Source organism: Arvicanthis niloticus, chromosome 17 (genome assembly GCF_011762505.2).
Source record: "Arvicanthis niloticus isolate mArvNil1 chromosome 17, mArvNil1.pat.X, whole genome shotgun sequence".
NCBI lineage: Eukaryota > Metazoa > Chordata > Mammalia > Rodentia > Muridae > Arvicanthis > Arvicanthis niloticus.
This window is the reverse complement of record NC_047674.1, coordinates 8,662,528-8,806,706: the sequence shown is the minus strand read 5'-3', so window position 1 is coordinate 8,806,706 and position 144,179 is coordinate 8,662,528. Positions and strand designations below refer to the sequence as shown.

General features: G+C 36.3%; 2 protein-coding genes, 1 long non-coding RNA gene and 1 other non-coding gene across 8 annotated transcripts in view; 1 reads left to right on the top strand and 3 right to left on the bottom strand.

The window, feature by feature from the left end:
• Slco4c1 (solute carrier organic anion transporter family member 4C1) overlaps window positions 1-30,947 on the bottom strand; it is a 47,131-nt gene extending 16,184 nt beyond the window's left edge. The window contains exons 1-8 of one of the 2 annotated variants that reach the window (XM_034521800.2): window positions 30,605-30,947; window positions 26,540-26,803; window positions 7,966-8,145; window positions 5,887-5,983; window positions 4,461-4,582; window positions 2,533-2,651; window positions 928-1,072; window positions 360-555 (exon numbers count right to left, since the gene is read on the bottom strand). In XM_034521800.2, coding sequence (XP_034377691.1) covers window positions 360-555; window positions 928-1,072; window positions 2,533-2,651; window positions 4,461-4,582; window positions 5,887-5,983; window positions 7,966-8,145; window positions 26,540-26,803; window positions 30,605-30,947 — 1,466 coding nt within the window. Of the gene's footprint in view, window positions 1-359; window positions 556-927; window positions 1,073-2,532; window positions 2,652-4,460; window positions 4,583-5,886; window positions 5,984-7,965; window positions 8,146-26,539; window positions 26,804-29,642; window positions 29,740-30,604 lie in introns of those variants that run through there. The other variant, XM_076914693.1, reaches the window with a different exon arrangement.
• A 160-nt stretch (window positions 30,948-31,107) lies between these two features.
• LOC143434809 (uncharacterized) lies at window positions 31,108-38,764 on the top strand. Of its 4 annotated transcripts, none has more exons than XR_013104578.1 (4): window positions 33,040-33,066; window positions 33,290-33,445; window positions 36,758-36,881; window positions 38,245-38,764. It is a non-coding gene; the product is annotated as an uncharacterized LOC143434809 (long non-coding RNA). The 4 variants fall into 4 exon arrangements; XR_013104577.1 differs by having other exon boundaries at window positions 36,758-36,906; XR_013104579.1 differs by lacking the exons at window positions 33,290-33,445; window positions 36,758-36,881; window positions 38,245-38,764 and adding exons at window positions 31,108-31,236; window positions 31,340-31,392 and having other exon boundaries at window positions 32,981-33,057.
• A 16,255-nt stretch (window positions 38,765-55,019) lies between these two features.
• LOC117722801 (U6 spliceosomal RNA) lies at window positions 55,020-55,126 on the bottom strand. The gene has a single exon (XR_004608572.1). It is a non-coding gene; the product is annotated as a U6 spliceosomal RNA (small nuclear RNA).
• A 14,599-nt stretch (window positions 55,127-69,725) lies between these two features.
• Window positions 69,726-142,287, bottom strand: Slco6a1 (solute carrier organic anion transporter family member 6A1). Its single transcript, XM_034521911.2, has 15 exons — window positions 141,735-142,287; window positions 139,603-139,863; window positions 134,202-134,393; window positions 132,519-132,615; window positions 121,447-121,562; window positions 117,261-117,370; window positions 109,326-109,470; window positions 103,662-103,857; window positions 99,538-99,691; window positions 90,561-90,748; window positions 86,121-86,185; window positions 83,784-83,921; window positions 74,581-74,724; window positions 73,492-73,541; window positions 69,726-69,895 (listed from the first exon to the last, which is right to left on the bottom strand). Exons 1-13 carry the CDS (start codon window positions 142,156-142,158, stop codon window positions 74,606-74,608), a joined length of 2,205 nt encoding a protein of 734 aa, XP_034377802.1. The 5' UTR covers window positions 142,159-142,287; the 3' UTR covers window positions 69,726-69,895; window positions 73,492-73,541; window positions 74,581-74,605.
• Window positions 142,288-144,179: the final 1,892 nt, after the last annotated feature.

Genomic DNA, 144,179 nt, shown 5'->3' with positions numbered 1-144,179 from the left:
CTGGGGATTGCTTCCAACAGACAGGCTTTTGGGGAATACATTCAAACTCTACCATATATGAATCCTTACAAGAGAAACTCTAATGTTCTATTTCTCTTTGAATCCCTCAGCCAAACACATCGCCCTTAATCTGCTTACTTACTGAACACCCACAGCTTTCAAGAGGACACTAAATATTCAAATTAAAACAAGCAAAAAAGCAAGACAAAGTCCCACAGTGTTACACTGAAAGAAACGAACAAAGGATGTCTATATGTTTTAAAAAGGCAATTCCTAATCATGTATATTGAGAAAGGAAATACTTGCAAATGCACACATAATTTCTGACAGGAATATAAAAAGCAATGAAATATATTTACCCATTATATGATTCAGACACACCAGCAAATGGCTCATTTTCACATTTTGCATAAATAAATACAAAACTCAGCACAAGTGCTACTCCAGACGTACATAATGCAAACTTCATTGTATTTTTACACTTCATTTTGAATTTTGAAACAAGAACACCACCTAAGATTTGACCAAGAGCAGCTCCAGGAATTAAAACAGCCCCTAATGAGAAGTAAGATAATGAAAAAACATACAGTTATGCTCAGTAACTCATACTGACAGCTGGCAAACATCAAAACCAGCATCACCATGGCTTCTACAGATAAAAGCATTTACCTGACATAAAAATACATGCACACAAAAAATGCCATCAATACAGGCAGTGGAAGGTTAATCCAACTTAAGTGTTAATTAATATATTCTTAGTCTGGTCTGGTCTGTCATAAATTGTTACAGAACTCTGATTTCAGAGAATCAGAAAATTCTACCAAAAACTTCAAAGTGTGGGCTATCCAAAATAATGTACTCTCCTAATCAAAACAACATGCTTACAGAGAATCAGTGTACTAAGTATTTTTTAAAAAAGTCTTTTACCTCCAAGTGTGGCTGCAAAGCTTGATGTTAATCCGAATTGATTTTCTATAAATTTAGGTAAAAACGTGGCAAATCCCGTAGTAACTAATGCTTCAGAAGTAGTTGACAAAACTAAACATATAAAGACTGTATTCCTCATCAAATTCTAAGAAAAAAAAATACAGTTCAAATGAATACCTGTGATTACAGCACAAAGTGTAGCACTGAAATACAAACATTTAAACTACAGTGTTTCTTCAGGCAGAAAAATATAATTATGGTTAATGATGCATGTACACACGCACACAAGGAAGTGCATGTGCATGCACACACACACACACACACACACACACACACACACACACACACACGAGTACATTTGTCTGTGAAGCACCTAGAGATTTGACAAATGATTTACTACCTGAGTCATTATGCCTTTATTGCTCTCAAGAGCCCAGCAGAGGAAGTAAAAGCCCATTTGGAAAGGCTCCATTTTTCTTGGATTATTGTAGATGTCTATGCTATAAATCCACCTCTTACCAGACCATTTAAAAATATAAATTCCTGAATCCCCTAAGTGGGTAACTTGAAACTGATCATGAATGAGTATTGTTTCATAATTAAAGTAATTAAGAACCTGTTTTAGTTAGGGTTTTACTGCTGTCAACAGACACCATGACCAAGGCAAGTCTTAACATTTAATTGGGGTTGGCTTACAGGTTCAGAGAGGTTAAGTCCATTATCATCAAGGTGGGAGCATGGCAGCAGCTAGGCAAGCATGATGCAGGCAGGGTTGAGAGTTCTGCATCTTCATCTGAAGGCTGCTAGCAGAATGCTGGCTTCCAGGCAACTAGGAGTAGGGTCCTAAAGCCCATGCCACAGTGCCACACCTACTCCAACAAGGCCACACCTCCAAATAGTGCCACTCCCTGGGCCATGCATATACAAACCATCATAGAACCTTTCATACAAAGATAAGTAAGCTTATATAGATATCTATATTGCCAATTCTTTCATAATAATATTAATGTATAAGCTTAACACACCAAATTTCCAGATCTCATGAATAGATGAGACTATTGGTCATATAATGGTGAGCATAGCTGCCTGCTAAAGATAGATGAAACTAACACAGAACCTCTCAGCTTTCAATAAACAGAGGAAATAACCTGAAACTACTAAGACTATGGATGGATGATCCAAAAGGAAGAAGGTTTAAAGATAGCTAAATTTAGTGAGAATTGATCAATGGATGGAATAATGGAATTAGCATGGAAAAACAAACTACGTGTTCACGAGGAGCCACTTAACATTTACACTGTCAATGAACTAAATCAATTATTCTATTCCGGAGCTCAAAATCACAAAAGTTACATATAATAGCTTCAATAGTAATAAATAAGAAGATACGTTATAAAATGATACCAGTGTGTATATTGTTTACTTATATGTGTATATAATATATATACAAGTGTAAGTACTGCATTCCTATGAGACACTGGTTAAAACTTACCCACATACAAACACACACACACACACACACACACACAGAGAGAGAGAGGGAGAGGGAGAGAGAGAGAGAGAGAGAGAGAGAGAGAGAGAGAGAGAGAGAGACTTCTAGTTTACCTTTACAGCAGTTGGAAAATCTCTAATACTTTTTCCAAAATTTTCATCTGTGTGTTGAAAGGAAGTGCTATTATTTTGATGAGTCTGGGAAGTTTTGCCAGCTTGAATTTTTGCTGTCCCTAGGGGGAGGGGGAGTAAATGTGCTTGTTTTACTATTTAATCAGGTTTTAAATATGCTTACTCTTTAATTGATATACATTCTATGGGTACATAAATGCCACCAGAATTCAGTATTTTTTTTTTTTCTGTTAATTGAGAGGCCAAAACCTACTCCATCTTGGGACCAGCCTCCATCTTAAAAAAAAAAAAAAAAAAAAAAAAAGGCCTGAAAACTTGGCCTGCAGCTGAACTTGAGCTGCACCCATGTACCAGGAAGGACCCCAAAGCTTGTCCTTGGCTAGAGTTACTCCCTAGCTACTTCCTCACAACAGCTAATCAAGGATTACTTGGATTGTTTCATATGTATCATATGTACTTTCAGACCATTCGTTATTGTATAGTCTTGCTTCAGAGCACCCACCTGCCAACTTATAATAGTCATTCAGTTAGATGCTTGCCAGGATGGACCCCCATCACTTGAGTCCTTTTTCTAAAAAACCTTGTCCTGATGAGAGTTCAGGGCTGTTTCACCAAACCATCCCATGGGTCAGTGGTGAGTAAGCCCAAACTCGAGTTTATAATAAAGAGAGACTAACATGATTACACTGGAAACAGCTTCTTGGTGGTCTTTTGGAGTTCATGAAAATAATAAAATTGTGTAAATATCTATGCCTGTAATCAAGATATGCTAACGGCTAGTATTCATTATCATGCATGAAGGATGCCCAGGTATGACAGATCTGTTCTATAATCTCAGCACTTGGCAGGATGTGCCAAGAGGACGGGCAAGAATCTGTGGCCAGAATCAGCCTGGGCTGACATCTTTTCTGAAAATTAAAAAAAAAAAAAGAAAAGAAAAGAACATACCCACCAACAAACCAAGTTCCTATCCATCTAAACATTAACATTAGTCAGTGAATATTAATTTAATGACACAGTTTTGTTCTAAACATTTATTATTTTTCATATGAAGTATTCTGTTTATTTTGGCATTGCTTACAGATTAAAATACATGTGTGACTGTCCTTTGTTCACTAAAACAATAAATAAGCAAGTGCTTAGAAGAGGAAGTAATATTTGCTGTCTGCCATCATGGCTCTCTGTGAATAGATTTGAGATAAGCTCCCCCATGTGGCAATATAATAAGGATAGCCTAGGATGGAAAGCTACCAATGAGTTCACCTGGTTCCAGTGTGTCAAGTGTTATTCTTTCAAATTCCACCTCTTCCACCTACCTCGACCCACCTCGCACAGTGCTCAATACACCTCTATATCCTTTCACCCACTTCCAAAATCTCAGTTACGAAAAAAGTAAATGCCTTCAAATTTGAGAAAAATGCTTTAGAAACAAGATCTCATAAAAATGAATATTCATTTCTACTGAGATTTTTCCAGACTATCTAATATTGAAAAACAGTTTATAAATTAATATACGGAAGAACTACTTTGAGCATAATTGAAAGAGTAAGTAGTAGTACAGTTAATAATAATTAGCTTGAATAATTTTACAAAGATTGGTCCTTGAAAATTATTGACGAACTGCATTATGAAGTAATAGTTTGTGACTGTGTCTTGTATGTACATAAGGCAAGAATTACAATAAAATACAAGGACAGTTTTAGTAAAGCATAGTACATAGTACTCACTAAGTGCAAGTGCAAATTAATGAATATTAATTTATTATTACTGATTTTTTTCCAAGAAGTTAGATTTCAAATATTTGCACTGGTAAGCATGAACAATGATTCTAGAGTTCCTATTAATCATCTTAAAAACAACTGACCTACATGTACAGTAAAGGTCTCTGAAACTAAAGGAGATGGATTTACCTGGTAAATGCTTTGGAAAACAGGAGAAAGGTATTATCAAAGACCAAGCAAAGAGCCAAGCTAAAAGGAATCCAATCCACCAAGCTCCCAACCACCGGGGGTCATCCTCAGTCAGATCAGAACTATAAGGATACAGGGAGAAAAGAGTTATAATTCATTCAGTACTAATTAGCGCTCAGTCATAACAATCACATGTCTTGTAATTCAGGTGCAAAGGGGTAGGCTCTTACTGTATCTAAAATTGTAAGGAAGCCATCACAATAAGTTAAGAAACATGCAGACATACAAGTACAGCAAGATTTAAGAATAATGGTCCAGAAAGCATCATAAAACAACAACCATGGAAGACTAAACAGATGAGTCTATGGTTAAGTGTATTTACTGCTCTTGCAGAGGACCTGGGTTTGATTCTCAGCACCAATATGGTAGCTTATAACCACCTGTAACTCTAGTTCCGAGAATCTAGTGCCCTCTTCTGGCCACTGCTGGTACTAGGCATGCAGGTGGTACAGAGCCACATATGCAGACAAAATGTTTCATAAACAGAGAATAAAAATATGTAAATGTTTTAAAGCAGCAAATACGGAATCATGGTTTAAAAATTTTAACAGTAAATATAAACATGACAAATACTTAAAAGCTTACAGAATTTCAATATATTGTTTAGTTTTCTTTTTCTTTTATTTATTGTAGCAGACCAAATACATCACATAGCAATCCACTGATCTATGCTAAAAGTCCCATATACTTGAAGAGTACTTCTCTAAATTATTATTTTTAAATTTTATGATAATCTCATAATTTAATATCAATAAGTGTTTCCCTCAGACATATCATTCTGATAGTCTTCCCCTGCTGTTAAAATGCATGATTTTCAAAGTTGACTATCCTTTCTCATGGACTGTCCTGTTGAATATAACTATCTGCAGATCTGAGTAGGATAATACATAATATAATGTAACAAAAAATGTGAGGTATACAATATAAATAATGGATAAATAATATTTAGTATCATTATCTTGACTTTCTTGGTTATAAAAGCAGCATAGTTATATTTTGTTTTTTTTATAATATTATCTGAGCTATCAGAGAGCCTTTTATCATTCAGATACTCATAAGACAATTAATGTTATCTATCTGCAACTAAATCTACTAAGAAGCTAATTTACTAAATCATTATTCTTGAGTGACACAAAGGGTATATAAAGTATTTTTATAAATCACCAGTGATTCTATTAGACATCCTTATTTATAAATAAATACATTATTATGCTAAAAGACCCTGGAAGAAATGCAGACACAGTGAGTATCATATAGTGCACACTGTTTTACTTCCTAAAATTCTTCATGGCATTTTGAATGAGAAGTGAGGTTCACTTTATTCCAATAGGATACAAAATTAGAAGAAAAACAGATAGTGCCTTACCTTTGTCCAATAGCAACATCAATGTACATTTTTAACAGCTGTCCACCCAACACATAGCCAATGGCAGGGCCTAGGATTGACATGGAATAGCCGATACCTAAGAAAAGATCAAAAGGCATTAACAATAGTCGTATAGACAGCTTTGCTCAACATTGTAACAACAGGGAAGAAAAATAATTCTAGCAAAGAAAATTCTTAATGATTAAAGCTGTATCAAAATTACATATATTTATATAGATATATAGATATATTATGAAATATAATATGGTTAACAGTTATGTCAAGAAGCCTAAAAATAATGTCTTACTATAAAACTACATGATTATAATAATAAGAGTTAAAATAAACACATAATTACAAATCTATGTATATTGTGTAACTAACTAATGGTGAAGTGGTACATGTACTGTTTTCCTCTTAGCAATAAATATTGCTTACAATCTCATGATAGTAAACAAGGTAAAGCAGCCTTTCCACTCGGAAGCCTCTTAGATAGCTTTCTTTATTTTACTCTATAGTGATTCTAAAACCTAAGTCAGCTGATGGGTTTAGTTGTTGTTTGGTTGGTTGATATTGCTTTATTTTATATTTTCCAGACAGGGGCTCTGTGTAACCCTGGGTGTCCTGGAACTCACTTTGTATACAAGGCTGGCATGGAACTCAGAGATCTACCTGTCTCTAATTCCCAAGTGCTGGGATTAACAGCATGTGTCACCACTGCCCAGTGATAAGTTAATTTGAAAAACAATCCATTTACTATTAGACACTATTCCTAGTGAGTTCTCTAACAGTAGGGGTAAGCAGCTTATTTCGGGCTATAAGATATTTAAAATGTTGCCGTATATAACAAAGCATTTGCAAAAAAAATTATTGTATTTACATCTTTTAAAATTTTATGTACTGCTAAATTTCTTATGTGTACACATGCAAATATACATGCAAACACACACACACATCAAAACAGTTTTGTTTTTCAAACTAAGCATACATCAATGGCAAAAGAACTTAGGTAACTATTAGATCACTCGTATAGTCTCCACTATAAAGGTGATGCAAGGTAAAATAAAAAACTTATGTATATTAAAATACAAAATAGCCATGTTTCTAAATTTAGAAAATGGGCTAAAAAACCTTAAGTATATAAGGTGTCCATAGATGCACATAAATTATCATGGTCAAAATTGTTTGTGGGCAGAAAACCATGATTTAAAAACACGCTAAAAATGTGCTGGATATGTTAGTATGTGCTTTTAATTCCACAAGGCAGAAACAAGAGAATCTCTGAGTTTCAGGCCAACTTGTACAACCATTGCAAGCTATCCAAGGACTACCTAGTTAGATGCGGTCTCAACCCTCCCCGCAAAATGCTAGAAATTAGTCATTTGTAAAGTTTTGGGGTGATAAACTATTTTTCAATATTTCCAACTGTATGGCAATAATCACTTCTACGGATGCATCATAACTTTTATAGAGATGTAAATGCAATTACAGAAGCTTCTCTGTTGGGATAATCTCAACAGCCAGGGCTGACTTGCAGTCACTGTACTAATGATTCCCCTAATATACAGTAATATACAGCAAAACTCAGGTGCTAGTAATTTACAAAACATTTAGACACGAGGCCTTCTATTGTCTGGTGCTAGATTTCAAAGAAAGAATTAGAGAAAAAAATGGCTTCAAAATGAAAATTTCCATAGTGTTTTGGGCAACTAGTATTTTTTTTTTTATGATCTCTTGTCCCATCCTTATAAGATATAAGAAGCCTCTATACCCTGAGTCAAATCCCCTTGGGGTTTACATCATCAAAGCAGAAGCTGCTGTCCTGGCTCCTCCTATTCAGGAATGTCAGGATAATCCTGTTCAGGATAGAGCACTATAAAACTATCATGCATCCCAGTAACTGACTTGATAGCACGGTAAACAGTTATACACAGTGCAATCATATTTATCTAAATGAAGTGCCTGTGGCATTACAACTAACTTGGTATTGTTTGTTTGTCTTTTCCCCTGAGCAATAGGAAGGGAAACTATATTAGGTAAGCGACAATTCTCACAAGATGATACCAAGAGTTCACTCACCTATATATAAAGAAGATTTGTGTGTGGGCACAGATTCATCAATAAAGGCTGTTCCCAGGGTGTAGAGCGGAGTTCCTCCAGTCCCCAGCAACAATTGTCCCAGGACAAAGACATAGAAGTAGTTAGAAAGCAGAGAGGATGAAGACACACATCTGGTGCTATTCCTCGTTAAGCACGTATCTTTAGTGGGAGGAAAAATGCAAATTTAAAGTTCAGCTAACACCGTAAATATTTATTTACAAATTACATTCACCTAAGGTATCTTTTCCAATTGCTTCATTTTGATTGCATTTAACACTCTTACAGGTATATATAAAAAACAACAAAATAAGCATCTAAGTTATTTGAGAAAATTTAGGAGTTACTATCATGCCAAAATTTAGAACATAAAGAAATAGTTTTACTTTATGTTTGGATCTAAAAATTTAAAAGGAATTCCAAATCTCATTTAGCTCCTGAGTTAAGAGGTCAAGATGTAGGTTTATGAGCTCATGGAAATGTTGTGAAAGACAGGATGGACTAAAAATAAGAAAACAAACTATTAGAAACAGAACAGGCAAAGAGAAAGAAAGGCTGGAGGACTTACAAGGACAAAAAATACACTTGACAAATATGGATAAGTAAGAAAAACATCAAACCCTAAGACCGAGACCCATGAGAGCTGGAGTCAGCACAGCAGTAAGCCAGAACCTGGTACTCATGCAGAGAACCCACGTCCATTTCCATCACCTACAGGGCAGCTCACAAGGGCCTCTTCTGACCTCCACAGGCACCAGGCATGTTTGCGGTGCATAGACACACAGGCAGGCAGAAAATTCATATGCAGAAAATACAAAATAATTTTTCAAACTTTTTTCAATAGACGCAAATGGCGAGACAGTAAGTTACAGACAGGAAAGTCATATAAAAGCCATCAAGCAAAAGCATGATCAGTTTTATTTTTAGTTTTTCTTTGAATTATCTCTAATCTACTCTGTCCATAATTTCAGGAGGGGGGCAAGAGGGAGAGGAGCCCTAAGTTTCTAAATTGTATCTTATTCTGAGTTGAGACATGACTTTCCAAGCAGACCCGACTATTACAAGCTTATAAAGACTACAGTCATCCCCTCCTGCAAGAGTTAATCTATCTGAACCCCACTGCTCGGCCTGCTCACACCTTTTTCTGAGTTCTCACTGAGGAAGCAATGTGTTTCACATACCTCTCTTCAAATAGGAGCCAAAATCTGAAGCTTACCAGACTCGCCACCCGGGAGCTCTCACTCAGCTTAACAACCCCTACCACGCAGCTGCACACAAACCTCGATTGCTGAAACAGCCCTGCTTTCCTGGCCTCTACCAGAGTCAAGACTTTCTCTTTGTCTTTTCTCTCTTCCTCCTCTGGGAAGCCTCTGGGATCTACAGGTTGCTTTTCTCTCATACTCCCATAAAGGGTCTTCAAGTTTCCATCTGTCTCCATTTTCAAATGCTTTTTATCAACAAGACTAAAAACTAGCGAACGAGACCGAGGTTCCACAAGTAACTCAAGGTTGAAAGGTAGATGCTAAATGCTAATTATGAGCATTGCATATTATACACGTCTTTAATTATCACATTGCATTCCATTAATTTGTAGGGCATTGAACAGTTAAGTAAAATTAAACAGAAAAGGACATGCAATTCAACAATAACCACAAGAGGGAGCCCCCATATCATTTATGAATTCAGAAAAGCGGTACAGGTAAACTAAAAACCCAACTTTTCTGTAATGGTCCAATCAATGAGTGGTCAGTTCTGCCTGTTAATATTGGGCATATATTACTCAATATTAATATTGACAAAAGAAAATCTGCACACGTGCTCAGTCCAACCATTACCACAAAACCCCATAACCTCCCCAGGTCCCTGCCTGTCTGCTCAGATCCATTAAGTTCAGACCGTTACCCTAACACCCTGGATGCTAAGCCCTGCTTTCCCCTATGCTCCACCCTACAGGAGGAGTAGAAAGGACGGCCACAGGTGTGAATAGGATTCTACTCTTCCAGTCAGCAGCTTCCAGCAAGAACTCTGGATAACAGAGTTATGATAACAGACAAGAGCTCTGATAACAGACTGAAAAGAGTTGTTATCAAAAGAAACCAAGACTCTTTAATTACCGTAGCAGGTACTTCAAGGTAAGTAGGTTTAAACAAAAGCTGCCCCTATTTCAGCCCTCTTCGTTTGTTTGAACTTAGTAGTGTGTGAATTTGTGTAAATGTGTTTTCTTCCTCTGTCTCAACTTCTCACCTCCCAATTAGAGCTGGAAAGACAGGGAAACACTGCTGATTTCCTTAGAACTAACTTTCCCAAATCAGATAGTATCTTCTAGCTCACTCCCACATTCCTCTTCTGTAACTCATTTTGCTTATCCTATTACCAGTATTTTGAACACTCCTTTAAAAATGTGACAGACAAAACTAAAGAATCTCTGATCTTAGGCATGTGGGTCCCTCTAGGCACCTGTCTGGAACCAGAGGCCCTTTTCACTAAGGGCAGCTGGTGATGGAGCCCCACAAAAGATTTGGGAACAATGCTTCTTTTCCTGACACTCAGGAGCCACCCTCTGCCTGTAACTGGAGAGGACCCAGGTGCAGGGTGCTGGCAGAACCTTCCTATTCTGCAGCATTTCTATAATACACAGGCAGAGTCAGAAGAACTTACGCAAGGAATCCCAAATGCCTGTTTACCTTTGTAAAGAACTAAAATCTGAGAGCCTTGGCCTGTACAGCCCACCTGCCTAGGGTATCGACCTGGCTGCTGTTTCCCCCTGAGAACCTGACCATAATCTGGTTCAGGACTGGAATTTTTTAAAATGGGAGATGCCACTGCATCTAAAGAAAGATATATATTTATATCAATCACAAGGAAACTGATCACAAAAGAAAAAAAAAAATGGTCATAGGAAATGTACATGACCAAGATGGTGACCTGAAACAATGAGATGAAACACCTAAAGACACAGTTTAAGAAATTGACACTCAAATTCATCTCATTGTATGTGTGGTGTATACACACTTGGGGAGCAGGGATTCATGTGAGGACCAGAGGAAGACATAGAAGGACCTGCCCCATCACTCTCTGCCATATTTCCCAGAAACAGATCTCAGGATCTCTCTCTGAACCTACAACTGCATTGGCAGTCAGCGAGTCCCAGCCACTGTTCTCTCTCCAACTCCCATAGCTCTAGGGTTAAAAGCAAATGAGTGACCACATCTTGCTTTTTATAGGAGTGATGGGATTTGAACTCTGATCCCCATGCTTATGTAGGAAGTCGTTTTACTTTCTGAGCCAACTGCCCAGAACACTTGATTAATCTTCTTTAATAAACTTTTTCCCCAATGGCTAGTCCAAGGGTTGTTATTATTTAAAAATCAGCAGCAGGACTGGGAATATTATATGGTTGAATGTTTGCCTAATTCCCTCAAGGCCCATGGCTTGATTTTTAGCATAAAAAAAGTTTGTTTTTTTAATAGAATCTTAATGAAAAATGCCTTGAATTTCCATTCCAAATTATAGAAGTTACCTACAGACATAGTTCCTGTCTGTTTTAATTACAAGACACAGTAGTATAGGCCAGGGCAACCAGTAATGCAAAAAAAAAAAAAAAAGAGAGAGAGACAAATGGTTGCTATTTCACTAAGACAAACAAAATTGCTTTCCCTCATTTCCCTAGGAAATCCCAGAAGTTGCCCATTTCCACCCACTGTGCAACAAACACAGCCAGCATCTGGTACAGAACCTTGACTTATTTTTCTTTCCACTGAAGCCTGTTAGCCATACACAAAGTCTGATAGATGCCTAACGATTTAGAGGGTGTTTCTGAACTCTTAGCCATGCTAAGTGTTGTGGTTATAGCATAGTATGTAAGGCACACGATGGACACTGTGACAGAGTCCCGAAAGCTGAGTCCTAGAAATTTAACTGCTATAGTAGACTTGTAATTTGTCCTTTATCTTCTGAAATGCATACACTTTACTAGTTGCTTTTAGTACATCATATCCAATTAGCTCAATACCATCAATATTGAAGGCAAGCATGACATTCTATACCATGAAATAATCACAGCTTTGGGACTAATATAATTATATTAGATAACAAATAATTGTTTGCTATGAAGGGATTGCCTCATGTTAAGACATGTCACTGACCCTATTCTAGAGACAGCAGAAACATCCTTCCACTCTCTAGTAGCTGTAATCAAAAACATTGGCATGCATTGTGAATTGTCTACAACAGAATGTTATAGCAAAGACGGTGAGAATTTACATACTGAGATAGTATGATGATCATGGGCTGGTCTCTAAAGACCCGAGTCTAATCACAAGAAGAGATGTAGTAGGAGAGAAATGACTGCAAGCTATTCTCTGGCTCCCACATGCTTGCAATGTTGTGAGCACACACATGCACATACCCACACACTCAAAGTACATAAATAAAATATAGGGAAAGGTTTCAGGAACAAAAGTCTTTGCTATAAACAGGCAATAATGGTGTGATTGTATTCCCCTACAGAACAGCAAACCTTCCCTGTCTTTGTAAATAACAAATTAGAGAGAACATACCCACAGTCAAGAACTATATCAAGTGTCTGAGAGAGCACCAAAGGGTTTCAGAAACCATACCAAATGTGGAGTTGGAGCTGCAACAGCTACCAGCACCTGCTAGTGCTTGCAATGCCTGACAGTTGTTCTCGATTACTTTGTCCTGAGAGAGCTTGTACTCGATAAATATGTATCAACAAGTGATAATATTTTAGTAATTATCCCTAAGTCCTTCAAACCTTTGATGACATGGTTGAGTTATTCATTCTCCAGAAATATTCATTCTGAATATTTCTATTCCCTTGTTAACAGTTTCAAAAAGAAATGGCATCAGAACTCCCTGAGATGGATTTGGAGAACTACACACACTCTACAATCCCAGTCTGCCTTCCCCACTGAGAATGACTGTGGGCTAATAAACCCATTTAGGCTTTTGATGTGATAAAATGTCAAGAATTTGTGTTATATAAAAAATTAAAATTTGTCTTTTTCATGAGAGTCACAATTTTTTCAGCTTAGGTAATCAGTGCCCCCCTTGAAATCCATTTGGGAAAGTGGGCCAATTTCACTTCTGACATTATTCTGAATCTAAGATCAGAGTGGGCAGCCAGAGAACATTTAGAGCAGTGAGCATTCATTAGATCTTCTGTGGATTTTTTGTTTTACAAAAGCAAAATATACTCTAAAAATATGTTTTAAAGTAAGACTTAGTAGCAATGGCCTTCTGTTTTAGTTCTAGTAATTAGACTTTATAAGGCTATGTACACTTTTACCCTGAGAAACAACCATTCTGACTTCTGCGTGGCTGAAAGACTTGATCCAAAAATAATGAAAATGCTACAAAATAAAAGCCTAATAATGCATAAATTTGTATGACCTGCATATTATAATAATGTGTTAAGATGAGCATACACACACACACACACACACACACACACACACACGTCATTATAAACTATCCCAATACATGGCAAATACATTAAACAAGAGCAGTCTCTTCTTGGGCCCAGTGAACTCAGCTTCTAGCAAAGGCGAGGTTAGTCTTTAGCAAAGGAAACACTCCAGAGCTTTTCTCCATCAGGAATCCAGTATTGCCAAAGTCCAAACACCAGCAGCCACAGAGGCCAGAGAATGCAAACTATTACCCTATTCCACCCCCTGAACCCCTTCTATAAGTAGGAGTTGATGGAAACACAACACACCCACTTCTCTAATGTATTGCTAGGTCCGCTTTCTTGGGGCAACAACAGTATTAAGCAACTGTCACATACTGCATAGACCTAAGGCTGAAACTATTTACTACCTTGAAGTTTATAGACAATACTGGCTGACACCTCTTGGACAACAAGACGGCTGTTCAAGCACTATGTCTCTTTGTTTCTGCAGTGAGTGTATGTGTTCCTATATGTATGGAAAGTAACTTTGTTTTGCTGTTTATTATAAGAATGTTAGAAGAAACAGAATGGACAGAAGTAAGATTAATCTCTGCGAAACAAAAGTCAACTTCAGTAGATAAAAGTCCAAGTACAATCTTGCTGTGTGTTGATTTTGAAAAAGGATATAAATAAAATATTACATTATCCAGCCTTAGTATTTCCATATGTGGTTGGTTGTATTGTTTATTTTCCGAAAATTATTTGTTGTTCCCCTAAGAAAATGATTAAATTTCATTTAACTCTCAGGATTATAATGAGCATATTTAGTATTTTGTTTCACACAGGAAAAAGGAAGAGGTGAGCTACATCACTTCCAGACCGCTGATTCCAAAACCTGAGATGATTGGTCAGTTCTTTTATTATGCAGTTTACAGAATGTAAATGAAAAAACGTTACTTACCAGCTGCAACCTTCACATAAAGATGGCTAGGGATTAGCTGTGGCTCACTGATGAAAAGTATGCAAATACAAAACAGGATTGACTCAGGAAACCACCACAATCTGAGAGTTGCTGCTAATGTATAAATCAGTTTATCTAGATGGTAGATTGTACAGGTCCCTCATTCATCAACACCAACCCATTAGAAGGGTTATGTGTTACCAAAATGCCAGGGATGCAGGGATAAAGCAGACACAGAGGATTTCTCCATGAAGGTGGTATACAGATGCTTTCACCTAGTACCCCTCCAATACCATAATAGTCATTCTGTTTAATTAATAAAAGCCCTTATAAGAAGACTCTGGGGATGAAGACCTCCTGGCTAGTAATATTGATTATCCAAGAAAAGAAGGAAAAATACCTTCTCTTCTGAATATAAATAAAAATTTTTCTGACAAAATATTACGAAGTAGAACTCAGATATTACATGTAATTACCATGTAAAATATGTCCTGTGTGCAGGGTTGCCTCAGTGTTTGAGAATTTTAAAAAGTGTAATCTATCTATATCAAGGCTTTAACAAAGTAATATTTCACAAAATTCAACAATCACCATTTAATAAGAGTTCTCAGGCAAAGAGTCATGTGGAATTATCCTAGCCTTGGCAAACAACTACAAAAACTTACAGCATTGGTAAAAGATTGAAAAAAAATGCCCTAAAATAAGAATATTAATTTTCACTACTTATTTTAAATAGGGTCTTGTTATGTTGCCTTAGGTACTTACTACTCTGTGTACAATCCACGTTAGCCTCAGACTTTAGGCAATCCTCCTGCCTCTCTGGTTTGGATGATGACAATACACAAGAGCCGCTACCCCAACTACAACATTCACTGCTTCTATTCAAATAAAACAAGAAGTTCTAATCAGTTTACTTAAGCAGAAAAAGAAAATTTATGACAAAAAGAATATTTTAAAGGATACAAGCAGTCAGTATTTGTAGAAAGCACAATCATCTGCACAGAAACCACTAAAGGATCCAAACAAGTTCAATCAGGGTTAAATAAGGTCAATAAGTTCACAAGGCACAAGATAAAATATAAAGTCTATTATGCTTCTACTATTAAAAATGAATACAGACATTGAAATTTAAAGTACATTGCCACTGAAATAGTCCTGTCAAAAGACAGATTATATATATATATATATATATGTTTTCCAGTGAATCCAACAAAATCTGCATATCACTGTATTTCACCATTACACTGAAGCTATAATACACTAATGGAAAGGTATTTTAAAAGGTATTTTAAAGATTGTTCCAGTTTGCTCTCTAAGGTTGTGATAAAAAAAAAAAAAAAAAAAAAAAAAAAAAAAAAAAAAAAAAAAAACATGGCAAAAAACACCTTAAGGGAGAAAATGGAACTATTTTACTTTACAGTTTAGAGTTATAGTTCTGGGTAGGAACTGAAAGCAAGACCCTAAAAGCACAAACTAAACCAGAGGCCATGAAGAAGAACTTCTTAAATATTTTGCTTTCTGTGTCTCCTTCCTTATAGCACCCAGGATCACTTGGTGAGGACTACTACCACATACCATAGACTGGGCCTTCCCACATTAGTCATTAAGCAAACAAAATGGCCCTACAGACTTGCCTACAGGTCTATCAGATAGAGGCATTTTCTTCATTGAAATGCTGTCTCCTCAATTTACAATAGAGTAAAATATATGTATAATAGTATAAACTTAACCAAGGAGGTAAGACATTTGATTGAACAATGAAAACTTTAAATATCAAAAATAGAAACTGAAGGACACACTAGAAGAGGAAATACCTCCCATGGTAACAGACAGGCAGAATTAATACTGTGGAACTGTCTATATTACCCAAACCAATCTCCAGACTCAACTGAATCCTCCTCAAAATTTCAATAACCATTGTCACAGGAACAGAAAACCTAAATTCCAAAATTCAAATAGAAGCACAAAAGACTCCGGATCCTCAAAGTCAAATTGAGAAAAATAACAAGGTCAGAGGTATCACAGTTATTGATTTTAAGTTATGAGACAACCATGCAAAATGAAAACAGCAAAGTTCTGGCACACACACAAAAAAAATGGACACATTAGTGGAACACAGGACCCAGAAATAAACACATACAAAAATAGCCACTTGATTTTTAACCAAACTGCCAAAAAACATACAAGATATAATAATGCTTTTCAATGAAATGTGCTGGGAAAATTGGATAAACACATGCAAAGGAGTGAAACTGGACTTTTATCTGTTGGTCTGCATGAGGAATGTATTCAAAAATGAATACATTCAAAGAAGACTGTAACTTTGAAATTGTGAGAAGAAAACAGGGAAAATATGTTAAGGTACAGGAATAGCTATGAGCTGTTGGAAAAGGACTCTAAGAATTGACATATGGAAATGCAGAAAATTAAATATCTTCTGTACAGTAGAGGGCATGATTAACACTGTCAGGAAATAGCCTACACAATGGGAGAAAATCTTTGTCAACATCATATCTAACAGATGATGAGCTTCTAGACTATTTAATGCTTTCAAAAAATAAATACAAAACTTCAACAACCCAGTCAATAAATGAGCTAATAAAATAACCACTGCTCAAAAGACAAAGCACACATTAAAAGTTGTAAAACAACATGATCCATCAAGAAAATGCAAACTAAAGACACATTGAGAGTCCATCTTTCCTCATACACAATGTCTAACTATCAAGGTAAGAAATAACAAACAGTGGTAAGGGAGAAGAGAAAGGGAACCCTTGTATAGTGCTGGTGTGAATGTCATCCTAAAGTCCATGTACAGTTCCTTACAAATCTAAAAGCAGCTCTACAGTAAGTTCCAATTCTTGACCAAAACACCACAGCGATATGTACCCGTCCATTGATACTGCAGTCTTCTTTGTAAGAGCCAAGTTATCAATTCTGCACCAATGTTTGTCAACAGGAAAAAGAAACTGGCTTACAGTCACAGTAGAGATTTTTATTGTAATTTTTGTTACATGTACTTCCATTTGAATGTGTGTGTGTGGGGAGGTACAGACATAAAACAGTGCATAAAAAGAAGTCAGAAAAAACTGTGGAGTCAGTTCTTTCTGTTGAGCGTGTGGGTTTAAGGGGTGGAGTTCAGGTCATCACTCTTAAAGGCAAGGACCTTTACCTGCTGAACCATCTCACAAGTCCATAGTGTCATTTTATTTAGCCATAAATAAGCAATAACTAGAACCAGAATCATAAAATATACTAATAAGAACATAGCAAAGGAGAGCTGATTAAATACATTACCTATAAAATGAATACGAGAAATGGATTCTATAGCTTCATCTCTATTAGTAGCAAAAATACCCAGCATATATTACAATTAGACATATTTATACACATAGGTTCAGTCAGTTGTTTTATTAAGCTGAATTTTAAAGATTTTATTTGTAGTATGAGTATGTATATGAGTACACTGGTGTGTCAGACACATCAGAAGAGGGAATCAGATCCTGTTACAGATAGTCGTGACCCACCATGTGGTTGCTGGGAATTGAACTCAGGACCTCTGGAAGAGCAGTCAGTGCTCTTAACCACTGAGCCATCTCTTCAGACCCTTAAACTGGATTTTAAATATATATGTGTAGCTATACATACGAATGTGGTAGACTGATGGATGACTGTTAGTGAAGACTGGATGTGCATGCATAAGTAAGAGCAAGGTCAATACCATACTGGGATTATTTGCACACACATATACATTTTAAAAGACTGAATGATGTTAAATCGATAGTGGTTGGTGTAGGTAATGCTATCCTAAGATGTATTTCCTTCTCCATTCTATTCTTACTAGTCTATCTTTTCCTGAAAATCTTAAAACATCCCATTACTATGTTGAAAATCAGAGAATGAAGATATTTATAATCGGGGAAGGTGTCTACTAAAATGGCCATATTGAATTGTGTGATAGGAGGATCCAGTTATCTGAGCTACACTAGTAATTCTTTTCTTCGGTCTTAAATGTGGAAGTTTCAAAATATTTGGCCACATTTTGGCAATACATCAAGACCAAGGTGCTTCTAAGGAAATGCAAATACAATCTATGGGAAAGTTTTTACTCCTGTAGTGTTGTAATGACCATCTCCAGTGACAAACAGCAAGCAGACAGCCATTTTAATCACCACAGACTTCATCCTAATTCTATGCGACTATTCAAGGAATGCTGAACCTCACACCAGGCACAGCCTTAACTATGAGGTTATTATGGCAATATCTAGTGGAAAGAATCTAAGTGGGATCACAGAGCTGTTGCACAGTGCACAAACAGAATTTCTGCTTGACTCTGATGTATGCAATTGCATCTAATGGGCAAAACTATTAAAACAAAAAGAGTAAAACAAAAAGAGCCCATTAAGGCTGACACTGACCAATGTGTGCACTTTTAAGGAACATGACAATGAAAATAGAATTTCCTCATTTTTTCTCACCACAACCACATTTTTACCAATCTTTGAGGAAGCTTTAAAAAAAAAAAAAGAAAGAAACAGATAGAAAATTACTTAATCTTTACCTCCCAAGCATTTTATCTACTCAGATACAGCTATGATATACCTCACTTGAAAATCACATTGGGCATCCTTTAAAAAGAATCCCGCACTGCAGCACCCCTTCCTAGCACGCTAGGAATATTAGTATTTTATCGAGTATTTATGACACATCAACAATACTTTCAAAGAATTTTCACAGTATTCTAAACATGCTCCTCTTTTTAGCTTCCTTTGTCACACTGTAAAATATCAGATATGAGACATCACTAATAAAACCATTCATGGACAAGAAGTTTGGCTCAAGTCACTAAAGAAAATTTTAATTCAATACACACACACACACACACACACACACACACACACACACACACACACAAGGAGTATGGTCTGAGAATCCCAATGAGTCACTCTGAACTCATTGACCAATGCATTTCATTGCCACACTTAGTCTTTTTCTTTGTTGATCTCACTTCTTTGTATCCCCTCTTCTAGGTTACTAGCTCAGCAAGCACATATTGAAAGAATGATGTTCTCACAGGTCTAAGTGTATGATTATGCCATGTAGGTAGAAGAATTCTCACTGAACAAACAACCACTGACATGTCAAATACTCAGGTCATGGATATTTCTTATAGAGACTTTAAGCAGCATGTTCTTCCCTGGTAGACTAGAACTAGGCAATAATTCAGGACACATTAAATAAAAATAACCCCCAAGGGTAATGATTACTATTTAAGATGTTATTGGAAGACTGAATCACCTGTGGCAGTTTGGATGAGTATATCCTCCAATGGTTCATATTTGAATATTTGGATAGAACTATCTGGTAAGAATTAGGAGGTGTGGCCTTGTTACATGAGGTTTTGAAATTTCAAAGGCCTAGGCTAACCCCATGTCTTCCTCTCTGCCTCATGCTGGTGGAGCAGATGTAAGTTCTCCACTACTGCCCCAGCACCATGCCTGCCTACCCCCTGCCATGCTCCATATATGGGCAAACCCTCTGAAACTGAAACCCCAAAGAAATCTCTTCTTCTTTAGGTTACCTTGTTCATGACATTTTGTCATGGCAATAGAAATGTAACTAAGACAACCTCTGGTATCCCAAACCACAATTTCATCTGAGGTAGTCACTAGCCCTGAAAGTGAGCCTTAGTTCTTTTATTGTGTATATTACATTTAAACTAAAAGTATTTGTTACATTACATTAGGAAAAAGCCTAAGTAAAGATGAGTTGCATTAAAAAATAAGAAGTATCAAAGAAAGACTCATCATGGTCAAAGAAAACCACAGAACTTGTACAAAGTTGACAGTTAAAATATCTTAGGATTTTTTTTTTGTCATGCCTTCTTTAATATAGATGAACAAACAATTTATATTCCATGTGAACAAACTCTGTCCAAGTATAAGATAAAAGACAAGATAGACACTAGAAATTAACTCTCATTATACTCACTTTCTTAGAGCAATTGTTTAAAGTGAGTTACTCGGGACAACCAACATCCTTTGTACAAACTTCTTTCTATCCTACTTATAATTTTTTTTAAATTAAGTTATTTATTTACTTTACATCCCAATCAGTGCTTATTATCCCTCCTCTCTTTTCAGTCCCTCCCTCTCACCTCCACTTTCAGCCCCCGTCCACCCTTCTCCCCTTTTCCTTAGAAGAGGGGAGGCCTCCCCTTTTCCTTAGAAGAGGGGAGGCCTCCCCTTTTCCTTAGAAGAGGGGAGGCCTCCCCTGAATATCAACCAGCCTTGGTATTTCAAGTTACAGTTGGACTAAGCTCATCTTCTCCTGAGGCTAGAAGAGGCAGCCCAGTTAGGAGAAAGGGATCTATCTAAAGGCAGGCAATGCAGTCAGAGACGGGTCCTGCTTCTGCTATTAGGAGACCCTCATGAAGACCTAACTGCACAACTGTTACATATGTGCAAAGGGCCTAGGTCAGTCCCATGCATGCCCTCTTCTTAGCAGTTCAGTTGCTATAAACCCATATGGTCCCCTGTGAGTTGATTATGTATAACCTACTGATCTTAAACCTTTAAAAACCTAATGGTCGACAAATAGAATTTTATTTTCCTCACTGAAGGTTACCTTCAGTGCAGAAGTTATTTTGATAAGCAATATTAAAATAGTACTCACCCAAAAGGAATAAAGATGACCTTGAATAAAACCAAACTATTATTTAGTAAAGATTTGTTATATATTTCAAATCATAGTTTTATTAATGACTAGTTAAGATTACAGTTTAGTTTTAAAAAACACTAAAAGGCCTGATATGTTTGTGCACACCTTCAATCCCAGCACTCAAGTATCAAGAGGAAGACAGATCTCTGTTAAGTGTCATACCAACCTGGTCTACAAAAGTGCTCCACACTGTCAGGGCTACAACAAAAATGAGTGTGTTGCTATGAGTGGTGATACACAGCTGTGATTACAGGGAAGTTGCAAAACCTAGGAGTCAAGGCATTCTTAGCAAGAGTTCAAAGCCAGCCTAGGTTTGACCTGGTCACAGAATCCAACGTAAAAACTGTCAATGCCAAAAGTGAAAAGAAAAGATTTAAGCACTGTCAAATATTACTTATTTGGAAATGTTTTATGACCTTTTTCCATTTTCAGCTCAGTAAGATCAAAACTTAAACCCTAGAAGTATGTATTTCTCTTACTCTATTTATATCAACTAACTACAACAGCCAATACTTCCCTGTGATAAATTCCATCATTTCCATGCAAAGCTAATCACCTCCAATCTTTATGTCTCTATAAAATCTCCAAATGAAAAAACAAATTATCCTTTGTCTCCAATCTACTTTGGTTTTATACAAGACAATAGGAAACCATGCTGATCCAGATTTTCCCTTTCTATCTCCACTGACTCTCACCCTCCTTTGGTGTCATTTCTCACACCTGTAGACATTTTACACGATACTCATATTTCATATTTGGTTTTCATCTACATCCTAACTATATTACATTACTTTAATCTCCTCCTAGAGATTAACTCATCCAAAGTGATTTCCCTCAAACAGAAGAGAGAAAAAAAACAAAACAAAAAAACAAACAACAACAAAAAAAACCCTCAGCAAACAAAGTATGCAAGCCTTTCAATTTCCTCAAAGTTCATTTCAAATGACACCACAGGGGTGATTTCAGTTAACAAAATGAGTTTCATGCTTCTCAAGTTGTTTTACATTAAGGGTTTTGGGTGGGCGTTGTTGTTGTTGATGTTGTGAAACAGCCTCTCAAGTATTCCAGGATGCTCCATGAATTACAGAGGAGCCTGAAGATGACCTTGAACTTCTGATCTGCTGGCTCTACCTCCCAGAGCTCAGATTACAGAGGTGTGGCACCATGCCCACTTTATGCTCTGCTGGGAACTGAACTCTGGCTGCTATAGCATTAAAACAGCAGTTACTGCTGAGTTGAATCCTAGTGCCCTGATTTAGGTATTTCGTTACTTCTGAACATACTGTGGCCTCAGGCTTCTAATTTACTTATTGGTGCTTTCAACACATTTGTTTTTCTTTGCCACTTAAATCCCCAGTTTGCTTCTTTTTCTATATTTCTCACAGTTAGACAAATAATCCAGATTTTTGTTCATGTTTTCATATTTGTGAAAGTGAATTAATTTATTTGAGCAATGAAGCTATGATTTATTTTTTAAATGATACTTGGCTTCTTCAATTAAGGAAGAAGGGATGAGAATTCAGCCCAGTTCGTAGAGCACTAGCTAATCATGGAAGAGGCTCTTATTCTCAGAGCCAACATGGAGTCCCTCCCAAATGGTGGCATACGCCTATATCCCATAACTGCTGCAGGTGAAAGCAAGTGAATCAGAATTCCAAGGTCATCCTTGGTTGTACATAGTTCGAGGTCAGCCTGAGGCACATGGTACACTCTGTCTGGAAAGAAGAAATTGTTTAAATTGAAAAAAAAAAAACCCTCAAATCATTTAATATCTAATAAACTACAAGTAATAAACATAAAGTCTTTAAATAAACAAATAAACCAGAGTGTTAAAGGTAGGATTTGTTTTGGGACTTATTGATTATGAAATCAATATAAAGTCACTGCATCATTTGATGTAAAGTTCTAGACAGTAGCAAAAAAAAAAAAAAAAGGGTTTTGAGAACAACATTTATTCTGTGTTTAAGTGCAAGGCTTCTTACAGATGTATAATGCAATTTCAGTCCTGTATTCTATGTGTATTAAATGTAAGCTCTCTATCTCTCTGCCTCTGCTCTGTGCATGCCATCTTTTTTCTTTTTGAGGAAAAACATCCATAAAATTCAAAATAATAGCTAACTATTCAGCTTCAGTTTGAAGAGAAATTAACAAAACGCTCCTTAAAAATCAATGTGGCACTCAGTACTAAAACTTAAAATTAGGATGCCTTTCTGGTACTGTGTTTATACTTCAAGCATTGGCTTGTACATTTAAGCTAACATGTGTGTGTGTGTGTGTGTGTGTGTGTGTGTGTGTATTTATATATGTATTGCACACTGGGTATAATAAACATTCTCTCTGAAGTTAAAAACCAAAGTCTTGATTCCCACTCTGGACTCCATTCTACCACATTTTGTATATTCTAGGACATAGTCCCAGGTGGTCCAAGGAAATACAAAGGCTAACTTCCAGCTCCCCATGTTCAGTTCACAGCACATCTCTCTCTTGGTGTGACTGTGTTGGCCACAACTGACAATTCCGGAAAACATCTAGGCCCTCAAGTTTGTCTGTAACTTGAACAATCTCTCTGAAGACTGTCCCCTTGTTATCTAGCTATCACCACTGTAGCCTTTCCTGCAACGCACTTGTAAATAGACTTTTAACCTCCCATTATCTTGTTTATTTGCTAGTTATATATTCTTCCTCAAATAAAAATGAAATGTTTTACTATTGTTTTCTCGGATTCTGGTTTTAGAGACATGTGACACTATGTCCAGTGTCGTGTACTCCATGTCAATAATATTTATTTATAGACATGACACAGCAACATAAGGCAAGCTCAATTTTCCTATTTCATCGGACTACTAAGTCTAACCTACTAAAACATTGAAAAATATAAACAAGAGCAATAAGAATTTTGGGCAAGCTTGCCTACTATACAACATTTACTAAAAGCTTCTGCTCTCGCTTCAGTACTACCTCAGGTTCAGCTGTGAGCCAAGTCTTTCCATGCCCCAGAAACACCTCAGTTAGTAGCTCTTCCCCTTTGGGACTATCAAGAGTTCACACTGATTGTAACTCAGGATGTGTACTACAGGAGATATACTCTGAAAACCACGGGGAAAGAAGCCAAGGTTTTGTAGAAAAGGTATTTACATTCTACCTAATAAAATGTGAGGCTTGCTAACAAAGTTTCTTTAAGTACCAAAGAGTTATCCAGGCACGGTTGCATTCTCCTTTAATCCTGGTACTCAGAGGCATTTTTAGATCAGCCAGGGCTACTCAAAGAAACCCCATTTCAAACAACAACAATAACAACAAACAAAAAAAAAAACAAAACAAAACAAAATAAGAATAATCTTCTTCAGAGATTAGCAAACCAATAATCTCATACCTAGTGACCAGTGTTGAAAACATGCATACAAGTAATGTTATAGGGACTGAGGTTATATTTTGGAGTATATATGTATATTCATATATACATCTGGATGTAACAACAAATAATAATAATAAAGCTATGCCATGAACTTAGAAGAGAACAAGGAGATGTATGTGGGATGTTTTGAAAGGAGGCAACAGCCGGGTGGTGGTGGTGCACGCCTTTAATCCCAGCACTTGGGAGGCAGAGGCAGGCTGATTTCTGAGTTGGAGGCCAGCCTCGAACAGAGTGAGTTCCAGGACAGCCAGGGATACACAGAGAAACCCTGTTTCGAAAAACCAAAAAAAAAAAAAAAAAAAAAAAAAAAAGAGGCAACAGAAGGGAAAATGCTATAATTCTATTATAAAAAATTAAAACATACATGCAAACACACACACACATGTGCTAACAATCCAACAAAGAAGACAGGCACCTGGTTAACTGCAGCAGTAAGGACTCAAACACTGCAAACACAAATAAATACATTTACCCTATCAGAATGTGTTCTGCAGATTGGGTTGAATGTACTGTACTGTTTAGATTTCAAGGTGTAACAGCACAGTCTATGCTGCAATGTGTGCCTTGTTCCTAAAACTACCCCCAGTGAAATTATGCAGTCAGTCTTATGCAACATTGCCCAATGTCAGATAAAGAATCCACTTAAGAACTCAGTTCACTGACAGTATCTTCTCCTATCCTATTTATTTAAAAATTTTCGTATTTTAAGTACATCCTCTCTTCTTCTATATACTTGTGTTTCCCATTTTTATGTCTAGATGAAATATTCTTATTCAAAAAGTACACTCTCAAAAACCAAGTGCATAACGCAAACCTTTTTATTGGGAATGACGTCTTATTCCTTATTATCATGCAACTGGGAAGACAGTCAATCTTGAGAAACATTAACATAATAATACTAATTTTAAATGTTTATAAATGCATATATATGTATGCATATTTTGTCTATATGTTTGTACGTGTATGACATGCATGCCCAGTGCATGGATGATTATAATCTACTATGTGGATTCTAGAAGCCAAACTCAGGTCTTCGGTAAGAACAGCCAATAATCTGAACCACTGAGCCTGCTTTAATATTGTTTTTATGTTAACACAAAAATATTAGAATATTAACTTTAAAAGAAATGCAAGAGCTGGTGCTATGTCTAGGTGGTTAAGATGAATGACTGTTGTTCCAGAGGACCAGGCTTTAACTCCTACCACCAACAGATCAGCTTACAAACGTCTGTATCTCCAGGTCTAGTGACTCCAATATGCAGCAAACCACCAACGTATAGAAAACTAATTTTTCAAAACTGAGAAAAGAATGCCTATACTGCAATATCTCAATTTCTCCTTTCTCTCTTCAGGCCTTTTCTCAGTTGCCTAACCCCCAAAGGCTTCTCAATATTTGTTATTGCCAATCCCAGAAAGGACATAAAACTGTTAAGGTAAACTTCCACAACTCACAAGCAGCTTCCTCTAACTCTAGTGTAATTGTTTTACCATTTAAAAAATGATTGCTAAGTCAAAAAGTTCATTAAATTTCCTCCCAAGCCTTTGAATAATGGGCTTTGTTTACTCAAGGTAACATAGTCTGCAGGTCACTTTAAAGTTGTAAGAACAGACTAAAGCCAGAAGAAAAAAATGGTACTTCAGTCCTGAGAGAAACTCTTCCAACAGGCCAACTCACGTGTCTTGTTTTAAACCAGGAATGTGCAAGCCCACCACATTGTTATCACTGCAAATAACAAGAGTCCAAAAGAAAACTTGCAAGTCTCAGAATCTCCGGGAGCTCAACACCTGCAAACAGTGTGAATGTCTTTCTATTTGAAAGAGCACCTTGCACAATATGGTAAAAGAGCAGAGAATCAGAGACCAGGAGAGCCACCGAGGTAACAAATAACATACAGTCTATCTTTCTGCTCTCCAACCTTACACAATTCACACAAAACAGCAGGAGAGACTTTAGACCCAACCTTACTGTAAACAAGTGTCAACAAACTTGCTTCTGTGTAATCAATCGTGGGGATTGATGAAAACAAAAACCTGACAGAGACGGTACCTTCCAAAATGGATCCTAGTTCATATCTTCCACTGAAGAATTGTGGTAAGGAAAACACCAGTGCTCCCAGTCCGATCATAAAAGATGCCACAGCAAGCCAGTGAGGTTTGTGTCCTCTCTCTCCAAAGAAAGACACAAACAGAGACAACACGCAAAAGGAGATATCGTAGCTCGATGATATCAGGCCTGTCAGTGAACTCTTCATTTCATAGCGTTTCTCGATGGTGGAAATGCTGATGTTAACAAGGCCGTTTACTACAATACCTGAAAAAGAGAAAATGCTTTGTTATAGCGTTGCTATACACCCCATCAGCAAGGAAGACCACCGGGCTTTGCTTCATTGTTTTTTCTTCTTTTTCTTTTGGATATTTTCTTTATCTATATTTTAAACGTTATCCCCTTTCTTGCCCACCCCCAAGCCCCCTATTCCAATGCCCTCCCACTGCCTCTGTGAGGGTGCTCCCTCACCCATCCACCCATTTCTGTCTCACCATGCTAGCATTCCCCTACACTGGGACATAGAGCCTCCACAGGACCAAGGGTGTGTCCTCACATTGATGCCCGATAAGGCAATCCTCTGGTACATAAGCAGCTGAAGCCATGGGTCCCTCAATGTGTATTCCTTGGTTGGTGGTTTAGTTCTTGGGAAATCTGGGGGTTCTGTTTGGTTGATATTATTGTTCTTCCTATGGAGTTGCAAGCCCCTTCTACTCCTTCAGTCCTTTTTCTAACTCCTTCATTGGGGTCCCCAAGCTCAGTCCAATGGTTGGCTGCAAGCATCTGCCTCTGTATTTGTCAGGCTCAGTTTCAAAAGTCTCTCAAGTATCAAAGTTAGGCAGTCCAAACAAGCTTTCTCCAAAGTCATTTCACATTTCACATTGTAAATTGGCACATCTTCAGATGTTCAACAAAAGCAATGCTTACTATGTACTAACTTATAGCTATTTGTCTAATTCACTTTTCTCTACCAACAAAAGTCAGACTGGTAAAGTCCCATAAAACCAGTTTGCTAGAGAGTTCTTAAGTTCATTCAGGATACTATTCTTCACAAAACTCTCTGGCAAGAGTACCCCAAATACTAGAATCACACAAATGGACATTACCACCAGGTTCAATTACCTCCTTAGTCCCAGCTGTATTTATCAGTAAGATAACTTCAACTCACCCTGAACTAAGTTCAAGAAGAGGAAGTTGAGCTCTCAAGTCTATTTCTTCTAACACTTACACAAATACTAAAGCTTCCTTCACTCACTTTGAGATATGGTACTTTGAAGTCCCTTAACTCACCTAGAATCAAGGATCCAACAGGCTTGGCTACTCAGGTGCTGGATTATAGGTGGGCACACTAGGGCCATTTTAGAGAAATCATTTCAAAGGTTCAGGATTAAAAATAAACAAAAACTAAGCATCATTTTGACCACCAATGTTCTAAATCATGTTCAAAGTAAAATATGGAAGAAAAAACTATGTACAGTCCACCTGCCTGTAATAAGACGGAAGACAGGACTAGGAGGTAAAGAACGTTGAGTGTTGACTGATATCAAGATGTCCTGTCCAGACAGGCTAAATTATTAGAGCAGAAATGTGAAAATAAGTGAAAAACCAAAAGCAATGAAAAGTTTTTGTTGATTGTGCTTATGAGCTAAGTATTATATTCATCACTTATTGGGAAGAATATAAACATTTCACAACCTCTACAGTCTGTACTGTCGTTTTATCAAGACTGTGACTGAAAATGTATTTTGACAAATTGATGCTATACTTTTCAAGGTCCTAAAATTGTGTTTGTTTGTTGCTCCTTTTAAAGACTATAAGCCAATTAGCAATTTGGAGATTGTAAAATGAATGTGCAAAGCACCTAAAAACGACCTTTGTAAAGACATAGTTACCTGTTAACATGAAAATTTTTCCACCCAAACTTTAACCTCCCCTATACCTACAACCCTAATTAAAAATTAGTCACACTAGGCCTGATGGCGCATGCCTTTAATTCCAGGACTGGGAAGACAGAGGCAAGCAGATCTCTGTGAGTTAGAGGCCAGTCTGGTCTACAAAATGAGTTTCAGGATAGTCAGACTACATAGAAAACCCTTTTCTCAATAAATAAATAAAGTAAAAATAAAATAAAAATAAATAATAACTAGTTACCAAATACCACTACTTTTAGTAAACCTTCATTTTGCAAATATCTGTAAGAAGATAGTATTTAACCCTATGAATCTCCAATTCTATGTCACACACATTCCAAAAGCACTGCATTTGAATTAGCTGAGAAAGAAAGCAGACTATGTCTCTCCTTTGTAATGTTTGAGGATAGGAGACTCCCTGGGAAGTAGAGAAACACCTATTGCCTTTGAGAAATATCTGTTAAACTCATTCCTTAAGTGGTTTTTCTTCTTAATCAAACTTCTATTAATATATAGGCGAACCAGATTTCCCAAAGTTAGTGAGACCCACAATACACATTCAGCCACTGAAACCTCAACTTGGGCATAAACTGATATATTGGGGTGTTTTCTTCTCTGATTATTTTTCTTAAACTAAAGTAAATGATGCTTTAAACTAAAGCAGACACACTTTTCTTTTTCCTGAGAGTACCAATTCTATTTGGTAATGACTGAAAACAGTAGTTTATGTTGAATATAAAGTTTCTTGGGGAAACAGACATTGCAGAGTAAAATTTAAAGGAAAACACAAGACAGATTTTACTTTTTAATTCTATACTGCTCTAGCAACTATACTCCACTATTACTAGTTTGGGATTAACTACAACCAAGACATAATTAGAATGAAACTATGTTGGAATAAGGAAAGGAATCCAACTACAGCAAAAACCTTCAGGAAAGGAGCTGAAGCCTACTTAGGGTCAACAAATGTTTACTTAGCACCCAGAGGGTGAAGAAAAAAAAAAAAAAGAGTCTTGAAGTAGGGGAAACAGAAATAAAATAAGAACAGAAGGCAAGAGACGTCAGTCTCGTTTTCTATTAATTTAACAGAGAAAAATTTCCAGTAACCCTCCACTATCTCTCGGGCTTCATCCCTTTCAACCTGTCCAAACTGGTTTGGGATTATGGCTTAACTAATTCCAAAAATGTCTACATACCAAATTCTACTTCACGTTCGTTCAACATGTCCTTCAAGCTGACCCACCTTCTGCTCATCCCTCCTCAGATTGTATCCTTAGAAGCACTTCCCATTTATTCTGTCCCTTGAGTAGAAAGCAAGCCCAGCAACTTCTTCCTTTCTGATTCCTTTTCAAAAAAAAAAAAAAAAAAAAAAAAAAAAAACACCTCCAGCCCTCCCTCCCTCCACCACACTCAAGGAAACTGAACTTAGATTGCAAACTCCAGGGGGGATAAATCTAGGCTTAATCTGTTACTCCCAAGGGAATTTAAAAGGGCTCCTAGAACAAACAGACACTTGATAACTCCATCCGGAGACTGAAGAGCTGATTAAGGTTCACCCTGCATGGCTGGGAGCCTTTTCTCCTTTACTCACAGGATTGCACATGTCTCCACTTTCTCAAATAATGAGAAAAGAAGATTACCTACTTGTAAGCTATGCTACATAATTTAAGTACTTCTAGCCTAGTTCCTTCTTTTTGGAAAACCAGTCCACTCCTATTTACAAAGCTTTGAATCCTTCCTCTGTAAAAACAAACAAATAAACAAATCTCTTCCCTAGATCCCAGTTAAATAATACGGTTTTAAAACACAGACCAGACTGCCCTATGACTTATCGTTTTCCCAAAGGATCATCCTCAGAATCTTCCCTAGAGAAATTCACTCTGCCAAACTGAGGCAGAACACAAAATTAGTAAAAAATGCTATTGGGGGTAGGGGGCTAAAATATGAACCATGCAGAATGTGGTGAACACATGCAGGCAAGAGCGTCTTCAAGTTCCAACCCAGGCATGGGGAAGTGGGGGTGGGGGTTACCTAGAGCGGAGTCAAAAGCCGGGCTAGTGGTGGAGTTCCCCTGCACCTGCCTCTTCCTCTTCCCAAGCTCTACCCCACCCAACCACCAGCTCAGCCAAATCCCCCAGAAGCTGGCGCTGGACTTTACCTTGCGTAAGGGCTAAGAGACAGTAGTAAAGCAGAAAGCCTTGAGGGGTGTTGCAGCGCTGGAGACACTGGGGGTGGAAGTTCCTCCACCCACAAGGTCCCTCCTCAAGCTCGCTTAGCTGTGACCCCGGCGGCTCATCAGAAGCTGGGTGATTCGAAGAAGGTGGAATTGGCTCAGTTGACTTCTGGGGCTCCTCAGATTCCCGAGGCTGCGAACCCCCATTCTGATTCCTGGAGGCCACAGTAGAGACCTCCACCTGGGAGGGCGAAGCAGACGCACGGCGTGGGGTGTCTGGACTGGAAGGGACGAAAGCCGGGTTCTCGATTCCTTTGGAGCCCTGCATGGTCAAGAAAGGTTCTCTAGACTCCTGTGTGTGTCTGTGTGAGACGGGGAGAAAGGCTGGTTTCTTTCCTGGCTCCACCCTTAGGCAGGTGACAGCGCCCTAAGGCCGTACTAGTCTCCGCCTCCCGGCCCTCCCCATCAGGCACTTCTCGGCCACTGCAGCTACCCAGACACTCCTGGAGCTCCGGGTCCTAGGCACCTCGAGATGTCCGCGCTGCTCTGTGCCACACCGGTAGCCCCAAGCGGCAACCCTAATGCTCTGTGTTGGAGTAAGACCGGGTCTCCACCAGGTGAGAGAACAGGGCAACAATATTTTGGATGCGAGGGCTGCACTTTCAGGGATCTCTGAGCAGCGCTTTTTTTTTTTTTTTTTTTTTTTTTTCCTGCGCCCAGGGACCGGGAAGTGGCAGAGACTGTGGGAGCCTGTGGACCAGCGTCCCCCCTGGGTAGGTGTATGAAAGCTTCAAACACAGTTGCATCAGGAGACCTTTCAGGAAGACTTGCTGCTGCTTTCTGCTTTGCTGCTAATTTGCAGCAAAAATCCTATGCTCCCAGAATCAGGCTGCGGTCAGGTGTACCACTTTGAATTCCATGAACACCATAATAGTACTTTCACCTGCGAACCTTCCTAGAAACAAATCTTTCCTCATCACCCACATTCACAAGGCAACATAGCCTTCCTTTTGGTTTTAGTTTCTCCAAACTGAAGGAATGACAAAACTTTGAAAACGCATCCATGACATTCTCTGGCAGCCTATTGCTAGCCTATAGTTAAAAATGATCATTATGTAAATAATATGTATATATGAAACAAAAGAAAACTGATTGAAGATATTGATACAATGGTACGATTGACATTAATTCCATTCTATTTATTTCCCATCTCACTGATCATCAGAACATATTTATTTTCCTGTATGCATCAGAACGTATTTATTTATTTAAACTCTGTTGGGAGTCTGGAGGAAGGCACTCGATAGGACTAGCTGGCAAATACCCGAAACATTGTGTTGTTCACATCCCAAACGGGAAGCAATCCCTAAGAATGAATACACAGAGTCCTGCATAAGACTATGATAAATTCTCTCTTATGAAATCTTTTTTTGACTGTACATTCTGTACTTAAGTGGGTTGAGTGACTGAGATGTAAGCTGGTTCCATGACTTTGAAGAGTTAAGAACTAGTCTGGATTGCCCCTGGACCTGGAAGAGCAGAGATAAGGGCTGCTGTGTTCACTGTTATTGGCCTTTAAATGAGTGTAATTTCACACACTGAAGAATCTGTGCCCCAAGGAGAACCAAAACCCCTCCAAAGGCAACACACTGACAATACCTGTAGGGAACTGGAACTTAGTTTTCTCACTATCTCATTACCTGTCTTTTAATTACCTCAGCTATATGTAATGGTTAGATTATTACCTAGCCATTCTCAATGATCAAAACAAATACTTAGCCCAGAGTGTTGGCTCATGTCCTTAGACCTAGTACTTGAGATACAGACGGCCGCAGATGTCTTTTCCGTTCAAGGGCACCATGGTCTACAATGGTGAGTTCAAGAACAGCTAGAACTACGTAGAGAGAGCTTGTCTCAAAACCAAAACGTCCATGCTTCTCTGATATGAGGTTTTGAGCACAAGAAGTTCTGAATACATCAGATTCTGGGTGAATTAGCTATGGTATGCAATCCTCTTAGCCCTCTTCCAAAAGAACTGGATTTAAGGTAAACATGAGTATAAATAGATATCATCATATTTTCTGTAAAGTATGAAGTATTCCAGAAGCTGGATTTGATGTGATGTGGTTACCTTTGTTGTACATCTAAATAAACGAGTAGAGTAGTAGAAACAGGACACATGAAATCTGCGAACGTAACATAAATCTAAGGTGGCTTCTTTCTCACAGTGTTAGCAGTGGACTTTTGTTCAAAGATTAGCAAAAGTGATGTTTGTTCATCCTGAACACACATTGATGTTACTAAAAGTATTACTAACATCATGTTCCTTTTTTTCCCAATATTTTTGTATTGCAATGACAGATGAAAAGAGACTGGCATGTTCAATAGAGAGGAAATATGCTTTCTGTTCAGGTGCCTGGTCATGTCTTCCTCACGTTTAAAGAACAGTAAGACATTATAGAGTATTTTGCCTATATGTATGTATGTATGGTTGTGTGTATATGTATATATGCATGTATATATGTATGTGTGTATGCATGTATATATGCATGTTTGTGTGTCCATGTATGTGTGTCTAGCACTGGGTATTAAAGTCAAGACTTTGTGAATTTTAGGCTAGCATCTACTAATGAGCTACATTCACAGACTTAAATTTTTATTTTTGCACAGGGTCACTTCACATTTTCCAAGTTGGCCTCAAACTTGAAATCATTCTCCTTTGGCCTCCAGAGTTTCTGGGATTCTAGACATGTTCTACTCTCCCAGCTCCATGGAACCTTACACTGACTAAATACGACGACAGAGGAAACAGCCTCAGGGCTCATAGTATGTTTCATTTCTTTCCTCCATTTATGTATTTCATACAGTGTATGATTGAGAATTATGAGCAAAAGATTAGTGCTCATCAGTATTATTTCAGTACCATAATTGCACACAGATATAGTTCTATTAGAAAGAAATGCAACTGTGACTTTTAAAATGTTTTCTTGTTTTCAGGACTTACCATTTAGTACTGAGTAAACATTTGGTTTGCTCTCTCTGGAGAAGACTGTTTCTCCTGCTCTCAGCATTCCTTAGTTGCCTGTAGTTCTTTGTGTAGATTCAAGGCCTTGTGGGTGTTCCCCTATCCACATTGGTATGTCTATTGTTGTCCATATTCAGCTGCTGTTTAGACAGTATTGTTTGTGAGACTTTATATGTCTAGCCTCAGACATGACTAGGAGACAGTCTCATAACAAGCTCCCTGATCCTCTGGTTCTTAAAATCACTCCAACTCCTCTTCGTTTAAATTCCCCGAGCCCGAGTTGCAGAACTTGTTGTATAGGTTTAATACTGTGATTCCACAGAGACATATAACTATAATTTTTAAAATGTTTTCTCGTTGAAGGGTCTCTGTGTGTAAACAATTAAATAAAAAGCAGCCTTGAATTTGAAAGACAGTGAGAAGGGTTACATGGGAGAGATGGGAGGGAGGAAAGAGAAGGAGGAAATGATGTAATTATATTTTAATATCAAAAATAAATAATGAAAATTTTTCTTTAGTTTTGAAAATTTCAAATACATACATAGAGAATGAAATACGACCATATCTACTCCTTCTTTCCCTTTCAGCACAGCCATCATATCCCTCTCCGAAGTCTGTCTTTTGTCTTTTTCTGTAACCCACTAAGTCTATTAATGCTACCCACTGGATCATGGGACACCTCCCTGTGACTGCATCCTTAAAAAGACATGATTTCCCTCTCCCAGCAATTATCAACCATCAATTGCTACTCAGAAGTGACCCTGGGATCTTGGCTGGCTTGATCCTGCAGAGCTCTCATAGGTCAGCTGACAAGAGTTCATGCATGTGATCAACATGGCCTGCCCGTAAAATGGCAATTTATAGTACTCCTTCCCATTCTTTCTGCCTATAGGTCTGTGATATTTCCTGATCCATGATGCAGAGTTATAGGGAGGAATTAATACAGGTGTCCCATTTAGGGCTAAGCATCCAGTCTCTTGTTCTCCAGTCTGACCAGTTATTGAATCTCTCCAGTGACTGCTGCCCACTGCAAAAAGCTCTGACCCAAGTTTTCAGATAGATCAGAACTGTGGGTATAAACATTCATATTTAAAAGGCAATTTGACAGCATGTCTGTTTAGCAGTCCAACAGACTTTAACAATAGCAGACTTTACCCCAGGGTTTATGAACTTCCAGCTGTGGGCTTTTGACTTGGATTAGATTAAGGTTTCTCCCTAATCTCTACCCTTCAAAGCAATTAAGAATATTGAAAATGACTCCACTGATGAAAGAGAGAGGAGGTGAATGGTATAACTAAACTCATTACATGAATTTGACTGAACAAAATAATGAATTCTATACTAAAGGAAATAAAATGGTACCATTAAATGGTACCATAAACCCATCAGAAAGTTTTTCTGTTTGTTTTTTAATAAATCTATGAAATATTTTTGTTCAATGTAGATATCTCAGTCCCTATTTTTAAATTTCAAATTTATATATTTTACATATATATAAATTCCTAATATATATTTATATCAAATCAAATAGTTAATAATCTAGATGATTGGATATGTTCAAATACTGACTTTAGAAAGGAGGTTGTTCTTTGAATAGTGATTTGAAAGGAAAGCTATTCAGAGTCTGCTTAGTGTCAGAGGAATTGAGAGAAATAGACTCACAAAGAGAGATAAGACACAGAGATGAAATAGATGATAACTGGTGATAGATAAATACGTAGATACTTAGGTGGATGATAGATAGATACATAGATACACACATACATAGATGATAGATAGATGAAAGAGAGAGAGAGAGAGAGAGGAGAGAGAGAGAGAGAGAGAGAGAGAGAGAGAGAGAGAGAGAGAGAATAAATCTATATGTCACACACTTTACCAACAGGTTTAAAATTTTGCCTGCTTACATTGTAGAAATACAAAGAAGAAATGAAATGGTCAGGGATGCATCATAGTAAGGATGGGAGGCCGATAGTACATAGAGTTTTAAAGTTCAAGTGTTAACAAAATTATTCTGTGGAAGTATCTTATCTGATAGGTATTGCAGGACTTTGCAGGACTTGTTTTTCAGAGTCCCAGTCCAAAACTCAACAGCTTGATGATAAGAGTTAAGTGACTGATGGTTCAATATCTTTCTGTAATATATACTTCTAGTTTCTATTTCTCTTCCCTGAGCTAGCACCTCAGAGGTGAGGGCATGAGAAAGACAACAGATTATGCCATAGGTTGGGCATTGTCTTCAAGAGCTAAGATTCCTAAGAAATAGGCAGAAAGTAACCAGGACTTTGTGCTTTGGGTTGAAAAATATGCATGTAAAAGAATACACTGATATTTTTCTATGGGTCTTGGAATTAGCACAAGTATATTATGAATATAAAATAATTGTGGGATTAATGTGAAGGAATATTTCACCAATACCACAATATTTTGGAATTTATTATCTGTATATTGAAAAAGAACTGTTTATTCATTACAATTCTTGCATCCTTTGCAGTAGACTTAGAAACACCTTTTTTTCCCAGAAAAGAAATCAAGACTACAATACCCTTTTAGATACTTTTTGTTGTTGTTGTTGTTTTGTTTTCTCGAGACAGGGTTTCTCTGTGTAGCCCTGGCTGTCCTGGATCTCACTCTGTAGGCCAGGCTGGCCTCGAACTCAGAAATCCACCTGCCTCTGCCTCCCAAGTGCTGGGATTAAAGGCGGGCGCCACCACTGCCTGGCTAGATACTTTTGAAGAGAAAATATTGAACACACACAATCCTATAAAGCTTGTGTTTTCCCATTACTTAATTCTTATAGGGGTATCAATTCTCTTAAGTACATATTTACATAAACACAAAACATAAATACACTCAAACTCAGTAAACAAGGTATTCACTGACTCTGAAGAGTATGCTCAGAGGATTGACAGGCAGTTTAAGTTTTTATGGGGGCAAAGGTATGCATAATTAGACAATCTGTGGTGTCACCCATCACCATTGTTTAGGCTCCAGGATCTCAGGCATCCTGGTCTGACAAGTAGGCAGGACTATGCATGTTCTCATTCCTGGAGTCTTTATTCCCTCCTCTGGCTGGTATTAGCCTTTAGACTAACCCCCTACCACACCTCCTGCAGCAAGAAATGGACAGGGACAGAGAAATCCCTCTTCATCCAAGACCATTGTTTCGACCACCTGATATCTAAAGGGAAGCACAATCTTCATTCCTGTATAATTGCACTATCTTGGAAAAAATAAGAGGTAAAAACAAACAAACAAACAAATGGTAAGCTTTATGTGTAAAAAAATCCTTAATAAAACATGTTTTTTCTAATGTGTTTTAGGGTAGTTAGTGAACAGGCAAGCATAAAATCCTGCGTTTCAAAACGTTTTAAACTAATAGGTACTACAGTTAAAATTATTTACTTGCCATCTTTTGACTTTGTACTCTTGGCCTTGTCATTCCATCTCTTTTGGTTTTCTCATTTGTAAAATGCAACCAGTAATGGCTATACCATAAAACAATATTGTTATAGTTAAATCAGTTAATGGCCTTAGCAGAGTGTGAGACACATGAGAGGGTTCCATCCACTTAGTAATACATTCATAACATACGGACTAAGCATTTCTACTTGAAAACTTTTTGCTAATTGCTCAGTATAAAACTTAGAACAAGGGCTGGAGAGATGACTCAGCAGTTCTGCCAGAGGTCCTGAGTTCAATTCCCAGCAACCACATGGTGGCTCACAACAACCTGTAATGGGATCCAATGCACTCTTCTAGTGTGTCTGAAGACAGCTTCAGTGTACTTATATAAGTAAAAAAATAAGTAAATATTTAAAAAAACATAGGACAAATAGATAAGTCATTGACATTCAGAAGCTCACTTTTTAATGGACAAAATATAAGAATCATAAAAGCAAAAGTAATTGAAGGTAATATGTATGGGTGGAAATCATGTGCAAACAATATGTGCAGAAGATAATTTGAATGATAATCTACCTAGATAAGCCTGGCAATTGCTTGAGTAGGGATGATCAAAGAAAGCCTCTTGGTAGAATATTATCTAAGTGGAAATTTAATGGGGGAAAAACTCTGCAATAAGTTCAGTTACATAAATAAAAGGAAATAATAGCTGAAACAAGTATTTGTAAGCTGCTTCAAGTTATTAATCCATGGTGATTTGGAATTGGTACTAGCAACACATGCTCTGTTTGTCTTATTATTTTGTAGTTCCTGTATGCCAGGTTAATTCTTCCAAAATAACCCCTGACTTTCTTGCTTTCTCTAATTTTACTCAAACAAGAAGTGTAAGGGTCCATGATTTGCTAAAGAATGATAACGTGGATTCAAATAGTATGTAAAAACAAAGAGTGTGTTTTATTCTGGAGAAGTCCAGCATGTTTGGGTTTACCATCTACCAAGATGGAGGCACTCCAGTTAGCTCACAGGTCCAATTTAAAGCACATTAGGGGAATTCTGGGGAATGGGTAGATGACATTTTTTAAAAATCTATTGGCTTTATCTCTAGTGACATTCTAGTACTTTTGTTGGGGTAGTCTGGAAACTATTGCTGGAGAAGTCTGGAAACTGTGGCTGACCCATTGTCCTTGCTTCCTACCAGGTGGTGGGGCAGCTTCTGATGGCAGGGCAGTTTCTGACTGGCTCTGGAGTTTTTTCAGTAACAGAATTGCCTAGTTCTGGAAACGGAAATTTAGGCCTAGCCTCCTGAACCGCCAACTTGAAGCCTTTTCTGGAACCAGCCTGTCTCAGAGGAAAATGGAGAAGGACACTTTCTGGAAGTTATACATCACATCTGCAGGCATCCCAAAAGCCACACTCCATTTACATCTGCTTGAAGAAAGATCAGAAATTATTGTTTGAAATCCATGCAATCAAGAGGATCGATCACTAAAAATGCAAAAATTAGATACTAAGGAGAAACAGACTAAATTGTATATGAAATACAGTTATCAATGATGACAGCGTAGAAGGGAAGAGAAGCTGTCTCAGTGATGAGGATTGAGAGTGTGCTGCTGTCTGTCTAGGCAGCTTCCCTCTGGCAGAGCTGTACATATTTCTACTTGAGATGCAGTGTCTTAGTGTGTCTTAGTGTTCAGAGAATAAAGTAGATTGGCCTTTGAGTTACATGGGTTTTGAAAATTTTGTTTGTCAAAGATATTTTAATGAGAAGAAAGATAAATTTTCTCCCTGCTTTATCACACTTAGGAGTACATTGCAGTAGGCATATGCTGTAAGGTGTTCCTGTAAATTTTTACGATTTTTGTCCTAGGCTTATTTTGTATTGAGTTACCCTGATGATGCTACTTCAGGGTGCTTCAGCTTTTTTTTTTTTTTTTTTAAATCTTGGAAGCACCTGAAGTGACAGAGTAACATATAAAACCTTGCACACAGCAACATGGAGATGCATGCCTTTTATCCCAGCATTGGGGGGGGGGGGGGGGGAGAGGACAGAGGTAGGTGGCTCAGTGTGAGTTTGAAACCAACATGGTCTACACAGTGAATTTCAGGCTTCCGAGGTCTTTACAGTTAGACTACACCCAACAAATCGTGACAAACCACAAATTAATGCAAAACAAAACAAAAAATTTGCACTTAGAGAAGTTTTGAGAAAAACAGCTTTGTACTGAACAAAATACTTCTGTTATATGATATATTTGCATCTCTTCCCCCAATAGTTAAGATATATTATTAGGTCCTAAGTCAGGTTTTAATTCAAACTATGTTTATGAGATTACTCATAAAGAAGTAGAATGAATTTTTTTTTCTCATTGAAAATGTCATCCTTACAGAGGGCATACAAGAACAAAGAGTTACTTAGACATGAAGAGCTTCTTAGATATTGTCCCTTCTTACTCCATAATCTTTGACAATAGCAGTTCTTGCAGAGTAGTGTCAAGTGTGAAAACAAGATCATGTAAACTGGCCGGGCGGTGGTGGCACACGCCTTTAATCCCAGCACTCGGGAGGCAGAGGCAGGCAGATTTCTGAGTTCGAGGCTAGTCTACAGAGTGAGTTCCAGGACAGCCAGGACTACACAGAGAAACCCTGTCTCGAAAAACCAAAAAAAAAAAAAAAAAAAAAAAATCATGTAAACATGTAAACAATACAAAGACGGTGGAGGTGCACGCAACTCTGTATCCCAGCACTTGGTGGGTGGAGGTAGGAGGCTTGGGAGATCAAGATCATCCTCTGATACATAGTAAGTTTGAGGACCACTCGTATTATATAACATCTTGCTTCAAAAAATATAGAGAATGGGAAAGACATAGGCTGGAGGAGTGAGAGAGAGTGACAGAGAGCTATAGAGAAAGAGAGAGAATATGCAGGTGGCACTGGCTCATGTATTAAAATTATTATGTGCAATAATCAGTGCATATTATTTAGTTACATAAAGAAAGGTATAAAGAACCAAGAAGATATTCTTAGTATTTTTTAAGGGTATTTTTAGTTTTCCTTGTTTGTTTTTTAAAATGTTATCTCTCTCTTTCAAAGGAAAATGGCTTCTGCCCTGCTCAGTGTTGCTCACCTCATTAGGCAGGCACACCAAGCCAGAAACTCTAGGATAACCTTGACTACTCATCTCCCCTATCTTATGTGTGATAGTTGCTTTTATGATTCAACTTGACTGTACCATAGGATGCTCAGATCACTCTGGATAAGTACCTTTCTGCTGGGTCTGTGTTTCTACACAATGTTAACATTTAAATCAGTGGGCTGAGTGAATTGGACTGTCCTTTCCAATGTAGGTGCACATTTATAAACCCCAGCCTTCTGTAACCAAGGGTATTCTCTTGGGGACTGTCTTCAGACTTCAATGGAACACCAAATATCTGACTCTCCACCAGCCACCCAATTAATGTTTGGACTTGTTAGCCTCTATAGTGAATGAGGTCATTTCTTAGATCATATTTTACTTATATATTCCACCTTCCCACACCACTTTGGTTTCCTCTTTCAACAGACTAATACATCATATTAATTCATTAACAAGTATGTTTTATTCTGATCTCCAAATATATCTAGCAGTTATCTATTTTGTTCTGTTTCTACTGCCATTACATTCTAAAAGTCACAAATCTCTCTCTAAATGACTATAATAGCTTCTGCTACAACTAAATATAGAAAGTTTGGAAACGTTATAATTGTAAAAGACTTGGTTTTCATATTTTTGCTAGTGGGATACGATGAAAGCTTTAAGACTTGGGGCCAATGGAGATTATACATGGTTAGGATGAGACTACTGCTTCTCCTCACAGAGAAGTGAAGACATTTTACACTCTCTCTCTTATGAGCACTTGTCCCAGCACAAGTTCATAGGCAGTGAGGACATTCAATGAGGGACTGACATCTCCAAAACTGTGAAATAAACATTGCTTGTCATAATATAATCATCTCTAACATTTTGTCAAAGTGACAGATAATTGACTAGCACAGATTTCTTTGGGTATCCCAAAGATCTACAATTTATTTTTGAGATAACATTCAAAATTACTCTTTAAAATTGTTTTATTATATTATTAATAAATTGTGCTTGGGGGCTGGACAGATGGCTCAGCAGTTAAAAGCACTGACTGCTCTCCCAAAAGTCCTCGGTTCACTTCCCAGCAACCACATGGTTGCTCACAACCATCTGTAAGGGGATCCAATGCTGCCTTCTGGTGTGTCTGAGGAGAGTAACAGTACACTCATATATGTAAAATAAGTAAAGCTTATAAAAATAAAAAAGGAAGAAATTGTGTGTATATGCGTTTACACATGTGTGTGTATGTAATATGCCATGGTGTGTATGTGGAAGTCAAGGATAGTTTAGGGGAGTGACTTCTTTCCTCCCACTGTGGATTCATTACAAGTTAAAATTAATAACAATAGTGGAGAAATATTATAGACATAATCTTTGAAATACTGATGATCTGGATTGTTGAGAAAGGTTCAATGTAAGGTAGATGGAGTTCTTATCATATACCTACATAACCTAATGCATCATAAGGAATTATTACATTTATCTAAGATGTGTTCTGACAGTTCCTTTTTTCGCTATTTTAACCAGACTATGTGACAGAAATAACTTGAAAGAAGTAAGATTTACTATGCTCCAGGATTTCAACCCTTCAGAGCTAGAAAGACAGAGTAGGACAGTACCTCAGTGTCAGCAGATGTGTGTCCTACTATGGCAGAGATCTGGAGGTTGAATATATATTCTGGCACCAGGCTGAGTATGTCCTCTGAAGATTAATCCTGCAGCCTTCCTCCCATACACAGGCTCCTTTATCATTATAAATAATAACTTGTTTAATAAAATAATAGCCCTTGTTTTATACCCACATAAACAAGCAACAGATCGAAATAAAGGCAAAGGTCTTATGGGAAAATGACCATCAGTAATATGGAAATAATCAAGCCACTGGGTAAAATGTAGATGAGGAAAAAGATGATTGTTAGTGAATAATCTGAAAGCATATAACATCATTTTCCTCATCTACATTTTACCCAGTGGCTTGATTATTTCCTTTATCAAATGACTCCAAAGACTTCATAATGATGGCACATTGTTCTACACAATTATTTCTATTTTTTAACATGTTAAATATATTGCTGGAAGTTATATGATTAAATTAAAAAGCTGAGATTTAAATCTTGATGATAGAGGTAGGGTCTGGAGTCTTGGTCATTGCATGATAATGTGTTCTCAATGGTTGTTGTATGTCTGCTAATGGAATTGTTCTGAGTCAAGATAATCTTTTACAAAGTAATGCAACTAACTGACAAACTTAAAAAAAAATGTACTCCTTAAATCAAATCCAATCAAACAGAACACATCTATGTTTTTTAATGATCTATTTTATTTTTTTGGAGGGGGGGGAGTCTGTTTGCACATTTTCACATGTATTTGGGTTCCTGCAAAGACCAGAAGAATGGATTGGATCTTCTGAAGCTGCAGCCACAGGTGGCTGGAAACCCACAAATGTAGGTGCTGGGAACTGAATTCCAGTCCTCTGCAAGAACAATAGACTCTTTTAACACTGAGCCATCTCTCCAGTTCCTAAAACAATGGTGCTGAGGGGAACACTTGTTACTGGAGTCCCAGTTGATAATACAAAGTAATTTCATTTAATTAGGAATTTTTCTCAGTTACTGGGCAGTGCTTCCATAAGTTCAGTTTCAGCTTAACTAGCAACAAAGACAATGTATATTAATTTCTGTGTTGAGTTTGAGAGATTTCAGAACTGATCAATGAAAAGTTATGGAGCAAGTTTTGTTTGGACAACATCATAATAGTTTGTTATAATAGAAATTCTTTACACATGTCATTATCAATGGCTACAGTTCTTGATGGGATGAGTAAAGATAGGGGTATTACCCAAAAAGGAAGAAGGAAAATGTAGCATACAAAGTGAAGAGTCATAGAAGGTTGCTACATATTATTTGATGTCCCTTACCAGCCCAGCCAGAAGTTAAATCAGATAGCTGCAAAAGGTAGCAACTCTCTGGGGCTCCTTATAGCTATACCATTCATCTATAGCTAGTATCTATTGGGTCCAATTTTTTCCTGGAAGGAAATTACAAAAGCTGTAAATGCCCAAAAATATATTTATTGAGTCAATGTTACAAACAATTGGGTATGTAAGCTTTTCATAAGAAGCACCAGTAGGCTCTTGAGCTCACAAGTTGTAGGCTGGTGGAAAGAAAAAAAAAAAAAAAAACATAGGACTGGAGATGCAGAAAAAAAAAATGGTAAAATGTACTTATCTAGCCTGCACAGATCTAGATATGACTTCCAACACCACCTGAATTTGACATAATGACGCCTTCCAGAAATAACAGCTCATTGTAGGACAGTGGTTTTTAAGCTTTCTAAGGCTGTGATCTTTAATACAAGTCCTCATGTGGTGATTCCCCCCAATCACAAAATGATTTTCATTGTTACTTCATGACTGTAATTTTGCTACTGTTATGAATCATAATGTAAATATATGTTTTCTGATGGTCTTGGGCGACCCCTGTGAATGGGTTGAGGGGACATGACCCACAGGTTGTAAATCATTGTTCTATCTTTAGGATAGCCACAGTTATGTGACACCCTGTCTTAGGAGGGGGAATCTAGGAAAAAGAAAAAGGGTGAAATGAAAGAAAGGAGAAAAGGAAGTAACTTGGGACGGGGTGGGCATCTTTGGTTTTGTTGTGTAACAATTCACATGACAGTAATATAATTCAGTGGCCAGGAACCAGTATGATATCTCAACAAGGAAGGCATTGTTGGGCAAGTCTGGCTACCTGACTTCTAGCTACCTGGAACCCACACAAAAGTAGAAGGAGAGAGCCCATTCCTCAAAGTTGACCTCTGACTTCACATATACCTCCCTAGACCATGTAAATCAATAATAAATGAAAATTAGAAAAAAAATTCACCGATCAAAGAACAACAGTTTACCTCTTAGAATCTCTAGGCCAGGATAAAATCACAACTTTCTGTTCTTTGGCAGGTAAATACTAAAATTCAAAGAAGTGTTTGTTTAAGCTGATGAGAATTTCAAAAGTCTTTGAGAAGACTGGCTGGCTGCCATGGATTGGGACAGTGTTTGCTGTCCTGGGCACTTCCAGGAGGAAGTTGAGTTATCTGTTGGTAAAAATGACCCAACCTTTTCATTTATATATTTGAATATCCACTTGCTGCTGGCTGAAAATGGCTGGTCCACTGAAAAACATAACTCCTAAGTGAAATACACAGTTTCACTTCAGGCAGCAATGAGGGAACACGAGGTGGAAGAGGTGGAATTGTGAATCTGTATGCCAAAGGTGTTCAAAGAAGAATGTCAAGGAGGAAGTCTCATAAAGGGGCTAGAGGAATTTTGGACTTGCTATAAATATCTATGCTAAGCTATATTTTGGCATCTGTGGACACTACAGAGAGAAAACAACTTTTTCTTTAAATTTTGACATGTTAATAAACATTAGATTAAAAAGCAATCCCAGCAGTGCTCCGTCCCCACTGATAGCATGGAGAGTGTTTACTTCAGTGCACAGCCTTTCAGAAGCTCAGGGTTAAAAGAAAGGCCAACATATTGCAATTGTGCCATCCAAACTATTATAGACACTGGAGCAAGGAAATAAAATCTGAACGATGGCATATCTTTACAATGATCAGAATTTGAAACTTTAAAAGAACCACAAAATGTGGGTGGGGAAGAACAGTCTATACAATAGTGGATGAGCACTTTGTTTATGGTAATTCTACTGCAAGAATTACAAGCTTGCTGTTTGTTAGTTCATTGGAATGAAAATTATAATACAATGCATTTTTCTTTTTATATTAGAGACAAAGAAGGAGAAAAATGATCTCAGCCATATTTTACCAGAGGCATTTTTAGTGTCCGTTTCTAAAGTAGTATATACTGGGTTTTATTATGTTTTTCTGTAATTGTTTTCTTTGGGAAAAAATTTCTTTGCTACTACTAAAGCTTTTAAAAGTAAAAAAAAAAAAACTATTAGGGAAAAGAGTTATAGAAAATAGAATAAGTTTGTTATTGTTGAACTAAACAAACTATAGTGTCGACGAAAATTGACAGAAAAAAATAAATACTGAAAAGTGTTCAATATAATAGAAGCTTTTTTTATGTTTTACATGTAACCACATAGCCACATAAAGAGCATGGACTTATATGTACTTTGGAAAAAGAATAGACTAAAGAATAAAATACTCTGCCCCCTGATGATCATAGTATGTTTTAGACATGAAGACAAAATGAGCTATACTTGGCAGAACTAAAGAAGCAGGTAGTAAGAGTTGGGCTCTTGATCCAGGACTGAGAGAAGAAACAAACTTCGATGAGGCAATCGTTTCAAAAACCTTTAATAAAAACAAACATAAGGTGTTTTATCAGAAGGATTCATTCTTTTAATAAACCTTATATTAAAAGGATTGATTTTGTGTGGCTAATATACTGTTTCTACACAGAAAAGGTAAGCCCCGACATGACCTTTAATCCTTTATTTGTTCAGTGACATATTAACAAAAAAATTTCCTTCTCCTCACCACATAGTTTCTATTAAACAGGATTTTTTTCCTTTTCAGTAAAACCTGCATGACCTCATGATCCTTTTATGTGACCATGTTTTAGAAAAGAAAATATAATTATGATAGACACTGCTGGTTGCTTACTACTTCATGTTTGTGTTCATAAATCAATCACTGTTAGCTTTCCATAATAGCTCAAGCAGTATCCACACTAAAATATTACCTGTCTAATGGTCTGTGGTTAGGAATGCCCGAGGATGATGTGAGGGTATTCTGCTTGTAATATCATTCTCCCCATTGATTGTCACCTGGCTGGCTAGGGAGTTTGTCCCTTTTCTCCCTCACAGCTCCATGTGTGCCCACCCCCAAAGCTGGGAGGCTGGGGAAGAGGATAGGAGTCCCTAATTAGAGAAAGAGCATGGCTATTCCTGGTTGTCAACTTGACTATATCTGGAACGAACTACAATCCAGAATTGGAGTGCTCACCTCTGATCCAGACTTGAAGCTGGAAGACACAAGTTTCTGACCTGCATCTTGACATGGAGATCTTGAGGCATAGTGGCCATGAAAAGCTTAGGCCCAAGCAAGGTATTACATGCCTTTAGTCCCAGGAGACTGAGGCAAGGAGATCTCTGAGTTCAAGGTCAGCCTGGGACAAAGTAAATTCCAGATCCAGGTGTGGCGGTACACACCTTTGATCTGGGCCACACCTTCTCCCCAGAAGGACATTGGAAGAAGGAAGATTCTTCTTTACCTGCTTGCACTTACTTGTCAGCACATTTGCTGGAACCTATTTCTACAGAAGGCCAGCTGAAACAGCTAGCCTCATGGGACTGAGCAACTATTAGAATCTTGGCCTTCCCATTCACAGATGACCATTGTTGGGTTAGTTGAAATACAGGCTGACTGTAAATCATCACAATAAATTTATTATAGGGAGATATTCCATAAGTTCTGTGCCTCTAGAGAACCCTAATAACAGATCGATTTTCAGTCAAGGGTATACAAGGAGCTGTTCTCCTCTGCTAGAACCTTCAAACAAGCTCAGAAAGAACGCCCAAGGAACAGCTCTGGACACTGTCACTTGATGGGGAATTTGACATGTGGCCTTTCATGGTTGCTACATCTCCCCCTGCTATTATTATTTTTTCTTGTCACATATAAAGATGGAAGACATCTGGTGATCTACCTTATGGCTAGGACAAATAGATCATAATATTGAGGATGGTAGACTAGAAGGATAGAAGAGATCCATATCCTTGTATCAATTCAAAACCATCTATGCAATACTTTCTACTTGTGAGAGTCAAAGAACCCTCACCTTTCGGTTTGCAGTGTTTCAGTTATAATGGCTATTCTCTGACCTTCTCCTTTGATAGTAATTTATAGCCTAGACATCTTTATAAGAAAATGGATATCCAGTTATGTTCCCATCTGGTATGGATCACATATTTTCAGCACCTCAAAGAGTAACCTATATGTATTTACTGATTGTTCAAACATAAATAGCTACTGTTCACAAATGTTTATAGAGACTGACACTCTAAAGCTGTTTTTACCTCTTCAGAAGTGTTGGGAGGTTTCAGGAACCTTGTGCTTGATTTCTGGCTCATCATGGATATGCCTTCCACTTTTCAAGTTAGGTGATTTTTCATCTCAATTCTACTCTGGAGAATAAGTTAGTAACTAATTTAAAAATTCTTGAATTGGCCATCAAAGTTTCATTTTGCTTTTTATCTTATTGCAGCTCTTGTTTAAAGTACCTGGAATAATTGTTTTTCTACACTATTGAATTTCAAACTTTTCAATATCCTCTATTCTAAACAAAGGCTGTGCTGTCAGAAAACTACATTTGACACTGTGTAGTTGTTAATCTAAAGAATAGGAATCCTCTCAGAGTATTATGTGTGTGATGGAAGACTGGTGGGGATGATATGGAAAGGTTGAGACTCCTGTCTTCACCCACTTAGTGCTTGTCTTGGTTACTGTTTGTTCTTTCATCTTTGTGCTCTTAAGACTGATATGTTAACCACTTTCACGTTCATTGGCATAGTCTGTTAGCCCAGATACTCTTACTGTTTAACTCTTAAGTTAATTTTCTGTGACAGTTAAACTGCTTTCCAACTTTAGGAACTCACTTGTTTCTTTTTTCTTTTTTTTTAATAGGTAGTTTTTGCCTTTCATTGATGCTTATTTTTGATAATCTTCCCCTACTTCAGTTCCTTGTTTATGACTATTTTTATGTTTTGATTTGCTTAATACCATATTAAACTTCCTCATAAAGTTTCAAGGAGCTGCTTGTGTGTTGATCACATCTCCAGTATATTTCTACTATGATTTAGATTTAGTTTGCAGTTTTCCATTAAGGGAAAATAGGTTGAGAGCTACTGTCCTCACTGTTGGTGTGGGAAAGGAATGTGGAGTCTTTAAAAGATGTCCTGACTTTAATTAAGCAGATCTTTGAAGATGCTCTCTCAGAAGAAGCATTTTATGGATAGATGTATACATGATCTCACAGTACATTTGAAGTTCAGGAAACTCATGTCTAAGCTATATTCCACCTTTGTATTCGTTAAGTTTCTAGAATGTTTGCTTAGTAGACCTCTAATGGGCTTATCCATTACTGCAATCTTCTAGATAGCCAAGGAAAAGCAGAGTATTAAGAAGGTCCCATCTCCACCCTCTTAGTGATTATTTTGATTTTCTTTTGTCTCATTGGCTCCATCATTATCTGTATAGACCAGCAGGTCATTCTTCAGTGGCAGGGTCCTGAGAGAGAATACCAGGAGATCAGAAGATAGAACATAACAGATTATGGAAGACAGAAGATAAAAATGTTTATGAGACTAGGAGGTCTTGTACAAATTCTGTCTTATGCAAAGTATGTTCCTGTTTTCAGAGGAGCTGTGTTTCTTTCCTATACATCAGGTTCTTGTTCCCAAGTCTCTGGCCCAAAGCTATTTTGGGTTCTACAAAGCATGTTCCTGGTTTTGAGAATGAGCTAGGTTTCTTCATACACCTGGGCCTCAGGGAAAGCCTCATTTGAATAGTCCTTCTCTCCCCAGTCATCTAGATTTCTCTCTTCATTTTCTGGAGGAATATGCCATTTGTTGCTGCCCCAACCATTATCACACAACTTACTGTTTGTGCTATAATGCTCACCAAAGCTAGGGGACAGTGCCTGTGAATGTAGAGAGGTCCATGGGTTTTTTTGGTTGTTGTTTTTCTTTTTGTTTTTTTTTTTTTTTTTTCAGTCAGTTTTTTTCTATACTGCAGAAGTTCTCCTGGGATTCTCAGTGTGCCTAACTTGGATGCTACACAGTGGTCTGGGAGGGAACATGGACCCAAGTCTTGGATAGATTTCCAGAAACTTCTACCATGCTTGAAGAGATTCAGATTGTCTTTCATATATTCAATTTCTCTGCTTTTGGTCAGATCCTAATTATAAGTGGCCCTTGTGAACAGTTTTACCTGTTTTTTGTTTTTTTTTTCTGCTACATCTCGATTGCCAATTTCATAACTCTCCCAACTTTGTTTTTATACATATCATACTCCTAAATTAGTAGCTCATAATTAGAAGAACTTCCATGACTTATAGTTCTCAGTATATTTTCATTTTAATATACTCTTTTAAAAATGTATGCATTATTGGGAAATGTACTTCTATGTCATATGCTATCATAAATTATTTTGGGAAAGAAATAGAATATAATTTACACAAAATTATGTATCTATTTGGAAATTGTTATTATAATGTATAAAATAGTCTAATGTTTTAGACTATAAGAACAGCTATTTTGATTTTTTTTCACAGAATTCACACTGTTTTTATTGACTAGCACAGAAAGTGTCATGTGTGGAATGATTGGGATATGTTACAGAAATCTTTTTTTTTTAATATATTTTTTTATTAGATCTTTCATTTACACTTCAGATGCCATCCCCTTTCCCCATTACCCCCCTTAGAAAACCCCTATCCCATGCCCCCTTTTCCTTTTTGCATTTATACATTTTTTTTAAAAATGTTAATCATAGGCTTTATAAGTTTGGTATTGTTCAATCAGAGGTGTAACCCACTACCCAACCTAGATATATCTACTATCTTTGACTGGTGGAGATTCATGAACATCTGCTTCCCTGTCTCCCCCCTCTATCTCTCTTTCATCACCTAGCTTCTCCTCTCCTTCTTCTTCTCCTCTTCTTACTCCTTTTCTTCCTCTCAGTACTCCTCCCACCTTAGCTCCTCCTACACATCACCCTTCCTGTTAAAAAAAAACTTTTCTCTCAAAATACAATTAGAGCATAATTATGCCTATTTGTACCAGTGAGGTACAAGATAGTCCTAATACCCAGTCCATCCTTTTGTTGACTAACCAGCACCTCTGTCATCTATCCTAACTAAAACACTTAGTTCTGAACCTGACTTTTTCCTTGGCTTTAGGATGAATGTCAGCTGATGACCATACACTCAGATCTTTTCTCTCAAAGTAAATAGCTATAAGTTTTCAACCCCATCAGAAATCCAGAATGACTGAGTTGACTATAATTGTGGGAAGCACAAAGCATAGCTTCTAAAACTTAGCCAATTTATAGAGACCTCTGAACACCTGGACACTCGCTCTACTTCAAAACGTTGGAGCATCTGTTCTTCTGCCTTCTGGCCCAGGATCATCTGACAGACCTTAGTGCTGCAGAATTATTAAGGGCTGATTACTCTGTCTAGGCAGATATAATCAGTCGACTATTCTGCAAGTGTGTCCTTTTCTGGACAGTAATTTGTCTGTAGAAGGAAAGTGGCAATTCTTGCCTAGTGGCTGTCTCACCACAACTGGTGTAACTCCAAGGATGCTCAATTTCTTCTTAGAATTTAACATAGGAAGCTGTCCGGAGCAGACAGGTCTCTAATGAAAATGAACATTAATACTGAAATGTTTGTCATGTCAATTCTAAGGATTTCTGATGTTTTGAAAACCAGCTATCCATGTAAGGTAATCTGGACTGTTGCCTGTTAACTCCACTCAGCTATTTCTAAATAAAACATAGAGAACACCCTTATAATAAACTCCAAGTCATGAATTTGCTATAGTCCCTTAACTCACAGGCTGACCATCTCAAATCAGTTAAAAAAGTTGAAGAAGGACTGGGTCTAAGCTTTGTATTCCTAAGTGTGTTATACTGGTACAATGCCTATGAGAGTAACAATATTCATCTCACTCTTATATCACTAAGAAGCTCATGCCAAAGAAAACCTTAAAATTTGTAAACAAAGTAAATTGGTGCCATTTAAGAATTTATATCTTCATCTTGATATTAATTATACAGATTTCTACTAATAGGTTATGGCTATGCAATAAACCCTAGCTAATCCTCTCTATTCCGACAAAACCACTACTTTTCCCTAGAGAGACAGCCCAACATTTACCACCTTAGTCCCCATGCCCAGGGAATGGGGCACTGACTCATCATTAGCTTCTTCAAGCTGATTATGGGCGTTGAGATATTAGAAGAGGAGTGGGTGGGGGGGAGCAAATTGACAGTCCTCTGATGCTGTGTCTTTGCTGCCTCCAGAAGGAATTCACAGACCTCAGAGGTTTGAGCAGGTCTGCCCAGCTTGCTTGTTGAGTAGATACACCAAGGCTGATCATTCTGCAATATACAATTCTCAAAACAAATTTTAGTATCTAGATAGTTTTTTTTTTTTTTAGAAGAGGGCTGACATTTTATTAAGAATGTTGGTTCTAACCGCTTTTCTATTTTTCCCCTCTTTTATTGGATATAATATTTACATTTCAAATTTTATCCCCTTACCATATTTCCCCCACCACCCAGGAACCCCTTATCCCATCCCCCCTCCTCCTGCCTCTATGAAGGTGTTTACCCACCTACCCCCAGCCTCCCTCCCCACCCTCAGATCCCCCCCCCTCAGTGCTCAGCCTTCAGGGTACTAATTATCTTGTCTCCCACCTATGCCCAACAGGGCCATCCTCCCCTACATATACAGCTGGAGTCATGTGTCTCTCCCTATGTGCTCCTAGGCTGGTGGATTAGACCCTGGGGAGCTCTGGCTGGTTGGTATTGTTGCTTTCCTCACAGGGCCACCAGCCCTTACGGTTCACGGTTCCTTCAATTTACTCTCTAACTCCTCCATTGGGAACTTTGATCAGATTAATGGATAGCTGTGGGTATCTGTCTCTGGGTATGTCCGACTCTGAGAGACCTCTAAGGAGACAGCCTTATCCGGCTGCTGTTAGCTTTCCCATCCTGACATCCCTATCAGCGTCTATTTTTGGTGACTGCCTATGGAATGAATACCCAGACCCAATGGTCTCCCTACAACCCCCCCTTCAGATTCTGACCCACACTTTGTCTCCATATTTGCTCCCTTGGTTATTTAGTTACTCCTCCTAAGAAAGACCTAGGCATCCTCACTTGTTCTTTCTTCTTCATGAGCTTCATGTCGTCTGGTAGTTGAATCTTTGTTGTTTCAAATTTTTTGGGCTAATCTCCGCTTATCAGTGAGTAAATACCATGTGTGTTCTTTTGTGATTGGGTTACCTCACTCAGGATGATATTTTCTAGTTCCATCCATTTACCTAAGAATTTCTCGAATTCATTATTTTTAATAGCTGAGTAATATTCCATTGTGTAAATGTACCACATTTTTTGTATCCATTCCTCTGTTGAAGGGCATCTGAGTTCTTTCCAGCTTCTGGCTATTATAAATAGGGCTGCTATGAACATAGTGGAGCATATGTCTTTGTTATTTGTTGGGGCATTTTCTGGGTATATACCCAGAAGTGGTATAGCTGGGTCCTCAGGTAGTGCTATGTCCAATTTTCTGAGGAACCGCCAGACTGACTTCCAAAGTGGTTGTACCAGCTTGCAACCCCACCAACAATGCAGGAGTGTTCCTCTTTCTTCACATCCTTGCCAGCATCTACTATCACCTGAGTTTTTGATCTTAGCCATTCTGACTGGTGTGAGATGGTATCTCAGTGTTGTTTTGATTTGCATTTCCCTGATGACTAAGGATGTTGAGCATTTCTTAAGGTGCTTCTGGGCCATTCGAGTTTCCTCAGTTGAGAATTCTTTGTTTAGCTCTGTACCCCATTTTTTAATGGGGTTATTTTGTTGTTTGGCGTCTAATTTCTTGAGTTCTTTGTAAATATTCGATATTAGCCCCCTATCAGATGTAGGATTGGTAATGATCTTTTCCCAATCTGTTGGTTGCCGTTTTGTCTTGTTGACAGTGTCCTTTGCCTTACAGAAGCTTTGCAATTTGATGAGGTCCCATTTGTCGATTCTTGATCTTAGAGCATAAGCCATTGGTGTTCCGTTCAGGAACTTTTCTCCTGTGCCTTGGTATTCGAGGGTCTTCCCCAACTTCTCTTCTAATATTTTCAGTGTACCTGGCTTTATGTGAAGGTCCTTTATCCACTTGGAGTTGAGCTTTGTGCAAGGGGATAAGAATGGATTAATTTGCATTCTTCTACATGTTGACCTCCAGTTGAGCCAGCACCACTTGTTGAAAATGCTGTCCTTTTTCCACTGGATGGATTTAGCTCCCTTGTCAAAGATCAAGTGGCCATAGGTATGCGGGTTCATTTCTGGGTCTTCAATTCTGTTCCATTGATCGTCCTTTCTGTCTCTGTACCAATACCAAGCAGTTTTTATCACTACTGCTCTGTAGTACAGTTTGAGGTCCGGAATGGTGATTCCCCCAGAGGTCCTTTTATTGTTGAGAATAGTTCTCGCTATCCTAGGTTTTTTGTTATTCCAAATGAATTTGTAAATTGCTCTTTCTATCTCTATGAAGAATTGATTTGGAATTTTGATGGGTATTGCATTGAATCTATAGATTGCTTTTGGCAGGATAGCCATTTTTACTAAATTAATCCTGCCAATCCAGGAGCATGGGAGATCTTTCCATCTTCTGAGATCTTCTTCAATTTCTTTCTTCAGAGACTTGAAGTTCTTGTCATACAGATCTTTCACTTGCTTTGTTAGATTCACTCCAAGATAATTTATTTTATTCATGGCTATTGTGAAGGGTGTCATTTCCCTGATTTCTTTCTCTGCCTGTTTATCCTTTGAGTAGAGGAAGGCTACTGATTTGTTTGAGTTGATTTTATATCCAGCCACATTGCTAAAGTTGTTTATCAGGTTTAGGAGTTCTCTGGTGGAAGTTTTAGGTTCACTTAAGTATACTATCATATCATCTGCAAATAGTGAAATTTTGACTTCTTCCTTTCCTATCTGTATCCCTTTGACTTCCTTTTGTTGTCTAATTGCTCTAGCTAAGACTTCCAGTACTATATTGAATAGGTAAGGTGAGAGTGGGCAGCCTTGCCTAGTCCCTGATCTTAGTGGGATTGCTTCAAGTTTCTTTCCATTTAGTTTGATGTTGGCTACTGGCTTGCTGTATATTGCTTTTACTATGTTTAGATATGGGCCTTGTATTCCTGATCTTTCCAAGACTTTTAACATGAAGGGATGTTGAATTTTGTCAAATGCTTTCTCAGCATCTAGTGAGATGACCATGTGGTTTTTCTCTCTGAGTTTATTTATGTAGTGGATTACATTGATGGATTTCCGAATATTGAACCATCCCTGCATTCCTGGGATAAAGCCTACTTGATCTTGATGGATAATTGTTTTGATGTGTTGTTGGATTCGGTTTGCGAGAATTTTATTGAGTATTTTTGCATCAATATTCATAAGAGAGATTGGTCTGTAGTTCTCTTTCTTTGTTGGGTCTTTCTGTGGTTTAGGTATGAGTGTAATGGTAGCTTCATAGAATGAATTGGGTAGTGTTCCTTCTGTTTCTATTCAATGGAATAACTTGAAGAGGATTGGTATTAGGTCTTCCTTGAAGGTCTGAAAGAATTCTGCACTGAAACCATTTGGCCCAGGACATTTTTTGGTGGGAAGATTTTTAATGACTGTGTCTATTTCTTTAGGTGTTATGGGACTGTTTAGGTGGTTTATCTGCTCCTCGTTTAACTTTGGTACCTGGTATCTATCTAGAAAATTGTCCATTTCCTCCAGATTTTCCAATTTTGTTGAGTATAGGCCTTTGTAGTAGGATCTGATAATTTTTTTAATTTCCTCTGTTTCTGTTGTTATATCTCCCTTTTCAGTTCTGATTTTATTAATTTGAGTGCTGTCTCTGCGCCCTTTGGTTAGTCTGGCTAAGGGTTTGTCTATCTTGTTGATTTTCTCAAAAAACCAGCTCCTGGTTTTGTTGATATTTTGTATAGTTCTTTTTGTTTCGACTTGGTTGATTTCAGCCCTGAGTTTGATTATTTCCTGCCGTCTACTCCTCTTGGGTATACTAGCTTCTTTTTGTTCTAATGCTTTCAAAAAATATGGAACGCTTCACAAATTTGCGTGTAATCCTTGCGCAGGGGCCATGCTAATCTTCTCTGTATCGTTTCAATTTTAGTATATGTGCTGCCGAAGCGAGCACAGCTATTTTGATTCTTATTTGTAATTGATTTTATTTTATAAATAATGATTGTGTATATAGGATATAATGCTGATTTTTATGTATGTATAAAACTCTGGATGTTATATTGGTTGATATTATTTTAAGTCAACAAATACTCATATCACAATATGTGAAAACTTGCAGTATTGAAGTTTTTTTTTTAAAAAATACTGTTGCCATCAGTCTAGATAGGTCTTTGGGATGAACTTATTTTTATACTATTCTTTGAAGGAAACCTGTGGAAAGAGTATCTTTCATATTTTATGGATGCATCACCTGGCAATGAGTATGGATCCTCAACTCATACATAAGAAGCCGGATACAACCACATACACATACAAAACCAGCACTAGCAGTGGGTGTCAGGGAATGAGAGTACAGAGGCTCTAAAGCTTGCTGGCCAGTTTGTGTTGTCAAATCATTGGGATCCAAGTTTAGTGAGAAAATCTACCTCAAAAAGTGAGACAGAAAACAAGAGATGAAGACACTTGACATTGATATCTTGCTTCTGGATTTACACGTGCAAACAGAGGCAACACCCTTACCCCTCAACATACATACAACAAACAATGATTTACAAGTAAACAATAAAATTATCCCAGATAAGAAATTGATACATGTATATTTTTCAAATGCTTATTAAGTTTGAAAACAACACTACAACAAAGTTGAATTCATTTCACAAGAAGATTATTCTAGAAGCAACTGCAGGAAACAAAGATGGACTAACAGTAACTAATGAAGGATTCCCCAGCAAAGATGGACTAAAAAGGAAAGTGCCAAGGCAAAGGGTCTGGAGCGAGGAGAAGAGGACAACCGTAGCCATGTATCCTGATGCTAATCTTAAGAATATTTTTTCAGAAGCAGTTTATGACATTATTTGTAGTTACAATGTGTCGACCAATATTACTTATGAACGATAATCACAAATTTATGATTAATGTTACCATTATTCTCTTCAGGTATCAAAAAAGATCAACAGATGATTGTATGACTTCATTCTTCTCATTATATTTATATAATATATAATACATAATTTATATATATAATTGTAGCTTTTAGGCTGTAAATAAGTGACCTTCAATAGCTGTATTGAAACTTTTACCTTTCTATATGGAGCATTAAATACTGTCAATTAGACTGGGATGACTGTATTTTAAAATTTATTTTTTAATAATACTATATTTCACACTGTGCTTTTCTGAAAATTTTGAGTTATAAGGTATGCAACAGTGTAAAAGGTACAGACCAATTCTATAAGTTTCTAATATAATAATAGAAATTGGACATATATATGCTATATATATGTATATATGCATATATATATGTATATATCACATTGATGGTGCAGGAAAAGACAAGCAGAGAAAGGCTGTTGTTGAGGTATGGCAATAAATACAGAAGAGATGATCCCCATTGTAGTGTTTTGAATGAGAAATGCACCCCATAAGCTCATGTATTTTCAACATTTGTTTCCAATTGCTGGCACTGCTTAGAGATGTTATACAGCATTTACAAGGTGGGGACTTGCTGAAGAAACTATGCCACTGGGGTGGGATTCAAGGATTTATAGTCTTATTCCATTTTTTTTTTTTTTTTTTTTAGTTTTCTGCTTCTTGTGTGTTGAGAAATTATAACAGGTCAGCTTTGTGCTCTTGCTAGTGTGGCCATTATTCTCACCATTATAGACTCTGGGTTCATGGAACTGTAAGCCAAAATAAAATTTTTCTCAAGTTGCCTTTAGTCATAATATTTTATTACAGTAACAATAAAGTAATGAGTATACATGTAACAGTATATTCTAACACCAGTGCTAAGTCAGAATGTTCCCCAAAATCCTATTTTGAAAGAACTGGAGGATGGTGATGATGGGGCCCATATACTATAGCTAAGGGTTGTCATGACTCACTGGATGCTCTCTGTAGGTCATGGACTATATTAAAATAATTTTTCGCCAAATGCAAGATGTAACTGTTTAGACTGAGAACTATACAACAGTAGGTTACCTATAAAGACTGGCTCACCTAAAATGATGGTGTCAGACTTTAAAAATTCTGGGTTTTTTGCTTGTTTGTTTTACTTGGAATTCTTTGCTTGCTCCTTCCTTCCTTCCTTCCTTCCTTCCTTCCTTCCTTCCTTCCTTTCTTTTCTTTTCTTTTCTTTCTTTGTTTCTTTGTTTGTTTGTTTGTTTCTTTCTTTCTTTTTCATTCTTTCTTTCTCTTTTTGACAGGGTCTCACTCGAGGATGTCCTGTAGCTCATTATATAGAAGAGGCTGCCCTATAATTCATAAAGATTTGCCTGACTTATTTTCTTAAATGCTATAATTAAAGGGATATAGCACCAAACACAGCAAAAACCATTGAGCTTTTCAGATATGGGTAGATCACACATTTCTAGTGATATAGTTTGATTTAGGAAAAACTTTCTATACACAGGAGGCTCGCTATTTTCCTGTTTTATGAAAGCTTAGGAAAAATGATGATGTCACTTCAGAAAAAACTCATAAGAGGAGCTGTCTTAATTTTGTTTGTGACTATACACACATATCAAAGACTTTTATCAACTATTAAGGGAGAGGGAATTAACCTAGGTATAGCTTTACTCAAGTTGCCTGTTTAGAAGTTACTTCCCCTTTAAAAGTTATTTGCCACAGAAAGCATAACAATCATGATTAATAATCACTAGTGGAGGTTTTAATCACCAGCTGTTGTCAAGATATTAATACTTCAAAGTCGTTAACCACCTTTAGGATAGGACATGCTACCAATTTATGACAAATTACCATTGTAAGGAAAAGTAAGCATGTCTAGCCATCTCATTAAAATGTCAGTAGGAAACAATTTGTAGTTCATTGTATATCCAATGAAATAAAGGATATTTAAGTTAAAATTCTAACAGCATTTCTGAATGACCTCCTTAAATGGAGGAAAGTCAAGGCTGTAAATCAGAGTGACATCACAGAATCTACGTGCTGAAAGCCAATTGTGGATGTGTCACAACACTGCCTCAGTTGAGCATGCTCTTTATAGGCTAGTTGATTTCACTTAATACCTGATCTTCAGAATGGAAACATCCCCTTCTAAAATCCAGTTTCTTCTGACCCTGAATCTACAGGTATCTAATTACTTTGTAATTTTCAGTTCATTCTTTTTCTCTTCAATGCCTTTGGAAAATCCACCTGGAGTTTAACTCCAAGCTTAGTGTTAACTCTTTATTAGTTTCTGTTTCACTGTCCTGCTCTATGATTGGGCTGTTCGCCACTCAGGGAAGACACCAGTGCAGGGTCCTAGTTATGAAGCATAATAGACAACACACATCCCAGGCTGGAGCACACCAAGTGTTCTTAGGATTTATTTGTAGTGGGAGGGAGTTATGTCTTAGGTCCAGCCCCCGTGTAACACATTGGTCTCCTGTTGCCACTGTGTGCTTTCATAGCTGAAGGAAGCAGTGTGGTAGCAGCTGCGTCAATTTTGAGTTACAGTAGGTGACCCTGAGCAGTGGAGTGGCCAGTTGCTACTCTGGTGCACTTGCGCAATGGGAGAAAACCACACCAACAGATGACCTTTCCAGCTGTCTTCTTTTTTGGTGACTTACCTTTTCTGAACTTCTGAACTTCTCAAAATTCTAGGATTTAGAGTCAAAATTTGTCCTTTTTCTCTGTCCTGATTCATTGTACTCATTTCTAGTTTTGTGGCTTAATTTCTTGGAATGCTTCCATGACAAAAACCAAACCAAAAAAAAAAAAAAAAAAAAAACCAAACCAAAAAAAAAATCTCAAAAAAGTAGGCTATTTACAACCACTCCTTTGATGTTCAGTAAGTTTTTCAAAGATAATATAACCATAACTACACTTTTTTTTTTTTTTTTTTTTTTTTGGAGACAGTTCCACGTTGCAGAACAAACTATATTCTGGTAGTTGCTATGTAAAGTAGACTAGCCTCAAACTTAGCAATGGTCTCAGCTCTGCCACCCCTCAGTGGTTGGGGTAAAAAACATATATCAGAACTACAGCAGAGAAACACTTTAAATTCTGCCCCAGCACTCTACACATCCCAGATACATTTCTGCTGTTCATGGCTAAGATTTTTTAAATATTTATTTATTTATTTATTTATTTAATTTATTTGATGTGTCATTTTTTTTTTTCAGTTCAGCCTCTGTAGCCTTGGCTGACCTTTGGCTTTGTAGCACCACCTCTTCAGACCATGGCCTTGAACTTGGTGATCTGCTTGCCTCCAACTCCAAGCGCTGTAATTAAAGGTGTGCACCACCATGCCCAGCTCAAGGCTAAGATTGCTGACATTCATTTATTGTTTATTTCTCTCATTCCTTTCCATTGATCTATAATTCTGTCATCTCTGACATTAGAGTTAATGAACCCGGGATCTGACTACTGTTCTCACTGTACAGCTATTGTTCACAGTCATCTCTTTGGGTACAGCTTGATCTCTAAGTCCTGCCGACTGATGTCACCATCCTTGCTTTAGTTTGTTCTGTTACAGTGAAGGGTCTAAAGGCCTGGGCAGCTGTGACTGCGCACACCAGCACTAAGCAGGCTGGGACAGGATGATCCTGATTTCCCTCCATGTTTTAGTTTCACACATTTATATAATTTACACACACAAACACACACACACACATACATAATTAATTGGGAGCTATTTTCTCTGCCTATTCTCAGCACCCCTCGCTCATCCCTATCTCTCTTCTACTGAAGCCACTTTTTCCAGCATCTCTCTTACTTTCAAATCTTTTCTTGTGTGCAACCCTCTAAGTTTAAATTAGGATCAATTGCCTGAGTTTGGTGGGGAAGTTACTCCAGTGGGGGGCAACTTATGAGTGACTATGCCATTGAAGAAAGGGACACTCCTTCCTCAACATCATTAATTGCCAAAAAATCCCTGAGGGAAGACAAGGGCCTCATGGGTTCTTCTTTTGTGTATGTTGTTTACATGTTGATAGGCCCAGTTTAACGCAGGTTTTGTGCAGATAGCCATGGCTACAGTGAGTTTACTAGTGGAATCCTTATGTCATGTCCAGACTACACCTTTTGTTGCACTTCTCATCCTTGCCTCTTACATTCCTTACACCCCTTCTTCCATGATGCTCTTTGAAGGGGGTATAAATGTAGTCTCAATTGGAGCTGAGAATTCCACCATTAATTTTTCGGGGCACCTTGACTACATGCTTTGAAATCAACACAGATTATATAGTGAATCCCAGGCCTCTGTTGGTTATATAGTTAATTCTGAATTCTGGGTCAGCTTAGACTCCATAAGCAGGCCCAACCTCAAAATTAACAAATGGCTGAATTAATGTTAAAAACTGAAGAGAGAGAGAGAGGGAGAAAAAATATCACTCAGCATCACTGCTTATGACTTTAATCTCAGCTCTTGGAGAGTAGAGGCAGGCAGATTCATGTGAGTTTGGGGCTAGCCTGGTCAACAGAGAAGTTCTAGGCTAGCCAAAGTTACACAGTGAGACCCTGTCTCGAAATAAAAAACCACCAAAGATCAACAGAATAAAATGACTTTACACAAGTCTAATCATGACCATCCTAGCTTTGGCATTTCATTAAGGTAAAGATCCAACTCTGGAGAAGTCTTACCATGCTTAAGTGATGTTCTTGCTTGCCTTCTCTAGGATTCGTCTCATAGCACGCAGAGTTCAAAGGTCTGGAAGGCAGGAGTGCTAAAACTCAAGGGCCCTTGCTGTCTCCCAGAGCTCTCTTGAAACAGGTCATTTAAGCTTGACCCTTTTAGAGAACACTACACTGCACTTCCATAGAAACTGAGGGCACTTCCACATACTATATCAGCACTGACCCCGGTTTCACTTCACTTATGTCTGTCATTGTAATTCAAGGTGCCAATCATTATTTGACATGATAACATTTACCTATCACTTGTCCCTGCAGAGATAGGCCACACACTAGAACACAAACACATGGAGTATGGCTTTGTGACTTATGGAAGGTGCCCACTAAATCTGAATGGGTGAACAGTGTCTTTCAGTCATCAAGGGTTATTAAGCACTAGACAATCTGAGGATTAAAAAAATCTGTCCATTTTAAAATTACAAATAAAATGCAAAATCTCATCAGGAGAATGGTTATTTGACAGTACAGTGTTATTTCATACTTCACAGGCTACATTCTGACATAAATGTAATTTTATATGAATCTGAACACAAAACACCCCCAAAATCTAATATATTATAATATTCTCTTTATCCTGGTGCTCTAAACCAAACCCATGCAATCTTCAAATATGGTGCAATAGGATTCCAATTACATCTAATTACCAAATAAACATTGTTTCCAAGTAAAAATTAATACTTTTAAGTTAATATTCCAGAAACACATCTCCCAGTTTACTCATTGCCATGATGAGAAAGAAACTCTTCCTCCAGTTTCACCTCAGTGTCAGTTTCTTGGTAACTCGGAGAAATGCCCTTATTATGTGTTTGAGACAATTGGTATATATGGTAGAGAAGAAAGTATTGCTTTATGGTGGCTGGTCTCCTTGTGGTGCTATCAAAATTATTTGTAGAGTGATAACATGCCATACTTATTCCAACCATGGCAATGTTATATTTTCTTTAATAAAAGCAGTCTATGTCAGAAGCAAATATCTATCAAAATAAGGAGAAGAAAGAAAAAATTTAAATGGCCTTATCAGTAAGATAGAAAAACTCATAATCAAATACTATACAATCAAAAGGGAGTGGTACTGTAAGAGAGGGTGGTCTTGTAGGAGGAAGTGTGTCACTGTGGGATATGGGCTTTGAAGGTTTCCTCCTATGCTCAGTCTCCACCCATTCTGAGTGGGAGCTTGCTCTTAGCATCCTGACGATGCCAGGCTTCTTCTGGTTGCTTTTGGAATAAGATATAGAACTCTCATCTCCTTCTCCACTGCCATGCCTGCTTGAATGCTATCCTGTTTCCTGCTGTGATGATAATGGACTGAACCTCTGAACCTGTGAGCCAGCCTCAATTAAATATTTTCCTTTATAAGTGTTGCCTTCGTCATGGTATCTCTTCACAGCAATGGAAACTCTAAGATAGGCTATAACTCATATTTGCAGAGGCAGTTAAGATTTTCATTACAATGTGAAAAAGGGCATTACATATTTCTTCTATGACTCAAATATTTTATATAATTTTTACAAAATTTTTTCCCAAGTGTACACATGTCTATAATTTATAACTTTAGAGATTTTTTTGGCATGGCTTTCTATGTATACTTAGAATTATGTCAATGAGTTAAAATTACAGTAGTAACAAAAGAAGATTATTTAATAAGCAAATATGTATCTGAATCTAATGAGTACATTGTACATATGCACCTGTTCATGAAGGAAAACAAACCTAACTTCACTCTTTCTTGGTGGCTAATGACCAACAATTTTTACTGTACACATTAAAAGTCATAACTCAGTCGGGCGGTGGTGGCGCACGCCTTTAATCCCAGCACTTGGGAGGCAGAGGCAGGCGGATTTCTGAGTTCGAGGCCAGCCTGGTCTACAGAGTGAGTTCCAGGACTACACAGAGAAACCCTGTCTCGAAAAACCAAAAAAAAAAAAAAAAAAAAAAAAAGTCATAACTCACTCCTTTCCTCTTCTGCCCTCTCCACATCTCCTCTTTATGTGAGGGACAATGTGCAAGAGGAAAGGGACTGAACAATCTCTTACTTTGATGCAGAAATTTGCCTTTGAGAGTATTCTATCTCCAAAATCTCTGAGCTAAGGGAAACAACATGGTAAATCCTCAATAAATACTGTAGATTCTTTAATCTTGTATTATTTAGACAAAGAAAAATTAAGACAGTAATATAATAAATGTTTTAAATAACTTCCCACCATATAACTCTATCACAGTTGAAAAGAAAAATAACTTGTAATATTTAATAGTAGATTAATGACAGACTGTTTCATGTCAATTATATCATCCTCAAGTTCCTCGGTTCACATTTAATAACTTATTAATTTAATATTAATATTAATGCCCATTCCAGTTCATTACATGAAGTTTCTATTTATAAACATTGTTCAAAAATAATTTTGTATAAATTGAGACAAACCAGGTACAATATGCTTGTTTTTATTTACTATACATATTAACTACTGGGAAAAAGTCTGAATTTTTATTAACTTTAAGATAGTGATAAAATGTTTTATAAGCAGTGTATTTTCTCCTTTATAAACACTGTGTTCATCAAAAAGTAAACAATATGGTTCTTTGTATTTTGCAAACAAATGCCCATGTATGGCCACGTTTAGAAAACATTGAAGCTGATTTTTGAGTGGAAATTTGACAACATTCAAAATTCCTTTGAGCCTCCAGAAGGACTTTGTACAAAAAACTTTTTGTGAAATTTCTCATGTGAACTTGTGAACTTGGGCCAAACCTTTTCTAACACCTCTCTAGGTTTTATTGTCTTATCATGTTATTCAATCCTAATCAGATTAATGTCACTGTGAATCTTTCTGCTTCATTAAACAACAACACTGAGATGAGAAAGAAAAGGAAAAATAATTCATCACAAGACACTGAGAATAAAAGTCAAACACATGAAATAAATGATCTTTTGCTCTAATGTTGGGGCAGTGTTTTATGAGAAGATACATTCCTGAATAAGTAAAGCTGACACTCTTTATAGAATTGAAGTTTGTCTCTTTGTAAGTTTCATAAAATTCTGAAAATCATTCTAATCAAACAAAGTACAGACAAATTGTTCATATGTTTCCTAGGGTTTTAAACTTTTGATGAATTTATTACAATTGAAGGAGATCATGGACATACAATTTGGAAAGGAAGAAGTTAAAATATCTTTATTGGCCGATGATACAATAGTATACATAAGTGATTCTAAAAATTTGACCAAGAAACTCCTGCAACTGTACTTTCAGCAAAATACCTGGATGCAAAACTTAAAAATCAGAAGCTCTCCCATATAAAGGATGATAAATGGACCAAGAAAGAAATCAGAGGCCGGGTGGTGGTGGCGCATGCCTGCCTTTAATCCCAGCACTTGGGAGGCAGAGGCAGGTAGATTTCTGAGTTCGAGGCCAGCCTGGTCTACAGAGTGAGTTCCAGGACAGCCAGGACTACACAGAGAAACCCTGTCTCAAAAAACCAAAAAAAAAAAAAAAAAAAAAAAAAAAAAAAAAAAAGAAATCAGAGAAACAATATCCTACAATAGTCACATATAATATAAATAATATCTTGATATATTTCAAACCAAGCAACCAAAAGATGTGTATGATAAAAAACCTTGCAACACTCAAGACGGAAAGTATCAGAAGACAGATCTCTCATGCTCATGTAGTGGTAGGATTAGTATAGTAAAAATGGTAAACAAGTAAAAGCAATCTACAGATTAAATTCAATCACTATCAAAATTTCATAACAATTCACAGATCTTGAAAGGACATTTTTCCAGATTCATATAGAAACACAAAAACCGCTGGGAGGTGGTGGCGCACGCCTTTAATCCCAGCACTTGGAAGGCAGAGGCAGGTAGATTTCTGAGTTCGAGGCCAGCCTGGTCTACAGAGTGAGTATCAGGACAGCCAGGACTACACAGAGAAACCCTGTCTCAAAAAACAAAACTAACTAACTAACTAAATAAATAAATAAATAAATAAAAAAGAAACACAAAAACCTAGGATAGCTGCTGCTGGAGATATCACCACCCCCAGTTTTTTGAAGTAATAAAGGGCTGTTAAAAGAAAAACAAAACAAAAACCTGGCATAGATGGTCTTGTCACTAAAGCAGACACACAGATCAATAGAATAAAATTGAAGACAGATTTTATACATATATATATATGTATATATGATTTTATACATATATATGTATATATGTACATATATATGTATATATGTGTATATATGTACATATATATGCATATATATGTATATAGGAAATATATATACACATACACATACATATATATGTATGTGTATGTGTATATATATAAATAGAATATATATATATACATATACATGTATATATATATATATATTCTATTTATGATCTCAGGTATGATATGATCTCAGGTCCTTGTCTACCCAAACAACATTGGGTATGGGTTCCATTTCATGGAGTGTGCCCACCTATGGACAACTGTTTTTCTTTTTTTTATTAAGAAGACACAAATGCACACTGGAGAAATAAGATAGCATCTTCAATAACTGATTCTGTGCAAACTGAATCACTGTGTTTTGAAAAATAATCCAAATAGACCTATATCACCATTCACAAAACTGGACTCCAAATGTATCAAAGACCTCAAAAGATACATTGAACTTGATAGAAAAAAATTCGTTGCCACATGTAAAGACTTTCTAAACAGAACACAGCACAGGAATTAAGATCATTAATTAGTGAATGGAATCTTGTGAAACTAAACAGACTTCTGTTAGGAAAAGTACACCATATGTTGGACAAATGGGCAGCCTACAGATTGGGAAAATATTTTTACTAACTACACATCTGAATATATATATATTCCAAAATATATATAGAACTCAAAAAACTAGACATTTAGAAAACAACCCAATTCAATAGGGGATATTAATTTAAACAGATTTCCTAAACAGGAAACTCAGATGTCTGAGAAACACTTAAAATAAATGTTCAGTGTGCTTAATCATAAGGAAATGCAAATCAGCACCACTTTGTTATATCATCTGTACCTGTCAGAATAGATAAGATCAATAAAATAAATGACAGCTCATGCTTCCATGGATGTAGAATAAGGGAATCCCTCATCCATCACTGAATCAATGTAGCAGTTCCTCAAGATGAAAATTGATGTAACTCAATATCTAGCTATACCACTCTGGAAATTTATCCAAAGGGTGCTTCATTTTTACCACAAAGTCATTTGTTCAACCATATTTGTTCATAGAAACCAGAAGTTAGAAACAACCTAGATGTCTATCAACAGAAGAGTGGATAAAACAAATGTGATATATTTACACAAAAGAGGGTTTTTAATGGCCTGAGTATATTTAAACAATTCTCTACTGCGTGATTGTACTCAGTCATTAAATAAAGAATAACTTCATAAGATATGAAGGTAAATGGATGGACATAGAAGAAATCATCCTGAGGTAACACAGATCCAGAGACACAGATATGATAAGTATTCACTTGTATGTAGACATTAGCTGTGAAATCGATAGAACCACAGAATTTACAGATAAGTTAAGCCACTAGAAGGACAAATAGATCTTCCCAGGGAAGAGAAATAGAGTTATGGGTAGATGGGAGTGGAGACTAGAATATGAGGGTTAAGTGGAGGTGTGTGGTGGAAAGATCAGGAAGATGGAGAGAGACAGGAAAGATTATGGTCTATTTGAGAGGTAGTTTGAAAACCACATGCAAAGAAGCTTTCTAAACTACAAATGTTTACAATGGTTATCTAGACGAAATCACCAAATAATGGGAGGATTGATCTCCAGCTGGATATCTCCTGGTCAATGAAGCTTCCAGTAGTGAGCTTGGGTTGCACCTAACTGGGATTTTAGCCAGGGTGTCCCATGAGAAGCCCTACATAACCCAAGCTATTGCTAAGACTAAAACTGACAGCAAGGCAACATTGCTGAAGAAAACACAAAAAAGTTTGTTTAAATGTCCAGCTGGTGCCAACATAAGGCGTTCTATATATATGTGATAATGTACAGAAAAGTGGTCTGCAGGCTGCCAAAGGATAAAGGTAAACACCAATCTACCCAAAACACGCTTTGATCTACAAAGGTGTCCTGCAGGCAAGACAGGAATATATATATTCCAAAGAGATATTAATCTCCATAGAAGGGATGAAAAAATGAAAATTGCTTTGTTTTTAAGGAGAGAAGGGAGCAATAATGGCGACTACTTTAAATATTTTTCTTTTCTTTTTGTTTTTTTTTTATTGGCTATTTTATTTATTTATGTTTCAGATGTCATTCCCTTTCCCCATATCCCTTCCCTAGAACCCCTCTATCACATTCCTCCCTCCTCCTTTTGGGTAATTTTATCAGCAGTATCTACTGCACCAACGCTCAGCAGAGCAGCATTCTGGAAATTCATAAGCTCACTATGTAAAGTTAAAACATCCAGAGAGCTGTTAGAATTATCCCAAATACACTGCGCGTGTCTTTAAACTTTTTCCTAATTATAATGACTACCATTGTAAATTTTAGAACTAACATAAATCCAGTTGTATTTGGCATGACACTCAAGATGGCTCCTTACTCTTAAACTCTGAACCTCCTTCTAATAGTTTGAATAGGATAAAGAGCATCAATCGGTTCTTCCAAATAAGTATCTAAATCCTCTTGTATATTCAACACATTAGTAACTTTTTTGCTAAATGATTAACAAAAGTAGCTGTTTTAACTTCTTTTGTCAAATCATTTGCAGAAGCAGTGGTGCTAGAAATTAATGTAATCAAAGCTGTTATTCCAGCAATAATCAAGCCCGCTACCCTATTACTTCTGCTTAAAGCCTGACTCATTTCTTCCAGTACTTACAAGCTTTTTTTTTTTTTTTTTTTTTCCAGAAGACCGAGGTTCTGTGATAATCAGGGCAATACAACAAAAGCTGGTTGTTAGACCTCTGTAACTGACATGCTGGATTTCAACACACTAACACAATTAGAAGGTGTACAATCAATGCAACTTACATTAAATACTGTAGAAGAAACAAAAGTAATTTTAACTCGAAAATTACAAGAGCCTTAAAACATATACTAACATTTGTTTGAAATCCAGATCCTGTCCCATCTTTATCTCTTGCTAAGATAACATCATAGAGAACTGCAGCTAACTTCCAAATATGTCTCTGAAAATGTCCAGAACCAGACTTCCAAATGAATACTGTTATTTCCAATATTGGATTGGTTTCTAGACCAGTCCATGATTGAGTCTAAATAACTGGTTACGTTAAAGAACAATACACGAGTCATCAGGGGTTTAGGTCAGCAATGGTAGGTCAGGAACACATGTCCAATACAGTTTCCCAGTCACCATTGTCAGGGCACTTGGCAAGCTCACAGGTCAGCATCATTCTTTGTCCTCGCCTCAGCATGTCTCACCTGTCACTCTGGCAGCCACCACACTTTTTCAGCATCCTGCAGAAAAAAAAATACAAACATGCCCTCTTCCCCATATTAAATACCTAATCGGGATCATGCCTTATGTCAGTAAGTGGATCCTTCCCTTTCACCTATGCATAAGTATGCCTAGTTGTAGAGTGACAAACACACTCAACAAAAAGTTCCTTGGCATCCAAATTATTTAATGTATATGAGTATATTGTCACTGTCTTCAGCCACACCAGAAGAGGGCATGAGACTCCATTTCAGATGGTTATGAGTCACTATGTGGTGATGCTGGGAATTGAACTGAGGATCTCTAGAAGAGCAATCAGTGCTCTTAACTGCTGAGCCATCTCTCCAGCGGCATCCAAATTATAAAAAAAATATTTAAAATAAAAAGAACATGATTTAAATAAATTTGTGGTATATGGGGATAAATCTCCCCCTTTTCATAGACTTAGAAAAAGCAACTCTCAAATTTATTTGGAATAACATAAAACCCAGTATAGCAAAAACTATTCTTAACAATAAAAGAACTTCTGGGGGAATCACCATCCCTGACCTCAAACTGTACTACAGAGCAATAGTGATAAAAACCTGCATTGTATTGGTACAGTGACAGACAGGAAGATTCATGAAATAGAATTGAAGACCCAGAAATGAACCCACACACCTATGGTCACTTAATCTTTGACAGAGATTTTGTCTTCTACTCTTTATTGTAAAGCTAAGTGTGAGTCCCCAAGACTTGAGTGTACACATAGCTCCTGGAACTCTAACCCCAATTTTATTCTGATTGGTGAATAGAGATGCTGACAGCTAATTAATAGGTGGAGAGAAAGAACCATGAGGAGGGAGAGAGAAGCCGCCATGGAAGAAGAATGTGGATAAGGGAGGAGAGGTGCCATCTGCTAAGGGCCTAGAGAACATGGCCCAGAAGGCTCCTCAATTTGGTTAAGAGTGGTACAGATAGTCAGAGATAACTTGGGATTACAGATAGGAAAGTAGATTCTAAGGACAGGAGGGTAAGCATCTGGCCACCTACTGTGCTGCCTAAGGCACTTTAAAGTACAAAGGCTGTATTTGTCTTACATCTGGGAACATAAATATTCTAAGATGGGGAAGAGGCCCTAGGCCAAAAGTTTTAATAATATATACTACAGAACCAAATGTTATTTTTAACATTATTTAAAAATATAAATGTAATATATATATATATATATATATTACTTAGATTAAGTAATATTTTAAGTTATCATTTACACTAAAATCTATATTACATATGTAAAAAAATATTTTAAAATCCTAACCTAGAGCTAGCAAGTGGCTTAGTTCATAAGGCGGCTTGGTCATACAATGAGTTCAATTCCCCTAGCCCATAGTGGTATTAGAAAACTGACTCCCGAGAGGTGCTCATGCATGCACTATATCAAGAACACACACTCTCTACAATAAAACTAAGAAAGAATTACTAGTCCATAAAATACGGTCAAAAATGTTCAATAAAATATTCTTTATTACTAAAGTGAAAATCCGCATAGATACTTTTTCTGATAATTTTCTGTTATGAAATTATAACACTGCCACAATCTTACAAAATCTCCAGAGGATAGACTGCTGTCGTTAGAACCTGGACCCTCACGGATTCTCCAGTCCTAGAGATTTAAACCAAAAAGAGTCAGTCAATTTTCACACAAGACTAGCTTATACATTTTCACATTTCATATTCAATTTAAAGAGTGTGAGTATAATGGATATTTTCTGCCTCATACTTTCTTCTGCCTGTCATAGGTATGGTTGGAGTCACCCTTCCATGCAAGGTCACATTACGGTTATCACTTCTCCTAGAGAAGGAAACAGCAGGAAAAAAAACCTGACTTATTTGTTCTTGTTAAAGAAAAATATTTTTATATAGTATTTGGAAACTGTAATAAAATGTGTACCAAACATGAAAAAATTAAAAATTTTTTAGAAGCACAACTTAATTAGAGAAAAAATCCCATTCATTAATTGCTACATTTCTATATTTAAGTGCAGATTTTTCTTTGTAAGAAGTAGTTGTGCTTAATTTTAAACTAAAGGGTAAAGAGAAAAACCAGGCAGTTTCTCAAGATTATCAGGCTCCTTTATTACAATTCAGGTGAATGGAAATGTAGATATATGTGACAACATCAAACTTTATGTCTTCTAAAACAAAACTCAGTAGAATACGTATCCTGCACTTTTCAGGAGTGAGCTCTGTAAGTCATATCATCAATGAGTAGAAATTTAACTCTTAAAAAGAAGCTAAAGTAATCTATCTTGGAAATTTAATTTGGTTTTAATTTATATTTTCATAGTAGCAAAATATCTAATTTAATTTATAAGATTATTGAGAAACAATTACCAAGATGCCAAATAAAATTAACAAAAATAGACAATAGAAGGATGAACTATAGATATGATAGCATTTCGTTTTTAACATGTGTGAAATTCTTAAGAATGAGGTAGAACACTTTAAGTATACGCGAAGAAAGGGAGCTAACCCTCCATGGCCAATATCCAATAACTAATAGGGAAACACTGCAGAGTTAAACTGTATGTTTTTGCATTTCCATCTCACATGCCTCTATTATCTTCTTATTACACATATGATGAGTGTTCTCTGTTCCCCCAGATTCAATACCCCAGTCTCTGCCACAGAACACCTTCTTTGTCTCTTCCCCCATCTTCTGCAGATCACACAAACCCTCCCCTCCTAATATCTCTCTCTTTCCACTTTCTGCTTTATACCAACTCCTTGTAACCCACAAACCATTCCTGGACAAATAAATTTACCCTCTTCTGTTCTTTGACAGGAAAATTCTCAACTTGATATGGAAAACAAAACAAAACAAAACAAAACAAAACAAAACAAAACAAACAAATAACAAGAAGAAGAACAACAACAATGAAGACAAAACAGTGTAGCTAAAACCACCCTGAACAATAAAAGAACTGCTGGAGATCACACCATTCCCAATTTCAAGTCGTATCTCAGAGCTATAGTAATAAAAATCACACTGTATCTGGGGGGTTGGAGGATGGGGAAAGGGAATAACATCTGAAATGTAAATAAAATCTCCAATAAAAAATTAATCTAAAAAATCACATGGCTTTGGCAGAAAGCAGATACATTGATTAATGGAATTTAACTAAAGACCCAGACATAAATTGCCACATCTATGGACACCTGATATTTTTATAAAGAAGCCAGAAATAAACACTGGAAAAAAACATATTTAACAAATAGTGCTGGTCTAACTGGATGCCTATAGGTAGAAGTATGCAAGTAGATCCATATTTCTCACCCTGCACAAAACTCAAGTCCAGATGGACCAAAACCCTCAATATCCAACCAAATACACTGAACCTGACAGACAAGAAAGTGAAAGAAAAGCCTTTAACACATTGTCACAGAAGAAGACTTCTTGAACAGAACACCAATAGCACAGACACTAAACTCAACAATTAATAAATGGGAAGTCATGTAACTGAAAAGCTTCTGTAAGGCAAAGTATACCTTTAATTTGGACAAAGCAGCAAGCCTACAGAATGGGAAAAGATTTTTACCAACTCTATGTCTGATGGAGAACAAATATCAAACATATATAAAGAACTACAGAAACTAGGTATCAAAAAATCCCCAAAATAACTTAATTAAAATGGGTTACAGAACTAAACAAAAAATTCTTAATAGAGGAAATTTAAATGTCAGAGAAACAAATAAAGGAAATATTCAGCACTCTTAGCTACTGGGAAAATGGAAATCAAACTTTTTTTTGTTTGTTTTGATCTTCTGTCTTACACATGTCAGAATGACTAAGATCAATAACAAGTGATAGTACATGGTTTTGATGGTATGGAAGAAAGGTAACACTCCTTCATTGATGGTGGGAGTGATAACTTGTGCAGTCACTATAGCAACCTGCTTGGTGGTTACTCAGAAAGGTGGGAATTGATTTACCTCTACCATTCTTGGGCATATATTCGAAGGACAATTCATCCTACCACAAGGACATTTCCTCAACCACATTAACTGCTGCATTGTTCATAATAGCTAGCTAGGAGTTGTAAATAAATCTAAATGACCCTGAACTCAAGGATGGATAGAGAAAAAGTGGTTCATTTACACAATCGAGTATTTACTCGGTGTTCAAAAATTGTATCATTAAATTTGCAGGCAAATGGATGGAAGTAGATTAAAATAGTCTCGAGTGAGGTAATCCAGACCCATAAAGATAAAACTGGTATATATTCACAAATATGTGATTAGTAGACATTAAATAAATAATAATCTGCCTACAATCAATACACACAGATACAGTATGTGTAGAGGAATGGAAGGGAAGCTCAGGGATTTTCCTGGGAGGGGAAAATAGAAAAAAAATTATGAGTGCCCTGGGGATGGATGTAGATGGGAAGGAGATAGTCATGTGGGACATGGTAGTAGATATAGGGTTAAAGGAGATATTGGTGACATTTGATGGATGTTGTAAAAAACCTAGTGCAGTAGAAATGCCCTAGGACTTGTAAGAGTGATCCAAATGTGGTCCCCTAATAATGAGGGAGACAGAGTCCAAAAAACAATCTTTCTTGTCTCAACTGAAGCTTTTAGTAGTGGGACTGTGTTACATTCATATTAGTTGTTGACTAAAGGGGTCAGTGGAAATGCCCAAACAAGCCAGACTGTTGCTAAGACAATGAGTTGGCCACATTGCCAAGGACAACACCTACACCACTTCTTGAACATGGGTAAGTCCAGCTGGTGCCTACATGGAGCCTTAAACCTTACATTCTAGTCTCCTTGGTGTGGGAAGGTACTCTGTGGGATACTAAAGAGAAACAAAAACACTAACAAAACCATTATACCTTTGGCCTACAATCTGCCTTGCCTCTAAGTTATGTTAAGGGAATGATGGCACAGAGCTTGTGCAAACAGCCAACCTATATTTGATTTGACTTAAGGCTCACTCCATGAGCCAGGACTCATACCTTACAGTGCTTGGTGAACAAGAACCAGACACTAGATAGCCCAGAGACCTAGGATAAAACCAAACACTAGTTTTCTTTTTAAAAAGGCATTAAAATGACCCCTAATGATATTCTGCTGTACTCAAAGATCAGTGTCTTATTCAGTCATCATCAGCGAAGTTTCTGCAGCAAATGGGAACAGATGTAGAGACCCACAGCCAGACATTATGCAGAAAGAAGAAATTCTTGGAACTTTTACCTGTAAATGGGATCTCTCCATCAAATCCTTTCTGTCAGAGGTCAGGAAACCTGTCAGAAGAGGAGGAAAGAGTGTAAGAGCCAGAAGGGATGGAAGATACCAGAACAAGGCTCTCTGAATCAGCTAGGGAAGGTTTATATGAACTCATAGCCACAAAAGTAGTAACCAGAGTGCTTGCTTGCACCAAATTCTCTCATAAATTATAGCTTTCAGCTTGGTGTTTTTATGAACTCCTGAGTATCTGAAGGAGTGGCTCTCTGATTCTTGTGCCCGCTCTTTTCATTCTGTTGGGTTGCCTTGTCCAGGTCAAGTGTAATAGTTTTTTCTTTTGATCTCATTGCATCTTATTTTGTTATGTTTGGTTGTTATCGTCTACAAGCCTATTTTCTGACTAGAGAAATAAAAAGGGGTACATCTGGAGAAAAGGGGAGGTGGGAAGGAACTTCGAGGAAGAGAAAGAGGGCAAACTGTAATCAGAATATATTTTATAAAAAGAGAGTTAATTTTAAATAAAAGGAAAAATACCTGCAATGCACATTTATATATGTGCTCTGTCGGCATGTACACCTGCATGCCAGAAGACAGCAACAGATCATATTACAAATGGTTGTGAGGTACCATGTTGGTGCTGGATATTTAATTCAGGACCTCTGCAAGAACAGCTAATTTTCTCAATTATCCCCTTTCTTTGTATAGATTTTGTGTGTGTGTGTGTGTGTGTCCTTGTGTGCCTATTTTTGAGTTAAGTCAACATGTTTGTCTTGTTTATTTGTTTGTTTTTTGGAGACAGAGTTTGTAGCTCTGGTTGTCCTAAAACTTAATGTGTAGACCAGACTGGCCTTGAATTCACAGATTTATTTCCTCTGCCTCCCAGATGCTGAGACTGAAGACATGCACCATCACCCAGAATTTTTTAAAAGAAAAAAAATAGATAGTCAAATATCTTATGCAATCTTAATACAGAGCACATTTTATGCTCAGATTAATTGCAGCATTATATGAAGCATATTTTTAAACTGTATCATTATTATTATCTTAAAATTTATTGGTATGATATTTCATTGACAAAGGAAAAAATAAAATTCTTACCAAAGAAGAAATCAGTTAATAATTATTATTTTCTTTTTTTGGTTCCTTTTTTTTTCTTTACATTCTCACTTCCAACTCTTATAACATTATATTTAAGAAGTGCCAAAAGAGTAAGCAAGGTTGTGATCAATTTGCAAAAAATACCTGTATTAGAAAGAGTAATAACGTAACTATGTTTTTAACAAATGCTTTTGAAGAATGCCATGCACCTGAAAAAAAGATATAATTTACTTCTGAAAGTATAAATTTCTCAATTACAAAATAAAATTAATATTATATAGTAATATAAAATTAAATTTTCCAATGCTTACAAAACTTATATTTATTTATTAGGTAGCCTCCAAAGGGCAATGATTTATGAATTCATATACTGTATTAATTTAAAGACACCTTAATGTATTATATGTTCCAAATTTATTATTAGTAGAAACTGGAACATTCTTAAAGCTTTAAGTAGTTTTAGTGTTTGAAATATTATTTTCCACACATAAACATTAATTTATAGAAAATTGCTTTTATTGGTTTTTTAAAATTAAAATTACATAATAATAATAATTAAAGTTCATGAGTAATAAACCCTGTTAGAGTTAAAATGTTGTAGCAAAAAATACCAGTTGTCCAATACAACTACAAAACAAGACAAGTAAAGTTAATGAGTCTTTTCCATTTATTAATTATTTCTGGATACTATCTAAAAGATGTAGTTACCTGTAATACTACAATGAAAACTATAAATTTCTTTTGGATACATAGAGTTTGAAAAAAGAAGTGAGAAATGATGAAAAATACATCCAATAGTGCTTTCAAGAAGAATATAGTGATAGTAAGAAACATATCTGACAAGAATAGAAAAATTCAGACAATATATATTCACATCTTCTACATTTAAATAAATTATTCACACCCAAATAGAGGAAAGAGCAAAATGGCGGTGGCACAGAGTCCTCTTTAAATACATTTTTCATAGCAGATGGGAACAAGAGGTAGAAAACTACACTTTCATCAAGAAGGATCTGTGACACAACAGAGCATTCTGTTGTAGTCTTACAAAGACTGGCCTGGAATGATTGCATAGAATAGAGTGCAAAGAAATACCAAGAGATGTGCTTAATGTTGAGAGGGGAAATAGTCAAACCACCAAAGAGTAATAATACACAGTGGGCAGCACTGGCTGTTTTTATTCAGAATTTCAGTGGGACAAAAGGAATGAGAATGGAAAGACTTGGTAACTTTATAGCCTGGTCAGAAAAGAGCAAAACCACATGTTTGGAAGAGCAAAACATAAGTGTGGCCCAGTAAGGACTTGCTAATGAGATTGCTATGACTAAACGGGAGTGGATAATTGTACATCAGAACAATGAGCAAAGGCCTCCAGTAGCTGAGTGAGCTTGCTGCTCAGGGGAACTTTTTCTCCTTGTTTTCTTTCCTTTCTTTCTTTCTTTTTTTTCTATCTATCTATCTATCTATCTATCTATCTATCTATCTATCTATCTATCTATCTATCTATCTATCTTCTCCCAAACATTGTTTTTCCCCATAGTTCCCTCCTCACAGAGTCTCTCCACTTATCCCTTCCCCTTCTCCTCTGAGAGGGTGAAGCCTTCTCTCCACCTCTCCTCCCAGGGACATCATGTCTGCCAGATTGGGCCTTTCTTTTCCCACTGAGTTCAGACAAGACAGCCATGGAGACTGAGCTGCACATCTGGTACATACATAATTGGAGCCTCTGTCTAGCTTGTGTATGTTCTTTGGTTGGCGGCTCAGTCCCTGAGAGTTCTGTGGGGCAGGAAGTTCAGATTAGTAAACTCTGCTCATCCCCTTCGGGGCCTTCCATCCTTCCCCCATTCTTCCATAAGAGTCCGTGCTCTCCATCCAACGTTTGGCTGTGGGTATTTGTATATGTTTCAGTCAGCTGCTGGGTAGAGCCTCTCAGAGGACAGTTATGCTAGGTTTCTGTCTGTAAGAATAACAGAGAATTTGCCTCCCCATCTCCCCTTCCATTCAATTTCCTTCTTCCCTCTGCCTCCTATGATGATGTTGTTTAGCCTTCTAAGTGTGACTCCAGCATCTTTTCTTGGGTGTTTCTTCTTGTTTAACTTCTTTGGGTCTGTGTGGTATATCATGGATGTTCTGAACTTCATGGGTAATATCCACTTTGTCAGTGCACGTCTTTTTGGGTCTGGGTTATCTCACTAATGATAATATATTCTAGTTCCATTAATTTGTCTGCAAAATTCACAGTGTCTGTTTTTAATAACTGAATGGTATTTCATTGTGTAAATGACCCACATTTTCTGTTGACGAACATCTGGTTTGTTTCCAGTTTCTGACTATTATGAATAAAGCTATGAATATAATGGTACATGTGTCTTTGTAGTATGGTGGAACATCTTTTGTGAAAATGCCAAGGAGCAGTATAGTTGGGTCTTAAGGTAGAACTATTTCCAATTATATTCAAAACTACCAGACTGATTTCCAGAGTGTTTGGACAAGTTTTCCCTCCCATACACAATGCACAAGTGTTCCTCCTTCTCCACATAATCTCCAGCATCAGATGCCACTTGAGGTTTTGATCTTAGCCATTCTGATTGGTATAAGGTGGAATCTCAGGATCCTTTTGATTTGCATTTTCCTGCTGACCAAGGATGTTGAACACGTTTTTTAAATCTAAAAGTCCAGCCTTCATCTTTTGCCCAGTCATTGGCTGCACAAAAATACTTAAAAAAAAATTGGATATTTTCTTTATTTACATTTCAAATGTTATTCCTTTTCCCAGTTCCCCTCTCCTGAAATCCCCTATCCCATCCCCGCTCCTCTACTTTTATGAGGGTATTCCACCACCCATTCACCCACTCCCGCCTCCCTGCCCCAGCATTCCTCTACAGCAGAGCATTGAGCCTTCACAGGACCAAGGGCCTCTGCTCCCCTTGATGCCCAACAAGGGCATCAAGCTGCTACATATGCAGCTGGAGCCATATATCCATCCCTCCATGTGTACCACTTGGTTGGCGGTTTAGTCCCTGGGAGCTCTGGGGGTTCTGGTTGGTTGATATCATTGTTCTTCCTATAGGGTTGCAAACCCCTTCAGCTCCTTAAGTCCTTTCTCTAACTCCTCCATTGAGCACCCCATTGGGAAGCCCATGCTAAGTCCAATGGTTGGCTGCAAGTATCTGCCTCTGTATTTGTCAGGCTCTGGCAGAGCAGTGCTTTTCAGCCAATCTAGATTCCTCTGTTGAGAATTCTCTGTTTATCTCTGTACCCCATTTTAAAATTGGGTTATCTGGCTTGTTGGTTATTTTTTAGTTCTTTATGGATTTTGGATATTAGTCCTCTCTCAGATGTAGGGTTACTGAAATTCTTTTACCAATTTGTAGGCTGATGCTTTGCAGTATTGTCAATATCCTTTGCCATACAGAAGCTTTTCAGTTAAAGAGGTATCATTAGTCAACTTTTGATCTCAGAACCTGAGCCCTTGTTTAGGTTAGGAAGTTTGTTTCCTACATCAATGCATTCAAGGCAATTTCCTACTTTCTCTTCTATTAGATTTAGTATATCCAGTTTTGTGTTGAGATCCTTGATCCACTTGGACTTGAATGGCCATGGCTCAGAATTGAGTATTATTGCTCATGTGGACAGCAGGTCTTACTAAGCATTCCTAATTTTCCAGAGAAGCAAAATGCAAGTGTTGTGGGGTCCTGACAGCTTCAAAACAAATTTTTAAAATAAGTCAGGAAGACCCACCCATAATGAGCTGGAAGGTTGGGCAATGCTAGTTCAGCTTGGTAAATGGGCCTCTACAGTAGACAATAGTCAGCTAGAGAAGTTAGCAATATGGAGAAGCATCAGAGAATGTTGTAGAAAGTATGCAATGACAGAACAAAAGAGAAACAGTGGGTCCTGCAGGATTGTAGGACCATGAAAGGACAGCATGGTTTCTGGTTGAGCATTGGCTGTAGATGGCCAGAGACCCGGCAGATTTCCCAGCAAGGGATGGCATGCATTTTACCATGCTCCCAGACTCCAGGCTCCTGATATGAGGCTGAAGTCCTTCATCAAACCTTGCCTTTCAGACATGTAGGACACTTCTACTAGCTCCTCCACAGGCAGAGGGCATGACTACAGGCCACAGAGCCTCAAGACACATCTCCATATGAATGAGATTCCTAAAGGCCAGAGGGTGTGGCCAAGTAAACATTCCTTTCCAAACCCTCCTCTTTGCAAAAGGTATTTAACCTCAGGCCCACCCTGAGAAACCAGGGTATAGTTTTCATCCATTTTCTGCCATGACAATAAACATTATAAGACCATGGACTCCTTCTCTTCTTTTGGACCTGCTGTGGGGAACCATGGAGAAGGGTTTCAACGACTGAGCCACCGCCTGCCTAATCTCTGGCAGATGGCCTCTCTAAGTTTCCAGCCATGGAGGCCACCAACTCAAGCAAGCAAACAGAGCCAGCCATGACCCAGCCAAGAGAGTCTCCACGACCAGAACTCTCATCCCTGCAGGACACACCGAGAGCTTCTCGCCCCTTCCCCCTTTGGCTGTGCCAGTTCTAGTTCCTGCCGCCTTTTGGCTCAGGGACCCCCAACCCCTGGAGCTGAGTTCCATGGCTTTACATATCCTGATGTCTGCCCTGCACGGGGTGGGGTGAGGTGGGGGGGAGACGTAGGATCCATAATTCAATTTAACAATGGACACGCACACACTACAACCCAACACAGGATCTTCCAAATCAAAGGGTAAAGGCTGGCTAATGGAGCCGCCCTTAACTATATTATGTATGAGCTATCAGGACTGAAGCTTTAAAATTCTGTATTTATCATGCTAAATTTCAGTCTTCCTTGTGGTCTGGTATGCATTTTTACTTCCTGACATCTCCCTTTAGAATAAGAATGTTTATCCTTTGCTTGTCACACTTCAATTTGTAGACATGTAATTTTTTTTTTTTTCTAACAACAACTCACATGTGAAAATGCTTTCCATGAGTTTTAAGTTAACCTGTGGACTTGAACATTGCAGGGATTCTGCAGGGTCCTTGACAATATGAGAATGAGATTATTAGATTTTACATTAGGAGAAGGTCATGGATCTTGGAAGCCAGGAATGGACTGCTAAAGATTGGAAATTCATGCATGGGAAGCTTGACCCCATTGTATGACTATTATGGTGATAAGTTTTATAAGAGGTAAAGTCCAGTGGGAGACTCATAGGAATATAGATTTTACAAATAATTGACATTGATTATTTTCCATGTTAGCACTGAGCCTAACTTCTGGATTTTCTTTCTTCTTGTCTCACAATGTGATAGCTCTCTATCAGACAAGATTCAGACTATGTCAAGGACCATGAGCTGATGCAGCAAAAGTCTCTTATAGAATTCTAATCTTATATGAAATTTTAATCTCCCAAACTGTGGAATAAACACACTTCTTTTCATTATAACATACTAAGACCCAACCACTATTATCATTTGTATCATTATAAAATACCAAGATTGATTTATAGCAATCAAAAAGGAAAAATAATATACAAGGAATCTATCTGGCTTATCCATATTATCAGAAAAAAATTTTCTTCTCTTTCAGGGCAGTGTGTATCTTTAATATGTAATGTCAGGTAATCCTTATCCATTCATCATAATCCACTTTAGATTGCTGTCCATTTTCTGTGATAGTTCTAAGCTTACTACTTGATGCTACCTTTGTTCACTTTGAAGTTCTAATTGGTTCTTATGCTTTGCTTTTCTGCTGAATTTCACTTCTGTTTACATACTTCTTTCTGATTGCATTCTCTTTTTGTTTCTATAGTAGTCTTCTTTTATCCAGTACTAATGTGGGAATATATTCCAAGATTCTCTAATGGGTATGAAGTTGTGTTTAGCACCAAATGGCTAACATTCAAACAAACAACATACACAACTTCACTTTCTGGCTTAGTTTCTGGTTCTACTATTCATTAAATTAAAACATAGCTTTTATTCATGTTATTTATCCACAAATATTTTGTCCAAATTTAAGTATTCATCTGTTCTAGGTCCATCATTCTTAAATTTTTATGTAAAATATCTAAATTAATATAACTTATTTTTTTTATATTTGTAGTTTCACAGGGAGATAATGTTCTCAGTGTTAATCTTAGCAACTTGATCCATTTTTTTTTTTTCCTGATGAAGCACTCTTGTTCATTCTTATTTCGTTAAAAAGAAACTCTCAGTGATTCCTCTCCACAATATCTGGGTATTACTTCTCTCATAATTTTAAGGATGTTATTATATGTAAATTAAAGGTTACCTGAACACAAGCCCTTAATACCACAGCATGTGACATTTGAACCAGGAGGGTTATTGAATGGTGAGCAGTTAGATACTGTTTTTGAATAAAGAGAAGACGACTTGCACCCTGGAAGGGACTAATGATGAATGCATATTTTCTTGTGCTCTTTAAAATGGTCTATAATTTAAAATTTATGACTTGTGCTTTCTCTGTAATCTCCTTTTAATATCTTCAGGCCATAGTTGGTGATGGGGAACCAGCACCATTGTTAAGGCCCCATTACTCCATAATAGTGGTTTCCTCTGCTTCTTTAAAAGTACTAATTTCCATTGTGTTAGGCAGTCTTTGGGTTTATCCACAGGTGAACTGTTTTCCTAGTATCATCTTATCCCTATGTTAGATGCATATGATTTTTTTTTTTTTAAAAAAAGCAAATCATGGAATTTCTTTTAATGTAATTAAAAAAATTAATCCTTTCAGAATTTCACACATTCTGTTTGATATGCTTACTCTCCACTCATCCTCCTACTGCTTTCCAGACACACCACACTTTACCAAGGCCTTCTCCATTTGTTCCCCCAACCCCTGCTTTTAAAAGAAACTTATTGTAGTGGTTTGAATGGGAATTTAGCCCTTAACCTCAGGCATTTGAATACTGGTTCCCAGTTGATGGCCTTGTTAGAAGAGGAGGCTCTGCTGAAGAAAACAACGTCATTGGGGTAGGATTGGGGAATCATAACATTATCCCAGTTGTAGTTTACCTTGTCTGTTTCATGTTTGCATTTGAAGATGTGATCACTTAGCTTCCTGCTTCTGCTCTCATTTCTGCCACTTTCTCCTGTGTTTTCCACCTGTGGATTCTCATCATTTGGGAACCCCCACCTCAAGGCAGACTCTTCCATAAGCTGCTTCAGTCACTGCATTTTATCACAGCAACAGGAAAGTAACTAACACAAAAGGTGGTACTAGTGAGTGAGATTGCTGTAGAGAACCTGTGGGCTAGACAAGCAATTGAATTGTGTGCACAGAATTTCATAGGTTATTTGTGTAGGAAACTGGAAGACAATCTCTCCAAGGGAAATATGGACTGTAGAGGCACAGTTCAACAAGTTTTAGGGGGGGGGAAGTAAGACAACTTGGCTAGCAGCCATTGTTGTGATATTTTGGTAAAGAATTTGCCTATCTTCTTCCTATATTCTACGAGCTTCATTAAAAATTATGACATGACTTCAATGGTGGAAGTCACTTCAAGAAAGCATAACACTGAATTTGTGGCTTTGTTGTTTTTGATTTCTCTTATGTATTTCTTCAGCAAAAGAGGAGAAGTAAGGCAGAAAGAACTAGAAATGTAGCGTTTGGATGGAAAAAGAGTACTAGAAAGCTTAGTATTATAGTTAAGGCAATTGCTGGAAGAGAGGATGTCATATTTAAGCAAACTTTTCATTAGTACTGAATTTTTCACTGGAATAAAGGAAGAAGTACGTAGGTGCACCCAGATAATTTTCCAATTTGTTAAAGAGAGCCTGAGTATTTTCTGCTCTGAGGAACTTTACAAAGAGTACTACAAACATGGTTCCAAGGATGAGAGTATATGATAAACTGGAAGCTAGTTCTGACAAGGTACTGTAGGATTATGGTAGATGAAAAAGAAAAAGGGGGATGTTTAAATCCCTCATTCAAAAGTTCAGTACGTTACTGAGGCCAGCAAACACACAGCAGGAGAGTCCCTTCAAGAGAAAGGTTCTGAATGTTTAGGAGGCCTTGTGAATCCATGTTATGAAGGCGTGAAAGTGAATCCTTGGTGGTAGTGGGAAACATAAGATGACAGAGATGCCAGAGTGGTGAAATACATACCGGAGCGAGGAGCAAACATCAAGTGGAGAAATGTTGGAGGGTTGGAGACATCAAAAGCTCTGGGTACTTCACATTGAACTGCAGGATCAGACATGAGTTTTGATCTTGCTTTGGTCTGTTTTCTCATCTCTATGTCCCAATTCCTCCCCTTCAGAAAGGCAATGTGTCTAATGTGCTTTAGCTACTGAAAGTATGTAACTGTCATTTGATTTTATGTGGGGCTTATGGCTAAGAGATCACCTTGAATCTCCAAAGAGACTTTGGACATTGGTCATTTAAACAGCACTGAGACTACTGTATTTTCTAGATACTTTTTAAAGTTGACCAGATATATTATGACATGGCCTTGAGCTTATGAGAGGCAGGAAGTGGAGTGTGGCAGTTTGAATGAGAATGTCCCATAGGTTCAGCAATTCGAACACTTGGTTTCCTGGCTGTTGGTACTACTTGGGGACATGGGGCAACCTCAGTGGAGAAAGTCTATCACTAGACTTGGCGGAAGGTTTGTCCTGTTTACACGTCACTCTCTCTGTTTTCTGTTTATCCAGTAAACAGAAACTCTGTACCCAACTCAATAATGTGGAAATATATTATTTTGAAGAATGATACTAAGTAAACGTGAAATTTTCATTAACTGAAATATTAAAACAATATGTCTTGTATTACAAAAAATAAGGTTTAGTCTTCAGAGAGATAAAAGGATTTTGAAGATGCTATTTACATCTATTATATTTTATATAAATTTATCTAGTATTTAATATTGTAAAAATGAAAAACTCACAAGTGAAATCAATTTGGCCATATAACTATACAGGCAAGATTAGTTAACAGACTGAAATTATACAACATATAACCCCTTTTTAAAAAATAGCACAGAACTGTAGTGCATTTAACATCATATTACAAGTATTTACATAATTTCTATAATGCAAGTTTATATAATACATTCTACATAAGTGTGCAAGCCTTTAATTATCAACTTATTTGTTCATGGTTAATTATTATCTTGCTATAAACAACTGAAAATTCTAAAATTAATTTTATTTACTTAAATATATGCACAGTACATCACTTACATAATCCCAGCAATATGGACATCATTTTTATCTTATTATAGATCCAACAACGTCCTTTGATTCCACATTTATTAATGTCCCAGTAAGTACAAGAACTATTCGCTGTTACTCGAAAAATCAGTGGTCCCGGTATGGATCCTGGAAAACACTTAGTGATTATGAGTTCTTGATAAAAACACTATTGAGCAGGATTAGAATAACGTTCTCTTTAAAAACCACAAAACATACTCCTACATATATTGTTTAAAATTGTTATAGTTTTTTTATTGATTGGCTTATCAGTATCCTGATCCCTGAATGTATTCCAATATCAGTAGTTTGAAATGATTTTAGAATTCTGTCTAAGTTGCTGAATTTGTAGAGAATATTTACAAGACATATTTAGAACAAAGGAACTAAACTACATGATTTTGTGACACCTAGTAGTATGTTTAAAGATACACAACTTTGAGATTTTCACTGACTGAAAATGACTTAATACTGCTTTATCATTGCATTCTGTTGTTCATCTCTCTATAGTAGTCTTCCCTTACCCTGGGGTAATATATTTCAAGATTCTCCAGTGGGTGTGTGGAATTGTATGTGACATCCAACTGTGCACACTCACCCAAACATCCATACACACACACACACACACACACACACACACACACACACACACACACACACTTCTTTCTGGTTCAACATGTTACTGTCAATTAAATTAAAATGCATTTTCTATTCATGTCTTCTGTTTTCATTTAGCTTATAAAGGAGTGGGATTTCATAAGTCTTCATTATAGTTTTTTAATTTTGGTAGATTCATCCCCTATTTCTCCTGTCTTCCCCATCATCCCTATCCTCTTAAAATGCTAACACTGTTCTCCTGCATTTTGTCATGTCCCATGAGTTCTATTATTCTCTTTATTAATTTTTTACTGAGATGGCAAGATCACTGTTGCCCATGTGACTTCTTCATGAAAACTTCATTTTGTCTAAGGCTTCCCCTGGTCTGTCTTTCTACAGCTTCATCACTTCACAACCTGCCAGAACCCTTCCGTTCCCTATTTTCTCAGTCTCTATTTTCATCTCACCTATATTCTACTATCCTTTCTCTGCAAATGCATTCCAGCAAGCAATGACTCATTTCTAGTTTTATCATACACTTCAGGTTAAAAATACAAGTGAGTGGAAGAAACTACACTACCAATTCACCAGACAGGCCTAGGGTGCAATAGTGGGAAGACCATTTACAGGGACGAGCAACCACTACCTTGATTGAATCTGAGGACTGCTTTGCAGAAAGGAATTAATGACTAGAACTATAAACATAGTTAAAAAACACCCACATGGGTAGAGAATCATATACCCTAGTAAAAAACATATAATGATGTTTTTCTAAATGGTCATGATGTAAAATTTCATCCTGAATATTCCTTATTTCTGCTACTCCTGATCTGCATCTGAGAAGCTTCTTACTTCATCATGTAGTACTTAAAGCAGACTTGTGTTAAGAATATTTCACTGTGAGTGCTCATCTCTGTATCACCCTTCTCTTATCAAAGTCTCAGGAAACATCATAGAAGACTGGTTGAGGCAATGTTAAGAGCTAGAGGATAGAGAGAACACTGTCCCCTAGACATGACTAAGCTGTTGCAAATAAGAACTCATAATAGCTGTTGCTACTTTCCCAGACCTTTAAAATATTGAGCCACTTTTAGATTTCATCATGGATTTGGAAGATGCCCCAGAATATCTAATATGTTCTTGGGGTAATTATATCCATAGAAACACACATTAGGGACTGTCAATATTGGTGATGAAACTATTTTAAAGAACTTATTCTATTTGGTTACTTCCTAAGCTGCCAAGAAGAATGAAATTACTTTGAGTATGTTAATGTTTTGTACAATCTCTCAGACTCATATGTATGAGATGATGAAGATACTTTGGTTCAAATGTGTGGGTTCAGCTGATGCAGTGTAATTTATGCATATTTGGTTTAACTCCATAGCTTTTATTTCACTTATTTTCTTTGTAATTGGCTCCTATAATATTTAGAACAAACTTCTCTTCATTTATTTTATGTTATTGTACATTATTATGTACTTATAATTTTAAATATATATATATACATATATATACACATATAAATGTATATATATGTCTATATATGTATATATGTATATATACATATACGTATATATACAGATATATATATACAGATATATATATAATATATATGTATATATATTTATATATATACATATATATCTATATATATGTATATATATATATTTATATACCAAAAGTGAACAATTAAATACATTAAAAGTAGCTGAAAGTGCAAATACATACCAAATAATCTCAAAGTTGTATAGGTCACAGCTATGCCCAGTGAATGTAAACTGGGAGGTAAAGTTCTGAAAACAAATATCAATGATATTACCTGTGGGTGACATGTGGTAGGTATATATATTTTTAAAAAGATATATATTAATTTAAGTAAATAATACATATTTATTTGTATGTATTTTAATATATTAACATAAGTATTTATATATATATTTATGATTATATATTTATACATAAAACTCAAACCCTGTAATTCTTTCCATGGTAGTGAACTTCATTGATCAAATCTGCCTGAGCCACCTTTTCCTGAAACAATTTAGCTCTGTCTAGGTCTCTTTACTTTTCTCCCTCTGTCAGGTGTGGCATTGCTTAGAGTCCGTTTCAGCAATGTCTTAACAACTCTGTATTTTTCTAGTTTGTTGTTTCTGGTGGACTCTACACTCCATAAATTATGTCAGTAAGTCTACACTTCACATTCTGGCTTTTGATTTGGTGCTACCTAAATGGCACTTTGAATGAAGCAGAGAGCTTAAGTCCACTCTTTACCTTCAGAATTCTCCCCATGGTTACTTGGAATGACCGAGTTCCACAGATATTCGTCTTCCTTACAAGGGTTCCTCTCTCAATCTCATTCTCTACAGTGCATGGCGGCTTCATACCGCACTATAGAATGGCATTCCTTGTATCCTGCTAACGTTTGGTTGGAACTTTATTCAACTTTACTTGAATTGTCCTAATTTCTGAAGTGTGCTCTCTTTAATTTGGTACCTTTATTATAGTCACAACTCAAAATTAAAATAAATAGAAATATCACTCTATGTCGTTTAAGAGAAGACACTCTTTTAAACAACTAAAATTCACATATGTATATATGAAAGTATTGAACAACAAGCAGAATTATCTTTGTATGTTTTGTTGATTAAATCAAGTAGTCACTGAAGAAGAAAACTGATCATACACACACACACACACACACACACACACACACGGGATATACATATTCCGACTTTCTCTGTCTTATTCCTTTCATGTCCTCTAAGGAATTTCATTAAAGTTTATGACTTAAAAGGAATAGAGTCCACACATGAGATATATGCCGTGCTTACAATTCCAAGTCTACCTTATTCATTTAACCTGTTGACATGCTGTTCCATTATTTTTACAGCAAATGGCATAATTTCAGTCTTCTTTATGGCCAAATAATACTACAACGTATGTACCATTTATTTGTTATTCATTTTGGAGTGTTGTACACACTGCCTCAGTAACTATGGTCTGCAGGTACTGTTACTTTTTGTGCTGTGATTCCTCAGATATGTACCCTGCAGTGTTATAAATGAGACATGTAGTAATTCTTTTTATAATCTTCTTAATGAACATTCACACTAATTTCCAGGGTGCATATGCAAAGCTATTTCTATCAGCTCAAGGGTACTTCTTTCCCTCAGCCTCACAAGACTTTCTTATTTTTTTTTTAATGTAGCCATTCTACTGTGGAAAAACATAAACTGAATGATTGCTGATTTGCATTTATTTCATCATTAAAGCTCTTTGTCACTTCTGTGCTTGTCCTGAATATACTCCTCTTATTTATTGCATATTTGTACTTCTTTTGTAGTGTTTGTACATTGTATTTTCCCATTTATTGATTGAATTCTTTGTGCTTCATTTTTTTCTGACTTCTTCATATATTCTAAGTATCAATCTACTGCCAGAGGTATAACTGGACATAGTACTCTCACCAGGTCACTGAGTTCCCCCTTTTTAAATCATTTTTTTTTACTGTATAAATTTTTAAAAATATGGTGACACTTCACTTGTCAATTATTCCCCCTGGTTCCTGAGCTGTTGGATCTGTTTTTTTCTTTCTTTTTTTTTTTTTTTTTTTTTTTTTTTTTTTTTTTTTTTTTTTTTTTTTTTTAGATATTGCCAATGTTTACATCATGAGGCACCTTTAGAAAGTAATTCAGTTATTTTCTATTTTACAACGTCATTATTGGTTTGGCATCTCACGTAAAGATCTTTGATTCATTTAATTTTTTTATTTTGTTTTTTGAAATAGTTTCATTTTGCTTCACATGTGTACTTTCAAGTTTTACAAAGCCATTTGTTGAAGAGACTGCATTCAGTAGAAACATCTCTTTCTTTAACTTATATTTTGGAAACATTTGTTGAAATTATAGGGCTTTTCCTATGTCGGTTTATTTCTGGGTTCTGTATTCTATTCCATTACTATTCATGTGGGCTTGTGTGCTAGTGAAATATTGTTTTTGTGACTATGGCTTGGTTGTGAGTTTGAAGGTATATATAGTTTCAGTGTTTGCTTTTGTGTTCATTACAGTTTGAGATATTCAGGATGTTTTATATGTACATGTGGATTTTAGGAATTGCCCTTGACTTAAAAAGAATGAATGACATTAGAATACATTGATGGAGCTTGCATGAATTCATAGATTATATTTGGTAGTATGGGCATTTCCCCAATATCAATTCTACTGATCTGTAAACATGAAATGGCTTTTTCTAATGTCTTTTTTGATTTCTTTCCTTTACTATTGTTCTCATTGTAAAGGCATTTGCCTCCTTATTTCAGTTTATCCTTTGATATTTTACTAATTTTGAAGTTACTCTGATTGTGATGGTTTTCTTGATGTTTATGTCATTTACTTTTATAAATATATCCAAACAGCCTGACTTTGGTGTATTGACTTTGTGTATTAGTGCTTTGCTATTAGTATTCAAATAGAAGACTGAGGGTACTTGCTTATTTATTTATTTTGAAAAAAGGTTTATCTATAAATCCCAGGCTGGGCTTGAACTCATGATTATCCTGCTCGGGTCTTCCATGTTATGGAAAGATAAGTATGCAATACAAGTTCATGTAATCAGATTTTTATAAAATACGATACTTTTCTTGTTCATACTCTATTTATTTCTTATTCATGTTTTGGTATTCTGGCTGAGATAGCAAGACTTACATCAAAGAATAATACTGAGTACATTTATGTATGGGGGGATGCTTTTTAAAATTCTTTTCAGTAACCAATGAAAATGAGAACATTAAAAATAAATTTTGCAAATATTTTAAATTTCTCTGCTAACAAATTTGCTTCAGTATTTTATATCATCTTTAATGATGTAATATTCATTTTTAAATCATTTATTTGTGTGTGTCTGTAAAGAAATGAGAAAAAGAATGAGATAAAAAAGAGAGAGGGTGTACAGATGCTGCAGAAGTCAAAGGAAACCTTTCAAGACCTGATATTTTTCCATCCACCAAGTGATTTCTAAGGGATTGAACTCAGGTTCTCAGATTTAGTAGCAAGAGTCTTTACTCATTGAAGCATTTCATCAACTCAAGTATGGGTTCTTTTCCATTTTTCTTCTTTGAGATTTATATTTTAGTTTATGGAGTTATTCTTTTACTTACCCAAATGGGAAGTCAGAATATGATCTTAGATGACTCCATATCTCATCAAAGTTAAAACTCTCACCTTTTTGACACAAATATTTCTTAAACCACCAAATACTTACAAATTACCACCAATTACCTACAAATGTCACTATTTCACCCTCACTTTCTGTTTTCTCTACTTTGTACTTTTATCTCTATCTTATACACTATCTTCAAACTACACTATTAAGGATGTGCATCTGACTGCAACCCAAGCTCCATAGAGGCATAGGCAAAAGGGTCACAGGTTTAAGGCCAGCTTGGGTTGTACAGGAAGACCTTATGCACAAAAACCAACAAAACTCTTGAATTACAACATGATAGAACAAAACTAGAACACCCATCTCATCATTTCATCATGTTCTGTGGATAAATTCATTATGCATATTGTGTGTTATGACCAAATTCACCTCTAGTTTTTCCTCCCATGTAGTTACTTATTTTCCCTCATTTTTCCCCATCAGAACTATATATTTACTAGGATATTGCACAACTTCTGTCTCTATGTTCATTCCACAACTAACTGAGAACATGCCAAAGTAAGCTATTGTTTTCCCCCTTGTTTTTCAGTCTTTACAGGATAGTTAGGTCACAGGTACTTGTTAAGCATTTGACAGAATAAGTTTAGAATAATGCTCTTTTATATCTTTCTCGAGTAAAATGAGTGTTAGGCTGGCTTAACATATACTGAAGAAACACATAAATGACCAAGGTATTATAATACCGAATAATAAACTGAAATGAGTTAAGCCATCTTTTAAGCTCCCAGTACACTCAATTTTAAATGAACTTAGTTTAAAGTTAACATGTACACAAATTATTCTAATAAACAAGTAAAAGTAAAAGTTATACATAAACATGACTTTTAACAATAAAAATATTTCCTCTACTTTAAAAGAGAAAATCTTTTGCCATAAAAATCTGAACTATTTCTAAATGTATCATTTTATGTACTAAATATATAATAATTATGAATATGACATACTTACCGGAGGATAATCAAGGTGATTGGTATAGTAGCTGCACTAGAAAAAACAATTGAAGAAAAGAAAAAAGCAAAAAACAAAGGCAATGCATAACAGTGTGTGTTACATTTTCCATAAGTGGCATCAATGCGTTCAGTTTCAGAATCTTCAGTTGCCAATCCATGTTTAATACAAGAACAATTGTAGAATGTCTATGAATATTGATGTTAAAAAAAAGTATTTCAGATGCAGCCATGAGAAAATAGCCTTATTAGTATAAAATTTAAAGTTTAGTTAATATACAACAGGAGACTGCTTAGTTTTTCATTTTTATTTAAATATATTTTAGATTAAAATATAATCATATCATCTTCTGATTCTCTTACCCTCTCCAACTCTTGCTATTTTTCCCCCTTTCAAATTCATAGCCTCTTTTTCTTTAATTATTGATATATACTAGCTCAGTCTGTATAATGTTACTTAAATATATGAGTGCAGGGCTGACCATTAATAACCAGATGGTATGATCTTCCCTGGAGAAGACTATTTCTTATCCTTTCAGCATACCTTAAATGGGGTCTCACTGTGTATCTTTGGCTAGTCTGGGATTCTCTGAGTTCTGGCTACCTCTGCTTCCAAAGTACTGGGATTAAAGGCATGGGCCACAATACCCAGATAACAACTCAATGTTTAATAATATTCTCATACAAACCTGTTATATATTATTTTGAAATGCAATACTAATTGTAGAATCAGAGATAAATTGCCCATCAGTGAATTACATTTTGTGTAGGTATTTGTGGATGCATAATTGTTGTAATTAAGAAAGAGTTCTACAAATTAAGAAATAGTAGCCAATTTAGGTTAAATTTATTATCATTGGATAGTAATATAAATTATGGCAATTAAAGATAATATTATTAATAAAATTAGATTTTAGCTGATATTTGATATATGGATAATTACCCAATTATAAAAGATTGTGTAATCATGCTAATACTTTATTTTCTGAATAATCATGACAGATTTGATTTTTATTAATCAAAGGTTTTAAGAACACACAAAAAGTAATTGTAATCCCAGCACTAAGGAGACAGAAACACACACATGCACTCACATGTAAAAAGATAAAGATTATTGGAGATAAAGAGATCATTTCGGAATTTAATAGGTCATTAAAAATATCCTGAGTTTAAAAACAATAATTTTTACAGAGAAACAACAAAGTAAATATGCTCCCCCAAACAAGTACAAAAATGGCTTGGGCCCAAGTGATAAGGAGCACATTAAATAACATAAATATAAAAGTGCCCAAACTAAAATTATTCAATCCATCAATTTTTCAAATGTCTGTGTGCTAAACATCATTTTTATTTGAAGGAGCATATTGTTAACAACACAACAAATATCTATTTGCCATTAGAGAGATTTCTACTTAGAAAGGCAAGCAATTAAACATCACAGAAGAAACTTTTATACGATACATATATGCTTATTTGCAAGAAAAAAAATTGCAGGCAGTATTAGGGGAAACAACCTGTATACATAGCAGTGTCGGGGAATGAGTAAATGATGGGGTACTATTTGAGAAGAAATTTTACAAAACGATTGGAAGAACATTACAAGGCTATCAGGAAACATGTTCCAGATAAGAGAAGGAAAGCAGTCAGGCATAAAACAGTGAGCTAGAACTTGTTTGACAAGCTCAGTGACCAAGCACTGCTAGGGCTAGAGCAGAATGTAAAACAATAAGAACAAAACAAAACAAAACAAAAACCAGGAAGGGAATGAGAAATGTAAATTGTATAAAAATTGGTCACTGCAAGTTAGGTTAAAGAACATATGGGGATGGAGGTGAGGAAATACCTGAAAGATTAGATAGACCTTTGGTAAGAACTGAAAGCAAAAGGAAGCATATTAGTCATAACGCTCACAAAAAATAGCCACCAGTTTGTTTTTAATTGAGAAAACTACTCAAGTTAATTGATGCTAGCAGGTACATCAAGGAGCCGCCTCCACAGATGAGAACTCAGAATAGTGAGTACCTTAGACCTCAGGCTTACATGGCATCTCCAACAAAACACAGAATCAGTAGATAGTTTATGCCAATAAACTAAAAGAAAAAAAAAAAAAGGTGCTTGTAGATTTCTTCAGAGTTCTATCTAAACTCGTTAGAGATGCCTTATAAATGAACTTCCCTCCTTTGTAGCAGAGACAGCCCCACTCTGAATGACCTATCTTCTGCTTTTAGGCAAACTAAGAGAAGGCAGAGAATTTCTTTATAACTATGCTCAACTCAAAAATATTGATATTAGAAAGGCATACTTGCTGGTAATGCATTTTTGCCTCCTCTACACACATAGAAACATCACAAAGACAATGGTAAAGTACAGGTGAGAAGAGTAAGGAAAATCATACCATTTCATGTACTTTTATAAGCTAATGATGAAGAGTGTTTATAAATTATAGGAGATAGGTTATAAAAATCTCGTTGAAATGAAGCACCAAAAATAGATTTAATTCTAATAAATAAGACAGTTAAGTCAGGCAAATACAAGTTACTTTTACAGAACTTAAAAGTGAAATTAGAATTTTGTTGTAATTGCAGAGGAATCACTATAGAATAAAGATCAATTAATGACTATAAAGCAGATCAATGGAAATAACTGCTTTTAAATAGAAGAAAAAAACCCCGGAAATATATAGGGAATACTAAAATGTATGAGCCATTGTAGAAAAGACCCCTCCTGCCTGTTCTAGAATGCTGTGATGATTTCTTCCATAGCTCATGAATAACTGCATAATACCCAGGTCAAAGAAACCATGGCTTTTTGTTCCCTTTCTAAACAATATTACAAGTGTAATGAAAAAAGAAACTACTTTGAGTCAACCTCACCTGCCCAGGCGAGCTTAAAACCATACCAGGCTTTTCCTGATGCCAGAGTTTCAAAGCATGCTACCTAAGATTCCATTTTGTTGGCCTTGAGGGAAAGGGTTCATCTCTTCAAGAATTTGAATAGCCAATAACTGCTTTTAAAGAAAGCTAGCAAAGAAATACACATTTCATTTCTTTCAATCTCAAAGAAATAAATGTGCTTACAAGTCATTCCTTCTCAGAGCTTCTAGAAAGAGCAGAGCATGGTCCTACACCCCTATTTCTTTCCAAACAAGTAAGTCATCTTATGTCTTGGGTTCTGAACTTATGACAGGTTATGACTAATGTTATTTAAAAAAACAAGTGTATTGTTAATTTGCTAGGTAGGAATAGGATAACAAATGTCAGACATTCATCCAGATTCAAGATAGATAATGAATCCCCCAAACAAATCAAATCAATCAATCAAGTGAAAATTATATTCAGACTAAGTGAAACTACAGATAGCACCAAACCATTAGAAAATTCTAAATGCATATGGAGATAGACAGAAGATAACAATAGAGCTCCCAGGTGGTGACTTTTGATCATCAGTTTGGCTTGTGTATACATGAGGTCAGTTCTACAGGTTAGTTAGTGGACTTGAATGTGAGAACTGATTCCTTGTATATAGGGTCCAGAAAGAAACAAAGGTGCAAGTAGTCAGTTAGTACAGGCCTACTCATTTGTTTCTCCCTCCTTCCAGAATGTAGTAAGGTGAGGAAGACTTTAGGTACCCCCCACAGACTTAAAACCAGTGCAGCCAGCTACAAGGGGCTCAAAATTTGAAAGCATAAGTTAAAATAAATCTTTGTTTCTTCCTATTGTTTTACTTGGGTGTTTGTCACAGAATCTGAAAGACTCCAATTGTGTCTTTTAATTGCTTTGGGAAAACTTAGCATCCCATGACCAGTTAAAAGTTCTCAGAAATGACAAAGAAATTCTTCAGGCAGAAAGAAAATAATACTATGGAAGAGTATAAAAATACTAGAAAAATGTGCAAATCTTGACTGTAGAAAAGAAACAGTAATAGAGTATGCCATTTGAAATATATGAACAGGTAGGACTGCAAACTTCTACAGCCACTATGGAAATACACAAGCAGTTCCTTAAGAATCTCTTAATAGATTTATCATGAGATTCAGTTATACAAATATTGGGCATATACCTAAAAGAATCTACATCCTACTACTGAGACTCTTGCTCAACAATGTTCCTTACTGATCTATTCAAAAGAGCCAGAAATTGGGAACAACATAAATGTTCATCAACAGATCAATAGATCAAGAAAATATGGTACCATGGTACTTCTACACAATGGAATACTACTCAGCTGAGGAGAAGGAGTGAGGAGATGAAAAAAAGAAAAAGGAGGAGGAGGAAGAGGAGGAGGAGGAGGAGAAAGAGGAAGAGGTGAAGGAGGATGGAAAGGAGGAGAAGGGGAAGGATGAGGAAGAAGAGGAGGAAAAGGAGGAAAATTGCAGCTAAATGAATGGAATTAAAAAAAGTAATCTTGCATCAGATAATGCAGACCCCCCAAAGATGAAAATGTTATGGATTTCCTTATTTATGCATAATTCCCTTTAAGTCAATAGTAAGCAAGCTACACTTCATGGAATCACAGAGGTTAGATGTAGAGTCACAGACTTGGAGAAAGTTTGGATCTCCCTAGGAGGGGAAAACAGAATGGTTAGGTATGGATGAATGGGAGTGGGTGGAGGACTAGGATGGGAGGATCAACTGGAAAAAGGGAGATGAGAGAGAATTAAGGGAGCAAATATGGGAAAGGACAGCTAATACTTAAGGCATTTGGAAGGCTGTGTGCAAGCCTAATTACAGTAGAAGCTTCTTAACATATATGTATATATGAAATAAATTCAGTGGAATCACCAAATAACAGAGAGATGAAGCACAAACCGCATATTCTTTCCCAACAAAGGAAATCTCCAGTGCTGGGAATCAGTTACATCTAAAAGTGTTGGCCAAAGAGGTCCATGGAAACTCCCAAGCAACTTGGGCCATTGCCAAGGATACAGTTTGTTTCCCCCAACTGATGGCAAGGCCTTCTTGCTGAAAACATTCACATAACTCACTGAACCTGAAGAAGTTGCGCTGATGCCTGCATAGAGCCTTCACCCCTACTTACTAGTGTTCACATATGTATAAGGCACTGTAAGGTACTCTGCATGCTACAAAGGAAAACTGTAATCACCAAATGTAGGTACAAAACCTGTCATCTACAATGGTGGCTTTCCTGAAGGAATATTGATTCCATAGTGGCACCAATATTGTTATAGTAATCAACACATACCTGCCTGGATTTAAGGACATTCTATGAGATGGAACCCATGCCCAACACTTCGTAGTGGCAAAGACAAATCACTTCCTAGGCCATGGGACCATGGCGAAAATCTAATACTACTGCTTTGTTAACAAAATGACTCCTAATGATATTCTGCTATACACATAGATCAGTGTCTTATTTGGCCATCATCAGAGAAGCTTTCTCCTGCAGCAGATGGGAATAAATAATGAGACTCATAACTGCAGAGAGTGATTGCTCCTGGAACACTCTTAAATGGGATGTTTCTGTCAAATCCCCCTGTATAAGGGTCCAGAGAACTCTTCAGAAGAGGAGGAAGAAAAATTTTTCAGCAATGGAGGGCATAGAGAACACTAAGGAAACAAGGCCTTCTAGACACAACAGGACTGATGCACATATGACCTCACAGAGACTGTGGTAGTATATACATGTCTGGGCCTGACTGGGTTACCAGCTCTGAGAGGGGAAGTAGATACAAGCTCTTATCCCTAACACAGATTGATCTCCACGTGACAATCACTTGTAAATGAAAAAAACCAAAAAACAAAAAACCAAAAAACCAGTGTTCTCCAACCAAGTCTCACTGGAAACTTAAACTACTTTCAAGGGCAGGCTGCATGCATCAATTGCTAGACAGTACAAAACAAACTTCAACAAAGCATCTGTCTATCTGCCTGTCTGTCTGTCCACTTGTTTGTCCTTCCATTCATTTGCCTGCCCACCCTCATGTCTGTCTGTCCTTCCATGTGTCTGTCTGTCTCACAATGCTTTGTCTGGGGTATTTATTTATTTACTAACTACAGATAATTTGTTTATAAACTATAGTTTTTGTGTTTTTAAGATTTCCTGTGAATGTTAAATGATTGCCTTTTAGCATTTATATGTGTCTTTTTTAAAAAATGCTTTTTCTTCAGCTGTTTTTATTTTCTATGTTTTGTCCTACTTTGGCTTTTAAAATATATTATTATTGTTATTACTACTACTACTACTATTATCCTGATTGTCTTTTGATGATATAAAGAAATAAATGTGGGTTTGAATAGGTAGTGATGTAGGGAGCCTCTAGTCGGAGTGGAGCTGGGGGGAAGTCTACTCAGTATGTATTGTATACAAATATTTTCTAAAAAAATTTTTCTATTTAAAACAATTAAAAAATAAAATGTGTGAGTGCCTACAAAAAACAAAAATAATTAAATATAGAGCTTGGAAAAGGGTTCATTCAATAGAATGCTTGCCATGTACCAAGAAGAACCAAATTTGAATAGTCAATACCCATGGGAAAAGAGAATCTATTCCCCTAGTTCTGGGTTGGGAAAATGAGAAAGGAGATAACTGGCCAACCAGCCTAACCAAGGGGATGAGATTCAGATTAAGTGAGAGACTCTGTCTCAAAATTTAAGACAGAGAGCAACTGAGGAAGACATTTACTACCATCTTCTAGATTACACATGCACACGTACATTCACACTAAATAAAATGAATAAAAAAGATGCTAAAAATGATACAAAGTCAGGACAAATAGTTTAAAGATATTTCAGGTGAAAGAGATTCTAATAGCTCCTTTCTATTTATTAAAAAAATAACATATTTTAATCTTTGGGCTATCCCAAGGAAAATCACAATTTATTTAAAATATCTATTATACTTCATGTATAAATAAATATTCTGATGAATGAGAAACACACTTATAGCTTCTTGCATGAACCTTATCTCTCTCATTAGAATCCTTTATGATTTTCTTTATGTTTATGTCTTGCAATATCTATCTCATATGTAGGATTGCCATACCTTCTTCTTCTTGTTTAGGATTATATTACAAATTCAAGTACAAAAGAAAAAAGTCCATTTATTATCTTTCATTTTCTGTCCAATCTGAGATACACTTTCTGCTTTGCAATACTCTATGAACTCTGACAGAACGCTGTCACCATCCTTTGGCACCTAAAAGATTCCTTAATGCTTTCAATGAAGTAAACCAGCTCCTCCATTGATTATGGGAATAAGGTCTCTGTTAAGTTAAAGAAGCTCCTGATAGAAATTCTCAGCTTTGTTATCTTACACTTAGAGCTGCATCAGCTAACAAGAACCAGTCAAAGGGGCAAGATCATAAAGGAAAGTCCCAAGGTTTTTAATATATAAATATGTGAGCATTTTTAGAGGCATAAATTGTGGTCTCAAAGAGGTCAAAATACAGACTACTAATATGAAAAAAAGACATATATTTTTCATTTTTAATAGGAATTGTTTCTCCATCATTGTTCAAAATTATTCTGTTGTTTCAGTTCTTTCCCATTCAAAGTTAATGCTGAGTCTGTACACTCTTTAGTTCCATTCATATCAGATTTCTCTAATTGCAGTCTTTGATTTGTTAATTTGACTTAAATGCTATTGTTTTCATCTATGATAATTGTCTTTCTATACTTCTGACAGCTGCAAATTCACTGGAAATTTTTCTTTTCATTTATACATAGTGAATGCTATCATACACGATGTGTGACAATTTTGTGGAATCCTATTATATTTGATATGCATTATGAATGAATTTCCTTGTAGAAACATAAACCAATTATAAAGGACTTCATGAGATGTATGTTTCTAAACAGGATTTCCCACACAGAAAAGTAGTTCAATAATGATGCTGTGCTTAGCCTCTCATTAAACATACATTTGATGTATTTGTGGCATGGGAGACATTTACAGCTGCATTTACTAAATGCCAGGAATGGGGGATTTGATTTTATCCCCAACACCTACAAGTGTCAAGTGTGGTGGTGTACTTGTAACCCCACTGCTGCAAGATTTCCATCTTGTGTGGATCTCTGGGGCTCTTGGGGGCCAGGTACCCTAGCCTACTTGGAGGAACTCCAAGCCTATGAAAGGCTACCTCAAAGATCAACATAGAGTGATCTTGGGGAATGATATTGGAGATTGTCTTCTGACCAGTACTTCATTTTTAATATCAAATGGTCTCATACTTGCACGCATGTGTTTCACATGCACACACATACATACATGCCACAAAACATGTATACACACAAAATGAATAAAAACACATTATCTTAGACAAGTAGTAGATTTGTAATTGCTCTCTACAACAGAAGTCCTGGGCGGGGGGTGGGGGTGGTTCCAGGTTGTCATAGCAATCCAGGGAATAAGAAATTCATGTTAGTGCCAAAAGATATGTAACTACATTATGTTTTAGTAAAGTCAGTGGGGGGTTCTTTAAAACAGAAAGCAGATAAAGCTCAGTTAGGTCATATTTCTTCAATTCACATGAGTTCTCTGTAGCTCTCGGTTTCCTAGAATGTCAGATACATTTTGTGAAAGCCTTGTATATATGGTAAGATCTGGTGCACAAAGAACTAGGGACTGGGGATATAGGTTAGCAGGAGAGCACTGTATTCAACCTCCCCACACACTTAAAAATAATACTCATATCTGAGTTACTGTGAAGCAGAAATCGGAAACAGAAGGAAAATACAGAATGTGCATTTTGAATCTCACCAGAAGACACATTTGAAGGAAAGATAACTCACAGGATAGCATTGGCAAAACCTTGGGTGTATGAAAAATGTTCAATGTTCAGTGAGTGCTGCTGAAGAGAAATTCTGAAAACACAAAGTGGGATGTCTTTTCATGTTGTTGAAATAAGAAAAATATGGAAAATATAAAAGCAAAATTCTAGAGAGAGCTAGGGGTAAAATGTAGTCACTATCTACAAATTGAGCAGGTTCCTGCTGAGGGTGAAACATAAGAAAATTTACCTTTTCATACTGTAGGCTTTTAGAAGCAAGGCAGCCTGCAAAGCAGGGAGAGAAATATTCAGTCTCATCTCTTCCACACACAGAAGAATACATGGTGCTTTCGCAACCACAGTGTGCATTGCATGGAGCTGTGAGGTTTCCCAAACTACCTGAACTGTTAAGTTGAGATTAAATAAAATTATAATATCCTCATTTAAATAATAATTTGATGCATACATACATCAAGATCTCAATCAAATTCACAAGTGTGCTTATTGATATAATTTTAACAGATTTACTAGGGTATAAAAGCATAATAAAAAGCATATTTAAGAGCGTAACACATGATAGTCCTGAGAGATGACTTAGCTTTTAAGAACACTTCCTGCTCTTCCAGAGGACCAAAATTCTATTTCCAATATCATGCTGACAGCTCACCTTTTGTAATTCCAATAACAGAGACTTGTCTGCCCTCTTATGGTCTCTGCAAGCACCAGGCATGGATGTGGTACATATACATACATGTAGGAGAACATTCAAACACAAAATCTAAAATATAAATAAATCTTCAAAATGTACCACTTGATTTATTTTATGCTATAGTGAAATTGTCATTGTAGTCATGTTAATAAGAGAAATCATCACCACCTACAATGGGTTCCTTTTCACACTACTTCAAAGACTTTTAAAAAACCTTTTATAATTTCTTTTCTTTCTTTTCTTTCCCTTCTTTTCTTTTTCACTCTTATTCCTACTCCTTCTCCCCCTCTTCTTCTTTTTCTTTGTTCTTCTCTCTTTCATTTTCTCCGCCTTCCTTTCACCTCTCCTCCTTCTCTTTTTTCTCTTTTTTTCTCCTGTGTGACAGATTCTTCCCCTACCAACAAACCCAAACTCACTATATAGCTACGGTTGACCTCCAACTCATGGCAGTCCTCCCCTCTCCCTTAAGTGTCCCATGTACTATGGGACATTTTTTTTTTCACCTCAGAAAGTTACAGATTCTGAATTTTGTCAAGTTGCTAATTTTTTGTCTACCTTAAGAATTTCCATTTTGTTCTTAGTTTGTTTGATGCATCTATTGATTTTTATCTTTAATTATGATTTAATTGATGTTTCTTGGCTGATTATATATATAATGTATATAAATAAATTCATTAATATAATATTCAACTCTGAGATTAAATTTTCACATTTTTATCACCTTAGGCATTTATCATTTTTTTTTTTTGTATTTTGAAATACTCAAAAGTGCTTTTTGCTACCTACTTAAAAATATATGTTATTAACCATGATTGTATTATTGTGTTATACATATTAAAAGTCAATTCTCATATGCAAATGCTTCCTTGAGCATAATTAGCATTTTTCCCCAGCCATGTCTCACTCCCAGTTATCCAGCCTCTGCGAGCCACTATTGCACTGTCTTTTAGTTTATTGAGAAGAGTTTTATTTATTTAGTTATTTATTTATTTTAAATTTAGTGTAGGTTGGTCTCCACTTACTGTGGAGTTATAATTTTCACTGCAGTAATTTATTTCTTTGCTTAAATTTATTCTTGGGAATTTCATTTCATTTGCCTTTGAAACTACAGCTAATAATATTATTTTTTCATAATTATCATATTAATATTTCAAACTTCCTGCATTTAGTTCTTTCCACTCAGCCCTTTGTGACTTTATGGTATCTGATATAATGGCTCTCTTTGTTCTCTAATTTTACTAACTTCAGTTTTTCTGATTTTCTAGTTTAGTTGAAGGAAGGCAGTTATTTACTTATTTTTCTTCAAAGAAGTAATGTTGTATTACACTAATTTGTGGGGTGGTTCTGGAGAAATGTTGCAGGAATTAAGAGCACTTGTTGCTCTTTTTTTCTAGAGAAGCAAAGTTTAGTTTCTTGAGACCAGGCATTCATGTATTGTATGAAATTACAGTATGCTTATCTATAATTCCAGGTCTTTTCAGTCTGATACCTTCATCTGACTGTAGGCACCTACACAAGAGATACTTATGCATATACATAAATAAAATAAAGATTCTAAAAACAGCACTCCTTTCTGTATTTTTAAGTTTCATTTTTTTCTGGTACATATTTTTTTTCATTTCTACTAATTTGTTCCTGTTAAGAAATTAACTGCTTCCAAGCAATGAAAGCCAAACAAAGCAAAAATCTACAGGTCACAGGACCTATAGCAGCTTCCATGATACTGATTTAGTCTACCTTGTTCACAGGTATTAAAATTAATTTCTTCAAACTACTGGCATGAAAATGTTTCCCTTGTGCTTGCAGCATCACCCATTGCCTGTGAACTTTAAATTCTCAGATTTGTCACCATAGAAATTGCAAGGCTGTAAGTCAGCAATCTATATTTTAACATGTCGTATAGGAGGTTGATTTTAAAGTTGAAAAAGAATAGTGTTTTAAGAACAAAATAAATTGTGAAATGTTGTAAGCAGAACATACATAATGCGCATAATTCAGCAGTCAAGTTTCTTATGTCATGACAAGATTTATGCTACAACTTAGCAGAGAGATCTCTTGCCTACTGGACAATTATGAAAAGCTGTATCAAATTATGTTTCTGGTTGGATATGTAAATTTTCCTGGAATATATTTTTGAAACATGTAACATTCTTCTGAGGTTGAAATGTCTGCTTCATACACATTAAAAGTATTCATGATATATCCCCTAGCTGTCCTGAATCTTATGAAGATATGTAGTTAAGACAATACTGTCATACTTGTTTGGCTTCACAATACATTTTTGTCTCTTATATTTGAGATCTCCAACTTGGTTTCATTGATTTCTCTTATAATTTTATAATGGAGTATATTTTCAACTCAATACCTTGTGGGTTTTGACACACACACACACACACACATATATGTATATTTATAAATATATCTCACATCCATGCATATATATATACTCTTTGAAGTATGTGAAAACTTTTTTAGGGGGAAATAATATATTCTCTTTTAATTAAATGTATGTTAAAATATAATTCCATTTTAATTGTTTGTATTTTAAAATGATATTCTATGTATTATAAATAGTTTTCAAATTAATTCGTAGATAAATGACATCTGTAACATTTAACATTCAAGTATATGAGTGGTTACAATACGTTGCTTAGGCATTAATTTAAATGAGTAAGATTTTACTTTATTCATAAATGTTTTGTTCACCTTGGATATTTGGGCAACTTATGTGGGCATCTTATTTTTTAATTGGCCAAAAATTGATAGAAATCGGATGTTCTTTTCCATTCATTTTCTCCTGGAGTGAAGAAGCAGTTAAGTCTTAGGATTTTTGTGTTCAGGGATTTTTCAGTTGACATGTCATTAATTATCCAGCTCCAGGCTCTCTGAATGTTCATTTTTCAAGCATTTCTCCATTGCCTATTCTACTAATTTCACCAGATTAACAAGAGTTTTTGCACTTTTTTGTTTTTATAAACTTATCATTTTTCAGTTTTAAATATATCTATTATTACCATGTCTACAGATTTATTACCTTTCTCTAAGTCCCATGGATGAATTTGTGAAAGAAATGAAGTTGTAGTCATGCTTTATATCCCTCTGGACAGCTCCGGTAGCATTTATTGGATAATAGTTTGTCATATGCTATCCCATTGTAGTTGAAAGTGCTATTAACTCTTTTTTATCATTTCACTTACTTTAATTCTTTGGATTTAAGTGCCACTTATGTTGTACAATATTTAATATTAACCCATGCCAAGCCCTTTGAACTTTGGATATTTAATCTAAAATGTCTGTATGGGTGCTCAAATATTCTTTAAATCTGTTCTTTAATGTTTATAGGAAGGTAGAGAGATCAATTCAAGAACATAAGATCAAAACACATTGCACATATGCTAGTAACATCTTGTACTTGCTACATATTGTTAACTCAAAGTTCTAGCTTTGATCAAAAATCACTAATGAATGCATGATAAATAAACATTTCTTTATGTGTACCCTTAATATGAAAAGTAAAACTATATATTTTACTTTATTTTCCTGTTAAATAATTCTAAGAATTATATAAATATAATAGGTTAGTAGATTAATAGTCTGAAAAATATTCCTTCTGTTATGATTTTAAAATCTAGTATGCAATCTTATATTTAAAATCTTATATTTACCCTTCATAATCTTCATTGATTCCAGCAAATTTCACTCTTTCACACTTTACAAAAACGTTTAATATGAAAAGCAGAAGTGATATAATAGATGTTACCAGTATAAATTTCATTTGGCTTTTACAAGACATTTTCATCTTGGAAACAATGAAACCTCCCAGGAAATTGCCAAGTGCACCTGCTGGAACTAAAATAGTTCCTAAGAAAGGGAAAAGAAAATACTGTTAAATATATCTGTGGAGAATAAGAAAAAATTACCTATATATGCCATTTCCTCTTCTCAAATACAGATTCTCAAACTAAAAAATACCAAAAAAAAAACCCCAAAAAACTAGACAACATTGTATTTGAATAAATCATTATATATATATTTTTTTCTTATATATATAATCTTGTGCAAGTGGATGAAGCTATTCCAGGTCTACTAGACCTAGAATTCTGATAGTGATGGTGATGCTTTGATCTGCTATTACTGGGTATCTAATACAAGCCAGGAACTTAGTCTATAGACACTCTATTTAGGAACTGTGTTATTGAAAGATACTATTACTTAGAGGTTTAAATGTATGGCTTATTGCAAAAAACTTTAATTAAATAGCAGACCTCCTCAAATCATCCTGTGGATAAAAATTGTAACAGCCATCTCACTTAGATATCTCATAGATGCTCCACATGAAGAGTCTTAGAACATCAGCCTCCATAGTACCAAATATAAGGTATGGTCTTGTACCTTAAGCATAGATATTTAGAAACAGGAAATCATAAGAAGAATATAGAAAAAAAGAAAAAATGAGGAAGAGAAAAATAGAAAAAAAAAGCCACTGTATAACACGATAAACTAAATGTAGACAACTGTGTATGTGTATGTGCATGTGATGGGTAGAGAACACAATACCAATAGCTAGACAAACAGCAAATTAAGTGTAGTGAGGATTTGAATACATATAAAAGAAGTGATCCATAGAGATGCAGCAAACAAACAAACAAAAAAGAAAATAAGGAAGAAATTAATGTGCTGGGTGTAAAAGAAGACCAAAGAAGGAAAGTGAACAGTAAAACACAAAATTGATAAAATTTAAGTGAAGTCCAAGATGGTGTTAAAGGGACACTCACCAATTGTTTCCTCTTCTGTGGATGGGAAACAAAATAATAGACTTGGAACTTGGCATGGAAGGGAGAATGGGTGAGAACTGGAGGTTGCCTGCACAGGACATAAAACCTAGCACATTCCACAGACTTGTATGACAAAGCAAGGGGAGCAAATACTCTTGATCCTTAAATATGAAAGTTTAAAAGGAGTGTCGAATTCCTGTTCCTAGGCAGGACAGAGGCAGTGGAAGGCAAGATGTGGCTTGAAGGCTGCATCCCGCAGACAGGAAGCCTGAATACATACCAGATGTGGAGGGTGAAAGCAAAATAGCTTCTGAAGAGAAATTCGCAGGAAGATTCATGAAAACTCACTTATAGAGCTGCCTGGAGGAAGGTTTTATTGTCAGGGACTCAGTCATTCTCAGACTAGAAATCCTGGCATTATCGCAGACTCCTCAGAAGAAACTCAGACTTCTTGTGGACATCTCAGTGCACAACTGGGTAAGCAGCCATCCCAGACAGCAAGACAGTTATAATTTGGGTGAGTGTCTCAGACACAACATACTGAGAGGTGTATGCTTACATACACTGTGAGGGGTGTACCAGTTATCCACTATATATTAGATGTTTTCGGTACCTCGGGTTGCAAAAATTCTAAAAGCTTTCAGAGCAAATGTGTACCCATTTAGCATGGTCCATAGTCTGCCCAAATTTAGTGTTCAGTAAGCAGAGCTTCCCATAGCACCAACACTGTCTACATATCCATTGTACAGAATAAACTTCTTAAGTGAAGAAAAGTCTAAAGTAACATATATTCTCCCTATGCTCATGTGACTAGACAAGGCACACTGCTCTACCATCAAAATTCAGGTGTAGGGAATTGCAGACTAAGACTCCAGACAGTACACACCCTTAGAACAGTCTAGATACTCTGACTATGTCAGATATTGTACATGGCTTGCTTCTGTTCCCACTAGCTTGATGACAACTGAAAAGACTAAGAATAATCTGAAAATACATTCTACTGTCTTCACCCTGTTCATTGTAAATAACAGGTCTAGATGATCCAGAGAGATCTTAGGTAGAACTAAAATTGCAATTTTATTGCTTGATCTTTTTCTTTATCTTCATTAATTGAGTTTTCCTCTCTTCCGTGTTTGATTTCCATTTTTCCCTTTTTATTTGTATTTTATCACTTTAAGGCTTCCTTCTTTCTTTTTTTATTATTTAATTTCTGGGGATTTTCATGTGTCCTAGGCAACTGTTCCACCACTGTTTGACAAGCTCTAGCCTTTCAATTTCTTTTTTTTTAAATCCATTTTTGTTATTTTAAAATTTTCTTTTCTCCTTTCTCTCCTCAATCTCACAAGAACTGAAGATGAAAGCCAAGGCCTGGTATACCATGGACTGTTACTGCCCCCTGAGTTATAATTTCTGAAGATTTTTATATTGTATATGTATATGCTACATGTATATTGTATAATAGTCAAAGGTGCAGCAGGGCAGACTGAATGTGGCTGGTAAGCCTGGTGATGAAGTGTGACATAGTAAAACCTATCTTTCAAATTGTGAACCTTCAACATGAACTAACTACCTTCAGTCTGCCTATAGACCCTTCAAATCATGAATGCAGCAACCAACACAAGAATCACTTTCAAATAAAAGAGTTAACACCAACAATGTCTTTAGAGGTCTATGATTCCTATGACTGCTATCTCTCTAGGAGGAGTCATCATTAAGTATGCATACCACAATTTAGGATGCCTACACATCTGATTAAAGGGCCAGAGTTAGTCCACCTTTTTTTTTTTTTCGTTTTCTTTTTAAAAAATTAATCATTTTATTCATTTACATTTTAAATGATATCCCCCTTTCTGGTAACCTCGCCACAAACCCCCATCCCATTCCCCTCTCCCCGTCCCCTTTGCCTCTATGAGGGTGCTCTTCCACCCACTCACCCACTCTCTCCTCACTGCTCTAGCATCCCCTACATGGGGCATCGAGCCTTCACAGGACCAATGGCCTCCCCTCTCATTGATGTCAGATAAGGCCATCCTCTGCTACATATGTATCTGGAGTCATGGGTCTCTCCATGTGTATTCTTTGGATGGTGGTTTAGTCCCTGGGAGCTCTGGTGGTCCAGTTTGTTGATATTGTTTCTTCTGTGTGTTTGCAAACCCCCTTCAGCTCCTTCAGTCCTTCCCCTAGCTCTTTCAATGGAGTCTCCAGGCTCAGTCTGATAGCTAGCTGTGAGTATCTGCATCTGTATTTGTTTGGTGCTGATAGACCCTGTTAGGGAACAGCTGTATCAGACTCCTGTTGGCAAGCACTTCTTGGCATCATCAATAGTATAGGGCTTTGGTGTTTGCAGATGTGATGGATCCCTAGGTGGGGTGGTCTCTATATGGCCTTTCCTTCAGTCTCTGTTCCATTTTTTTGTCCCTGTCTTTCCTTTGTACAGGAGGATTTCTGGGTTAAAAATTTTGAGATGCATGGGTGGCCCCATCCCTCAACTGAGGGCTGTGCCTATCTACTTGAGGTGGTCTCTAGAGGTTGTATCACCCCTTTGTTGGGTATTTTGGCTAAAGTCATCTCCATTGGGCCCTGAGAGCCTCTTTCTTCCCTGGAGTCTGGGACTTTCTAGTGGCTACTCCCAGATCCCCATTCCTCACGTTTTCTTGTTTTTATTCAATTTCCTGGCCCTCTGTACTTCTGTCCTTTCCAATATCTGATTCTGCCCCCCTCATCCCTTTTTTGCTTTCTCTTCTCTCTTTCTCCCATGTTCCTCCCTCCCTCTACCTTTTGTGATTGTTTTGTTCCCTGTTCTATGGAGGACTGAAACATCTACACTATGGAGGACTGAAACATCTACACTTTGGTCCTGCTTCTTCTAAAGCTCCTCTTCAAGACTTGCAGAAATTCTGATTTACTCTTTTCTTACATAGCAAATTCTGTCTTGAAACTGTGTTCACAAAGAACCTATGAGACATTGTATTACATTTATTTACTTTGAAGTAAATTCAACATTACATAAGAAATCAATTATTAAAAGCCACATGAGCAGAAAAAGCCAACATATTATAAGGCCATATAGAAGTAAGTAATTATCCATGTGAACTCATCTGAAAGTCATCAACATATAACAGATGAACAGTATGAGTGAGTTAAGTAAGATATTTCAAGATAAAACAACTCAATGGAGAGATAGTTTGAAAAATATTACAAAACTTGAAAATGACAAGCTTTATAAACTGAGTCAAAACCAAAAAAAAAAAAACAAAACAAAACAAAACAAAAAAAAAAAAAAAACAACCAACCAACCAACCAACCAAACCAAACAAAACAAAACAGCAACAACAACAACAAAAAAACCCTGGGTATGGCAGAGTACACCTGAAACTAGGAGGAGGAACAAGACTTGAAGATCAGCCTCATATAGATCAAGGCCAAGTTCACGATCTGTCTTGACTGTATCTCTCTTCATCTCAACAAACAAAATTAGTTGAAAGCCTTACCAATTGGTTAAATAAAGTAAAAGAAAAGAGTATAATTTGGGCACATTCAAGATGGCTCAACAAGAAAAGATGATTACCACCAATCCTTGAGACCCACATGGTACAAGGAAAGAATAAACTCCCACAAGTTGTATGCTGGCTTCCACATGTGTGTTTTTGAAAAACCATGAAAAAAAATATATATATTATAAATCAATGAAAATATTTCTAAAAATGTATGATGCTATTCGACTAATCAAATAATATCCCTTCCATAATATATTTGTAAGACTTTTAATGAATATCTGTTACTTTAGAATCTGAGATTTGAAGAGCACTAGCCAATAAAGAAAGGATGAGGCAGGGAAGAAACTGTTCTTAAGAGGGTCATATATTTCTGTGATATTTGTTTTTATATTTGTTATATAAAACAAATGTGATATTTGTTTGATATTTGTTTTATATATTTTTAAAGCAACGCTATTGCGGTAGGTCCACTTATGATTTTATGAAATATATCACTTACTGATTCTTATAGTATTAGATCTTTTACAGAGTATGTCCTTTGCTTGAACTGGTATTGTACTTAGAATTAGTGAAGTGACACCAGCATTTACTCTTGTTGATGTTTACATAGCATACTCTCTTGCATCCTCATCCTTTTAACGTTTGTGTGTCTCATATTTAAGGAAACCTTCAGTTAAGTAATACATGTTGAAATTTCTTCACATTATGTCAATGTTTAGTTTATTTTTATATTATATACTTCAAGTATAGGTAATAGGTAAATGCTCTTTCTATCTGACTAAATCTTATGTTCATGCCAAATACTGAAGCAGGTATCTCTTTGTTCTAAACATTTTGTAAATACATTTCCTTGTATTGTAAACAGCCATAGATAAATACTGTATCTTTGCCTTGGGAACAGAGACAATCTTGGTTATGATTTTAGTTTTAGCAAGTGGCATTCACATACACTGTACCCCGTCTTCTCCTTATGTGACATTACTTAAATATACATATCACCCTTAAATATACAGATTATAATATTTTTAAAATCAGCTCAGTAACAAGAAAATTCTACCTGTGAGCAGAGTGGCATATGAGGGTGTTAACAAAAACTGATTTTCTAAATATTTTGGCAAAAATTCTGCTGCTCCAATAGAAGCCAAGGACTCTGTGGCCTTGCATATTGAGTAGCACATCAGCAGCGGGTTCCTCAACAGACACTGAAACAGAACAGGTCACATCACAATGACTTTCTTTTATTATAATCTAGTGATCAATCTGCAGAACTTGCTTTTTATAGTCTAAATGAAATGTATAAAACTATGTAAACAAAATTATATATTTCCCTAATAGACACATTTCATATAAGACTTATAGTTTGTTTTCTCTGCAGTAAATAGATTTTTTTATTTTTGTATTTTTGTATTTTTTAAGTTATTTTATTTATTTACATTCTAGTCATTGATCCCTCTTGGTCACCACTCCCAAACTCCCTTATCCCATTCCTCTTCCGCTTTGCCTCAGTGCAGGTGCCCCACACCCTACCAAGTCTCCCCCCTTGCCTGTGGCCTCAAGTTATTGAGGCTTGAGCACATCTTCTCCCACTTTGGCCAGACCAGGCTGACCTCTGATATACATGTGCCAGGGACCTCAGACTGGCCTATGCATGCTCCTGCTTGTTGGTTCAGTTTTTGGAAGCTCCCTGGGGTCAGGGTTATTTGAGACTGCTAGTCTTTCTCTGGGGTTGTTCTCCCTTTCAGCTTCTTCAAACCTTGCCCTAATTCAATTTAGAGGTCCCTGACTTCAGTCCAATGGTTAGATTTAAGTATCTGCCTCTGTCTCAGTAAGCTGCTTGTATAGCCTTTCAGAGGACAGCCATGCCAGGCTCCTGTCTGTAAGCACACCATAGCATCAGTAATAGTGTCAGGCATTGGTGCACCCCCATCTTGTCCCAGTTATTGGACCACCTTTCTTTCAGTCTCTTCTCTATTTTTGTCTCTGCAGTTTATTTAGACAGGACCAATTCTGGGTCAGAAATTTTGACTGTAACCCCATCTCTCCACTTGAGGGATCTTCTACTGGACATGGACTCTTCTAGTTCCCTCTCTCCAGTGTTAGGCATTTTGGCTAAGGTTACCCCCAATGAGTCCTGAGTGTGTCTCACCTACAGGGTCTCTAGTACATTTGGAGGTTCCACCAACTTTCCAACCCCAGAGGCAGCTTATGATCTGTTAGATTGTTGAAAGTATTTCTCTTTGCCTTATTAGAAGCACTCGTAGTTTGCATTTACCTAACTTGGCGAGTCCTATGTAATTTTGCATCATGTCACATATTAATCAGTTCTTAATGGATTAAATACTTATGTCATCTTCAACTCCCAAATGTCACAAATGAGGTTACAATAAAACCCAATATTATATATTTTTGATGTCCAATGAAAGTATCTTTAGCATGGTGTACATTTGGAAGGGTTTGTTTGAATATTGGGGACTGTGGTAGTTTGAATATGCTTGGCCCATAAGCAGTAGTACTGTTAGGGGATGTAGCCTGTATTGAGAAAGTATTTGGGCTTTGGGGGTTTCCTCCTATGCTCAAGATCCACCCACTGCAGAAGAGAGCTTCCTCCTAGTTCTCTGCAGATGCCAGTCTCACCCTGACTACCTGTGGATCAAGTTGTTGAACTCTTACCTCTATATCCAGCACCATGTCTGCCTATACATTGCCATGCTTCCTGCCTTAATGATAATGGTCTCAACATCTGAACCTTTGTAAGCCAGCCCCAATTAAATGTTGTCCTTTATAAGAATTGCCTTGGTCCATAGTATTTCTTCCCAGTAATGTAAACTAACTAAACCAGGGTTTATGAATAATTTATTTGATTTATTGTCCAGATTTCCCTCCTGATTTTATCTTTAAATAACAATGCTTCAATAATTTAGATTCCAGTCTACTTAATGAAGTGGGTATACTCTAAGATTCATCAGAAAAATATTTCAGGTTTGGCAGGCCCTACAATTCCTAATATTCCTAATATACAATTCCTAATATTGAACATAAGAAGGCCTTACAATTGCCAGAAAAGCTACATCTGAGTATTCTAAAACCTAGCATGTAATAACACTAATATAAGAGCAAAAAAAAAAGCCTTGAGATATTTCCATCCTTCAGATTGTGAGCACTTTTTAATCAACCCCAGGCATAACTGAGAGTAGTAAGCCTCATGCCAATTTTGAGTTGATGAGTAAAACTGTTTTGTTTTATGCTACTAAGTTTCATGCAGCAATAGCTAACTGGCATAGTCCACATAATGAGAAACATTTGACAACATTTGCTAATATTGGCAGGCTTTTAAAATTTTATCACACAGACATACACAAGATAGACAATATTTCTTTTCTGTTTCTGTGGTTTTAAACATAAATGTGCATCTTGTGGCTAGAGAGATGCCTCAGTGGGTAACTTCCAATGGTTATATCATACTGCAAATACTTATTTAGTATCTTCAAATATCTTCTTTCTATCTATCTATCTATCTATCTATCTATCTATCTATCTATCTAATCTATCTATCTATCTAGATATAGATACAGATATAGATATACATACAACAAATGGTTAAATTTTCTTTTTTTTTATAAATATGGTTCATTTAGTACAGATAAAATGTTATACTGTTCTTGCTACTCTGGTCTTTTAGAATGTCTTATTTTTACTAGATCAATGATCTTTTCCCCTACACTTTTGTAGGAAATTTAGAATAATTTGTCATCCTTTAAAATATAAAATACATGCCATATGGTTAAATATTATTGAATTGACTTTATAGAATATTGGACAAATTATCCCATATATAAGCATAGACATTTCATGAATTAGCATTGTATCTATCAGGTTACCTGAGTCTTTATTACTACAGATATGTTGAGTTCCATTTTCTTCATGAAATTTTTGTGAATCATTGTTAAATGAGTTTTTGATTTATACATAATTTTGTGATTATGTTTTAGTTTACAATCCAATTTTAGACTTAGATAATGGGTATACAAATAGCAAGGCACAGGGTCAAATTATCACTGCTTAAAGTTTATATACATTCAGGTACCAGAAAAAAAAAACGTAATGTCAATATTAAAACAATATTTGAAATTTTTATTAAGTTTAACCTTGGAATCAAAGAACCTCTATAGTAACAACTGTGAAACATTAATGAAAGAAATTGAAGTAGACACATACAAGCAAAATGAAAATGTTGTACCTGTTAATGATAGAAAGAATTAATGCTGGAAAATAAAAAAAAAAAAACTGATCTATATATTCAATGCAGCTTCAACCACAGTACAAGTCACATTATTTCTGAACTATCAAAAATATGGAAAGTCGGTTTTCAAAACATCAGAAGTCCACCGAATTGATGTTACAAACATTTCTGTATTAATGTTCATTTTGATTAGAGACCTGTCTGCTCCTGACAGCTTTCTGTCTTGGATTCTAAGAAGAAATTGAGCATCTTTGGCCCCATCTTTCATTCTGTAGAGAAAGCCAACTCAATAGTGATTGAAATGGAAACATACAACTAGGAAGTATAAAAGTACGCATCTGCTGAGATTAAACAAAAAGCCTGCACTGTTTCAGTCTGAGCAAGGATGATTTTTTTGTCTATGACTCTAAAGGCACAGAAAACAGAAGCAATGTAGATAAATGAGATCATTAAAAAACAAAAACAGTTCGAGGCCAGCCTGGTTTATAGAGTGAGTTCCAGGACAGCCGTGGATACACTGAGAAACCCTGTGTGGAAAAAAAAAATACAAAACCAAAAACAAGAGGCTTCTGTGCACAAAAGAAAACAACCTGAATGAGGGAATTAACATAATCCCAAAACACTTTTTAATTAATTTTTTATTGGATATTTTATTAATATTTCAGATGTTATCCCTTTTCCCCATTTCTCCTTCACCCAGAAACCCCCTATCCCATCACTATTCCTCCTGCTTCTATGAGGATGTGTCCCACCGCCCAGCCCTTGAATTCTTTTACACTGGGGCATCCAGCCTTCACTGGACCAAGGACTTCCTCTCTCACCTATGCTCAACAAGGCCATCCTGGGATGCACTGGTTAGTTGATATTGTTGCTCCTCCCCATGGGGCCTTAAAGGCCTTAAGCTCCTTCAGTCTTCTCTCTCTCACTCCTCCATTGGGAACCTCATAATCAGTTCAATGGTTAGCTGTGAGCGTCCACCTCTGTATATGTCAGGCTCTGGCAGACCTCTAAGGAGATAGCTATATCAGGTTCCTGTCAGCATGCTGTTTCTGGCATCCACATCAGTGTTTGCCTTTGGTACATGGGATGGATACCCAGGAGGAGCAGTCTCCAAATGGCCCCTCCTTCACTTTCAAAATCAAGTATTAGATTTCGGTTTCAAAGGCAGCATGAAAAAGGATTACAGAACTGCCTCTAAATATGCAGTTCATAAGTTTCATATTTTATAAATTATATCTGCATATATGTTTTTATTTAGATGTCATTCGTAAGTGTTGATTGATTACTTATAGTTTGATTGACCTGGGCCTTAGTAAGTAAAGTTTTTAAATTGCAAACAAAAACCCACTGAAATGAAGATACAACCTTTGAATGGGAGAAAATGGCTTGCCTCATATTTTTCTTTTTAAGGATTAATAGACAAAGCAGGTAAGGTTCCAGAGAAACAAGCAAACAAAAAAACAACGGTTACCCAGATTAAAAGTAGACATAGGTTCTGAATAGGCCTCAAAAGAATAAATATAAATAACTGAAAAATGATACATAAAATATGAAAGATAATTAGCCATCATAGAAATGAATATAAAAGCTACACTTGGATGCCTCTTATCCCTGTTAGAATGATGCTAAGGTCTACATATAAAATTCTCCCCACAATCTCACTTAGTTGCTAAGATAATCATGATGTTTGGGGGATTTTGGATATTTTGTGGGGATGAATGGTTACCTGGAGAGAGTATGCCCCACAATGAAAGCTTTGAGCTTTATATTCTGGCACTACTTTCTCTCACTTCTTTGTTTATATAACAAGACATGATACGATGAGGTAATATCAGCCACCAGTTTCCCCCTCCCATATTCCTGCGTATAGCCCATGCCTTCTCTGCCATGACAGAATGCATTGCCCAAAATGAAATTAAAATTAAAGTCTTACTGATATATAATCACTTACTTCAAACGGTTCATGATTTAATAAAGAGAATTTGAAGAATAGTTACAGGTAAAAATAAATCTTATATAACATATCCACTTATCTTTGAAAGAATTCAACTAATTCACATGTACATTGACAAAGACAGCTCAATCCAAATATAAATGTCAACTTCAGGAGTTAGACGGGATCCCCAGTGTAGGAATAAGGACATCAATTCACCTTCAAAATTGTCTAACCAAAATTGTTCCTGTCTAAGAGAAATGCACAGACCAAAAAAAAAAAATGGTGCAGAAACTGACACTATTACATATGCTATGTTGTGCTTGCTGACAGAAGGCTATCCTCTGAGAGATTCTACCAGCAGCTGATTGAGACAGATGAAGATACCCAGAGCCAAGCTTTGGACTGAAGCCAGGGACCTATATGGAAGAGTTAGGGGAAGGATTAAAGGAACTGAAGGGGATGGAAACCCCATAGGAAGACCAAGAGTGTCAACTAACCTGCATCCCTGGAAGTTCCCAGAGACTAAGTCACCAAGTAAAGAGCATACACCTGCTGGTTCAATTCTCTGAACACATATGTAGCAGAGGACTACATTGTCTGACCTCAGTGGGAGAAGATGTGGCTAATCTTGTAGAGACTTGATGACCCAAGGAAGGGAGATATAGGAAGAAGAATTCTGCAAGGGGGCCAGGAAAACAAGTAAAATGACAACTCAGTTTTTCACAAAGATAAAAAAAAAAAAAAAAACCCTTCCATTCTCATGAAAGTAAGAAAACCCAACGATAGCGAAAAATCATCTTGTACAATAAGAACAGTGCTAGAGGCACAAAATGATATCAAGTTATACTATAGAGCCAAAATAATAAAAACAGCACACTACTGGCAGAAAAATAGACTAGCTGATCAATGGAATAGGAGATCCACATATTACTCCATGCAACTACAGTCACTTGAGTTTTGACAAAGATGCCTGAAAATACAGAATGGAGAAGATAGTCTCTTCAATGAATGATGTTGGAAAAACTAGACATCAGTCTCAACTAACCTGGTTCCTGAGATCTCTCTGACACAGAGCCACCAACCAGGCAGCATACACCAGCTGATATGAGATCCCCAACACATACAGCAGAGGACTTCCTGGTCTGGCCTCAGAGAGAAGATGCACCTAACCCTTGAGAGAGGGCCCCAGGGAGTGGGGAAGTATGGTGAGGTGGAGGTGGAGTGGGGACATCCTCTTTGAGATGGGGGGAGAGTGGGATGGGGAACTGTCAGAGGGCAGACTGGTAGGGGGATGACGACTGGACTGTGAAAAAAAGATTAAAGAATAATAAGAATAAAATAAAAACATTAAAAATAAAAGAATGAAAATTGATCTTATTTTCACTCTGTAAAGTTCAAAATAAATCAAAGAACCAAGTATTTGATCTAAAACTAGAAGATAAAGTTAGAAGTATACTAATGATAAAATGTGACTAAATATTTCTAAATATGACTTCAGTGGCTTGAGATATAATGTAAACAAGGGAAGTGTGGAATCATATGAGATGAAAACACTTTGTTTCTTTAGAGGAAACCATTAATAGAATAAATAGGTAGCCTACTGAATAAAACAACATCTTTCCCTCATATATGTGTGATAGATGATTAGAATATACAAAAAGGCAAACTAAAGCTAAAGAAACAGCACGAACAACAAACCATCTAGGGAAAGATACTGAGAGTTCTCTAAAGAGAAAATACAAATGGCCAGTAAATATTTTAAAAGGAATGAAGCCTTTTGCCTAGTGAAGGTCATTTCTCTTGCTCTTAGTGTTCTTTAATTTCCTCTAGTTCTTTCTTTACAGCTGACAAAGAGAAGCGGGGTTGGGAAAGGGAAGGAGGGAAGAAATGGAAAGAGGGAAGAGCCATATTATATTTTAAGTTTAAAATAATATTTTAAAAAAGAAATGGAATATTTTGAATAAAACAATGAACAATGAAAAAAAACCCTATCTCCAGGAAAGTGAAAATAATTAGAAATTGCAAAGATAGAGATCTCCAATTCTAAAGTGACTTAGGAAAATTCAATTGATATTATTTTAAAGACTTCTGGAAATTCTATTCAGAGTTTAAAATTCACTAAAAATAAATAAAACTCTATGTGATAATTACAACCATGCAATCTATGTGCCAAAAGAAAGAAAGAAAGAAAGAAAGAAAGAAAAGAAAGAAAGAAAGAAAAGAAAAGAAAAGAAAAGAAAGAAAGAAAGAAAGAAAGAAAGAAAGAAAGAAAGAAAATTTTAAGTAGAAGAAAGAGCATTCGAAGTAAGACTAGAGCATTGGAAGGGGCTTCCTCTGCATCCTGGAGTCTGTTATTTCAGGAAGCACGTTTCTCACCTACAAAAACAAAGGATTTTGAACTCAATATTGTGATTTGTGGGCTTGTGTGTGGGAGGATGTGTTGACACAGGTTCTTCCAATTTATCCCATCTTGTTAAATATCATATTAATTTCTTCAGAGAGAATAAACACAAAATCACATAAAATCAAATTTAAAAAAATCAAACTTATAGCTGTGGCATCATTTGTTACTAGCACCAGAGAGGTCTTTAGGACTACCAAATAAGGGCATTCTTTCTTTCCATTATAACAATTATAACAAAACTGAATAATCTAAGAAGAGACCCCAAAACTTTCACCCTAATTTAGGAAACATTTTTGTTTATTTGCTTAGCTCTATATAAAGATTAAACAGGACAACCTAGCTGATTTGTAAAATATTTTATAATATTTTAAATAAAACGTATTATATTTTAAATAAAAATATTTTACTATACCCAAAGAGCATGAAACAAATCCTGAAAACGAGATCCATATTTCACATTTTTAAGCTTCTTGTAAAAGTAAAGAGAATCCTTTTCTTTGTGTAGTTTTAGCTTGTGTGCACCTGAGGTCATAAATAAAATAGTTGAAGTTGGTAAGAAAATATACCTCATGTATTCATTCGCATTATAGTAATCACAGATATTCATGGAAATACAAGAGAGTTATTTTTAAACAAACCAAAATCAATGTATGTTTCAGAATGTAAATTCTTCTACAGCAAAGACAATTAGTTGATCATGTAATCTCTCACATCTGCACTGCCAAATACTTAAGTCAACCACTGTGTATTTATCTTAACTACTAGAAGTGGGATCCTTAATTTTCAGTGGTTCCTGTGGCTGAGTTAATTAGTTCTAATTTAATGTAGAATTCAACAGCCACATTCAATAACATGGCAGAGCCTTAAAATGCACCCTCCCCCCAAAACACCCTTTCTTATATCACAAAGTATTTCTGTGGTAATAAAGGACACTACCACGTGAGAACTTTTTGTAATGATGTAATAATAATAATAATAATAATAATAATAATAATAATAATAATAATAGGAATAATGTAATTGTACAATAGCAGTAGTCAGTGTAACTATAACATTTAAATTCCCATACATTTATCATTACACCTTTTCTTCCCTAACATGCCTTTTTCAGTGATCTCTCCTAGACCCTTTATTTTTTTGTTCTCACATAGCCCCCGTTCTCCCTTCATGTCCCATGAGTATATGCTATCTCAGCATTTTTCCTGCAAGTGTTAAGCGTTTTCCTTACATCTAAGTGGGGTGTCACTCAGTTACACATTTTCCTATTGAGTCATTTGTTGTTGGATTTGTGGACTGTTTTATATCATGGATGTTGTTACTTGTGCAGAAAAAGGAATGAAGGTTTCACTTGATGGTAACGTATGTCTCACTGGGACTTCCTTAATGATAGATATTCTGGAGGGTGAAAGACAGAATCTCAAAACTGTTTCAATTAGCATTTCTCTGTTTGCTGAAAGTGTAAAACACTTACTTTAAAACATTTTATGTTAGTATATAGAGTAGTCAGTTTGTAACTTTATTTTCATACATATATTTCATCAAAGTCTGTTCTTACTTGTTCCTCTTTCCTTTTGATCTCCCTACACATCATCCCTTCCAGTTGATAGCTATCTCCTGTAACTCTCATGTTTGACTTATGTATTATCTGTATTTCATTATTGCATATCCAGCTGCCTTAAGCTCTCTTTAGACACTCAAATTATCATCTTTCTAATCCTGTCACACCACAACCCCTTTCTTCACCCTACATATAAACACACAAACACACACATACATACATGCACACATGCACACATATGTGTACAGACATACATACTTTTAAACTGGCATTGCACATATGGATGAAAAAACTTTTGGTACTTGATGTTTTTTAGTCTTGCTGATTTGACTTAACAGAATTTCTACTTCTATCAGTTTGATTAAAATGTTTATGGATTAATTTTTATTTTAGCTAAATAAAATTCCACTTTGCATTGGTCTGGGGATTCCTGTGGTGTCAAGTAAAGAAACAAACCATGAAAAAGTGAGAATGCAAACAGTTAAAATTGACTTGGTCAACCTGTATTAACCCCAGGGAGTCTGATGCTTAGCAGTTTATTGTCAGCATATTTAAACAAAACATAATTTGAAAAAAAAACTTTCCTGGCATAATACAATCCCTTATGTACAAGGAGGCACTAGTTGTATCCAAACCTCTTCAGGGTATATGCCATTTCTGGAGATAGTCTACCTGTATTAATTAGCTCAAGGGTCTAAGGAAGAGTCTGGCCTACTGTCAGTCATACAGACAGCACGGAGTTCATTTGGGTTATTAGCCACCTCTGGTCCTGGTTGTGGGAGCTTAGAGAAACTCTTGGCTATATTGATAATGTGAAAGTCATTTAGAATATTAGGTATCTCCAATCCTCATTATGGACGCTTCGGGGAGCCCCTGGCTATAAAGATAATGTAAAAGTCACTTAGAGTATTAGCTACTTCCATTCCTGTTGTAGGAGCTTGATATATAGCCTGGCTCAAGAGATAATACAGATCACCAAGCTATTAATAACCTCTAATTCCCAACTTTGTGGATGGAAAAGTGGGTTACATCTATTTCTTTGAGAGGTCATTCCTACATGGCTAACATCCCTGTCTCCCCTGAAGACCTGTGGGTACAGGTGCCTTCATGCTCCCAACACATAGGTACCACACATTCTTTGTCTTACTAAACTATATATGAACATCTAGAATGGACCTATTTTCTAGTTTTTGTAAATAGTGATACAGTAAGTAAAGGTACACAGGTATTTCTGTGATAGAATCCATCAGGTATATGTAGACATAATCCTTTTGGGCATTCTGTAATAGGTGTCCTTGTGTTACTCAAATGCTGATTTCTCTGCCCTCATAATTTTTTTCAATATGGACACAACATTGTTATGCTTCTTTAAAAATATTCTGTCTCAAATTTGTGTAAAGAATTTTAACCATTTATTCTCTCTGCATAGTGTCCATCAAGCTGATCACCCACTGTGTGGACAGAAGAGAGGATAAGGCAGGACTTCCAGCAGCCAAGGGAAAGAAAGGGAGAGAGAGAAGAAGGGATATTCGAATCTGCCAGGAGGAGGGACCAGGAAAGAGTTCATAGAATTCAGCTGGAGAATGGAAGGCCATAAGTGCAAGTATTGTGGGGATGTTGGCTGGGAAATAGCCTGATTAGCATAGGGAATTAAAATATTATGGTGAACCCTAGAAATGAATCTTGACCTCTCTATCTCATTACTGGGAACTAGCTAGGATAAATCATTCATTTTATAGCCATAGATATGGAAGAGTGGTACAACTCTTCCATATGGTAATATGGTAATTTTATTTTAAGCTTTTAAAAAAGATTTTAAATATGGTGTGTGTGTGTGTGTGTGTGTGTGTGTGTGTGTGTGTGTGTGTGTGTGTGTATGGTCTAGAGGTGCATGCAGTTATGACCAAATTCATATTTTGTGCAAGCGTGGCATACATTTTTAACTGATAAGATATCTCTTCAGCCCCTTATTTTCAGAATGTTTTGAGAAACCTCCAGAGTATAAATTTATGTTGCCACCAGCAGAGAATAAAAGTTTGTATTTTCCCACATTGTCATTTGCACTATTCTCCTGATTACAGCTATTCTCACAATGCTGAAATGGAATTACAATGGTTTAAAGGTACAATGGTCTAAATTAAGCCTTTAATGCAAAGCTTTAATTTTTATTTTCTTAATGGGAAAGGATGTTGATCATTTTTCAAATATCTATTGTCCATTTGTACTTTTATATAAATTGACTATTTGAGTTTTTAACATAGGTTCTGTTAATAATTAGCTTTATTTTTCAGAAGTGTTTCAGCTATGTCCCAGATGTTTGGATATATTGTACTTTTTCATCATTCATTTCCACTTGTGCTTTTTTTGGAACTGAATGTTCAGACATGTCCCTGGCCACTTTTACTTGTCTGCTTTCTTTTGCACTCACTAGCAAGTCTATTTCTTCAGCCCCATTTGAACCTCCTACTTAAGGATTATAATGCAAACTGAAGACAAGCTGATACCTCCAACCTCATGGACTGAAAAACTGCAGAATTCTTGAGCTATATTCAAGGTAACCATTTTTGGATTAGCTGGACCACAACCTGTAAGTCATTCTAATAAATCCCCTTTCTAAACATAAAATTTTGTTCTATAAGACTATAATACTATAAGAAAGAAAATAAATTTTCTTTCTAAACATAAAATTTCATTCTATAAGTTGTTACTCTAGACAATTCTGATTCATACACTCAAAAAATAGATTTGAGTATATTTTCTTTAAAAAAACCAAGTTGACACTTTAAATAAAATGGTATATTAACAAAAAAATAATGAGTTACACATATACCTGCTAGTTAAGCTGTAGTATATAAATATATTAGGATGTGATATTGCTCAATTTGGTTAAAAAAGGATATTGGAAAAATATATTTCTTTTTTACAGAACAATACACATAGGTGAAGCATATTCATAAAGAGATGTAGTTTATCTGTGCTTTGAGAATTGAAGTTGAGGGTATAAATTATTATAACCAATTAATTATATTTTGATACTCACCAGGTAAACTATGTGGAAAACATAAAAATGGGAAAAATGTGAACCATGCGAGTAGAGTGGCACTCAAAAAACCAACAAACCAATTGAACTGCCACAGAAGAAAGTTCTCATTTATCCTTCAATAGAGAAAAGGAGAAAGTTTCAGTTAGGTGCACTTATAAAACAAATCATAATTAATTGTGAGAACGGGAGAATGTTCTGTTAATTTGCATTTATTTGTAATTTGTCCCTCTTAACTGGGGGTTGGAGCTTTGCTGAAAAGAGCTGGTTGTTAGTGTTCAATGGTTTGGTTTTCCTCCTATCAGATCTTCGTTTCCCCACTTCCCTTTTCAGTGACATGACTCATGTACCAGATGTTCCTGCTTGTCCTTATTTCAAATTTTCTTCATTTTAATTTCTGACCATGGGAAAACCAAGTCTTGCTTCTTTCTTGGGCTCCTTCAAGTCTTGCACCTGAGCCTCTATAGCAAGAAGCCTTGTATTTTAGGTACATAATTTTTCTTATTTATGGCATCTCAATATCACAGGACATCACAAGGTCCCCTGTTCTAAGTTTACTTTGTATTTTTGTGGTGCTTTCAGTTTTCCTATGGGGCCCATTTGCATTTGTATGGTTTCCTTTGCTTCTCACAAAGCTTAGTAGCTGGGAAGGTAGGAAGGTAATAGTGATTATTTTTTTCAACTGGACACATGAATCCAAGTTCTTTGGTCATTATCAGAAAGTCAAATTTATCAAGAAGAATAATTATGTTTATTTTAAATAATTCTTATTTTTATTTTAACAATATTTTGTTATGTTCACTTATTTTATTTTATGTTTATGAGTATTTTGCCAGCATGCCTGTAGTGTACCACATGCAGAGTTCAGAAGAGGTTGTTTTGAAATCCCTGGAACTAGAGTCACATACAGTTGTGAGCTATCATGTGAATGATGGAAACCAAATACAGGTCCTTTGAAAGAACAAGTTTTCATTATTGCTAACCCATCCTTTTAGCTCCAAGAAACATAGTTTTCTAAAACTAGACCCTGAAAAATTGATAAATCTATCAAGATTGATAATCCTAATAACTTGTGTGTGCTTGTAAAAATTAATAAAATATACAATACAATTTAAAATATTAAATTTGGGTTTTAACACAAGTTAGAACATATGCCATGGGACACACTAGAATATAAAGAAGAAAAAAATGTAACTATGAGGATATTTTATTTGTTATAAAATTCCTGGTTATCAATAATTGTTAAAAAGTATATAAAATAGAATCAAAGACAAAAACTCACATAAAATATCAACAATTATAAAAATTATCCGAGTAAAGACTTAACCCATCATTGTAGTAAAATCCCAAATAAAGTAGTATCAGAAGATACTATTCAAATATAATAGATGTCATAAGTCATGACTTCAGCCAGCACCTTGCTGAACAATCTGAAAGTGTTTCCTCTGAAGTTGAGAACATAAAGTGAGTATCCACTTGCTGCACACTTACACCAGAGAGCTTTTAGTCTTAACCTAAGCAGCTGGTTGAGGAAAAGTAGGAGAAAATCATACATAGGAAGAGAAAAAAACAAATCTATTAAAGGCTTAATCTGAAAATTCTTGAGACATTATGACAAATACTTTTGGCAGAGTAGAGAATAGAAAACTGGCATATAAAGATTAGTAAGTTTTCTAGGACCTTACTAATCACACTCAGAAAGCAATCAGGAAAATAATCACATTCAACTATTCAGTTACACCAAAGCATAAAATACCTAGGGAAAATCTAATGGAGATAAAGAACACTATGATGAAGTACACAAAACATTAGAAAGTAAGAAATCAAGAATTGGAAAAAATAATAACAGAAACTAGTAAAAGCTGAGTCGACTTCTGTGTACATCAGTTAAGAGAATTAATATTGTTAAAATGGGTGTATCACTGAAAGTGTTCTATAGATACAATGCAATACTAACCAAATTCCAATGGCTTTGTTTTTGTTTGTTTTACAGAATCAGAAGAAATATTCTCAAACTCAGAGGGAAACAAAGAATGTCGAGTATCTGAGATAAAGAAATGCTGGAGACAACACCACACTGCAGATTCTGTGTGCACCAAACTGCAGTGTGCTGGTACAGTATTGGACATGTAAGCCGATGGGAAAGAGATGATGATAAGCAAAACCTACTGTGCAGATGTCTATTTATGAACAAAGGAAGAAAATCATATGCTAGAGAAAAGACAGCATCTTCAAAAGCTGGATCTGGAGAAAGTGGATGTCCATGTACAGAATAAAAGTTGATCCTTCTCTCTCATTCCAAATATCAGTTAAAATGTATTCAATTTAATAAAGGCTATAATAAAACTTCTTTGAACAGAGTTCTACTTTCTTCTATTGAAAGTAAAAATTATTCTCAACTACTAATTCTGAATCTAGCACAGAAAATCTGAAGGCCCATATTCCAAGATAGAGGCATAAGCAGGGACTTTCACCACACTAGGTATGTTATTTTTTCCTCATATTCAAATGTTGTTCTTCCACCTTCTCTGGCTATCATTTGTCTCTTACTTTTTTTAATATTCAAAAAAATAACAACTTATTATCAAAGCTTGACATGCAGCACTTTTAATTTTGAGATACTTAGCATATTTCTGTTATCTCTTAAATGTAAGATATTTTATGCAAAATATTTTTACATACAATACATCATTTTTGTCATTTCTCCTCTCTTTACCACTCCTAGTTACATATCCCTCCCTTCCTCTCTGGATCCACTCCCTTTCTGTCTCTCATTATAAATAGAAAGGCTTCTAGTAGATAAGAAACACGACAAAAGAAAATAAAACCTTTCATATTGAAGTTGGATATGGCAGCCCAATAGGAAGAAGAGAGTCCCAAGAGCAAGCACCAGATAGCAAGGGGCAAGCAAAAAACCATAAGCAACAGAAGCCAGTACACATGGGTATCATCAGAACCAACCACTGCAAGCCCAACACACCTGAGATTCAGGAAGCTGACCTAAAAATCCTTTCTCATAAAGGTAATAAGGGTCCTTTAAGGAGGATATAAATAACTCATTGAGATAAATACAGGAAAACACAGGTAAACAGGTAGAAGCCCTTAAAGAGGAAACACATAAATCCCTTACAGAAATACAGGAAATCACAATCAAAGAGTTGAAGGAATTGAATGAAGCAGTCCAAGACCTGAAAGTAGAAGTAGATACAGTAAAGAAAACACAAATAGAGGCAAACCTGGAAATGGAAAACCTAAAAAAGCAATCAGGAGTTACAGATGTAAGTATCACCAACACAAGAGATAGAAGAAACAATCTCAGGTGTAGAAGATACTATAGAAGAGATTGACACAAATGTCAAAGAAAATTCAATATGTAAAAAACTTCTAACCCAAAGCATCCAGGAAACTCGGGACACAATGAAATGTCCAAATCAAAGAATAATCTGAATAGAGGAGAACGAAGATTCCCAGCTCAAAGGACCTGAAAATGTCGTCAACAAAATTATAGAAGAAAACTTTCCCAACCTAAAGAAGGAGATAGCTATAAAGGTACAAGAAGTTGATAGAACACCAAATAAATGGGACCAGGAAAGAAAATCCCCTCATCACATAATAATCAAAACACTAAATGCACAGATCAAACAAAGAATATTAAAAGCTGCAAGGGAAAAGGGCCAAGAAATATACAAAGGTAGACCTATCAGAATTACACCAGACTTCTGAACAGAGACTATGAAAGCCAGCAGGACTTGGTCAGAAGTCCTGCAGGCTCAAAGAGAACACAAATGCCAGCCTAGGCTACTATATCCAGAAAAAGGCTCAACCAACATAGATGGAAAAAACAAAATATTCCAGGACAAAACCAAATTCCAACAGTATTTATCTATTAATTCAGACCTATAGGGGATCCTAGAAGGAAAACTACAACACAAGGAAGGTACCCCAAAGAAAAGACAAGATATTGAGCACCTCACAACAAAGCCAAAAGGAGAGAACCAAAAGCACACAAAGTCACCTACAAAACCAAACATATCAGAAACCAACAGTCATCTGTCTTTAATATCTCTCAATATTAACAGACTTAACTCACCTATAAAAAGACATAAGCTAACAGAATAAATATGCAAACAAGATCTAGCATTTTGCTGCTTACAAGAAACATACCTCAAGAACAAAGACAGAGAGTATCTCAGAGTAAAAAGATGGAAAACTTTTTCCAAGCAAATGGTCCCAGAAAAAAAGCTGGATTTGCTATCCTAATATACAATAAAATAGACTTTCAACCAAAAGTTATTAAGTGTGATGAGGAAGGACACTTCATACTCATCAAAGGGAAAATCCACGAGGAGAAAGTCTCAATTCTGAACATCTATGCCCCAAATGTAAGGGTATGCACATTCATAAAAGAACCTTTACTAAAGCTCAAAATACACCTTGAACCCCACACAGTAATAGTTGGAGACTTCAACACCACACTTTCACCAATGGACAGGTCATTGAAACAAACTAAACAGAGACACAGTGAAACTAATAGTTTATGAACCAAATGGATTTAACAGGTATGTACAGAACATTTCACCCTAAAACTAAAGAATTCACCTTCTTTTCAGCACCTCATGGTACCTTCTCCAAAATCAACCATATATTTGCTCACAAAACAACTCTCAACAGATACCAGAAGATTGAAATAATCCCATGCATTTTATCAGATCACCATGACCTAAGGCTGGCCTTCAACCAACACCCAAAACAACAGAAAGCCCACATGCACATGGAAACTGAGCAACTCTCTACTCAATAACTTGGTCAGGGAAAAAAGAAAGAAAGAAATTAAACATTTCCTGGAATTTAATGAAAATGCTGACACATCATACCCAAACATATGGGACACAATGGGGTACTAAGAGGAAAATTCATAGCACTAAGTGCCCTGGTAAAGAAATTGGAGAGATCTTACACTAACAACTTAACAGCCCACCTGAGAGCTTTAGAACAAAAAGAAGCAAACTCAACCAAGAGAAGTAGATGGCAGGAAATAGTCAAACACAGGGCTGAAATCAACCAAAGAGAACAATACAAAGAATCAACAAAACAAAAGCTGGTTATTTGAAAGAATCAACAAGATAGATAAACCCCTAGCCAAACTAACTAAAGGGCTCAGAGGCAATATCCAAATTAACAAAATCAGAAACGAAAAGGGAGATATAACAACAGAAACAGAGGAAATTAAAAAAACAAACAAACAAACAAACAAAAAACCAGAGGAAATTTATCAGAGCCTACTGCAAAACCCTATACTCAACAAAGCTGGAAAATTTAGATGAAATAGATGATTTTCTAGACAGATACCACATACCAAAGCTAAATCAAGAGCAAGTAAAGTAAACAAAACAATCAAAAATGGGGTATAGAACTAAACCAAGAATTCACAACAGAGGGATCTCAAATGACTGAGAAGCACCCAATAAAATGTTCAAAGTCCATAGTGATTAGGGAAATGCAAATCAAAACGACTCTGATATTCCATCTAACACCAATCAGAAGGGCTAAGATAAAACCTCAGGTGACCACATATGTTGGCAAGGATGTGGAGAAGGAGGAACACTCCATTGCTGGTGGGATTGCAAAGTCGTGAATCAGTCTGGAAGTTCCTCAGAAAATTGGAAATAGTTCTACCTCAAGACCCAGCAATACTACTCTTGAGAATATACCCAAAAGATGCCCCACAATGCCACCAGGGCATGTGTTCCACTATGTTCATAGCTGCCTTGTTTGTGATAGCCAGAAGCTAGAAACAACCCAGATGTTCCACAAAAGAAGAATGCATACAAAAATGCATTACCTGAAAAATGACTTACCTGAGTAAGGTAAGTCAGACCCAAAAGGACATGTGTTGTATGTACTCACTAATAAGTGGATAGTAGGAAAAACAATAACAACAAAAACAAAAGGAAAGAACATATTCAAATGGACAAAACCATCACTTACAGAATGGGAGAATGTTTTTTTATAGACTCTACATCTGATAGAATTGCAATTTATATCTCAGAAAATTGGGACTCCATCTGCCTCAAGACCCATCTATACCATTCCTTGGCCTATACCTAAAAGACGCTCCACTCTGATTAACTGTAGACACTTACTCAACTATGAACACTTGTCCAACTATGTTCATAGCAGCTTTATTTATAATAGTCAGAAACTGGAAACAACTTAGATGTCACTGAAGTGAAGAATGAATAAAGAAAATGTGCTTTATTTACACAGTGAAATACTATTTACCTCTTAAAAACAATGACACGGAATTGTAGACACATGGATGGAATGAGAAGGTATCATCCTGAGTGAGGTAACCCAGACCCATAAAGATATACATGGTATATGCTCATTTATAAATGGCTATTAGTCATAAAGTACAGGATAACCATGCTACAAATAACATACCCAAAGAAGTTAAGTAGCAAAGAGAGCCCAAAGGAGGATGCTTGAATCTCACTGAGAAGGGGAAATAGATTAGACATGGAGGGGATGAAGGGAGCTGACTGGGTGAGGGATGGATTGGGATGGGAACAGGAAGAATGAGGTAGCAGGAGAACAAAGGAAGAAAGAACTGGGAAAGAGAAATGAAATCAACACAGGGGATCTCTGGGTCAAACTACAAACCTAGGATGCAGAATTTCCCAGGATTCTATGAAGATGATTCTAGCTAGCTAAGGATCCTACCAATGGGGGATATGGATTCTGAAATAGCCATCTCTTGTCACCAGAAAACCAACCTAGCCCAGAAAATTTTGACCCACAATTTGTCCTACCTACAAGATGTGCATGGGTTAGGGATGGAGCAGAATTTGAGTGAAGGGGCAACCAATGACTGGACCAGCTTGAGAACCATGCCATAAGAACCAGCTCACTCCTGACACAATTGATGATATTCTGCTACACTTGCAGACAGGAACCTAACATAAATGACACCAGACAGCCTTCACCAAGAAATTAATAAAAACAGATAAAAAGATGCATAGCTAACATTAAGTAGAGCTTGAAGAACCCTCTGGAAGAAGAGGAAGAAGGAATGAAGGAGCAAGAGGGTCAAGGACATCACAAGAAAACCTACAGAGTCACATAACATGAGCCCATAGGGCCTCATAAAGACTAAACTCCCAAACAGAGAGCATGATTGGGATTGATCTAGGACCTCTGCACATATATATCAGTTGAGCAGCTGAGTCTTCATTTGGGACTCTTAAAGCAGGAGTAGGGGCTATCTCTGAATACATAGGCTGCTTTTGGGTTCCTTTCTCCTTCCTATATGGGCTGCCTCTTCTAGCCTCAATAGAAGACTATGCACTTAGTCTTACTACAATTTGTTTTGCCAAGGGTGGATAATATCTATGGGAGGTCTTCCTTTATTGGAGAGAAAGTGGAGAGGGATGAATGGGTGGAAGAGAAGTGAGAGGGAGGAAGTGGGAGGAGTGGAGGGAGGGGAACCCCCTGTGATTGGGCTGCAAAGTAAATAACTTAATAGAAGGAAATTAAAAATGTTGAAATGTATGGTATTGGCATTTTAAAAAGTCAATGGATTAAGACCGAAGACTCATGCATTTACAAACATTGAACTTTTGACTAAAAAACTAAAAATACATACTGGAGAAAATATAGTATCTCCAAAAATGGTGGTGGTAAAACTGGATAGCTCCGTGTACAAGAATGTAAATAGATCCACATCTGTCACCCTGCCGAAACCACTACTCCAAGTGGATCAAGAATCTCAACATGAAACCATATATGCTGAATTTAACAGAAGTCAGTGGAGAATAATCTTGAGCTCATTAATACAGGAAAAACTTCTAAATATGACTCCAATTGTAAATTTATTAAGATCAACAATTAATAAATAGGACCTCATTATGAAGCCGAAATCTTCTAAAAGCAAAGGACAAACAGGTATTCAATCAATGCAACACCCAACAGAATGAGTAAGATCTTTATCAATTCTGTGTCTGATACAATGTTAGTATCTACAATATTTAAAGAACTAAAACACTGAACATCAAGAAAGTAACCCAGTTTAAAAGTGGAGTGTAAAACTAAGCAGAGAATCTCTATCAGTAAAACTCAGAAGGTTGAAAAACTTTGAAAGAAATGCTCACCAACTTTATCAATTAGGGAAATGCAAATTAGAACTACTTTGAGAATTCATCTCCCACCTGTAAAACAAACAAAAGCACATGTGGATAGAGTGCACACTGGTACAGCTGATATGGAAATCAACTAGGAGTTTCTGGTAGGAAGCTAGGAGTCAGTCTACCTCAAGATCCAATGATACCACTCTTGGGCATCTACCGAAAGGTCTCTACATGGATACTTGCTCATCCATGTTCACTGCTGCTGTACTCAAAGTAGTCAAAAGTTTAAAACAGCCTAGATGTCCACCAGCCCATGAATGGAAAATACAAATGTAGTACATGTTGATTATGCATTATGAATAATGCAAATTAGAACTACTTTTAGATTCCATCTCCTAACAATAAAACAAACAGCAGCATGTGCTGATAGAGTGCACACTGGTACATTATTCATCCGTTAAAAATGAAATTATGAAAGTTGCAGACAAATGGATGTGGCTAGAAAAAAAATTCATCCTGAGTAAGGTAACTCAGATGCCAAAAGACCAAGTACTTTGTATTTTCTCTTACATGTGGATATCACCTCTCAAGATTTTGATATGTGTGATATAATACAACAAACTACAAATGTTAGGTACTAATAAGGTGTCAAGAGGAGGAGAATACCTAATAATAGTCATTTATCAAAGGCATGCCATGAGTTCCCAATATATCACAAGCTATTGCCAAGACTGTTTTCTGCAACCTGAAAGTCAGGTCCAGTTGCTAAACATGGCATGCAACTTATGTCATCAAACACAGAAAAGTTAGTGGGTAACTAGAGGTTTAATCCCTAGTGACTAACATTTATGCTGCTGGAAGGTGCTCTGCACGCTGCCAGAGAGAATGGTTATCTTTAATATCACTGAGCTACAGACCCCGTGGCCTTCAACAGGTCTCTGCCCACAAGTTGTATTAGGACAGGAGAGTTACAACTATTCTGGAAGGATCCAAGTAAAGTACTTTTGATTTTATTTAAAGTCCACTGTATAAGATAGAACCCATATCTGATACTGCTTAAGTGTCCAAAACCTGGTAAAAATATAACTTACACCACTGGGGGAAAACCTAATAGCATTGCTCTGATTAAAGACTATGGTAATAAAATGTCTCCAATTAACTTTCTCATATATCTGTAGATCAGTGCCTTATTCAACACACATCAGAGAAGCTTCTTCATAGAGGAGAGGTTTATTAATACTCAGTTGTGTGTATTATTTTATTTATTTATTTATTTATATTTCAAATGTTATCCCCTTCCTGGTCTCCGCTCTGAAAACACCCCCTCTCGTCCCCAATCCCCTTTGCCTCTAAGAGGGTGTTCCCATACCCACCTACCTACTCCTGCCTCACCCCTCTAGCTTCTTCTTTCACAGGGACAACAAGCTCCACAGGCGCATGTGCCTCCTCTCCCATTGATGCCAGATAAGGCAATCCTCTGCTACATATGTAGCTGGAGCCATGGACTGGCCAATGTATACTCCTTCGTTGGTAGTTTAGTCCCTGGTGCTCTGAGGTGTCTGGTTAGTTGATATTGTTGTTCTTCTTGTGTGTTGTAAACCCTTTCAGCTCCTTCAGTCCTTCCCTAGCTCTTCCACTGGAGCCCTCGGGCTCAGTTCGGTCACTGGCTTTAAGTGTCTGCACATGTCTTTTTAAGTTAATTGTTAACACAGAGAGTGAAGTCCTAATCCTAACCATGAGGCTATTTCCAAATTGGATGACTATTTGCAAAAAGACAGTACATTTCCTCCAAATAAAGTGTAACTGGGTATAACAACAATAGTCCAGGTCAGGTCCCATTAGCTGGAGTTGTTGTCCTACACAAAATGAATTTAATTAACTGGGAGACTTTAAAGCATTGAGCACTGAATGAGATGTCTTCACCAAACTCCTCCCCTCTAGGTGTGGAAGAGGAGGTAAAAAGATTGTAAGAGACAGAAGTGATGAATGTCTCCAAAGAAATAGTATTTCCAGAAACAATAAGACTGATGCATATATGAACACACAGAGACAGTAGTAACACATAGAAGACCTACACAGAACCAAGATGGGAATTAGGCATGAAGTCCCAATCCTAACTATGAAGCTATTTCCAATGGATGACTATTTGCAAAAGAACAATAAATTTCCTCCAAATAAAGTGTAGTGGGTATAACAAGACTCAAGACCAGGTCCCATTGCCTGGAGTAGTTGCCAAACATAATGAACTCAATGATTTTTGGGGTGATCTTTTTATGTTTCATTTTGTTTTGTTTTGGCATTTTTAAAATATCTTTTTGGTCTTTTGCTTGTTTGTTTTACTATTAACTATTGTATTTTTGCATGGAGTTTTTTTTTTTCTTTTGTGTTTTTGTGTTGTTTTGTTTTTAAATTAATGAATGGGAAAGATCATAATGTTAGGTAGATAGGGAGGTAGCAAGGATCTGAGAGAAGTATGACATAGGGAAGAATATCATCAGAATACTGCATGAAAATAACTATTAATTAAGTAAAATGAACACTTCTACCTATCATGCATACAACCATTACTATTATATTGTGTTGAATAATAAATGTATGGTTTTTTAAAGAAAACATAAAATTTAGTAATTTTTAAATTTAATTTAATTGTTTTTACTTATTTACTTTACATCCTGTTCATTGCCCCTCTTCCTGTCACTCCCTCCCACAATCCTTCCCCCTCTTTCCTCTCATTCTCCTCTGAGCAGGTGAGCTCTACCCCTTCCCTCCCCACATCCCCACCCCTCGCTGAGTCCCATTTCAAACAATAACAATACAAATGAACACTTAAATGTACACATCATCAGAAGTTGGATACATTTTTATGCACTATTTGAATTACTGCATCTATTCAACAAGCATTATATACAATGTAAACTAAATAGAAAAGTAAACAGTATGACTTACACTTTCTCAGAACTGTGATTAAATGAAGGCCTAAGGTTTGGTGATCCCACTGCACAACCCAGACCATATCCCAGTATTTGTGCAGCATCCGCGATACCTTGAAAATGAACAAAAGGACTAAAGAGCTTCAAAATCTAACTTGATTAAAAAAAACTAAACTATCTGTGATATTTAAATTTTTTCATGCTATTCTCTATTACTTGACAAACAGAAAATGGGTAGGAAAAGAGAGGAAGAAAGGGGGAGACATGATAGAGGGGAAAAGAATAAAATTTTAAATAATTTCTCAAATTGATTCTAGCAAATCCCATATTAGTAGGGCAGGAAGTTCATGAGACATTCATGCAAGGTTTGATACTAGTCCTGACCCACAGTCACTGCTTCTGTGGGAACAGTCAGGCTGCCCTGCTAGGATGCTACATTGCTTGAATGAGACCGGGTTTTATCATAAAGACCACCTACTTTACTCAGTGTCTACACATTGTGAGTGTTAATTATAAAAAAGACAACATCAGGGAATCATCTAGGCTAGATATTACAACTGGTTGCATATTCTCTTACCTAATCAATTATTAGATACATATATTTTAATTATAAGCTTAATTGTATCTTATGTAATCTGTATATTGAATGTAGCATAAATATATCTATGTTCAATATACAAATAAAGGGTATTTCCTTTAATATCTCTCCAGCATAAGACAACACATTTTCATAATTATTCTTTCATTATTCATCAAAACTTCCACCATAGCAAATGGTGGCAATATAGTACAATATCTATATTGTGTAGATAATGTGTCTTATTTTCTATTTAGTAAAACTAAGATGGGTATTTTCTGGCAGTCCTGACTGATGCTAATAAGACACAAGTATTGTTAAAGGTATAGAGAAATAGGTACACTCCTTGTTTTAGTCTATTGGAAAAATTTTCTTACTACTGGTTGAAAAGTAAGTTATTTTCTGCAAGCTATTACTTATTTCTATTTGCTGTTGCTGTTTTTTAAAAGACAGAGTCTTGTTATTTAGCTCTGATTGATACAGTTCTGGTATTTGATGTGCAGTTTCATAGGGCTTTGAACTCATAATCCTCATGCCTCAGTTTCTGTGTGTCTGAGGTGACAGGCAAACTTCATGGTATTTACTCATGAGATGATTTCTAAGTAAGTACAAAATAATTTTATACTCTTGAAAATTATTTTTAGCTATCTCTGTGAAAGGACATATTCATTTTAACCTTCCAGGACCACAGTCTAAATAAAGATAGACTATTTGGGGGATGTATCAATGTTTAAATAATGTAGAACACAGTTTACACAAGACATTGAAAAGTGGAAAAAATGATACTGTGTTCATCTCTCTTTCCTCTCTCTCTGTCTCTTTGTCTCTCTGTCTCTCTCTCTGTCAGAGAGAAAAAGAAACAGACACAGAGAAAAATTTGCCACTTAAAAGATACATGCATTTTTAATTCCTTTACATCTTTCAGTGACATTAGATAATTTTTCTAGTGTTCCAAGTCTCAGAATTAAGTAGATCGATGTGATTTTGAAGTTTTGCAAAAACATCATCAGCATTTAGTACAGTGTCATCATAGGGCCAATAGTATTTCTGTGTCTGTTCAAACATACAGAAACCCAATGAATATTCAAAATGGGCCATGTATAATAGAAAAAGCAAACTTGCCTAAATAGATGCCAGCCATGTATGTGGAAACGTTGTCATAAATGTAGGTCACACCAAGGATATACATCGGCATCCCTGCAATTCCCTGGAGAAACTGCCCGATGATGGAAAGACAAATGATTTCTGATTTGAATGGTACTACGTTTTTCTCACAATTTGGCATTGTTCTTTGTTCTTCATCTATGCACAACTCTTTTGAAAGATAAAAATTATATTTTACTGAAATGAATTCAAAACTAAATGTACAATTCACCTGCAGTGGCTACCACCACCATGATTTTTTCTTTTATTTAATAATAATACATTGAATGTACTAATATAATTAATGATCATATTCTTAATAGAAATTGCACATTAAAACAAAATGTGTTGGAACACTGGAGGAAACATGCATATTATGAATGAAAAGGTGTGATTGTTTATATGTACAAGATTACCTCCACACATATATGCTTATATGCATATACAATTACTCATATGTAATACATATGCACTCATTTTTCTATTCTTTGAATCCTGTTCTTCTGATATTTGTCTCCACAAGAAAAGTACTTGCAATGCCCTGGGTGATCCACCATCTGAGTATAGTTCAATATCCCTTTCTTTAACAATCTTTAAATTACATCAGCACTTCTTTGACGAAATAATTTCTTATTTTTGACTCTTGAGCTTCAGTAATATACTATTATGGATAGCATATGAAATACCTCTTTAAAGTCTCATGTGTTCAATACTTACTTCCTTGTCGATATTATTTGGAGAGTTCCTAGAACTGCCAGGGAGAGACACAACATGGTCTCTAAAAGCTCTATCTTGTCACAGCTTCTTAATACTTTCACTCTGTTTTGTTGCCACTTTCTTTGCACATTCCCAATTTTCTGTCTGGCTATGGTCTCAGAGTCAATGGAGCCTAGCAACTGTGGAGGTAGCACTCTGAAAACATGAGTTTAAAGACTCATGTTTTCTACTTTTAAGCTGTGTTTGACATTTTTTTTTACAGCAACAAGACAACTAAGTACGCATAGGATCATCAAAACAAGGTATTAAGTCATAAAGTTAGATTGTTGTGGGGCACATCTTTAATCTTAATTCATGTGAGGGAGAGGCAGGAGAATCTCTGAGCTGAGCCAAGCCTGATTGGCAGTGTGAGTTTCAGAATAACCAGAGCTGTAAGAGAGCCAGGGCTATAAAAGAAACCCTGTATCAACAAACAAACAAACAAACAAACAAACAAACAAAAAGATCACTAACATCACCATAGTTACATGTGATAATCTACCAATTAGATTTTTAAATCCTTTGGGTCACAGGTTACTTCTCTCATTATTCTTATATACATGGTTATAGGGTTTGTGTATTTTTACTTGTTAGGTTGTTGATACTAAATCATATATATTATGGACATCTTGGGTAAAGTTTAACATGTACTCTTGAAATATTGTAGAAAAACTATTAAAGTGAATGCTACATTTATTACACTACTGAAACATTACTTGGCTTAGTTTCTGTGTAACAATACATTACTTTATGGCAAATCAGAAATTGTCTCTAAAATTGTGATTTTTTTGACCCAGCATGCTCATCTTTTTTTCTGTTTTTTAATAGAATAATGCATAATGTATGCTCTCAATTCTTTATGACATTTTCAAATATGCACATGATATATTCTAATCAATTTCATCTCTTTTCTCTTTCTGTCTGCCTCACCCTCACACTGATTGCCTTTCTCTTTTGAATCAAACACCCAATCTACCTCCTCCTCCTCCTCCTCCTCCTCCTCCTCCTCCTCCTCCTCCTCCTCCTCCTCTTCTTCTTCTTCTTCTTCCTCCTCCTCCTCCTCCTCTCATTCTTTGTATTCTTGTTCTTAGTCTTGTTCTCCTGTCTTCATTCTTGTTCAACCTCATTTTTTTCATCTTCTTCAATTGCTCAATGAGTTGTGTTTTAATTGTTTTCTGGATGAAAAATGATGTTTTGTTTGCAGAAGCATGGACATCTTGCCAGACACTCCATTGCTGAACTCTATCTTAGCAACATCTAGCTGCGTAGAAATATACAGGAATGCATGGGGAGTTGTGCTTTCCCTTTCCTTTTCTGATAATATATTTGTAGACTACCTTAAATAATTTATGTGCACAATTTCTGTTGAGTTCAAGATTACAATGGATACTTTTTTTTTTTTTTTTTTTTTTTTTTTTTTTTTGGTTTTTCGAGACAGGGTTTCTCTGTGTAGTCCTGGCTGTCCTGGAACTCACTCTGTAGACCAGGCTGGCCTCGAACTCAGAAATCTGCCTGCCTCTGCCTCCCGAGTGCTGAGATTAAAGGTGTGCGCCACCACCGCCAGGCTGGATACTTCATTTCTAAATACAGTATTCCACACTATTTCCCAAACCCTCTAGCTCATCTGGCTTGCCCATCCTTCTGTAGTGTTCCCTGGGCCTTGGAGGGCCTATCTATAGCTGAGCATACCACAGCTATAACTCATGCTTACTTCTTCTTCTCCCAATACTTCCAGCTAATGTCTTTTAGTGTGTGACCCTAATAATCCTTCAAAATCTTATTAGAATACTCTAGTTAACTAACTCAGTGGCCCCTTCTTCATGTTTCTTCTCAAATTCACAACAGCACTTCTGTATGACTTTTCTCTCGTTCACAAAAAGCAAGCTATCGGTCATTTTACAATCAAACTCAAATTATCTCCTTACAAGATCTCTAGCTATAGTTTTAGAGCTGAAAGAAAACACATGGTGTTCAAAATCCAATCTGACTTCATGATAAATAAAACAAGGAAGCCTTTCACCATGTTTGCAATCCACTTGTGAAGAAACTAGCACTTCCAATTGGCAGCAGCAGATTAGTCACAGGACTAGGCAGCCACTTGACATAGGGAAAGGGGCAGGGGCAAGATTCACTTCCAAGGTTTCCATGCAGGAGAGAAAAGGACAATGAGACAAAATAGCTGAGGGCACTCACTAGAGGTGGTTTGAAAGACTTTGGTATGTCATGTTGGCAGACAGAAAACTAGCTGCAAATGAAGGGAAGTCGCAACTAGGAGAATCAGGGAATGCTGATTTTCATTATCCACTGATCCTAATGATAGAAAGGAGGTTTGCTTTCATTCTGAGTAAGTACGAACCACTGGTGGGTATCATCAAAAACATGAGCTCAATAAAAGCTCAGGAATGGGAGCTTTCTCCTCTGCTGAGAAGGTGGTCAGTATGAGAGCAGTATGGATGGCCACTTTATATAAAGTTCTAGGAAAAAAAAGAGTGACATTGTAGGACAAGTATTTTCATGAATGTGTCAAGAGAATTTGTGTTGAATTTTTCATGACGTGATGAAGTATCAGGTCTCCCTGTTTGTTGAGGCACACATATTCTACATGTGTGTTGAATATGAATGTATCATCATTGTAGATAACAAACAGAATCATGGAACAAATAAAATAAAAAATAGAAATTTATGAACTATACAACGAAATTCTGAGAACTCATAACAGAAGATGAAGCTAGTGTCTAAACAATAAAGCACAAAAAGGAAAGGTTGAAAAAATAAAATTAGGAAACATCACAGTAAGAGAAGAGTGGTATATAAGCAAATGGAGAATAAATCTCTCTCTCTCTCTCTCTCTCTCTCTCTCTCTCTCTCTCTCTCTCTCTCACTGTGGGTATGTGTGTGTATGTGTAAACTTAAATATAAGTCAAAGGAGTTAGTATAAAAATATAAACTGTCAGAATAAATCAATTATTTACAAGAAAGTAATAACAGTACTTTTGAACAAATGATTACATCTCAGCAATTAGACAGCTAGAAAATATTCTTATAATGAACAGTAGGCACCTAATCCCAAAGAAAACAATACATTCAGAAATGTAGACGACACAAACAAGATTCAAAGGGAAGAAAAGCACCAATTTCTTGTTATAATGCCTTCCTAGCACCGATAGCAAGTTTTTAAAAATGTATTTTTATTTTTTTTGCTAAGTGTGTGCATACATATGTGTGTGTGTGTGTGTGTGTGTGTGTGTGTGTGTGTGTGTGTAAGCCAATGCCTGAAGAAACCAATAGATTGTATCAGATCACAAAGATCTGTAGTTAGGTATGGTTACTAATTGTCTGATGAACATGCATGGAAACAAACTTAGGTCCTCTGCAAGGGTAGTACATGCTCTATGCTCTGCACTACTAACCAGATTTTTAAAATACTTCTAATGGTAAGTTTCTGAAGATTTCACTATTTCTGACCACAACATTGCTAAGAGAACAAAGGAATAAAATGTTTTTCTTTCCTTTCTTTTCATTAGTCCTCTTCTAATTCAAGATGATGTCACTTTTATGAATATCAAAGTCATATAGTTCTTACATTTATGTTCATTGTTGTATGTAACTATATTAGTATTAAAATAGTTTTGATTCATATCAACTGCTTTTTGAAAGGCTGAAAAATATTTAAAGAAATGCTCACCAAGTTTATTAAGCAGGGAAATGCAAATTAGAACTGCTTTGAGATTTAGCATCCCACCAATAAAACAAACAATAGCACATGCTGATAGAGTTCACACTGGTACAGCTGATATGGAAATCAATGAGGAGTTTCTCGAAGGAAGCTGGGAGTCAATCTACCTCAAGATTTAATGATACTGCTCTTTGGCATATACTTAAAGAACTCTACAGTTATACTTGATCATCCTTGTTCATTGCTGCTGTGTTTAAACACCATAAATATACCATTATAAACGTCAAAGACATTCGTATACATACACATGCACATGGATACATGATACATCTCCTTTCTTCATCATGTGTTGTTAAAACCAGCTCAGCATATATATTTATATATAGAAGCCTGTATATCTTTTGGAAGGCTCTGGGACAATAGTGTTAGAAATGTACTCCAAAGACAGTTCAAATAGATCTTACTAGGAATAGACAAAGATTGTGGAATCAAGAATGATCAATATTACAAAGCCCCTATGTTTACAGATTCAAATGGTAGTCAAAGAGTAATGTCCAACTTTTGAGATGGTAGGAGTATGCAGGTATGAATGTAGGTAGAAAAATTAACCCTTCCGTCTGAGTGGGCTTATTCCTATATTTGAACTTATCTGCCTCTGTGCTACAAAGAGAACGAAGAGAATAATTACTGTATCTTGTGCAAAATACTAGACTTCTCAAAAGATTTGTAATATATGTAAAATTGTATACAATAAATAATTTTACAAATTATCTCGCAATACTCTTTCCTAGCACAATTTCCTCTTTGAGAGGTAAATCAGAGAGCTACAGAAAATGGTTATTAGGCATCATTACATAAGAATACACAGGCACCATGAACTATTTTAAATTACTTGAATCAATGATCTAAAAAATAATTTAGTATATAAGAATATTTGGGAAATCTCACCTTCAGACTCTTCCACTGGACGTATAATTTCATATTTCAAGTATGGAACAGCAAATATAATTGATCCAAGTCCTACTAAAAAGGCAGAGGCTGCCACCCATTTTGACCTGTTCCCTCTACATCCATAGTGCGCTACAAGTATTGCTACCAACAAAGACGCAAGATCATAAGCAATGGTCAATATAACATCCTCTGCACGTGACAGATAAAAATCCTTCTCAAAATTTCCAGTACTCACATCAGTAAGACCAAATATAATACCTAAAAAGTCAAAGGAAAGAGAAAGAGCATTAAACACATTTTAACAGACAGAACATCTAACAATTATAATCAAAGAAAACTTTAATTCACGCTGATTTATGATGTTATGAATGAGCAAACCCTATAAACAAAGTAATCTTACCCCCATGGATATTTTTACTTGAATTTTAGGAGCTATTAGTGACTACCTCTATTAGTTTATTAAAGATCAATTATTTTTCTGTTATCTCATCACTCTTTTCAAGCATACAAAGTATCAATTATCAAGAATTAAAAGAACACAAATGGATGTTTACCTAGTTTCTAAAATTGAAGCCATAAAGAAAGTTGGAACCCAGTTTGTATTTCCAAATATAACATTGTTCCAGAGCTAGAATTCTGTGCTTGAAGTTTAGCATTTCTGAGAATTTTAAATCTTTTTGAAAAACAATGTACACATTAAATATAATTTTTTTTATTTTATTGAACTATGTATAGACATATCCATAGTTAGGAATGTCCCATAGCTAATATTCTGAGCTTGAAGTTTAAACTATCTGACCATTTTCAATTTTTTAATGTATACTTTCAAATTGCTTTTTTTGGAAATTGTTTCATGCTCTTAAGCATCAACAATGATAATATAATGTATATAGGACTATCAACTAGCATGTAAAGAATAATAAAATTGTAAAAGGCAAAACATGAATAACTTGATACAAGGGATAGCAACAAAAATAATGCATTTCTTGGAGTGAAAAAATAGTTATGAGTTAAAACTTATATCTGCAAAGTAGTTGGATCACAAGTCATTGTTGTTGTCCAGCTATCTCAAAAACTCCTTGGTTTTCAGGGATTCAAGAGTCCTTAACTTTCCTAAGGCTCCTAAATCTGTGAGAAGCAACTGATCCCCTGCTGGTCTACAGCCCCAGGGCCAGACACAGGAGCACAGTGCAGGGGAAACATTCAGGATTGTTGCTGATAGAATCTCTGTTCCCTACTTTACCTCCAAGAACCTCAATCACTCAGTGTCGCTCCTGCTGCCACAATCACCACCCAAATCAGAAAACCACAGAAGACTCTGCCTACACTTTTGGTACCTACTGCCCCAGCCTCTCACTGACAATAGCTAAGTATGAGAGCCAGGTGGAAGACAGTGGGCGAGTGTAGTTTCCAAGCTAACCAGAGAAATTTCAAATAAAAGTAAACTCAGAAGTGGATTGAAACTATTTAGTGAATATAGTAAAAAAGTGAAGTTTTTATATTAATAAAATTATTGATAATATATATATATGTATATATATACATATATATGTATATATATATATATATATATATATATATATATATATATATATATATATATATATATTAGAGAAGGAAGAATAGAAAGGAGAAAGCAGACACGTGGATAGAAATACCATTGTTTTTCCTTCTTGTGATCTGGACTACTTCAAACCTTATTAAACCCTTAATTTACAGATGAGAAAACAAAATCCTGACCAAAAATTACTTTTCCAGAGTCTTTCAGAATTGTGAGCAGCAACCACCATGATCTGATGGCAATGCTGTTTTCTACTGTCTTTTAATATTGAAAAGATTTAACCCACAATTTAAGTTGATCACCAAATAACATGAGCTAACTTAATACCACCTTCTTATGAGCTCTGTATTGGAGGCCAGAAGCTGATACTCACAGTATGGATTGCACCCTGCCAAGCAGGTGGCCAAAGACCTGAAATAACAAGAAAGAATTGTGTTCTCTGACTTTTATTCCACTCCATGCCTGGAACACAAGTCAGATGTCATATATCCTCTCCTTTCCCGCCATGTCAGCCTTATGTCTACATCATGATTCTACTTACGGGAGCAATCCTTGTCCTCCAACTTACCTTGAGCTAGGGATAATATACTAAATGATATTAGAAAGTAGTTAATGTTGTTGAAACGCTGCAAAGAAGAGAATACCAGAGGCCCCAAGCCGAATGGCCCCTCCAAGGAAGCATCTGGCATTGTTTCTGATAACTGTGATGAGTCTTCAGAGCCAGTATTTTGGAGAGTTGTAATATCTAACATGGCAGTTGAAAGTCGCGCGTGATAAGGAATGACTTTAAGGGATTCTTGATCAACGTCATTCCACTCTCCCACCAGAGCCTCTGCCTTGAGGTTCACTGGAGCCTCTGCTGTGATGTCCACCGGAGCCTCCGCTGTGATGTCCACCGGACCCTCTGCTGTGATGTCCGCTGGAGCTTCCACAATAATTTCTACCGGGGCTTTCGCAGTGCTGGCATGCGTTTGTTCCGGGTTCTGGTCCATGGCTTCTGCTTATCCACAGCAGGTTCCTGCAGGTTTGTTTCAAGACACCTGTATGCTCCCTGGGCTCAGATGACTAACGCTGGCGCTGCAGGGAACGTTACTTCTGGGGAAGAAAGCCAACGTCCCTACAGAAGGGTTGCGTGACGCAGGGCAGAAGTTCCAAGGCTGGATTCCATCTTCTCTGCATCACAGAGAAGGAAAGAAGAGGAAGGGGAGGAGGGAGAAGGGGAAGAGGAGACAGGAAGTGAATATGATCAAATCACGTTGAACAAAATGCTCCAATAACTAATAGAAATACTTGTAAAAGAAGAAAGGAAAAATAAACGTGTGAGCTAAGAACCTGGGAACCAACCTTCAGTATCTCAAGGTTTTTTTCAGCGTCGTGTCTCTACAACTAGATAATCTCACTTGATACAAATTTGTCAAAGTATTAAAATAATACATAATGAATTAGTAAGAGAAAGAGGGGAGAAGGAATGGGGAAGAAAGGAAAGAAAGAAAAAAAGAAATGAAAAGAAAAAACGAAGAAAGAAAATCAGAAATCATGAGAAAACATATCCTACTGGGATGAAGAGTCTTTAAAATTCATAGCCTCTTTTCTCTAGATTGTGTTTATGTTTATCCACATATGTATGCATATATGTGTGTGTTTAAGTATATGACAGAGAAATCAACCTCCAGTATATCCAGGCTTGCTTGATGTATCTACAATTGTATAATATTACTTGATATTAATTTGTTAAATTACTAAATAAATAATAAGATAAAGAAAAAAGTTTGTGTGTGTGTGTGTGTGTGTGTGTGTGTGTGTGTGTGTGTGTGTGTGTTTGTCAGTTTGCCTATGGTATTATCATGGATCATAGAGTTCTGTGAAAATTAGGGTTTGAGAATTTGATTTTAAGTGATCATTATAGACTGATGATCACAATTGATATGGAAACTTTTATTTGACTTCTGAGTACATTTTGCAAGTCACAAGGTCTGTCAAAATTTGTAGAACTTAATGATTTAGATGTGCTAAAATGTACTGCATTTGCTTTTTATAACTCATTACAAAGTAAAAAGATGGTAAAAAAAAAATATGGTTTACTTCCACCCATGTGCCATATTGTTGCACCTTTACACTAAATATGAAGAAACTAGATTTAGAGATTTCAAATACGAATCATAGGCTGTTACTTTTATTATTCATGTTTTCTTTGGGAAAAATAATTTTATTCATTTTCCATAGTCTTAGCTAGTATTCTACTTCCAATTCTTGTAGTCAGGTTATTGTGTTCAGCACACAAATCATTTCGGTGCCTACAGGGTTGAATAACATTGTTTTAGATTCCTTAGTTGACTTTTAAGATAATACACTTTAAAGCTAATTCTTTTTTGTTGTTGTTGTTGTTGTTGTTTTTAAATTGGGTATTATATTTACATTTCATATTTTATCCCCTTATCCCACTTCCTCCCACCACCCAGAAACCTCCTATCCCATCCCCCCTCCTCATGCTTCTATGAGGCTGTGCCTCCACTACCCCCTCCCCACCCTCACATTCTCTACCCCCCACTCTGTGTTCATTTTTCATGAGACCAAGAATCTCCTCTCCCACCTATGCCTGACAAGTTCATCCTCCCCTACATATACTGCTGGAGTCATGGGTCCCTCCCTATGTGCTCCCAGGCTGGTGGTTTAGACCCTGGGGAGCTCTGGTTGGTTGGTATTGTTGCTTTCCTCAAGGGGTCACAAACCCTTTCTGCTCCTTCAGTCTTCTCTCTAACTTCTCCATTGGGAAACCCTTGATCATATCAGTGATTAGCTGTGAGCATTGTCCTCTGAATGTGTCAGTCTCTGGCAGAACTCTAAGGAGACAGCTATATCATGTTCTTGACAGCATGCACTTCCAGCCATTCACATCAGTGTCTAGCTTAGGTGACTGTACATGGGATGGATACCCAGGTGGAATGGTCTCCAGATGGCCCCTCCTTCAGTTTCTGTCCCGTGTTTTGTTTCCATATTTGCTCCCTTGAGTATT

Excerpts from the sequence above, each read along its gene's own strand:
- Slco6a1 (XM_034521911.2), bottom strand. The coding sequence starts at position 142,158 with ATGGACCAGAACCCGGAACAAACGCATGCCAGCACTGCGAAAGCCCCG. Across the intron at positions 117,371-121,446 it reads TTTTCCACATAGTTTACCTG|GTGCACACAAGCTAAAACTA; the intron begins GTGAGTATCAAA and ends TTATGACCTCAG. Across the intron at positions 99,692-103,661 it reads ATCAATGAAGATTATGAAGG|TTCAGGTAGTTTGGGAAACC; the intron begins GTAAATATAAGA and ends TCAACTTAACAG.